This window comes from Onychomys torridus, chromosome 23 (assembly GCF_903995425.1).
Source record: "Onychomys torridus chromosome 23, mOncTor1.1, whole genome shotgun sequence".
NCBI lineage: Eukaryota > Metazoa > Chordata > Mammalia > Rodentia > Cricetidae > Onychomys > Onychomys torridus.
Genome location: NC_050465.1, coordinates 3,207,907 through 3,352,085, shown reverse-complemented (window position 1 = coordinate 3,352,085; position 144,179 = coordinate 3,207,907). Strand labels below are relative to the sequence as shown.

General features: G+C 47.3%; 2 protein-coding genes across 4 annotated transcripts in view; both read right to left on the bottom strand.

The window, feature by feature from the left end:
• Atg16l1 (autophagy related 16 like 1) overlaps positions 1–9,371 on the bottom strand; it is a 35,462-nt gene extending 26,091 nt beyond the window's left edge. For all 3 annotated transcript variants that reach the window (XM_036173138.1, XM_036173139.1, XM_036173140.1), the window contains exons 1-2: positions 9,101–9,371; positions 5,041–5,134 (exon numbers count right to left, since the gene is read on the bottom strand). In XM_036173138.1, coding sequence (XP_036029031.1) covers positions 5,041–5,134; positions 9,101–9,215 — 209 coding nt within the window. In that variant the 5' untranslated portion in view covers positions 9,216–9,371. The remainder of the gene's footprint in view (positions 1–5,040; positions 5,135–9,100) is intronic.
• A 21,672-nt stretch (positions 9,372–31,043) lies between these two features.
• Inpp5d (inositol polyphosphate-5-phosphatase D) lies at positions 31,044–142,053 on the bottom strand. Its single transcript, XM_036173709.1, has 27 exons — positions 141,805–142,053; positions 126,045–126,108; positions 86,077–86,227; positions 83,652–83,823; positions 81,149–81,289; positions 74,874–74,961; positions 71,103–71,183; positions 70,912–70,983; positions 69,320–69,443; positions 60,337–60,443; positions 57,924–58,026; positions 56,004–56,200; positions 55,457–55,574; positions 54,318–54,414; positions 53,688–53,826; positions 52,252–52,360; positions 52,033–52,121; positions 49,351–49,432; positions 46,123–46,212; positions 43,692–43,805; positions 42,420–42,502; positions 41,550–41,637; positions 40,539–40,688; positions 39,450–39,546; positions 37,399–37,674; positions 33,210–33,804; positions 31,044–32,047 (listed from the first exon to the last, which is right to left on the bottom strand). The coding sequence occupies exons 1-27, from the start codon at positions 141,945–141,947 to the stop codon at positions 32,045–32,047; spliced, it is 3,573 nt and encodes a 1,190-aa protein (XP_036029602.1). The 5' UTR covers positions 141,948–142,053; the 3' UTR covers positions 31,044–32,044.
• Positions 142,054–144,179: the final 2,126 nt, after the last annotated feature.

The window sequence follows — 144,179 nt, the reverse complement described above, 5'->3', positions numbered from 1 at the left end:
TGAGCCATTATGGATAGAAAGCAGGAGACTAGTGATGATAAATCAAACCACCACAGCTACCAGTCAGATCAGGAGCAAAGGCTTGGCTCCTGAATTAAATGTAGGTGAACAGCCAACACCCCCACTCATTACCAAGTATCTGCATACCAGCCCTGTGCCAGGTATTGCCGATTGTGACGAGAAAGGCAAAGGGGTACAGAGCTCTGGTCTCAGGCATCTGACAACCAATAAAAAGCAGATGGGCAAAAACAAGTGAACGTGTGATGTCACATGCTACAAAGGAAGCACAAACAAGGGGAGGAAAGTCCTATTTATTTACCACAGGAAGCAGGGCTTCTCTAGGGTGACCAAAGAGAAATGAAGAGCCAGACATGTGCTCACCCCCACCTGGAAAAGGATCGTAGTAGAAGGGGGAGCACACTACTGGGAGACCACTGTCAGGGAAGAGGAGCAAGAGCCAAGACTCAGAAAGATGATGCTGAGCCTTCCACTCCCAAGGACTGTGGGGTAGCATTCACACACTGACGAAGGGGTTTTTGTTTTCGAGACATGGTTTCTTTGTTAAACAGTTTTGATTGTTCTGGAACTCACTCTGTAGCCCAGGCTGGCCTTGAATTCACAGAGATCCACCTGCCCCTGCCTCCTGAGTGCTGGGATTGAAGGCGAGTGCCACCATCACCCACCTGGCTGACGAAGGGTTTTACTAGTCTGGGTGGGTTGGATGTGCTAGGACAGCAGCAGAAACAGTGAGACCAATCAGCAGATACCAGATAACCCTTCTGCACAAGGGAGCTCACACCACAGTGGCGCAGGGTAGACGGTCTGCATTCTGAAGAGTGCCTACAGTACTTGGATGTGGGAATGAAGACTGACAGGAATCAAAGATGACTCAGGGCTTCGGGCCTGAGCGACCAGCAAGCCAGGCGTCGTTAATCAACTGCACGGCAAGGCTGGGGAGAACAGGTCTAGGTGAGGGCAGGATGCTGTTCTGGCGCACTGAAGGCACACAGCTAGTCAGCACACAGGTGTGTACGATGCTGCAGGAGCACAGGCCGCCGCCAAACAGTAACTTGGTTTAAGAACTCTGTCAGATATCTGGTAGTATCTCAGAAACAACACTATGATGAAAAACAGTGAGAGGCTCTGAATTACAACGGCAGAAGGGTGGAGGGGCAGAAATAAAAGAAGTTAATCATTTAACAGCTGTGGGCAAAACAAACTATGTGGAAACCCAGACTTCAATCCTATGACAACAGACCTCTACGGCCACTAAACCCTGTTCAGTATCTAGACTCAAACCCTAAGTAACCATTTCTACTCTAGGAAGTCCTACCAGTCCCAAAGATTTCTTCTCCAAAGCTCAGGGGCAAACAAAACACTACCAACAGTTCTGATTGGGTGTGGCGATGACATACTTTTACCAGGGCTACTCAGCCCTGCTCCCAGCCAAAGGCCCAGGACCCCAGGATCTGGCTCTTTAGTTGTGGCCAGCATCTGCAATGGACTAATAAACATTATTTCAGAGATCCTGTAAAATTTGGCTGACAACAACTGAAGGTTCAAGGTTCAAGGGAAGGGTCTTGGCAAGAGCTACAGTTGCATATTAGTAGGTGACTCTAATCTGGAAAGGAGATAGTAAAACAGGAAACAGGCTGGACACTGACTACAACAACCACGCTTAGAGGGAGAGAAGAGCTGGCTCCTTAAGATTTGGGCTACAATGGAAAACGGGGGGAGGGGTGATGACAAAGAGCAGAATAATAAACTGGGTGGGTGGTGAGAGCCTTTAATCCCAGCAGAGGCAGGAGGATCTCTGTGAGTTCGAAGCCAGCCTGGTCTACACACTAAGTTCCAGGACAGCCAGGGTTAAATAACACCTCACAACCTCTACTTATACTTGGATTTTTATCATATATCTAAGCATAAATATTCATTCATTTCACCCTTTTAGGCCACTGGATACTTCCTTAATCTTAGCCCAAGAAATAGACAGCAGCAGTCAAAAAAGCAGAATACTCTATACAAAACCATTCTTTTGTTTGTTTGTTTGTTTTTACAAGACAGGGTTTCTCTGTAGCTTTGGAGCCTGTCCTGGACTAGCTCTGTAGACCAGGCTGGCCTCGAACTCACAGAGACCCACCTGCCTCTGCCTCCCGAGTGCTGGGATTACAGGCGTGCGCCACCACTGCCCACCACAAAACCATTCTTAATGACTTCAAGTCATTAGAAAGTATTTCACCAAACCTTTCTCCAAATGCAAAGCAGCATGGGCTATGCAGAGAATCAAACACGATCCTTCTAACCTATGAACTGGCATTCAAAAGAAAGGCCCCCGAAATGAAAGCAGCCAGAAAAGCAAGTCATTCCTCACACAAGGTGGGGTGGGGGTGGGGTAGAAAAGAGTAACAGGCTGGTCTGCGGCGTGGCTTCTGTCCCCACGAAGTGGACGTTTACCGCTCGCCCTTGCATCCCATGCCTGGACCGGCTACAGCCGCCGGTCTAAAGTCAAGGGACTCAAGCCACAGTTCAGGAACAAAAGGGGCAGCAGAACAAAGGAGACCAATGGACCCACAGCCTGAGGTAAAGACCCACAGGCCTGGCTGAGACAGTGGACATGGGAGGGAAAGGACATCTAGGGAAAAAGGAAGCCCAGACAACTTGTGGAAGGGACACCGTTAATGGGAACAAAGCAGTCAGGAGGACTGGCTTATTACGGATGTTTGTGGGAAAAGACAGACTTCCAGTAAAACAACTACACTACACCAGTCCATTTCAGACAAAGAACTGTCTGTATTTACAACACCCTCCCAAACAAATCAACTTGTTATGATACCGGGATACAGTCACTGCGCTGACTGTTTTCACCAACTTGACCCAAGCTAGGGCCATTTGAGAAGATAAAACTTCAACTGAAAACAGGCCCCATTAGATTAGCCTGCAGGCAAATCTTCGGGGCATTTTCTTCATTAGTGATTATGTGGGAGAGCCCAGCCCACCGGAGCAGAGCCGGGGCAGGTGGTCCTGGGATGTTTGAAAAACAAGGTGAGTGAGCCAGGAGGAGTAGGGTTCCTCCTCGGCCTCTGGTGCAGCTGCTGCCTCCAGCTTCCTGTTCTGCCTGCCTATGTCTCCCACTTTCCTTCAATGATGGACTGTGACTGGGGTATAAAAGCCAAACCTTTCCTCTCCAAGTTGCTTTTGATCGTGGTCTTCATGACAGAAATAGAAATCTAATTAGGACAGTCACCAAGAGCTTACCAGACCAGCCCTCCTGCTGGCACACATCTTTAATCCCAGCACTGGAGAGGCAGAGGCAGGCGGATCTCTGAGTTCCAGACCAGCCTGGGCTACAGAGTGAGTTCCAAGACAGCCAGGGCTACAAAGAAAAACCCTGTCTCGAGAAACCAAAGCACTTACCCAGACAGAAATATAATCTTTTAACTGAATGAATTTAGATGAACAAGGTAAAACCACATTTCCTGTAATTAACCAAATCATTATAACTAACACTTTAAACACTACAGAAGTCTCCTCAGGCTACACTGGCAGGATCTCCTGAATTGTTATCAAGTCAAAGACAGAAGATAAGCTGGGAAGAGCCGTCTATTCTCTAGGATTTCCCCACCCTGTCACCTCCCAGATGGACAGAAGGCTACATGGAAGATGCATTTACAAGCAGAAGTAAATGGTAGGCTGCACCCATCATTTCTGATTTTTTTTTTTTTTTTTGGAGACAAGGTTTCTCTGTGTAGCTTTGGAGCCTTCCCCAGGCTCACTCTGTAGCCCAGGCTAGGATTAAAGACATGTGCCACCACTGCCCAGCTTCTGGTTTTGTTTTTAAAACCTTAAATTAGTTAACTTGTTTTTAACAACTGCTAGGTGTCAACGTGCAAAAAGAGAATATATTTTTGATTAATAATAGGTACTATTTCCATATCAATCACCAACTATGCAAATGTCATAGACAGTATGGAGAAGACAGAAAGATTCTGAACTCCATTTGCACTAGAGTATGGCTTTTCATGAAGGCCCAGTAAACAAATCAAACACCCCACATGAACATGCATGGGTATTTATCAACTTACCTTTCCCATGAACAAATACTGCTACTTTCCCAATCTAGTTCTTGAAAGAAAAATAAAAACCTGTTGCAACCTGCTAATTTGATTTCACAAGCTAAAGCTGAAAACACCAGGCTAAAAAGGATCAAACAGACCAGTACTATAATAAAAAGCATCTGTGTTTATTTGCAAGCTAATCCTGTTTTAACAAGGCTCTGGAAGGCTACTCAGGTACCCACTTGGTTCTGATTACTCATCTTTTTTGTGAGTAAAGGCTGGGTCACACTATGCTTCCTTGGCTATCCTGGAACCTGATATGCAGATCAATCTGGCTCTGAACTCAGAAATCTGCCTGTCTCTGCCTCCCAAGTGCTGGAATTACAAGTGTGCAACACCAGACCTAGCCCTTGTTTCTGATTATTCAAAAAGTAAAACCCAGTGGCTCAGAAGAGATTGAGATTGCTACCATGTGAACAGGCCTTGAAAAGTTTCTCAACCTGATAATACTGTAATGATAAAGTTTCTAGGGGTGTGTGTGTGCATATATCTTTTGAACAACCACTTTACACATTTTATGGGTTTTTATATGAAGGGAACTGAGAAAAACTAGGCTAGAAAACACGTTTGCTTTTTTTTTTTTTTTTTCCTTTTCTTTTTTTATTCAAACAGCTGGTTGTGAGCCACCATGTGGGTGCTGGGAATTGAACTCAGGATCTCTGGAAGAGTAGTCAGTGCTCTTAACCGCTGAGCCATCTCTCCAGCCCCATCTTTGCTTTTAAAAGTGCTGACTGAGCAGGGCATGCCCAGCATCTGGGAGGCTGAAGAAGGATGGCTTACAAGCTTAAGACTAGCCTGGGCTATAGTGTGGGGCCTTGCCTCAAAAATAATAGATAAATAACTAAGTAAATAAATAAATAAGCATGAAAGAGAACACTAAGACAACTTCAAATCAAATGTACAATAAAGGTCTGTTTCAGAATACCTTATCTCGTGCCTATTTGGTATGTCATGCTTTTCGGCTTGCAGTTTCTGAGCCAATACTGAATGAAGATCTGACTTTTCCAGCAACTTGGTATCTATATATATAAAAAGAAAAAAAAAGCTATTATTGCACCATGCATAGATCTTACAAAGCTTGGGACCAAAAAAGTACCAGATGTCCTGGGCATGCATCTTCATTATTAGGTGGCAGACTATGTTTGCTGCAGGCTTGGCTACATGCTGTAGCAATCTAGGAACTCAATTCCTCAGGTGCTTCTTGGCCTAAGCTTGTGAAGCCCAGCCACAGACACCCACGTACGCACGGATGACCCCTACAGAGACAACTATAGTTGTTTCCCATCTCCAAGGTTATTGTTTTCTGCCTCAGGAGTAGGAACAAAATACCATTCATCACAGCAAAATGAAATGCTGGGTATTACAGAACTTAACTGTATTGATGGATTTAAATAATTTTTAGATCAGGGTACTGGGAAAAGCAGAGTCTAGTGGGCTGGATGAAATATTTAGATTTTATTTATTTACTTGCTTTTTTTTTTTTTTTTTAAAGACAGGGTTTCCCTGTGTAGCCCTGGCTGTTCTGGAACTTGCTTTGTAGACCAGGCTGTTTTCAAACTCCCCAGTGCTGGGATTAAAGGTGTGAGTTGAAATATTTAGACTTCTTACTGGCAATGATGAAATGAGAGACTGTAAAAGCAGGCAGCAACATGAAAACAATCTGAATTAGAAAAATGTCCAGTCCACTGTGAGGCTTCTTGCTCACACAATCGGATGGAGGTTTGTGTCAGAACACTGTAGGAAAGACTTTGGCAATAAAACAAGTTCTTTCTGCCCATGAGACAGTAAAGAAATTCAAAAGACCAGAGAGGGCTTGAAAGATATAGTTGAGAACAAAGGGCACAGTTCAATAAAGTCTGATGAGGGGCTCCCAAGGGGCAGAAATAGGGGTGATCCTTCCACAAACGGTGAAATCCTACAGTCCTATAACAAAAAGCAAATTAACAGAAAGGAAACATGCTCAGTCCACTAGTGTGGAGCCATGCAAAACACAACTGAGAGGTGAGATGATGAAATCTAAGACTCTTTCCCGGGATACTAGTGTAGCATGCTGAAGTCTCTGGGCTGGAGGCCAAAGCATTGCCAAAAGAAAACGATTTCTCACTTGGTAATTTGAAAAATGTCCTGTGGTAGGGGACAAACGGGAGACACAGCTGAGCACATCATAGGACAGCTCTGAGTCAGGGCAATGCCTCTCACCCCAGCACTCTGTCAGCTGAAAGAGGATCTGGGTTGGAGGCTAGTCTGGGTTACAAAGAGACCCAGTCTCAAAAAATAAAGGGCCACCTTCTAATTTCCAACCTCACCAAGCAGAACAAGAAACTGAACATGGGACCTTGGTAGAACTCTGAAGGAGGATAGTTACAGATCAATACAACAAACGCCAGGCATGACGGCCACAGACGCAATGGCCGTCCCACTTCTCCTTGAAAATGGAAGTCCAGGAGACATTTTCCTACGTTTGATGAACTTTAGGAAGACGTGGTTCCTTGGCTAGCATGATAAAAAGAAACGTTTAAAATCTGGTGCCATTTAGTTTGACCACAGACAGACCCCCTGTGATAACGTAGGTAGGTCTTTTAAAGGACACAACACATTGGAGGGTTCTTTCATACAGGCTCTTTTCTCCTACAGAGAAGTAAGCAAACCTATCCCTACCCAAGGTCTCTTTTCACGTTGCTCTTCAGGCTCAGACAGACACTACACAGGAGACACAGGCAGACGGTCAGAACTGACTGGCTTGAGAAGGCTAAAATGAACAAGGTCATAGTCAAAATGGAAAAGCTATGCCCAATGTCCTGGCCTATAAAGTTGAGCAAGCAAAGGGTGTCTGTCCAACCTGCTCCAGGTCTCTCATGTTGTTTTCACTTCTCTTGGCCCCGAGCAGCCATTACTTAGCTTGTCTGACTTAAAGATATATTCTTTCTGGGTTGGGGATTTAGCTCAGTGGTAGAGCGCTTGCCTAGCAAGCACAAGGCCCTGGGTTCGAACGGTCCTCAGCTCCAAAAAAAAAAAAATACTCAGCTTCCCTGAAGAACCTGAAATTCATCTCAGCTCAAGAACTTGGAATCCTCATTATTTAAAATACTCCCCCTCTGGGGCCGGAGAGGTGGCTCAGCCATTAAAGGCTAGGCTCACAACCAAAATCTGGTAAGACAGTTCTACCCTCTCCTACCAGCAGGACATCCAATTTTGAAATTAAAAAATGATTCATGCCAGGAGGTGGTGGTGCATGCCTCTGGTCTCAGCACTTGGGAGGCAGAGCCAAGCGGATCTCTGTGAGTTCAAGGCCAGCCTGGTCTACAGCGTGAGATCCAGGACAGGCACAAAAACAGAGAAACGCTGTGGGGGAGGGGAGCATTCAATTTGTGTCCGAGATTATTTACACCTGACAATAATGTTTTATCATACAGATGGCTTTTAAAGCCCTTATATACACTATACTGTTTTTATGAAGCAGGCAGGCAAATCTTCACACACACCCCATTTTAAAGACACATGAAACCAGAAAAATGAAAAGGTCAGTAAGGAGCTAGTGAGGCCTCCAACACAATTTGACTTTGAAGTATATTAAGGAGCTAGTGAGGCCTCCAACACAATTTGACTTTGAAGTATATTATCGTCTTTAAAAAACAAAACAAAAACCCTTTTATTTATTTTATGTGTATAGGTTTTTGCCTAAATGTATACACCTGTGAGCTGCATTTATGCCTGGTGCCCATGGAAGCTAGAGGAAGGCATCGGATCCCCTGGGACTGAGCTTACAGACAGGTGTGAGCTGTCATGGGTGCTGGGACTTGAGCCCAGTCCTCTGGAAGAGCAGCCAGTACTCTTAAGCACTGAGGCATCTCTCCAGCCCTGAAGTTCATTATCTTCTAAAGAACTGAACCCATGAAATGTGTCAGGAAAACACACTTTGAGTAAGAAGCGGCTTCCTGTGCTAGACAAAAATAGCCGTTGCTCCCCCAGAGTACCAGGGGTCAATACTGCAGAGACACAGCACCCTCTTTCTCCTCACCTTTTAAAGAGGCTAAGTGCAGTGAAAGAGAAGGGCCATTTCAGGGGATCCAACAAGAGCAAATGCAAAAGTTAAGTGTCTAAAACCGAATCCCAGCCCTACCATTAATCCACACGCAAACTCGAAAGATGTTACTTACTCATTGTTGGACTTGGTGCTTTGTATTATTTAAGATGAAATAATACATGCCAATTATTTAACAGAGTGCTCAAACCTGTGTGCAAATCAAAACCCTTTAGGAAGCATTACAACTGACAATTACGTTCTGCCATTTATACTGGCTTAGTTAGTCGGAGGTACCTTTGATTTTCAAATATTTTTCAAAAGATCCCCATTTGATTCTAATGTGCAGGTAAGCTTAGAAACCACTGATTTGAAGCAGATGGGACCTTAGGACCGAAGAGTGACAATTTCTTCGCTCAAATGTCAGACTGGCAAAACTGGGAACACGAAGCACGAAAAAGCTCGTGAGACGTGCCTTACGAATACAAAACACACTCTTGATCTTTCACGTCGTACAAAGAGGCGAAGAAAACCACGTCTTCCTCGCCTACGACTTTCAATAATAGCAAAGGCTATGATCCAACCAACGGACAAACCATAAAATTCAAAACGTGCACAAAAAAATATGGAGGAGCCTGAGAAATCAAGGCCCACTCGTTCCACAGCACTCCGAAGAGAACGTGAACCTCTCAAGTTACCGCTTAAGGTCAACTCTGTGCCTCGAACTTCATCACCTAAGCAGGATGTTTCGGGAGCCTAACAAGTGCATCAGCACCAAGCGGACTGTCGAGATTTACAACCACACACGACGCCTGTGGAAAGAAAGTGGAAGCGGAACCCTTCACGATCCCACCCAAGGTCCCCGCCAAGGCCGCCATGCGCGCGGGCGGAGCCGGGGCTCGGCCTGGGGTTCCCGCTGCCGCGCCGCTCCACTCCCCGCCCCGGGCCCGCGTGCGCGGCTCACACTGCACGATGATCTCTTCGAACGCCTGCCTCTGCAGCCGGTCCCGGCGCCTCAGTTCCTCCGCGATGTGGCGCTTCCAGCGGGGAAAGTCCGCGGCGCGCAGGCCCGACGACATGCCGAACGCCGCCCCGGCGCCTCAAGGCCGCCGATCCGCGCCGACACTGGGGGGGACGGCAGGCTGCAGCGTGCAGCGAGCGGCGGGCGCACGGGAACCGGCGCCGGAAGCTCACCTCCACTCACAGGTTACCCCTGAGGCTATCCGGGATGACTTTTCCGGTCCCTGCAGGAAATGACTTTAGAGACGGCCGGAAGGCCCGCCTCGTTGCCAGACGTCGTAGGCCCCGCGCATGCTTGCGGCCGGAGACGTCGCGGGACGCTCTCAAATGACGCAATCTTAAAGCCGGAAGCGTCGGTGATGAGAAGCTGCCGCTGTGAGGCGCCCTGGCCGCGCGGAAGGAGACAGGGGCGGGGATGTCTCGTCTGCTGGTGTCTGTTTTCTTTGATACATAAATATATGTATTTATGTATCTTTATAGACGACCATGCCCCTCCAAGGCCTACCCAACGTCTAGCTGCTGTAATGCGGGGCAGGCAACTGACTTTTTGCACGTGTGTGTGCCTTCTAGGGTAGTCTCAAACCCCTGGGAGGACTTTATTTCCATTTTATGAAAAGGAGGCAGGTAGCATAATTCATGAAGTAAGGCGTCCCTTTTCCTTCATGGTGGACTAGTTCACCCTCTTAGGGTATTTCATCTGATTTTCCCAGAAAAGCCCACAAGGTAGGAGCTGGAGGATTGCAGATCCTTTGTGAATACATACATGCACGTACATACATACATAAGAAAACACCCTGGAGCCTTAGTTTTTTATTAGCTAGGAGAGATATATGCAAGCTCAGGGACATTTAAGCACATGTTTCATATCTAGCTCCTTTTTGAGACTGTTCAAGCTCCCAGAAATGATCTCTTGGCTCGGGTAAGAACAATGAATGAAGTTTAGCCAGGTGGTGGTGGTGCACGCCTTTAATCCCAGCACTCGGGAGGCAGAGCCAGGCACATCTCTATGAGTTGGAGGCCAGCCTGGTCTGCAGAGTGAGTTCCAGGACATCCAGAACTACACAGAGAAACCCTGTCTAGGAAAACTAAAAAGAAAGCAAATTGAAGTTTTATTTATAAAGTTGTACTATGGTTTCACAATTTTCTCAAGCTGTACAAAGTTAGGAGCAGGAATTAAGCTGTCTTCTAGGACCCCTTTCTCCCAGATTCTCTCCTCAGGTTGCCTTCTACCCAAAATTCTTGTATGTATTTCTAGAGTATCTGAGTCTATATACAGTCATGTGTCCCTGTGCCCAGAACCACTGACCTAGAAACACCCCCACCACCACCGGAGAAGGGGATGGGTGAAAACAAGAGCTAATAAAAAAAAAATGTGAATAGTGAATCAGAGTGTGTGTCCATTATTAGACTCCTAGGAGCCTCAGAAGGCAATCTAATACTAGTAGAATTTGGATGGGAGAAACTGAAGATGCCCAGATCCTTGAAAAATGGCTTTGGTTGACAAGTTCAATAGAACGGAAAGCTTGGGTCAAAGTAGAATTGTCTGAACATCATTGCCTTGAGCAGTCTAGTGAATACATTGCCTATAACATGTTAGTAAAGTTGGATTGGGGCCAATAAAGTGGCTCAGCAGGAAAGGGCAACTGTTGCCAAGCCTGATGACCCGAGTTCAACTCCCAGGACCCACACAGTGGAAGGAGATAGCTGACTCCTGACACTTGTCATCTTACCATACAAACACATACAGGCACCCATGCACGCACACATGCACAACACACATGCATGTGTACTTACAAGAAATAAATAAAATGTAGTTTAAAAAATAATGGAATCACACGAAGTCGGAGGTCACAGGAGGGAAGAAATGTCAGAGAATCTTCTAATAAGATCCTTCATAGACAGGTAAGAAATCTTTGGAACAGAACAAACATGGAGCCGAGGACAGTCAGTTTCTGAACTGTAATAAGGACACTCCATTACCTATCAATCTGGAGGCATTGAAAGGATCCAGGGGAATCAGAGGTGTAGGCAATTTCCTCCTACAGGGAAGGAAATAAAGAAACAGGTCCTGAAAATTACCAGGAATATCTCCACTGTCAACTGCAAAAGACCATGGCATCAAATCTTGACAACTAATCTTGATAATTTTCTGATAGGATATAATTAAAATCGTGTTGATATTTTTACTAGTTTGCCCCGCCAGCATCTACTTGGAAGTATGTCAAATAATATTTTGACACGTGACCATGTGTGAAAAAGTTTGTCATAGCACTGCTAATAATAAAGTGTAAAGTTAGAGATGGTTTTTCCAACCCTAAGAGATTGGCTAAGTTATTGTAGATTCATTGTCAATTGCTTGTAGTAAAAGCAGTATTATGGCATAGATCTTACTTGTTTAAAAGAAGTATTCCTAACTCCTCAGAAACTATTGATACTTGTTGGAAGAAGGGTAATTCTCAACCAAGTGCAATAAGCTTTGCTCCATCCTCTTTCCTAATCACAGCCCTGGCTAGCACACCCTGAATCACCCTGAGCCGTCCTTCCTTCTATTACTGTGCTCCCTCCCTCTGCAGAGTATTGGGCACACTCCTCCCGTCTGATTTCTTGGATTTAATGCCCAGTAGCCACTTCTTCACAGTGGAAGGAGATAGCTGACTCCTGCCACATGTCTTCTTACCATACAAACACATACAGGCACCCATGCACACACCCATGCACACACACATGCACACTCAGAAAGGTGCTTGCCTGAAGAAGCCTGGTTAGACCTGGGTTCAGATACAGGCAGCTGGATGCCAGCACTGTGCCCTTATCACTCACTTATCTAGCTAGTTTCTTGCCCAGCTACCACATACAGGTCACTGGAACCCATTGAGCAAATGAGTGTTATTATATTATATTTTGTTTTATTTTTGTCTTTAGAAACAGGGTCTCACTATACAGTTCTTCTGTCCTGGAGCTTGCTATGTTGAGCAAGCTGACCCCAAATTTATAGAGATCAGGCTGCCTATACCTCCTGAGTGCTGAGATTAAAGGCATGTGCCACCACACAGGGCTAGAGAATAAATTTAAATAATCTGTAATTTATCTGCAAATTAGACAGTAATTTGCAGCATCCTGGCAGTTAGCCAGCAGGCAGTGTTGAGGAGGCCTTCGTGCATTTACAGGCTCTAAGAGAAACAAATGGACCCGAGATTCGTAACAGAAATCAGCAGGAAATGAGGCTGTCAGAATCTTCCAGTGGCTGATAACAGATCTAAAGAGATTTTTCTCTGTTCTGGTAAATAATGAGTGTCTACAGGATTCAGCATGCTTTGCTGGAAAGCAGCATGTGTGAAATGGATTCTGACTGCTCATAATGGATGTAAGCAGAACATGAAATACCTCCCAGCTCTTGAAGCAACATGATAATCAACACAGATTTGCTCACAGGAGTGGCAGGAGCGTCGCTTACCAAGGCACTTGGTGGAAAGTCTGCTTTCACTGAGACAAAGCACCGCCTGCTTTTGCACAATGGGTTGTCAGTGGTGTCATTTCTTCTGCTGAGACCTTCCAGGAGATTCTTACCCTAAGCCTAAGTTGGGTGACTTTTCCTAGGCAGACATGAACAAGTGGCTACTCCCTAGATAGGGTACCAATGACAGACCACAGCAGTGATTCCACCAAGACCCAATTCAGTGAGTTTATTGGGTTTGCTTTACAGAGCACTGGTGAGGAGATACAGGAGTGTAGATGATCCTAAAACAGTTATATTACCAAAAAACGATGACTTCTGGAAAGTCTACATAAGGATTACTTCCCCATAACTGTCTAAAAGAAGATCCTTTCCAATTACTCTTCCATACTGTATGCACTCTATCACCTCCCAAGTTCATGTACACCTGGGGCAGAACTGCATATGGCTGGCAGGGGGCTGTGCTAGGGAATGCCTGAGACTCTGGTGAGGGTCTGAGTACTTCACCCTCCCCTTCATTCTAGAAGAGGGTCCAGTCCTGAAGGATGCTTGCAAGTAGCCACAGCTGCTTCCAATGAAGATAGGAATGCCTGTCCATGCCAGGACGGTGATGGTCCTGGTGCCTGATCTTACCCGTGGGGTCCGTCACCTACCCTCCAACCCAGAAGAGTTCCAAATCAGCTTTTGACCTCCGATGCGGTTTTCCTTGCTCTTTCTATTGCCTCGATTTCCTTTGTCTTTTAACCAGCCAATGAAAATAGTTCAGTCCTTAGGGGTGAGCAGCTCCAGGAGGACAAAGACATCCCAGTGTGGGTCCTGGCCTCCAGGACCTCTCTCTAGAGCAGGCCTGATTCTGTATTATGTATGGAGTAGAGCACACGATGTCAGTAAGTTCCCAGAGCTTCCATATTGTTCTGTCCCCTCTTACTTCTCTCGCTTTTATTCTCTCTTCTCAAAAACACAGTCCTGCCAGGCAGTGGTGGCATGTACCTCAATTTCATTTATTTATCATTCATTCATTCATTCATTCATTCATTCATTCAATTTTGGTTTTTCAAAACAGGGTTTCTCTGTGTAGCCCTGGCTGTCCTGGAACTCACAGAGACCTGCCTGTCTCTGGCTCCTGAGTGCTGGGATTAGAAGTATATACATGTCTGGAAGTCTCTGTACTTTAATTCTTCATCTTTATTTCCATTTCTTCTCAACTCTCCCTCAAAGTATACCTCCTCAAATGGAGCCAGATGAAGGGAAATGTGTTACTGTACTACGCCCTTGGTGGGTATTAGGGAAACCTAATGATTGTCAAGAAACCAACTTACATAGGTTTCAGACACCCCAGGACAGCTCCCCACCCCACCTCCATGTCAATAATGGGACTCCCTTACAGGCATGTTAGGCATGTAAGACTCCCTCTTTCACTCCCTCTGTTTCCTTATGTTGCCTTTAGTGCTACTGATTTCGCAGATGCTTGCACAACGCAAGACGTTTTCATTGTGGAGAATTCTTCATAGAAGCCCTGAAGCTCGTGTCCACATTTCTGTTGGCAGACTGCAAAGTTGTCTGTTGTTGCTGTTGAGATAGAGTCTCAGTCTTTAGCTCATTCCTCATGTGTCTGCCTTCAAGTTCTGGGATGACAGTTGTATAATCATGCCTTAACTTGCAGATTGTATATCTAAAAACTGGCCAAGATGGCATTATCAGCACTTAGTGACATGCAGCCCCCTTAGAGGGGTTCTCCTTATCTTCTTCTGTGTGCTGGCAGCCTAACATCTGGAACACTGGCTGAAGGATTTCACATGGTGCAGCTGCTCCTTTAATTTTTAGATTTATTTATTTGATGTGTGAGTGGTTTGCCTGCGTATGTGCACTATGTGTGTGCCTGGTGCCCTTGGAGGTCAGAAGACAGCACTGGATCCCCTAGGACAGAAGTTACAAATAGTCGTGGGCCACCACGTGGGTGCTAGGAACTGACCCCAGGTGGTTTGCAAGAGAAGCAAGTGCTTTTAACCAGTGAGTCATCTTCCCAGCCCCCTCCACACACGTTAATTCGAACAAGTTGGGACTGTGATTCTTAGCAGGGCAGGGGAATCTCAGTTCCTTTAATCTTAAAGGAAATTATATTTCTCTTAGTCACTCTTGCTTTCTCCTACTGTGAATAATTGGTTATTTTTGTTGGGTGATTTTTGCACACCAGGCACTATTTTCTAAGAATCAACTTTTTCCCCCCTCACAACATTGTGGTCTAAATAACTATTAATATGTCATTTTTACAGATGAGGAGACAGGCATAAAGAGGTACTTGGTAAGTGACAGAGCTCAGATATAGCCAGGAAAACTGATGTCAAACCTCACCAGTTTAACTGTAAAACAAGTTCTTTTGTTGTTTGTTTTGGGTTGAGTTAGTATAAAGTGCTGAAATGCTTCTCATTGCCACTGGTAGATATATGTGCAACATGACTACCTTAATATGAACAAGAGACAATCATCTGGATTCGGGTGCTATGAAGCAGGAATGTGGCCAGCCCTCAGGAATCCCTGCCACCTAGATACAGGATAATCGGGATATTTAGCCCTTGGCATCTTTTTCTGTCTACAACTTCCTGCTTCCCTTCCCCTTGGCCTGTGTCCTGCTCTTTTTGTTACACTGCCATCCTTATGGAGGATTAATTCTCGCCCCCCACCCCCCGCAGTAGAGCATCTTTGAGCTCCGGTCTTAATTCACAGGAAAGGACTTTAATGGACCAGCAGGTGCCCCTGCCTAACAACCAGTGTGGCAAGAAGATGGGCCAAGGTCCAGGAGTCCCCAGAAGGGACTTGTAGAGCATGCCGTCTGCTTGGGCTGCCCAGCCCTCCTCCTTTTAGTAACAGCCTCTTCCTTCCTCATTACATGCACGATCTGGATTTTGTTGAGTTCTTCTTATCTGTCACCTACAGCAGGCAAGCCCAGAGCTAGGCAGGCACCATGGCAGTCATTAAGTCAGTCCTTTCCACTTGCAAGTGATGACCAAAGGTTGGCCAGATGTTCTTCTCTCTAGCACTTGGAATTTCTGAAGCTGAGATCACATGAATTTTGAGTAAGTTCAATTCTGTTTTAAATGATAGTATTTGCTGGTGAGATACAGAATTTTTTTAAATTGTAAACTAAAAGTTATAATTAGAAAGATGAGAATAACTTAGAATATTAGAAAATACTGTCGATGCCATATGTTGAAGCTTTTTTTTTTTCCTTTTCTTCCTAAACAGCAAATGAAGGGACACCATTTCAAAACGGGCTGTTCAAATGAGTCATGAGATATTTATAGCTCTGCAGGGAGTCTCACCAACACCACACTCTCATGTGGCAGAGCCAGAAAGTGCAGCAGCAGAAGATTCAACAAACGAATAATGAAATATCATAGGCCATGAGATATGGTTCTTTGTTTAGCGGTCAAGTTGACATTTCTGTCTTTAATAAGACTCAGAGTTGAGACAACAATTTGTTGATCTGCTTTGCAAATTAGAATGCCTAATGTGGCAGTTACTCTTGACTGTTGGGCAGGGGAAGTAACTCAGTAGAGTTCTGACACTTAAGCTTGAGGATCTATCAGAGTTTGGAGCCTTAGAATCTATGCAAAAAAGCTGGATATACTGTGTGTCTAAAATGCAAGAACTAGGGTTGGGGATTTAGCTCAGTGGTAGAGTGCTTGCCTAGCAAGCACAAGGCCCTGGGTTTGATCCTCAGCTCAAAAAATAAATAAATTAAATAAATAAATTAAAATGCAAGAACTAGGGTTAGGGGTGGGAGCAGAAAGAGACAAGCGGATCCTGAAGTTCATTTCCCAACCAGAATTGCCATAGTGTGAGCTCCAGAGTCACCAAGAGCCCCTGTCTCCAAAAATTAGGTGGAGAATGAGACAACCAAGGTTGACCTCTAGCCTTTGTATGACCGCATACACATGTGTGCCTGCATGTACCAGCTGCACACATATACTGGCAGCCCCCCACCCCCACCCCCAAACTTGACTGTCAGCTTGACTGGATTGAGAGACGCCTAGATTAGCAAAGAACAACATGGAGTGTGTCTGTGAGGGGTTTATAAAGACCTGCCTTGAATATGGGTGGCACTGTCCTATAAGCTGGGGGCTTGGATGGAATAAGCAGGGTTCGCAGGAGGAGGAAGCCAGACAGTGCAGGTACATACTTGGCTTCCTGCTCCTGTGATGTGAGTGTCACAGCTCTGCCGAAACCTCTGTGCCATCGAGGCTGAAATCTCAATCTGAAAATAAAGCTTACCTTCCTTAATGGTTTCAGGTATCTGTCACATGGCTGAAATCTGACAATACCCAAGTACAAAGCTTCCCAGGGACACAGCTTTCCCAAGGAAGAGGCCAACAATAGTTACTTGTGAAGCCATTTAAAAAAATTTTTAAAAGGTGATTTATTTTTGTGTGCATCAGTGTTTTGCCTGCATATATGCCTCTGTGAGGGTGTATCCCCTGGAGGTGGAGTTACACACAGCAAGAGGAGAGAGGAGGAATAGATGGAACCTGCTTTTTATAGGTCCCCCCTGCACATGTGCATATGGGCTTACGTAGCTACACCATGCATGCACATAAATTGTATGATCATGCTGCACGCAAATTACGTGGGACATAAGGCCCTGGGATGACTCTTGCTTGGCTGCTGGACAGAGCATGTGCAGTCATGTAGCTGGGGGAGTGGCTAGGAATTCTAACATATCTGCCACACACAGCTGACTATAAGGAAGCCCAAATCAGACTCATGTTGGAGCTGATGAGAAGGGAGAAGAGGGATGCTTGGTCAGTGGTCCACAATTGCAACCGTGACAGCTGAGGCCTCAGACTTGAGAGTGAAGAACCTTAAGGAAGCTTTGGATGACCCAGCCCTGGCAGCCATCGACTATAACTTCATGAGAACTCTTCAGATAAAAGCACCCAGCTGAGCCCAGTCAGCTACAGAAGTGTGAGAGTAAGAAATTGTGGATTTGTGCTTTGGGGTGCTATCCAAATAAAATTGAAGTTCTCTCAGGGAGGAAGAGGCAGGAGACCACCACTGTCTGTGTATGCTGCCCATTTAGTTCCCTGTGTGCTTCTGAGAGAATGCACACAGACCCCACAGTGTAGGAGAGGACTGTCCAAGTGCAGGTCAGAGCAATGCTAGGTCAGTCATCTGTAAACATTTCATATTTTTTAGAGTGTGATTTTTTTTCAGGCATAGAGATGAATCTATTTATTTTGAGAGATGACTGGGATGAAGACCGTTTGTTCGAGTTACTGGTAAGATGGCTCAGCGGGTAAACACATTTGCCACTAAGCCTGAGAACCTGAGTTTGATCCCCAGGGCCCACGTTTTGGGAGGAATAGAAGGAGAGGACTGACTTCCACCGTCTGTCCTCTGATCTCCAAACATATGTTGTGGCACTTGTATGCATGCAAGCATGTACACGTGTATGCACAAACAGACCGAAAAATAAATGTAACTTTTAAAAGAAAGGAAAACTCAGGGGCTATGGATACAGCTCAGCTGGTAGACTGCTTGCCCAAGGCCCTGGCTTTGGCTCCTAACACTACCTAAAACGAACATGGTGGCACACATCTATAATCCTAGCACTGGTGAGGTGGAAGCAGGAAGATCAGAAGTTCAAGGTAATTCTTGGGTTCATGGTGAGTTCATGGCCAGCCTGGACTACATAAGACCAGCATGATGGCTGGAACTATAATTTAGTGGCAGAGTGCTTACTTGTCTGGCATGTGCAAGACCCTGTTTGGCCATCTTTGCCAACATCTATAGAAATTAGTGTCCACATTTATTGCTGTAGTACAAAATGGGGAGGAGAACAGACTTTTAGAAGACTTTGGCCTCCTTGAACCATTTCTTGGGTCCTATGTATGATTCTGCAAAGTGGGGATCTGTCTAACACCCAGACAGGCCCGGGGTGATCTCTCTCACATCAACATACACTGGAGATTGCGTTAGTTATTTCTCTGTTGTCATAATAAAACATTGGCCAGAGCAACTTAAGGAAAGATGCCTTCTTTTGGCTGACAGTCCAAGGGCAAAGTCCATTATGGAGGGGGGTAGTGGTGACAGGAACTTGAGGTGACTGTCACATTGGATCCACAATCAATACTCACAGAGAAATAAATGCCGGTGCTTGTTGGGTTGGAACCTCCAGCTCGCCCCTGCATGATCCAGAAAGCCCCATTCCTGTCTCTTTCTCTCTCCAAACCCCACCCACTCAGAGAGTCTCTGAACAAAGGGAAGGCACCAAAAGCCCAGTTCTGCATTCTTGGCCCTACTGCAGCATCCTCCCCGAAGCTGCCACCTGCCCAGGTCCCTGCCTAAAGCACTCAAACTTTGACTATACTTGGGCACAAACCCAGCTTGTGGTGGATACATCATCGCCCCTCACCTGCAACCTACAAAGTCTCCCTGCTTTAGTTGGGAAGGGAGGTGGCATGGCTTCCCTGGCCTCAACCTCTGGGACTGGAGAACCCGCCCGGGAGTTGCTTTGCTCAAATAAACAAACCTGTTGTTATACTTTTTCAATTCTTCTTGATCTGGCTTACTGCGTAGGTGGAGAATCCTATTAGCGGAGAGGGGTGGTAGAAAACCTGTTAGTGCTTGCTAGTTTTCTCCTTTTTAGGCCGTCCAAGATCCAAGCCCAGGGAATGGTATCAACCACACTCAGGCTGGGTCTTCCCACCTCCATTAGTGGAATCAAAACAACCCCTCATGAGGAAGCCTGGAGGTTAGCCTATCTAGATACTTCTTCACAGGTGTGCCCACAGCCTTGTGTCCTAGGTGACTGACAATATTAATGATCACAGGGGCCAAAATTTCAGTGCAGAGGCCAGAATTTGACTACTATCTCCTAAAAACACCAAGGAAGCTTTGTCTTGAACACACCTCCCCAGGAAACAAGCCGAAACAGGAGGTGCTCATACCCACGCAGCTCTTTGCAGACAATTCAAGTGGGGTCACTCTGGAACCCAGTGTGTTGGCCACAGTGTCTCCTAGATTCCCCCAGCTAAGGGCCATGTTGTCTTCCTGAAAAACCACCTACTTCAGCACACAGGAGAAAGAGGCTGGAAAGGTTTCTTCTCCTTGGCTAGAACTTTCTCTTTTCATTTAAGGAAAGCTATCCACATGCATCTCACCAAAAGCTGCTTTTCTGGAAATAACCAAAGCTATGTCCTGTGGATTGAGCTATGTCCTCTCCTGATTCACATGTAGAAGTCCTAAACTTGTTATAACTGTTTCGGATATAGGACTGAAGTTTATAGCCATTAATAGGTTACCAACGATTTTGTGGGGCTGGAGAGATGGCTCAGAGGTTAAGAGCACTGCTTGCTCTTCCAAAGGTCCTGAGTTCAATTCCCAGCAACCACATGGTGGCTCACAACCATCTGTAATGAGATCTGGTGCCCTCTTCTGGCCTGCAGGGATATGTGCAGACAGGACTCTGTATACAAAATAAATAAATAAATCTTAAAACAAAAAACGATTTTGGACCTGAGTTAGAAGTATTTGCAGTTACAATTCACTCTCCTTAACAACTAAACTAGTACTCTGGTGCCATCTGGGAGCTTATTATATGTTTCAGTCTTCTCTTACCACAAACGCAAGCCCAAGCAGAGAAATTTAAAAGGAACCATGGTGACTCTTTCTACATGCAGTCACTGAGAGTCGATAGTTAACAGGTTAGGAGAGACACAGTGGAGGACAGGATCTGGTGGACTCAGGGCCGTCGCTTACTGCTTTTGTTTTGTCATTGCCTAGAGTCTGATGCCAAGATGCACAGCAAATTAAATGGCAACAAAATGTGTTTTGCAACCAGCAAAGAGCAAAGGTGCCTTTAAATTTAGCATTCTGACTTCATTAAAATTATTTTTTTAATTCCGGCACATAGAACATGCTGTGAAAAAGAAATCACAGAATGACATAAAACAACCTCTCTGTCATCTGGGAGGCTATATTTAGAGTCATCTCTAAATGTTTCTGCGCCACTGGGACTGTGGGAAAGATTTTCCTTTTCATTATGCAACATTATGAACAAAAATGTAAGACAGCTAGTTTTAATATTTTTTGTTAACACCATATTGTTGAATGGTGCAGTGCCAGCAGCAAGGGAGAGCGGGCACAAAACCTGCTGTCCATATGCTGTAAGATGAACAATAATAGCATGAGTGGAAACAAGAGACCAAGGAGCCTACAAGGTCTGAGCTCTGGGAGGGGGAGATGGTTCAGTGTGAAAAGTACTTGGAACCCAAGCCTTAGGACCTGAGTTAGGCTCTGCAGAACCCACATAAGAGCTGGGTGTGATGTGTGTGCCCATAACGCCAATGCTGGGAGTGAGAGGGGAACATGGAGATCCCATGCACTTGACGACCACTCAGTCTAGCAGAAATAGTGAGGTTCAGATGCAGTTAGGAGCCCTGTCTCAAAAAATATGGTGGATTGAGAAGTCTGGATTCTGAAACAGAATTACAAGATGCCTTGGACCCTATGAGGCTTTGGAGGCAGGAATCACAGAGAAAGTCTCTAGAACCTTCTAGACACAATGCTGAGAGCCACTCAAGAGTGCTCCAATGATTAACTTAGGGATTACTTCCTCCAGTCTTCCCATGCAGGATTCTGAGGTGTATTTATTCATCACACTTCTCACAAATGGCGTCTGAGAAGGAAGCATGCTTCCGTAATGCCAAGGTGGGGGCTGAAGCCCAAGTCTGGCTTTCATTCCCTCACTTTACCTGCTAGCCTGCTTTACCTCAAGGAGGAACCATGCATCTAATCCTTTGAGGAGCATTTTTTTTTAAACAAATGAAATAACATGCCCAGGTATCACAGAAGCATCAAGAATACTTGCTGAAATTCAGCTTCCCAGGTACCACCTAGACTAAGAGAATCAACTCCTTGTCAATCATCCTGGTAGGGCCTAGAAGCCTGAGTTCAAATAGGTTCTTTATGTGAAGCCAAGTTGGAGTGCTTTTTTCTTAGCACTGGGATTGAACCCAGACCCTCATGCACAGGCAAGAGCTCTACCACTTAGCTATAACCCCAGGTCCCATTTTAGACCCTTTTTATTTTGAGGCAGGGTCTCACTAAGTTGCCCAGGTTGTCTTTGAACTTCCTCTGTAGTCCAGGCAGACCTTGGGTTTGCATCCTCTTGCCTCAGCCTCCTGGAAGCTGGGGTTCTAGCCATGTACCAACACACCCAGCTAAGCGCCGTTCTTTTGAAAGAATTCAGAGGAAGCCCAGAAGATAGAGTAGCTGCTGCCCTCATGCTTCCCAGATGAGCTAGAGAGAGCAGCCCACGCAGAACGAACACAAACCTTTGCATGGCAACAAATTGTGAAACCCCAGTGTGGCTTCCACCTGGCGCTCAGTGTACTTTTGGGCCCTGCTGCTTTGTGATCAGGTGGTATTTACTTGAGGAATAAAATTTTCATATTAACATAAGCAAAACATAATTTGAAAAAATCTGTTATAAAAACCATTCTGCTTTCTAAGCCAAATCTAAATGACTTTGGGGGAAGGCATGCCAGGAATTCTACTTTGTTAGCTCATACAGTCACAAATGACTGCCATGCCAATTGCTGGCACTGTCTATTTTCCTTAACTGTTAGGACACTTGTCCTCTACGTGCTCTCCCACCCCCCACCCCCCACCCCCGCCATACTCCCAATATATGTATAGTTTGGGAGCTGCCGTCAGAGATTACTCATCTTTGTAACATGGTGTTTGCTTTTCTCCTCTTAGAAAACTCTTCCCCTCCATGAATTCTCTGCTCTTCTCAAAGAGCTCTGGGTTGCAGGCTAGCTCTCACAGCGCTATCACTAACTGAACTCTGGTTGAGTATGAACAATGAGAAGAATCGGAGACCGGTAAGAAGACAGAAAAGTGGCTAACATAACTTTAACCCGAATCTCTTCTGCCTCCCTGGAGGTTTTGATTTCCTCTAGTGCTGCAGATCTTCTGAACTCCAGCTAATGGGGTACCACATATCCATCAGAGCCAAGAAGAGTGGAGACTTTGTGCCCTGTCATCTCCAAGTGCCTTAGCATCCATGACTGGGTCTTCAAATCTGCCTGCCTGTTTCTCCTTCTCCCCTTCTCTCCCTCTCCCTCTTCCCTTCTCTCTATCTCTTCCCTGCAACTACATAGTGAGAAGAAAGCCAGTCCTATGGGAAAATGACTTCTAGGTGTTGAAGCTACAACCCAGCCCACCCCGTTGGCAGACATCATCATCATCTCATGAGGTTCTGCAGTCTTGTAGATGAGTGGCTGATGGCTGCAGCTCCATTCTCCCAGAGGAGAGTGAAGCTGAACGAGAAGAACAAAGCGTGTTATTATTAAGAACTGCCAAGCTGTGGGCAGTTCATTACTGGCACCAGATGACTGCCACAAAGGCTGTATAGCCAGATTTGCATCTTTGAAACTGGCCTGCAGGTGGCCCCATGCTCATCAGCACCAGGAAGATGATTTGGAGACAACAGAAAGATTCCTCCTAAGAAAAGTAAAGAATGTAATATTTTGACCCAAAATCTTGTACCTAGCACATAGTAAGTATAAATGTGTGTGTGTGTGTGTGTGTGTGTGTGTGTGTGTGTGTGTGTGTGTGTATGTTCATGGAAAAAAGTCACTTGGGATGGCAAATGGTACCCAAAGAGTAGACATTAGCAAGAATAATCACGGGAAAGGGGTGGATTGATGCCTTTAAGGCTCTCAATGGGTTCAAAGCCTGCATAAGTGGGTGTTGCAAGTTTGGATCTGAGCTTTTTTGCTCTGTTTAATAGCAAATGGGGCCAGGAGATAGCTTAATAGTGCATCTACATGTAAGAGGGAGAAAAGATGGGTTTAAAAGCTGGTTGTGAAAGTTTTCAGAGAGAATACTGTTTTCTTGTAACAGGACAGTGTAAGGACCATAGCTGCTGTGAAGTAACAACCCTAAGGTATGGCAAGGATGGGTTTTGGGTAGGGTGGAGATGCGGGGAGGGGGTGTGGGGAGGGGGCTGGAGAAAGATTTCTGGTCTGCCAGCTGACTGAAGAATTTTCATAACAAAGATGGGTAATAGTAGCCAGGAAGTAGTGGTACACGCCTTTAATCCCAGCACTTGGGAGGCAGAGGCAGGCAGATCTCCGTGAGTTCAAGGCCAACCTGGGCTACAGAGTGAGTTCCAGAGCAGACAGAGTTACACAGAGAAACCTTGTCTCAAAAAACAAACAAACAAACAAACAAACAAACAGACAGATGGATTAAAGTTATTTGTACATAGTTGGCTGTGTAGTTTGGAATAGCAATCACTCATTGCCCAAAACTCTCAAGTGACGTCTGCTTTACCAGCCTTCTGTTGGTGGCAGCTGGGGAGGGAAGAAAACAGACATGGACAGGGTCTGGCACGAGGCAGAAAGGGTCAGAAGACAAGAGTTAGGGAAGAGATGTGGACGTGGAATTGGAAACCAGTCTCTCTGTGTAGCCCTGGCTGTCCTGGAACTAGCAATGTAGAACAGGCTGGCTTGAACTCTACAGAGATCCAACCACCTCTGTTTCCTGAGTGCTGGACTTAAAGGCATGTGCCACCACACCTGACTCCTTTAGCATTATTGATAGTTGATCTGATAGCAACATATCTATTTTCTTTTCTACAAAAATGTCTTTACTTCACCTGTATCTCTGGAGAATTCTGAGTTGACTTCTTCATATTTTATTTATTTATTTATTTATTTATTTATTTATTTGTTTGTTTGTTTATTTCTGAGATTTCCTACTTCTTTCGCTAATTTCAAAAGTATTTTTCTTTAAACTTTAAAAATTACATTTGTTGCCAGGCAGTGGTAGTGCATGCCTTTAATCCTAGCCCTTGGGAGGCAGAGGCAGGTGGATCTCTATGAGTTCAAAGCCAGCCTGTTTTACAAAGCAAGTTCCAGTACACAGAGAAACCCTCTTCCAAAAAACCAAAAATAAATAAAATTACATTTGATTATTTATTCCATATGTATGTGTGTCAGAGGACTCAGCATGATGATTCCAAGGATGGAACTCAGGTGGTCAGCCTTGACAGCAAGCCTCTTTAGCCAGTGACCTATCTCATCCGCCCAAGAGTATTCCTTTATGTCTTTGCTATCACTTGACTATGTCCTCCAGGTTATGTGCAGGGAACTTTGTCCTCAGTGGAGCAGTGTGGAGAGGTGAGTCCTTGAAGAGACAGAGCCCTCATGAGGAGATTGTGTCTTTCTCAAGGGAGCACGTTAGTTATCTAGCTATCAAGGAAGTGGGTTTCTAATAAAAGTCGCCTTCAGGGCCCTTGCCTCTCTCTGGTGTGTATTCTTTTACCATGTCCTGATTTCTGCCGGTTCTGGGGCAGCAAGAAGGCCCTTGGCCCTTCTTGGTCTTCCTTAGTCTTGGATTTCCTAAACACCAGAACCATGAGCCAAATAAACTTCTGTATCAACTGTCATGGCAGCATGAGAGGCAGACAACTCCTTGGGCTATAGCAATGGCTGCAGTGGGATCTCTGCTAATTCCAGCCTCTGGGACAGGCTTGGCACCCTGGCCTTTCCTCTTGAGTTGTGTGGAGCTTTATGTCTTAGTCAGTGTTCTATTGCTGTGAAGAGACACCATGACCAAGGCAACTCCTATAAAAGAAAGCATTTGACTGGGGGGCTTTCTTACAGTTTCAGAGGTTTAGTTCATTATCAACATGGCAGGGAATATGGCTGCACATCTGGTGCTGGAAACGGTGGTAGTTGAGAACTATGTGATAAGTTTTGGATCCCCAGTTATTGGGTATCCTCTGCCACCGATGTAATAAGCTTATCAAGCCGAATTAATAAATTCAGGTTTTAATCTGTAATGTGGAAGATACCCAATAACCAGGGGTCTAAAACTTATCATTATGTCCTGATCCATTGGCAGAGAGAGGGGGGTGGCTTTTGAAAACCTCAAAATGCACCCCCAGTGACACACTTCTAACAACTCACACCTCCTAATCCTTCTAATCCTATCAAAGAGATGTACGTACACCCTGGTGACTAAGCATTGGAATATAGGAGCCTATGAGGGTCATTCTTCAAACCACCACACTTTAAGTATTTTTATTTTTCCTGGACATGATGAAATTCTGAATTTTAGTATGTTCCCCTGAAGTACATTAACTTTTCTTTAAAAAAAAAAAAGTCAACTTAGTTGAATTCTGTCTCTCTGGGGAAAAATACTTGTCCAAAGTCATATAGCTAATAGGTAATTAAATTCAGATGCTTATTTATATTTTTATTATTAGTGGTGGTGGTATTGAGATTGGGTCTCACTATGTAGTCCTGGGTGGCCTGGAACCACTACATAAATCAGGCTGGCCTCAAACTTGCAACATTGTTCCCACCTCTGCCCCTTGAGCAACAGGATTACAGGCATGTGTCAATTACTTATGCGTGGCATAAGTTAAGCAAAGATAGCCTACTCTTCTGAATTCTTATAAAATTTAATAAATTCTATAACATCTAACTTAACAAACATTGCTGTCTCAGCCTCCATGTAGTTCTTTTTGAAGTGAAGCCAGAATTCAAGCTCAGTCTGGGGTGGATTTTATTTACCATCTTTTTTTGCTTGCTCTGGGCTTATGTCTTATGGATTCAAGGTGGTAGTATCTCATTCAAGCTTTGGAAGCATGGCACCTCCTCACCCCATACTCCATGAGGTGAATCCTCAGGTAAGAGGGAGCAGGACAAGGTTAAGGAAAAAATACAGGATCTCTAATCAAAATCCAGGCAGAAAACCACAAACCTACTCCTCAGTGATATGCTTTCACTAAAAACTGTTCGATGTTTAGATGACCAACTTGAATTGGGCATCTTATACCATTATTTGCTAAACTTGCTGACCTTTTGACCACGGAGCCCTATGATGTTTGGGCCGATATGTCTGTGTTCCTCCCAGAAGGTTTAGCAAAGGTCCAGGATGCCTGTCCTGGGTCAAGTGCCAGAGACCGTGGGGAGAAGATACTCATGCAGGTTCCCATGTTCTCCCTCTTCTGTCTTCATCTCCCACAGTCCATTCTTACAAACACCTTCTTCCCTCTTTAGTCTACCAGCCAGCATCCAGGATCAGATCTATCTGAGTAAAGGGCCTTTTTTTGTGACCACACGGATCCTATAGCTCTCTGCAAATCTGGACTCCCAGTGCCGCCAACACCCCCGGCATCCCCTCCTTCTCCCTCACTTCTCCACTCTCCATGATACTGCATTAGGGCCTATGCACCTCCTTCCATCCAGAACGCTCTTTCCTGGGTCTTCCATGCTGGCTTTTCTCAAGAGACAGAACATATCCAAAAGGAGTGCCCCTCTTCAGAGATGTCTGTGTGAGCATCCAGAAATCTCAGCCTGTAGACACACAGTTGTAGCAGGAGGGGTCAGTGTTCTGGGGGCAGGCTTAGTACTGAAACATTGTCCTAGGGTGCTATTGGCAAGTGGAGCAGACACACTGATGCCTCGTGGGTATCACACATGGCTTTCTTGTGTGCCTTCAGGCTGGAAGGCTTTTGCCTGGCTTTTGGAGCTAGTGTTCTGCTTAGACCAGGGGAGCCGATGATTAATCAGCTTCCAGAGGCACCCCTCATCATGACTCTCTTTGAATGGGGTATTTTGCCTCATGCTGCTGTCCACCAGTCAAGCCCAGCTGTCCCCAGCAGTCACTACTCATAAGGGCATTCTTGCTCAGGTCTTTGCCTTCTACTGAATACCTCCTTGCCCTTGAATCTGCCTTACTGTCTGAACCCAAACTAATGAGACAAGTACAGATTTCCTGACCTCAAACTGGCCACCCTGAAAACTGTAATTACTTCCTCCTCCTCCTCTGCCGCCTCCTCTTCTTCTTGTGTGTGTGCATACTTGAGTGTGTGTATATTGCATGTATGGACATGTGAATATGGACATATGCATGCCACAGAATGTGTGTGGAGGTTAGAGGACAACTTTTGGGAGTTGGTTCTCACCTTCAACTTGGTTGATGCATGGCCTTTCTTGTTTCTGCTGCTATGATGCACACACACTCCACTTTCTGGCCCATGAGTTTCCAGGCAATCTTCCTGTATCCATCCTCCTTCTACCTCTCAGTGGGAGTGCTGGGCTTACAGATGCATAACTGCATCCAGTTTGTTTTTGAGACAGGGTTTCTTGTGTAGCCCTGACTGTCCTGGAACTCACTTTGTAGATCAGGCTAGCCTTGAACTCAGAGATCCACTTTCTTCGGCTTCCTGAAGGAAGATCCAACTCGGGTTGTAGGCTTGCTGAAGATTCTATTCTCAGAAAACACAAACTAAGGTATTGAAACTCCATTCAGTCTGACCCACATGCCATTTCCTACCCCCATGGTCTCCCCAGGTCCAGTACAACTATGGTTGAATGGAAGATGGAGAACATGAACCGTTCACATCAAGTCTAAGATCACTTGAATGTAGGACCAATGAGTGGGTCATCTGTGAGCTGAGAGAGAAATGACCAGCTTGCAGCCGTCACTAACCAGAGCATAACCAGACACAGATTGTCAGTAGCTGGACTCCATGTGCCTGTGTGAATGCCTGAGCAGAGCAGAGTAGTTTTCTCAGAATGGGACCTTGGGAGGTTAATATGAGGGTGAGACCAAATATTTGCATCATAAAGGGTCTCTCTGTTGGAGTGAAGGCCTAGAGTGAGCTGATTGCCTCTTAGAAAGCTTCTGGGTCTTTCCATAGCTGGGTCTCCATGGAAATTAGTTTGCAGAAAGGAGCTATTTTAAGGACAAGCAAAGACAGACCTGGTAGGCTGGGGTTAGGGAAGGTATCTGTGGGAGAGAGCTTTGCTCAGTGACTCACTCATTTCCTTCATTTCTGTGGTTAGAAAGCCACAGGAAAAAGACAGAAATGCTGGACGGAGGAGTGAAGTGGCTGTCCATCTAGTCCCACAGATGGCCTGGCAGGGCAGCCACCGCTATCTGGATCCCTTGCATGGTGATGTAGAGGTGGATTCATTCGTGCCAGAGACCACAGTTATGGTAACAGGAAATCTGGGCTCTGACCAGCTTCATATAGCCATGCAAAGGAGGGTAGATTTGCTTCTTGAAAGACAAAGGGACCGTTGATCTTCGATTTTAGCGGTGATGGGTCATCTTAGGAGTGGGGCAGTTTGTGAGCAAAGCTTGTTAACCTCTTATGGAGCTCAGTGAAGAAAACTGAGGTGACAGGGGACCAATATCTGGCTTCCCACTGCTCAGCCATAGAAGGGAAAACTTATATGTTTGAGGGTGGGGGTAAGACAGAATTGCTAGGGAGAGACAGCTTGAGTGGGTTCTGGGTGACAGTGGTGGCCCAGAGCCCACAGAAAGTGGTCAGGGAGCTCAGAGGTGTATACAGGACTGAGAGAGGCTGGGAGGATGAGAATGAAACTTCAATTGTAGTGTTCCCAGGTGAGCATCAGGGGGCCCCAGCTGACCACACACAAAGCTAGGTTCTCAAGACAGCTGTGTTGGACCATGGAGGAAGAGGAAAAAGGGTCTAGAGACTAGCCTGCATAGGTGCCTAGAGCTCAGAGTGAAGGGACAGGAAGCATATACAGGTTCAACCTTGCTGCTTCTCCCTGAGCCTGCAGAAGTGATGGGGAGGCCTGGACATTTACAGGAAGGAGCTATTTGCTGCTCCATGCATGGGCAGCGCCGGCACCCCCACATAGCAAACCAGCCTATTACAGTAGCAGGAAGTGTCCCATGGGCCAAAGGCACTCAGCTCTGGAGTCACAAGGGAGTATGTCCCAGGTGGATTCCCAGGAAAAATGAGCTGAAGAACAGCAGGTGGAGCATGCCTGTACTTACCTCTAGAACATTAAGGTATTTTCTGCTGTGTCTCTACCTGTCTCTTGGTCTACTGGGTCAGAATGCTGGGGGACCCTTGGTTCACTCATCTACTGGGTCAGAATGCTGGGGGCCCCTTGGTTTACTCATCTACTGGGTCAGAATGCTGGGGGCCCCTTGGTTTACTCATCTACTGGGTCAGAATGCTGGGGGGCCCTTGGTTCACTCATCTACTGGGTCAGAATGCTGGGGGCCCCTTGGTTTATATATCTACTGGGTCAGAATGCTGGGGGGCCCTTGGTTCACTCATCTACTGGGTCAGAATGCTGGGGGGCCCTTGGTTCACACATCTACTGGGTTAGAATGCTGGGGGGCCCTTGGTTTACTCATCTACTGGGTCAGAATGCTGGGGGGCCCTTGGTTCACTCATCTACTGGGTCAGAATGCTGGGGGCCCCTTGGTTTACATATCTACTGGGTCAGAATGCTGGGGGGCCCTTGGTTCACACATCTACTGGGTTAGAATGCTGGGGGGCCCTTGGTTCACTCATCTACTGGGTCAGAATGCTGGGGGGGGCTTGGTTTTACACATCTACTGGGTCAGAATGCTGAGGGGTCCTTGGTTCACTCATCTACTGGGTCAGAAAGCTGGAGCCTGGAGATGAGGGTGAAGTTCTTTGTGGGGGCCAAGTAGTAAATCTGTAGAGACATTCACCTAAATAGAGGTAAGGAGCTATTCTGGAATATTCTCAGCCTTGAGTCTTCCAGTCCACAGGGACTATCAAAGCAGGCAGTGAATGGTTTAGGAAGTGCCTCCTAAGAACGCTGCTCCTTGGAGCTGTTTGGAGCCCAGGCCTAGGGTCTGAGAGCAGGAGGGATGCTGAATATCTCAAGGTGGAAGGAATGGTGACATGGGTCATAGCACCTTGCAAGTGTCTATGATAGTCCCCTGGCCTGAGGCTACTCCCTAACCTGTGAACTCATGTCCTAGGGATGGTTTTTATGGGTCTATTGTCCCTGAAACAATCAACATGGTCAAAAGTGAAGAACTTGTGGGCTGTTGGTCAGCCAGCATCAGAGGATACTTGTGGAAGTTGGGTGGCTGCAAGACATTTGGAGTCTCATCCAGCTTTATGCATGAAAGCAGTTATATTATCTACCCTTGTTCATGTCCATGCCTAACTCCAGACTGTCTCCATGGTGAGGATACTATTTTCTGGCCCTCAGGAACGCTCAGCTGCCTCCTCCTGTTCCAAAGTCTCACTGCAGTAGTTACAGCACAGGGAAGAATTATGACCCTGGGTATCAGGAAGATGCCATACAGTCAGGAACCTAGTTAGAAAGGTACAATTTATTGGTCACACAGACTGGGAAACATAGGGGATATACCTGCTTTCCTGCACACTCTGGATCTGGTTTCCTACATTAATCCTGATACATCAAAAAGCAAGACAAAAGCTGGGTGGGGGTGGCGCATGCCTTTAATCCCAGCACTTGGGAGGCAGAGGCAGGCGGATCTCTGTGAGTTTCGAGGCCAGCCTGGTCTACAAAGCGAGTTCCAGGGAAGGCACAAAGCTACACAGAGAAACCCTGTCTCGAAAAATCGAGAAAAAAAAAAAAAAAGACACAGGGCAAGCCACACAACTATTTTGAGAGCCTGGGACCAAGCAAGGCTCACCTTCCCTGACAGCAGGCTGGAGAGCTCAGCCATGGGGGATAGTGGTAGGATTCTTCTTCAGTACACCAGAAATGCCGGCAGGGGGAGGGGGGGAGAGGACATGGGGGTGTGCTTGGCCTAACCCAGGGTATGGTGGTAGCTGCCCACCTATAGCGACACAGGGAGTACTGGGCCATAGGTTCAGCAGGGGCCTGACATGGCCGGCTTAGGTTGAGGTTAGATCTCTTCATTGGCGAGCTGGAGCTGATCTCTGACTCCCCCAGACTGAAAACACAACAGAAACCAGGCAGATCCAGGCTGTAACAGAACCCCAGCCTTAGCTAAAGCAGCTTGCATCTCTGAACTTGGACAGGGCCGGACTCCTTGTACCCTCAGTTAGTTATGCAGATTCTTCAGGTCACTGCAGTGGAGCCTGGCTAGCTCTAGGTTTTGCTGGCTTTTTTAATGCTTTGTTTAAACTTCTCAGGACCTACCATTTGGGATTGGTGGGTCAGGGCCCAGGGTTCAGGTTGACTGAAACCTCAGCTTGGAGGCCAGTCAGACAAATGTTCATAAAGCACTTAACACAGCACATGGCACCTGACCATTATTATTATTAATATTATTATTATTTATATCTTCACCCTCAGACGAGTGTCTCAGTTCCTTTCTTTAAAAAGGATGACCAGAAGAAGGCACTGGAGTCCAAGTTCTGAGACCTGGGTGTGGCTGTCTGTTGTCCATATAGTTAAGTGTTTTCCAGCCAGCTTCAGCATCTGCTGCCCAGTGTTGCAGCCAGCACACTCTTTGGACCACAGAGAAGCGAGGCCCTTTTCTTAAAAATACACAGCCTTGGACTTGAAGCTGGATAAGAGGAGCTAGCAGGAGGCCCTGGGAGAGGCTTTGGCCTGCTCTGTGCTGTTCCTCCAGGCTCCCATCTCCAGCAGCTCACCAAGGACTTCACTGTAGGATGAGAAGAGAATGGTTATCAGGGCCTTGCTATCTCCAGCCACATTTGACCCCTAGTGCTGTGAGCTAGATCAGGCTGACATGAAAGTGCACTGTCCTAAGTGTCTTATATGCTAATTCATAGGTTCTATGCATAGACTATATATGAAACAGATACATGTTATATACATGAAACATGAGTAATAACTGTAAAAATGATAACATAAAGTAATAGCATATGGCATAATCTATTTCTCCCCATAAATCTATATAGCAGATACCATTAATATCCTCTTTTGACAGACTAAGAAGGCACAGAGCTGGGCAGAGACTTGGGATTTAAATCCGACACAGAACTGCAGTACAGCATTTGTCTGGTGTGGAAGGCCCTGAGTTTGACCCTCAATACTGCAATAAAATACAATAATGGGCCAGGTGTGTTGGTGAAAATCTTTTATCCCAGCATTTGGGAGGCAGATCTTCGAGTTTGAGGCCAGCCAGGTCTACAGAGCAAGTTCCAGGACAGACAGGACTACACAGAGAAACCTTGTCTCAAAAACAAAAAACAAAAACAAAATAATAATAATACAATAACAGAACAGCAAGCAGTGTGGTTCTAGAGTCTGTTCATTTCTCTTGTGGTACTGGGGATTCAGCAGAAGGCTTCATGGAGGTTTCGTTTGTTTCTACCACTGAGCTTAGCTCCCAGACTGCTGATGTTAGTTGTTCTTTTTTTGTTTTTTTGTTTTTTTTTTGAGACAGGGTTTCTCTGTGTAGCTTTGGAGTCTGTCCCAGAACTCACTCTGTAGACCAGGCTGGCCTTGAACTCACAGAGATCCTCCTGCCTCTGCCTCCCGAGCGCTGGGATTAAAGGCGTGCGCCATCACCACCCCACAATGTTGGTTGTTCTTAAGACAGTGTCTTAAGTATAGCCCAGGCTGACCTTCAACACCCAGGCCTCCTGCCTTAAACTTTCAGAATGCTGGGATTAGATGGTGTACTACCATGTCCAGTCTCAACTGCGGTTTTGTTTTTTAAAGTGTCAGTTTTGCTCTAGAATAAATATAGTCTATTAGAAGGGGATATTCTGCCTGAAGTCTAAAATACCTGGAATGTTTTGAGTGCATATAGTAATTAAAGATACTAAAACTGAAATATATAGGGCCAACAAACACACCTGCATGGCAGTCCTGCCAAGCAGCCCCTCCTCATGGCGGTGCTTGCCATGGTGGGGAAGCTCTGTGTTGTCACGGTAGTCTCGGCCTTTGGAGTGCTGCAGCTGCAAGACCGCAGGGCTCTTGACTGGCAGGGGCGGCCGTGGAGCTGGGATGGGAGTCGTCTGTTGGCTCATTTCGGACCTGGAAGGCTTGATAGGCCTCTTGGCTGGCACCGGGGCTTGGGAACTGGCTGAGGCCTTGGGTTTCCCTTGGTTCTTGTCCCCGCTGGGCACCCGTCCGTCAGCAGAGTTGGAACATGTAAAGGAGCGCATCCGGGGTGTGGGGCCAAAGACAGGCACGGGGACCTGTTTGCTTGTCCCCTTGACACCTTCCACCTCTTGGGCTTTGGGGAGCAGGATGCTGGGTGGTGAGATTCCTGGGTCTGGACAGGGTGGGGGCTCCTTCCGCAGCATCTTGGGGGATTCCTGCTCTTTCCTGGCCACCATCTTAGGGAAGGAACTCACAGACCCGTACAGCGGGTTCTCGAACATCTCTGGCTTCGTCAGCTGCAAGTCCTCCTGTAACAGAGCTTCCACTTTCCCCAGGTCAGCAGGTCTGGAACCACAGGGTAGAGGAGAGTAGGAGAGGAAACAAGTTTAGAAGTCAGGACCTGGGGAGTAGATGCTTCTGCTTCGGGGCTTTCATTTAGGGGAGATATAAATGTTCTGAAACTAAATACAGTAGTGGTGGTATAACATGTAATACACCAACTGACACCAAATCGTTCATTTTCCAGAGGATAATTTTACATAAACTTCACCTTGAGATATATATTATATATCATTATTATACATACATATATATACATATACATATATATGTGTGTATATATATACATATATATGTATATATGTATATGTATATATATATGTGTGTATATATATATATAAAATGCAGGGTCTCACTATGTATCCTTGGCTGATGTAGAGATCCACCTGCCTCCCTGTCTGCCGAGTATTGGGATTAAAGGCATTCACCACCATGTCAGGCTAAAGGTAGTGTCCCAGACAGCCTCATGGTCCTCCTGCCTCCCACCTCTTCAGCATATCTTACCTGTCTGTGTCACCACAACTGGTGACACTTTTTAAAATAAGTACATAAACAGGAGACAGTGGAGCTGGGCAGCGGTGGCGCACACCTTTAATCTCAGCACTTGGGAGACAGAGGCAGGCAGATTTCCATGAGTCTAACACATCCAGAGCTACATAATAGAGAGATCCTGTCTGTGAGAGAGAGAGAGAAAGAGAGAGAGAGAGAGAGAGAGAGAGAGAGAGAGAGAGAGAGAGAGAGGATGGTACTATGACATTCCAAGTTTCTTCATGTTCTCAGAGGCAACCTTAATTCTGTTTAAACCATAGCATCCATGAGCAAGTGGGTTACCCCTGGAGATTTTGTAGAAAGGGTAACATGTAGGAAGCCACCATGTATGTGTGAGACACTGTTGTAACAGCAGAGCTGACATGCCCCACAAATCAAACCCCAGGCCCAAGGGCCAATAGTCACATTATTCTTCCCAGGGCCATAAAGCTTTCTCTCTAGAAGGCTCTGGGAAGCACGGTTTCTGTGACAATCTCAGTTGTCAACTTGATGAGGTCCACAATGACCTGCGAGACAGCCTCTGGGAGATTATCTTGATTAGATAATTATGTGGGAAGACTTGCCCACTGTGGGCAGTACTATTTCAAAGGACAGCTTGTAGGGGACAATTCTCTTCTTCCACTACATCAGTTCCTGGGACTGAACTCAGATTGTCAGGCTTGGTGGCAAGCACCTTTATCCACTGAGACAACTCAGCAGCCTACCTTTTACTTTTTGGAAAAACTGGAAGTCACTACATATCCAGAAGGGTTGAGACCTTGACAGATGCCAAAAGCCATCCTTGCTCTGACCCTCTTTTGAACCTGTCCAGACCCTCTAAGACCTCTATTGTGGGTAGGTCTCAGGGTCTCAGATGAAGCAGAAGGCTGGATAGAAAGTGAAAACACAAGGCCAGGGGCAGAGAGACGGCTCAGTGGCTAAGAGTACTTGCTCCTCTTCCAGAAGACCCAGGTTTAATTCCCAGCATCTGCATAGTGGTTCACAACTGTATGTAACTGCAGTTCTTGGATATCCAATGTCCTCTTCCGGCCTCTGAGGGCACTGCATGTGATAGATAGAAGCAGGCAAAACACCCATACACTGTGTGTGTGTGTGTGTGTGTGTGTGTGTGTGTGTGTGTGTGTGTGTATTTAATTAAGGAAAAAACCCACAAGGCTTGGCACCTGACTATCCATTCAGCTGTAGACATTGGGGGGGGGGGGAGCAGAGGACAGAGCCAATGAGATGGAGCTTAGAAAGTGTTCCCTACAGCAAGGTGCTCAGAGTGCTTCTGCCTTCCTTAGGGGGAGGTTAGGAAAAAACAGATTAAAGAGTTTTAGTCTCCTGGTAATGGAGAACCAAGCCCTTATCCAGAGGACAGAGTCTGTTCTCATGCAGAAGACTCCAGATGCCAGCCAGGGTCCCAGCAGAGGCTTGTTTCTTATCATCCAGCCTTGACCTTGGATGGGAGTCAACCTTGCTTGCCAGGATTGAAGTGTTTTCCAGGAGATGGGTCTTAAATCCTGATTGGGGCAGCCCTGGGCTCCCTGGGATGTGTGGCCATTGCCCCTAAGTCCTGCAGGAGTGTGTGTGGGGGGACCTTGAAGTACCAGTGATGCCTCATTGCCTTTATTCAGGCTGAGCTGGGTACCTGGAGCAGCAGGTATGGGGGCTTCAAGGTTTTGTGTCTAATTTTCTCTTTGGTGAGAGGCGAGCTTAGACCCTCATCCTATGGGCCCTGAAGGATGCCTACCCCTGTGCTGTCACCCAGGGCTGGAAGGAACATGGTCCCACCAAGCTCACAGTGTGAATCATGAAGTGACCTCTGCCTTGGGAACCTGAGGATTACATGGACTTCCGTTTTCTTTGTGGCTGTTTCTAGCTTTGCTTCCTGGGGTCACTGGAGAGATTGCCTTTGTCAGTTGAGCACTTCAGTACCTACTGGATGGAGACCTTGGTCCTTTTCTCCAGGGAGAGATACTGAGGCTAGCTCTAGACCTGGCTAGGTTCAGGGGCCTGTGACCCTGCCCCTTTCAGCTAGTTTAAGCAACAGCTAAGGCACAGGAGTATCAGTGCCTCTCCAGAGGAATCCCCGGGCAGGCCTGGCATGGGCATTTGACTTGGAGGGGTTGTGGGCGGGGGAAACCACACCGTGGATGATGCCCCAGCATTGGCTCCTGATTACTGTAAGTTAGCTCCGCTACGGAACTGAAGTCCTGAGGAGGCAAGAAAAGAAAACAGGACTCAGGAAAGAGTCTGCACGTGAGAGCCTGTGGCATCACAGAGTGCTTTAGACAGCTGTGAGGGGACACATCTGTGTCACTGTCAACTGGGTCCGGATGTCTCTCGGCCATCTGTCATCCTGTAGGGATGAGGTCCCCACCTAGTGTCTCCCTTAGCTGCTTAGAGACTTCATCCCTGGGCTGTGTGGCTCTTCCTCCTAAAAAAGTTTTGGCCAGTCCCTCTGTAGGGCAACAGCTCTGCTTTCATCTGGATTTCTAGTCCCAATTTATTATTATTTTTAATTGCCACTAATGGGGAAATCCAGAGAGGTATATATGAGAACATGGATGCTTGTTTTTTAAGAAAAGAGAGAGATTTGGGTAGGTGAAGGCTTCTACTCAGAAATCCTCACCCCTTTCCCCCAGAGACCTCCAGGGAGTGGAGAGTGGCAAAGGACGCCACTGGTTCTAGAAATGTCTTCGTCAGTAAATGCAGGGCTTTTTTGTTTGTTCGTTTTTCGGGACAGGGTTTCTCTGTGTATACTTGGCTGGTCTGGATCTCACTCGGTAGCCCAGGCTGGCCTTGAACTCACAGAGATCCGCTTGCCTCTGCCTCTCGAGTGCTGGGATTAAAGTCATGCGCCATTATTGCCCAGCGATAGTAAATGCAGTATTTATAAGAAGATGCTCTTCTTGGCAACCCACCCACCCCTGGATTTAAAGTCAGGTTTGGACAAGCAGAAGCCAAAGTAGCCGAACCTACTACAACTCTGTCCTCCTCAGGCCGCCATCTTTGGGAGCCCCCAGGGGGTGCTTGCAAGCAGGAAAACACAATTCAGAAGAGACTAACCTTGCCTCTTGCATCCTGGGGCAGAGGCCACGGTTGGCTGTGGAGGATGAAAACTTCTTTGGAGACAGAGGTGGCTGGGAGGGGGGAGTAGGAGGACCCTCTCCCCTCCCGGGCCCCAGGGAGGAGTCCTTGGGTGGCTGGTCATAACTCCAGGCTGTGAGTTGCTGGTCTGGGGATAGGGTTGATTTCCCATGCAGGGGCTGTCCGAAGGGCCCCACACCAATGTAGTTTGGATTGATGATCTCATTGAGACTGGAGACACTACATGCAGGGACCCTGTAGGAAGATGTGGAGGCACATCTGAGGCCTCTTCCCTTCTCAGTTGGCACCAACCTGAGGAAAATGTTCCTCGGCTTCTCGACTTCTTAGTGCCTTCATTCTGGGGTAATTAATTCATTCACTCATTTATGGATGCATGCAATGCAGTAAAAAGAAAGAAGAGACCAAGGGGAGATGAGCAGGAAGGCTGGGAGCCACTAGGCAGAAGGCAGCTGGAGAAGCGCATCAAGGTTGTCTTTGTATGGAAATGAGATGAAATGCAGAAGAAAGAAAAAGAAGGATGCTCTGGGCAGTGGCAAAGGTCCATGCCAAGGTCCAAAGGTCAGGGATAGAGATTGGCCTGTGGCAAGGCTCTCCGAAGACCAGTCAGCGTGAGAGAGTAGAATGAGAACATGGCAGTGGCAGAGCTGTGTGTGTGTGTGTGTGTGTGTGTGTGTGTGTGTGTGTGTGTGTGCGCGCGCGCTCGTGTTGGGGGAGCAGGGTAAATAGTACATTTTTCAAGGCAGACTGAACAAGGCCCATGTGGGACACATGGGTTTGCACATTCTGTGTAAGACATCAGAATGGCAAGGTGAGTATGCAGTCATGGAGGTTGAGGCTAGAGGTGTTGAGGAAGGCAGCTATCTTAAAACTGGAGGAGACAGTCTAGACCTCGGTGAGGGTACTCTTGTAGTCACACACCACACTGTCTCCATGCTGGGCTCTATCTCAGGAGGACTAACAAGGCCACATTAGGAAATAGAGGTGATTCTGGTATTATGAAATGCTGTCCTTTAGTAATACAGGCTGGAACGTCCAAGCTATTCTCAAGTCAGTCCTTCCTGTTAGTCGCTGTGTTTGTAAGGTTTTTTTTTTTTTCCTTGAGACAGGTTCTCATTGCATAGCTCTGGCTATCCTGGAACCCACTGTGTAGAAACAGCTAGCCTTGAACTCACAGAGACAGGCATGCTTCTGCCCCATGAGTGCTGGAATTAAAGGCATGTGCCACTACATCTCTCTGTGTTGGTTAGTTTCAGCTGTCCTCTAAACACAATCTAGAATCACCCGGAAGAAGTCTTAATGAGGAATTATCTAGACCAGTTTGGCCTGTGGGTATGGCTATGGGACTTGTCTTCATTGTTAATTAATGAAGGAAGACCCAGCCCACTGTGGGCAGCACCATTTCCTAGGCTGGGCCCTGAACAGTGCCTGAGTGAAAAATAGCTGAGAGCAAGCAAGGGTGCACGGATTTATTCCCTGTTCTTGACTGTCGCTATAATACTTTAAGTTTCTGCCTTAACTTCTCCACAACAATGGACTGTAATGTGGGCTTGAAAGTCAAAGGAACCCTTTCATCCCCAATCGGGTATCTGTCACACAACAGAAATCGAAACTAGGCAGCCATAGATGGGGACATTTGACCGCTTATGTTTCTGGCTTCCCTGGACAGAGGGAAAGCATCTTTACCCCAGAATTATTCAGTCACCTATAATTCCTCCTTCTGGACTGCACAGCCTTCCACTTGATATAGCCTAGGTGCTCATAAAGGGCCAATTGAGCTGAACTGTTCCAACATGGGAGAGTCTCCAAGCCTTTGTCACAGTCACACTGATCTCCCCAAAGGTGGAGATTTGAACTCAGGATGTGTAACTGAAGTAGGAGAGTGGCCCCGTAGACCACAGCATCCCTTCTCCTCTGACCTTGGCTTTCCCAAGTGTCCCACTTTACCCTCTCCTGGACTTTGGCACACACAACCCAGCTAGTGGTAGTACATCTTGGCAAGTTTCACCTACCTGCCTGCAGGCTCCCATTGCCTCATGGGGTCATGGCTGGTGAGGTTCTTCAGGGACTTCATTCCACTGGACTCATCCCGCTCTGTCTTCACAAAGTCTGGAAGAGAGGGGTTCAAGAAAAATCATGTGAAGGCCAGGTCACCACAGGGGTTAGAAATGGCAATGTGGTATCCATTTGCAGGCCAAATCTGGAAAGTCAATGCAGGGAGAGGTATTTCAGGTTTCAAAATCCTTATGCTTGGTGACTGATTAATGATTCCTGTCACGGGTCCAGCAGGAAGAGAATAGATACTTGTGATTCAGTTGTGATTTCATGAAATATCTCTAACTTGTTATCTCAGCCAAGGACAAAACAGACAAACATTTCTTGTCAGATTAGAACAAATGATACATAACATCAGAGTACCTCACATGCGGATCTAATCTGTTTATGGGGCTTACAGGGACCCCCAGCTTTGTTTCTGAATTTGGCATGTGATTGCTAGGTGATGACCGCTATCTCTTCAACCCACTGTCCTGCTAGAGAAAAGCTCTCACAGGGCATAGGGGAGTTGCATGGACAGAAGCAGAGGCCCTTGGCGCACCAGAGCCTTCCTGGGCATGGGGAGCCCCACTGCCCTCTGTTGTGAGTTCTGCTCTCACTCTTTCCATAAGAGGCAAGCAACCAGTGTGCCCACCACTCCTGATTAGCCCTGGGTGAACCTTACCTTAGCCACTTCCTGAGTCTGTAACCTTCAGCCAGTCACCTAGCTTATCTATGCCTCAGTTTCCCAATCTGCCAAGTAGAGATAATCATACTTGGCTCACAGGGCTGTTGTGAGAGACAAATAAGATGCCTTTTTTGTTCTTCTCATCAAAAACCATTGTCTTACTATGTCACCCGGCTAGCCTTGAACTCATGACACTCCTGCCTCAGTCTCCTAAGTGTTGGGATTACAAGGGTGCAGCAGCATGCTGCCCTAGAGGCTTTCCGACCATGTTCTACCCTGGGGGCATGGATCACAGAACACTCAATAGCTTTGCTGAGAGAAAGCTCATGCCCGTCCCTAGCGCAGCCGCCTCTGGGAAGGCCGGAAGGGGCTGGCCTACCATAGAGCTTTTCCCTCATCTTGCCCTGGGAGGTCTGCAGCTTTATCTCCCCCCTGAAGTGTCCAGTCATCTCCCCGTGGTGGGTGAGAGGCGTGTAGATGGGAAGCTGAGTCTCTGTGGTCTCCAGATGCAGGGCAATGCAGCCTTCACCTGGGGAAAGGAGAGACAACATCAACATGAAAACCTGGGCATGAGACAGACATGGAACATGCCTGGAGATGTAGCCGCAGTGCTGGGAGACAATTCCTTGAAGTAATCAGCCAGGCAGGGATGAACTGACACACCCTTTCGATCTATGCCTTAGCAACACGGGGCAAATGTCTCTATACAGATCAATGTGGAAAGAAAAAAAAAAATCAAATCCTAGAAAATCCATCCAAGAAACAGCATTAAATGCTAATCTGATTGCTGTAGGGAAAGCTCACTTCCCGAGGTTTGAAATAGAACAAGAAATAAACAAAACCAGATGAGCAGGGAAGAGCATAGGTCAGTCTAAAATGTCTATGCAAAAAGAAGAAGTCTGAAACGAAAGGAGGACAGGCTGGAGAGCTGGCCTGGCAGCAGGGAGAGGCTGCTGCTCTGTACCTAGGTCTGCAGAGCTGGCTGGGGACACAAGAGAGGAGCAGTGGCACAAGAAGATTCAGAATCAAGTCACAGCTCAGATGATGACTGTGTGACCTAGGCAAGTCACTTGACCTCTCTGAGTCAGTTTACCTGTTTACTCATTGGGGAACAGAACCTGCCTCTTGAGGTCTTGTCATGGTACCTGCAGCTCCCCCAGCAAGGCTAAGAGGGAGGTTGCTGGCAGTTGTGCCCAGAAGTCACAAGGAACAGAGATGGTAACCCATCAGGAAAAGCTCCTCTGGCAATGAAGGGGCAGAGTAAGAGGCAGCATCATGGTGTCCCATGGGCAAGGGCAGACAGGCTTGCTTGGAAGCCTGAGTCACCACCAGTTTCACTACAGAGGCTGAGGCTAATGGATAGGTATGGTCCCTGGCCTGGGATGCTTACCGTAGGATTCGTCGCTATCAGAGGATTTAATGCTGATCAGGATGTGCTGGTCCAGTAGGTACTCGGGATCAGAGATAATAGGCTTTAGCTGCAGAGGAGGCACCAGATTAGAGCTGACAGGTAGGGACAGGTGGATGTGGGCCACCAGTCTTGATGTTAGAATACACAGGAAGGTGGAACTGAAGCTCTCCATGCCCAAGAGAGCAGATGGAGCCCCTTGCTCAGCCAAGTGAGGAGTAACTTTCTTTCCTGCCCCCCATCCTCAAACTTCTAGGTCCCTTGTCTCTGTTCTTCCTTCCCTTCTTTGCATATTCCTGGGGTCAGAGGAAGGAAACCTTCCCTTCCAGCCCCTCCAAGGTCTGCAGCTGCATATAAAGAGGGCACCATGGGACTGCTCCCCATCTGGGGAAATGTGTCTCCTTGCCAAAGACCCTCAGTTGGGCTTGAAGTATCCTGTAGCTTGCTAAGGTGTGGCTTGGTGAGTGACAGACTCCTGGATGTCAGCAGTGCCCCCAACTTCCTGCTACTAAAAATTGTTCAGAGCTATCAGGGACATAGCACAATGGTAGAGTGCTTGCCTGGTGCATGCAAAGGCTTAGATTCCCTCGCAGGTACTATAGGCACCAAGAAGGTAACAAAAACCAAAGGGGCATTCCAGGCATACCAGGGGCTGAAAACCGTTCATGAATATCGAGCTCACGTGTCCATGCTGAAAAGCGTGCCTTAAATCACTTGAGAGCAAAGTCTAAGCTGCCCCTCTGGCCTTGGTCTGGGATGGCGGTGACAATCCGGGCAGGCCTGCTGCTGCAGCTGCATGCTGGCCTCCATTGTCACGGCCCCTCCCCTAGGCACCTTCTCTTCCTGCATTACCTTCGGGAGAGTCTCTCCAAAGCGCACCACCAGCTCTCCTTCGCTTCCCTCCTCGTTTTCTCCCTCCTGACTCTTGACAAAACCTGCCAGAGAATAAGAAACCGGGTTTGCAGACCACAGAGCCAGGACCAGACAGAAAAGACGCTGAGGGTCACCTTCACTGGACCACAGAAAACTGTCTCTTTCTTCTGAAGTCTCTAGGGCCTCAGCACCATTTAGGAATCTGGTTTGCTGGGGATTCTGTTTTTGTTCAAAGGATGGTCATTTGCCAACAGTCTAATTATTTTTAGGAAAAATCAAAGAGATTCCCCCTCCTTTTTGACTTTCGTTTGCAATGTGTACCAGGCAACAAAGAAGTCATCACATCGCAGGCAAGAAGATTGGGAAACATGACAGCTCATCCCACGCCACTCAAGATAGCAACCTTTCGAATTCTAATTTAAGTCTTCTAATATGCTGTTTCCATAGAAATCTATGCAAATGTCTCGATAGTTTATTTAAAACACCCGCACAAAACCCCTCATCCCTGTTGGAACTGTTTTGACCCTGCCTGCAGAGCTGGGGCTTCAGGATGTTGTGAAGGTGGCACTATCCCCAGGAAGGGCTGGGAAGGACTGGAGAAGGGAGGTGCAGAAAGGTACGAGGGGGCAGAATCCTGGCTGGCAGGACAGCTGGGCGCTAGAGGCAAGGTCCATGCCTGTTCGCAGAATTGGTTCATACCCTTCCCCCATTATGCTAGAGGACATCCCAGGGAGAAGTAGAAAGCATGTAATTCTCTTGCGTGGAAGTCTCAGACAATATGCCTGTAGATGCATAGAAAGGATCCTTCATAAGCACAGCGGGTGCTCAACATGGCCACCTGAAACAGAACTGTCCATCCCTACCTTGCTTCCAGCCACAGTGAGCCCCACAATGGAAGTGCCATGATATGGAAAGGGCAAGGGGGCCCAGGACCACACTGGAAGGCAGCCATAACTGTTTAGGCCCTGTCTGATCTTCAGGGTTCTGGAGCTTTGCCCAGGGGTCTGTGCACTAGTGGCTGCCCCTATCTCCAGGGCTGAGGCAGTGGAAGCACAGACCACAGGGGTGTTGAAGGGGCCTCATAGTCACGGGGTAGCCTCTTAGGCACCCCACCTGTAGCCTACTTCAGTGAACCCACTGAGGCCCATCCATGAGTCCTCATCAGAGAGAGGAATTTAAAAGAGGGGTCGACCACTAATGAAAGGTACTTATGTGAAAGGGTGGCCCAAGGGTGACTGAGCAGCCACTTACTCTCTAAGCAGCTTGAGTGGAACTCCAAGTAGAACTTGGTCTGGGATTTGGTCTTCAGTGTGGCATAGCACGCAAGGAACTCAATCTGCCCTTGGCTGTCCACAGTGCCAGGACCTGGAGAGGACAGACCGGGGACCATCAGCACACTGTACCTGGAGATGGGTCCACCCACCATGCTGAGCTCCCTCTGAGGGCGTGAGGATGGGGAATGTCCAGGCAGAGGAAGAGATTTGTCTTAAAGTAAAGCTTCATGATGCACCATGCAAGCTCAGCATCCCTGACGAGGGCCACAGCCTCTCTGATCTGTCACAGGCTGGCCACGTAGGGTGCGGAGCAGAAAGAGTAAATACAGCAAGGACCCAAGGTCTAATCTCAGTTTTGCCAACAGATCTGTGTGGCCTCAGGCAACCCATCAATCTCACCTGCAGCCTCCTTACTAACTGTTTCCCTTCCTTCCCTCCCTTCTTTCTTTCCTCCCTTTCTTTGCTTGCTTGCTTGCTTGCTTGCTTGCTTCCTTCCTTCCTTTTGCTAGGTAGTCTAGGATTGTGTGGAACTCACTATATGGCCAAGGCTGGCCTCAAACTTGTGATCCTCCTGCATCAAGCACTCAACTACAAGAGTCAAAGGCATGAGCCAACACGCTCAGATTCCCCTACGAGTTCTGACAGAGTTCATACAGCCATTTAGAGGTTCACCACCCAAATCTGCTGTTTTGCGTCCACAGCTAGGAAGAGCTGCCCTTACTTCCTTGGCACAGTTATGCCCAGTCCTTACTGTGGGCTCTCGGACTTGTTGGCCTTCAGCTAACACACTCATAATTGTGTTAATTTACACACCTCAAACTGGTTTTTTTTATCATGGTTTTTGTTTTGTAAGACAGGGTCTTATATATACCCCAAACTGGTCTTAAACTCACTATGTGGCTAAGAAAGGCACTGAACTTCTGAGCCTGTTGCCTCTGGCTCCTAAGTGCTGAGAGTCGAGGCATGCACCACTCACTACACTTGATTTGAACTGGTTTTAAGCAAATGTTCTGTCTTCCCATATAAATTCTTTTTTTGGTTTTTTGAGACAGGGTTTCTCTGTGAAACAGTCCTGGCTGTCCCAGAACTCACTCTGTAGACCAGGCTGGCTTCAAATTCACAGAGATCCACCTGTCTCTGCCTCCTGAGTGCTGGGATTAAAGGCATGCGCCACCACAGCCTGGCCCCATATAAATTCTAAGCCACTTGAGAGAAACCTCCACCAGGCCGGTCAACCTTCCTTCTTTCTTTTCTTCTATGCCCCACGGCACCCTGGCCAGACTCTGCTCACACAAATGTTCCATCACAGCTCAATACTGGTGACCGATATTTTCAAGCGTCTGCTATGTGCTGAGTCCCAGCAGAAGGAAAGCAAGCCTGAAAATGAAGATGCTCTACCCAGTGACCGAAGGAGTGGGGACCGAGGCTGCTCTACCAATGCTGCAGAACTCAGAGAAAGGGGAGGTGGGTGTGAGCGGGAGGAGGTGGAGCCTAAAGGCTAGCAAGCAGGTAGAACAAATGTGAAGACATGGGTGGAGAAGGGAGGTCACATCAGCCCACAGATGTTTGACCCAATGGTAGGGAGAAGGGCACCCCCAGGAAGACAATGGTTTAGTTTCATCTATATCTCTCAGCACAGAGGGCACAGAGTGAGACAGTTATTCTCTGCCTGTGTTTGGGTCCCTCACACTCAGGATCCCAGTAATCTATGGCACTGAAGTAAAGAGTGGGCAGAGAGGATGACAACATGGCTTCCTGACCACCTACAACAGGGCTGGATGGACTTGTTAACAGGCCACAGCCATCCTGTGCCAAGGGTAGCCTGGCAACCAGGGCTGGGCTGGGCAATTTGAAAACATAATAGCACCTCTAAACGTGAGTTTATTCCAGCTTCTCAGGTCTCATTCATCTGCCTCCCAGCTCCACAGTGTTAACCATCTCAACCTACAACGCACCTCCACAAACACTGGCTTAATAGTTTCTTTAATTAGAGTCAGTTTTTAAACTTGGATGTAATTAAGTAAAACATGCCACAACTGGAGGAAACTGAAGTACTTGCTTATCCATAAGAGACATATTTAAAACACACTAAGGTACACATATCATGAATAAACGTTCACCCATGTCTCCCCAGCCCAGAATCTTCGGTGTTAGCCCATACCTTGGTAAACACCAATGTACAAACTCCCATTTTTAACTATACCAAAACGAGTTTCAAAAGCAGGTTTTCTAGACTGAAACTGTGATGTGGCCTGGACATGAAGAGACCAGGTAGCCAGACTGTGGTCCTGTGGGAAGCATGGGTCCATATCTAACATGGACAACCGGTAGTTGTAACCGGAGAGTAAATGTTCTAGGACCCTTGACCTGAAAGAAAACAAGGAATGTTGGTGCTGCCCACTGCTTACCATTCTTGGAGACAAATTGTGACGTGACTCCTGCTTCAAAAGTGGCAAAGACGGGGCTGTGGTCACTTGTCATGATGTCACTGGTACTGCCTGCAAGGGAGGGAAGTTATTTCTAAGCAGGGATGGAGAAGGCCAGCAAACCCCAGAGCTGATCAATTTCCTCAGTGTGGCCAGCTAACACCAAACAGCAGGAATGAGCTGTCCAAATTCAGTCCATCCCAGACAGTTTCGAGCAAAGGATTCAGTGTTTTAAGAATGTGGATTTAGGGTATTTGCTTATGCAGCAATAGATAACTGATATACCTGATTACATTAACAGCTGGAAGAAAACCTGGGTTCTAAGTCTTCCCCTTATGCTCTAGACACACACTCTTTTTTCTTTGGCCTCCTTCCTGGCTTCCTCCACCTCCAACTCCTTAAACCCTCCTACTGTGTCCTTTGGTACTCAATAGCCTGTTAGCAAACTATTACGTTTTCAGCCTTCCATGGAAGACAACACAGCCTTATGTATAAGTTGGTTTCCTCTCTGGCCCTCACACACTGGGTGATATGTGGGATATGTGCCCTCCTCAATCCCAGCTGCCACTTCCAGACCCATCTCCTTCCCCTTTCCTAAAACCTGTACTATGGGGCAGTTCTGAAGGCCAAGGTTAGGGTCAAAAGGCACAGGGGCAATTCTCTGAGCCTCCACCATCATTTGGCCCTCTGCAGAGGCAGCTGACTGATGGAGACAGCTGGCATGAACTGAGACAGAAACTGAGAGGACCGCAGGGCTGGAGGACTTGGGAAGTAGGTATCCATATAATGGACTCTGTGTATTTCTCAGAAGAGGGTCACAGGGCTGAAGAGCTCAGGTGTGAGTGGGGCAGGCAAACAGGAAACATTCAGGGAGTCTGGGTAAAGGATGAGAAATGGGTACTTTCTGTCTTTGTTCACTTTGTCTGGTTGGTTTGGGTTGTACTAGGGATTGAAGCCGGGGCCTTATGCGTGCAGGAAAGTACTCTACCCCTGAGCTATATATATCTCCTGTCCCACTTTCAGGTTCTGAAGGCAGAACAGTGCCTTGGCTGAAGCTGTGAGTGTAAGAGATGTAAGAGTGTAAGCTAAGAGTGTAAGAGATGCTGCTGTACCACACATCTAAAGGTGCTGTAGAAAGTTCATCTAGTGAGGTCAGTTCTGGGCAACACAGATCAAGGCGGGAGGGCTGTAATGCATATGCTAAACTATCCTAGTGTGACAGTAGACATGAACAGATAAAGGGAGCAGAAACCAACTTCATCTGTGGGATCAGAGTTTAATGGTCTCCAGAGAAGGTGGGACCATAAGTCAGCTGCCAGACAGTGGCAAAACTCTTCCAACCTATTTCCTTACTCTGAGGGGTGGGTAGGTATGAGGGCTCAGCTGAACAGGTATGGGTCATGAACTGCATATCAGGGGTCTCTGGCTTGTGAATTGCTCATTCGTGGTGCATTGTGGGATGAGGGTTGAGTGCCATTGACTAGGCACTAGTCAAAGTGTGTGTGTGTGTGTGTGTGTGTGTGTGTGTGTGTGTGTGTGTAGATAACCCTGGAGGCTAGAAGAGGGAGGTGTATCTATTGGAGCTAGAGTTATAGGTAGATGTGAGCCATCTAGTAAGTACGCTGGGAACCAAACTCAGGTCCTCTGGAAGATCAGCAAGTACTCCTAAGTGCTGGGCCATATCTCTAGCCTTACAGTGAAATATTTTTAGGTCTCCCCAAATTCACATGAACACATTTAAGGATATGTATTGGGTTGAACCATCTGAATCCCTAGTAGTTGGCTGTTTTATACCGCAAAAACATAGCTTTTATATGACTCAAACTCCATATGATTCTTTTAAAAATAATAGTACCTGAAGGTCCTATTTATGCTATTAGGGAAGAAACATATTCAGCAATCTTACCTATCTGTGAACCCCGTGAGCTACAGTAACAACTGGCATGAAAGATATACCCACTGGTGCAGTAGTGGCGCAAATGTCATGGAGTAACCAACCTCTTTCTGACTGAATTTAAAACCCACACCCCAAGACAAAACTCATGTCTGTTCCTGTTATCTAGGCCAAAAACCTGTGACTGGCTGGACCACATGCTTTAGGGGAGAACCTACTACTATTATCCTGCTAAATTATCATAGTATTATATTGTCCTTTAAGATATTATCTTTATATCCCTAGATTAGTACATTTCAGCCCTCATCAGAGAAGCTTCTTTTTGCAGTAGATGGCAATTAACACAGAAACCCACAAGTAGTCAACATGCAGCAGAGAAAAAGATTATAGAGTGCTCAGTTCCAATGACTAAGGGACATAGATATCACACCTACACCCAGGCTCAGGGATCATTGCAGAAGAGGAGGTGTTAAGATTGTTAGAGTCAGAGGGAGTGGACAGATGCAGTGAAACATTTGTTAACTATGAGAGCAAACCAAAACAGCTGCGACTGCATGCACAAGGTCTGCACAAGATCAGGCCAGCTACGACTGCATGCACAAGGTCTGCACAAGATCAGGCCAGCTGGACTGCATGCACAAGGTCTGCACAAGATCAGGCCAGCTGGACTGCATGTACAAGGTCTGTACAAGATCAGGCCAGCTACGACTGCATGTACAAGGTCTGCACAAGATCAGGCCAGCTGGACTGCATGCACAAGGTCTGCACAAGATCAGGCCAACTGGAATCCCAGCACGGGTGGGGGAGGGGCTCACGAAGTCCCACCCCTAGCTGAGGAGCTGCTGACCATCGATGGCTGCTGGGGGAAGAACAAGACATTTTCTTCAGGGATTTGGTCTTTAAAAGGCTACCTATGTTCCAGTAGACGCTCCTACACCCACACACATACAGACAGCACTAAGTAGACTGAGTAGGTTTAAAAAGAGAGAGAAGGAGTGCATGCCAGGAGGGATAAGAGAGGGACTGGAGGGAAGGAAGTGGGGGAGGAAATGGAGGTGGATTTGATCAGAATACTTAACGACTGTATGAAATTCTCAATTAAAAGAAAAAAGAAAGAAGCTGCTTTTAGAAGTGCTTTATAATTTGACTATCTTTCTGAGCAGGGCTATATTTATTGCATTGCAGGCCAAGGAGGACAGGGATGTACCAACTCTTTCAGGATTCCTGATTGGGGCTCCAAGCACACTGAAGCCCCTCGATTTGCTGCTGTCCTCAGAACCCCAAACCTAGTCTGCATTCCCTAGTGCTCCACTCACCGTATGACTGGCAAACCACATGTACCAGGGGGTAAGACTTCCAGAGGACTCGGTCACACCAGGAGGGCAGGTTGTACTTCATCTGCAAAGCAACATCACTGTTTTATAGCAGGCACGCTACTTCCTTTGTTATTAGTTAAAAAAAAAAAAAGAAAACTACAATATTAACTGGGAAAATCTGCCATCCACAAATTCATCTATTGTTGGCTCTTTAGGGAACTTCCCTGCACGTCATTTTAAGCTATTTCAAACATATTTTATGTGTGTGAGTGTTTTGTCTGCATATATGTAAGTGCCCCACATGGGTACAGTGCCCACAGAGGTCAGAAAAGGGTGTTGGATGCCCTGGAGTTGGAGTTAGAGTCAGCTGTGAGCAGCCATGTAGGTGCTGGGAACTGAACTCAGGTTCTCTGCAAGATCATTCAGTACTCTTAATGACTGAGCCATCTCAGCCCTTTATGCTATTTTGTAACTGTTTCTTCTTAGGGTAGCATATAGATCAATGGGTTTCACCATGACATTTTCATATATGTACCATCGTACTGTGCCCATATTCATCCCTTAGTGCCCTCTCTTCTCCTTCCCCACCTCTTCTGGCTCTCTTCCTTCCCCCACCTCGCCTCCTTTCTGCTTTGATGGCATATGTATTATATGTGTGTGTTATATGTAAATAATATAAAAATATTTCTATATTTAAAAGTAGAAATAAGAATATATATTTAAATCTAAACTCTGCACATGAGAGAAAATGTGATATTTGCCTTTCTGAGACTGCTTAATTCACTTAAGCCTTAAACTCAGCAACTCTTTAAACTCTACTTTGGGCTCCACACCTTCAGATGTCCTGGAGTGCTGCTCATGAATGAGGTTAATTCACCTTGCACTGGACCCCTCTTCCTTCCAAGGACCCTCCAAGCTTTCATTGTCTCCTCCCCACAGGCCCAGGCAGTACCTAGATCTCATCCAGACAGGGCTCTGGGCCTTCTCTCTGCATCCTTAGCTTAAGCAGCTCTCTGTGCCCATCATCTGGTGCTGCTTATTCCTGGACTCGTCTAGGTTGATGGCCTTGGGTTGGACCCTATGAAAAGTGACCGACGTCCAGAACTTGTGCTTGGCTGGGCTCTCTCTAGTGGCTCCTTGAACTTGAAATATGTAACCCCTCTCTCCCTTCATACCTCCCTGTCCATACTCCCACTGCCTTTCAAGGCACCTCAGATGGCATCTTTAAGAAGCCTCCCCATCCTGCCTCTCCAATGGTTGTCTCCTCCTCTGCCTGCTCCTTGCGACATCACGCTAACTCCTGGGGTAGTCAGTTGCATGCTTGTCTTTTCTCTCCTCCTATAGACAGCCCAGGGCCAATGTTCTTTCAGTTCTGACCTCTCACCACCCAGGAGAGCTCTTTGAATAAATGAATATATTATTGAATCTTTCCCCAAATGCTGTTCCTTTCAATAGGAGTGGTCTTGTTAATATATTATAGTCACTCTGTGATCAGTTTAGTTAGACTTAACTATGGAGAACTATAATGCTCGGAAGTCCTTATAGGTTCTGATAGGCCCTGTAGCAAAGAGACCAGTCTTTTTTTTTCTCTTCTTTTTTTTTTTAAAGATTTATTTATTTATTTATTATACAGTGTTCTGCCAGCATGTATGCCTGCAGGCCAGAAGAGGGCGCCAGATCTCATTACAGATGAATGTGAGCCACCATGTGGTTGCTGGGAATTGAACTCAGGACCTCTGGAAGAACAGCCAGTGCTCTTAACCTCTGAGCCATCTCTCCAGCCCCTAAGAGGCCAGTCTTGCTGGTGTTGTTTTGGAGCCTAGCCATCTAGTCCAGGCTGGCCTTGAACCTAAGATTTTCCCGACTAAGCCTCTCAAGTAATGGGATAACAAGCATGCACCACCACACTCAGGTGCATGGAAACCTGTCTAATGTCAGCTAACAGAATTTGGGGGTGGGAGACTTTGGTTGTTTTGGTCTTTTAAAATAGTTTTTCAGGGGTGTACTGAGAGCTCAGTGGTTAAGAACTCCGGTTGATCTTGCAGAAGGCTGTGGGTTTGGTTCCCAGTACCTACATGGCAGCTCACAACCATTCAAAACTCCCATTCCAGGGGATCCAACACCCTCTTCTGGCTTCTGTGGGCACTGCATGCATGTGATTCATGCAGGCAAAAACACCCACCCACATAAAATAAAAATAAACAAATCTTTAAAACTAGCCTTTCTATACAGTTAAGAACCAACACTAAAATTCTCTCAGCATCTTAGGATAGGACCATTACTAATTCAGCTTTTTGTGTGTGCGAGTTGGTGGCAGTTTTTGCACGTGAAAGTTTTATTAGAAACAGTCTAATCAAGCCCAGAGTGGCCTCAAACTCACTAGCAGTCAGGGATGAATGACTTTGGACTCCTGATCCTCTTGCTTCCATCTCCTGAGTAGTGGGATAAGAGGTGCATGGTACCATGCCTGGCTTGAGGCTGGAGACGGAATCCAGGGCTCTGTGCACACCAAGCAAGCACTCCTAACTGAGGTGATCCCCAGACCTGCACGTGCATCCTAATTTCTGTTTTTGTTGCTGCCTACTGATGGAAGATGTGTCCCACTTTCTAGGAACCACCATGGAACGGTGAGTTGGGTAAAGGAAGTGGGAGGGGCTGGGAGCTGCTTCCGGGAGGACTTACCCCTGTGGCTTTCTGCTTCGTGTAGGCATACTTGTCCCGAGTCAGTCTTTCGAATCTGTAGGTGGGGGCGAAGGTGATCTCCTCCTCCTCTGAAACAGACACAGGGCCCGCAGTTTGGCTTCCCCATACCTCCAGGCCAGCTCCCCTCCCCCTGTTAGGTCATTCAAGCAGAGAGAAGACAGTGGGGAAGGGTGCAAAGGAGAGACAGTGTGCTCTCACCAAAGTGCAGGAAGACCTTCTGTTCCTTCCTCTCCAGGAGCAGTTGGTCATGGGCCAGCAGATCTGAATACTGCTGCTGCTTGATCTTCTGGATGATGGCCTCTGCCTCCTGGAATGGAGACCTGCCAGGTCAGACCCCATTCCTCACCACACTTCCCACTGATCACACCAAGGCCTAGGCCAGCAGTCTCAGTTGCTGTAAGGATAAGGAATGCCTGGAAAGGCTGTACCATCACCATAACTAGCTCCAGGCTAGCCCAAATTTGCATATGGAATCTGTTGTTCTTGCATACTGGCTTTTAAACACCATTGTTAGTAATACTTCATGAGACAGGTAGAGTGTTTCCTTTGCTTTCTCTGGCTCTTTCTGTGAGAACAAGGGCATCCAGCTGTAAACCCACAGGTGGGAGGGCATTCCTGGCTCTGAGGCCTTCAGCATCACCCTCCTTGAGACCCACTCAGCAAGAATTGGTGCTAGCCTTGGTGTCTAGCAGGCCTCCCTCCTGTCTACTTCCCTGTGACTTTGAACCAGGCTCCGGGCTCTAGCCCAGGTGAGTGTGGAGCTATGGCAACCCTTCCCACATCTTCGCATACCTGCCTATTCACTCTCAGGGAGGAAAGATGTCACCTGGGGATCTCTGGTGAGGAAGGGTTGGTGACTGGCTGCAGACACCCAGTCTACACAGCTGTGATGGTGGCTGAAGACCCAGAGATAGCTCAGGGGTCCCAGGAGAAATGCTTGAGATAAAGGGAAACCAGAGGTTCCACCACAACTATAAACCATGTGTCATCTCCTCTCAGCGATCCCTGGCCTCTCTGTGTGCTTGATTGTAAAATAGGGTCAGCTCCTGCTGTGTGCCCTTTGTCCTCACAGGACGAGAGTGTGGGAATGCACTAAAGTCCCTCAGTGGGAATGAAACAGGCTGCTAACTCCGACTTCTAGACAGAAGGACACTCACTGTGCCACCCCACACTGTCTCCAGCTTCAACTTTTATGAGCATGAAACACAACTGTGTGGGCTCTAGACTCATCCTGGGGTCACATCTGTTGGTCCCCTTCCTGCAGGCAGGCAAGCAATGCCTTAGACCCACTAATGATCCCATGGTTGGTTGAGATAAGTGAGTTGCTCCCCCAAGATGCCTGTGCTTCCTCACCAAGCCAGGCTGCTGCTGGCTGGCTGTAGGCAGACTGCAGGGACAGTGGCAGTGATGAGGGGTGGCCACTGAAGTCCTGGGGCAAAGTAGACACAATCAGAAGGGAACTGTAAAGAAAGACAGAGGCTCCATGACAGGAGCTGTATTGAGCCCCAGAGAGGAGCCGCTGCCTTAGCCTGGTTCTGAGTGTTCATGTGTCTCTTTGCTCATCTGTCTGTCCTGAGCAGACTCTTGGGAAGCTCTGTCCCCATACAGCTCCGCTCAAGGCGGATTCTCCTTACCCAGGTGGGCAGCTCCACACGGTAGTTGAGATCGCCAAGCCAGAAGAGGTGGGTGAAGCGGTGAGTGATGTTAAACGGGCTTAGCTTCTTGTCTCCCAGGGCCAGGAACCGCAGGATGTTCATGTAGTTTTGATTTCGCCTAATTCAGGGAAACAAGGACCTTCTAGCACATTTAGCTCTGGGGTACGGTCCTCACTCTGCTATGGCAGGAAGTCAGGGGTGATGTGGGAAACAGATGTAGACTGCAGTTCAGTCTCAGTGGGCACCTGAGCATACCTGGGAGACCCAAGTCGGATCACAGAGTCTAGATCCCAAGCAGGAATCTACCCATCAGGAAATAGGATCAGTAAATGTACTAGAGGGCTATGGTCACAACAGGATTGCCTGCAGACAGAATGAGCTTTGGGCTATAAGATGCTCCTATATAGGAGTGTTTTCCTTTAGAAATGGACCAGGTTTAAGGGGCCTATTAGGTTAATGACATAAGTATCTTTTCTGTCCTCCAGATGAGAGTCACATATACCTGAGGTCTGTACTATGCTATAGTTGTCTTTGTTTAGACAACAGAGGTCCAGAAAGTCTGAGGCTGAGCAAGCCATCCGGGTGTGTGGAGGGCATGGGAGCCATTACCTGAGTTTCTTTTCACTTCCAGAAGTCAAGTGGCTGTTAACAAACCCCAAGGAGGTTCCATTGAACATGAAGGACACCCCCACAGCTCCCTTGTTTCCTGAGGGGAGAAAGAAAAGAAGCAGAATGTCAACCAGGCAGGCTTGTTAAGGGGTCGGAAGTTGAGGTGAGGTGAAGGGCACTAACGGTATTAAAAAGGAGTAAGAGAAGCAGACTGAGAAAAGAGGGGAAGGTAGACAGGTCACAATGGGCAGGGCATGCGGGAGATGGGCAGATGGTAGCAGCCTTGTGATTTTTCTACAGAAAACAGAGGAAGAGGATGTTGCTGTCATCCATTTCTGGGTATGGGATGTTGGGGTCACTGTACTGAGCAGATAGGGGACAGGGAGGAACACAGCAGCCTGAAACCTTGGGATTTGGGGGGTGCACCCCCCAGCTAAGTAAACTGATTATCTACTCAGGGTCTCAAGCGGAATAAAAAGCCTTTACCCCCACTCTGTTTCTCCTTCACTCCCTTCCTCCCTCTCCTCTCTCTTACACACACACACACACACACACACACACACACACACACTCACACCTTGTTCATGTTTTAATTTATTTTTATTTTACGTTAGTGTTTTTAAAGTATATTCCCTAGGTCAGCATACCAGCCCCAGGGAGTACCCTGGAGAGGCAGATACCAGATGCCTAAACCAGAGATTCTAGGGCTTAAAAATATGTGCTTGACAAACCCTAGAAGACAAAGGGTTGGTAGACAGGGGGCACCACCAACCAAAATAGCATATATATATATTTTTGGGGGAGGAGAGAATATCTGTTTAATTTTCTTTTGGTGCTCAGGACCCAACCCAGGACGCTGCATACACTAAGCAAGCACTCTACCATGCGGTTCTGTATGGAGGATCAGATCTAGGGCCAATGGCATTTTGGAAACCACCCGAGACTTACTAAGTCAGGATCCACATTTTAACCAGTTCTCCAGAGCTGGTATAGACCCTGGATGAGGTTTTGCAGGGGAAACCATTCGGATATGCTAAAGACTAAGGGTTCCTAGGACAGGCCTCTCAGGGTTTAATCTGGGGACATTGCCAAGGGAAGGAAGAGGTGCAGCACGGGACTGGGACCCCCTCTATGCTCACCCAGGGTGTTGGCGATGCCTGTCTTCACATTGTCAGTGCAGATGTGGCTGATCCGATTCTCATGCTCTGGCTTGGCAAGCACCACTATGCGAATGTTCCAGAGTGTGTGGATGGCAACCTGGTGGTGGTAGTGGTGGGAGATGATGTTGCAACATCCGGCTGGGGTGTAGTGTGGGAACCCTGAGAACCCCAAAGGGATTCACCCCAGCTCTCACCCTGAGAGTAAGATACCCTGTCTGTAATCCCTAGCTTTCAGGGGGAACTTCTAACGATGCCTAAGAATGAGACAAAGTACCTCACAGATGAAACCTGGGGCTGAAGATACTTCCAGGAAGTAAATACTATCCTTTTAAGTGGGTGTGGGGAAGGTGGAGGACTCAGGACCCTATCAGCTTCTGAGGATGGCACCTGGATGCATATCTTTAGCTCTGAAAACTGGGGGAAACCACTGAGCTCCTATACATATTTGGAAGTATCTTGTCTGACTTTCTGAGATGCTTGGAAAAGCATGTTGTCTTTCCCACCCAGGGCTGGGCCAGCAGCTCACTGTTTTAAATGTCATGCTGGTGACTTCTTGCAGGGAGTGCCTGAGTATCTCCAGCCACTCCTTCTCTCCAAGGGGGTCCTCTTGGGTGCCAATCACGTAGATGTCATGGGGGATATAATCAGCAGAGTCATCCCGCGTCTTTCCCTGCCCCTTGGAGAGAAACCAGGACGTGATCTTCTTGGGAGGGGGTGCGTTACCTTCAACAGCAAAACCCAACACCAAGTGAGTCAAAGGCATGTCAGGTCAAGGGCATCAGGGGGATTCAAAACAGGGGTTGGGGGAGGATCACATAGTTACAAAAATCTCTGAGGCAAATGCCCTAGATGAAGAACTCAGTGCTGAGATCACCTTACATGTCAACTGTGGTCAGAACTCAGTGAGATCTTGTAAAGATACTATTACATTCCCAAGAATGGAACTCTGGGAGGTCCTCTAGGAGCCCTGATCTAACAGGTACCAAACATGTCTAGGCTCTAGGGTGGCAGTAACACATGAGACGTGGCCCTGTCACTCAGGAGTTTACAATTCCAATGGTGAGTGACATGTTCAAGATGGAGGCTTCTATCCCACTGCCAGGAAACACCAAAGGCTTTCTGGAAGGAAGTTCCATTCAGCTAAGAACTGAGATGATGAGGTCCTCAGCAGAGAAACAGGAAGAGCATGCAATGTTCCTCAGCTTCCATTTTGAAAAATGGGTAGGAGCAATTCCTCCAAGGAAGGATGGGAGGTCTACTTCTGGAGATGCCTTAAGGATGGGTAGATAGATATTCTCCCCATACTCCAAAGGGGTGTATGTCTCTTGGCTAACAGAGAGACAGGAAGCCAAGAATCCGAATAATAATCACTGCAAACTCTACTTCCCAGCGTTCTCAGTGACCACATATAGAGACCTTCCCATCCTGCCCACGTGCAGCAGGGCTCCAGTTTGCTCCACCCATGTGTCTTCTCCCAGAAGGGCACCCCTGCCCTGTACAGTGGAAAGACCCTACCACGTCCAACCAAAAGAACTCTTTACAGACAGACAAGAAAACTAAAAATTTCCCTGTGTCACATGCATGAGCCCTTGGGAGAGAGAGCCTAAGGAGTTAATAATAGTCTAAGATACCTGTTAAATTTGAATTTCTGGTAGATGGGTGATTTTTAGAATAAGTATTCCTCATAAAATGGTTGTCTGTCTAAGATTCAGATTTAATTGGACATCTTCTAACTATTTCTAGCTCAATATTTATACCAAAACATTATATAGTATAACTGACAATTAGTATAATGTACATATTTAATATAATATTACGTGATAATATATAAATAATGGTATATATATATATATATATATATATATATATATATATATATATATCCCAATATATATTTTGTATTTTAGCTTTTATTTCTAGCTGAGTACTTATACCAAATAATTATTTAAATATTTCACTTACATATTTATCATATGGAATATATTACCATATATATTTGCTGTTTATTTACTTCTAGCCACACACCTATGCTAAAAACTTATATATTATTTACACAGAATTTAAACTGAGGGCCATTTACCTATCTATCCATCTACCCACCCATCCATCCATCTATCCATCCACTGATCTTTCTATCTCTCCCCTCACCTCCTCCTTACATATAAACCAGGGTCAGACTTCTTTCTTCAAGACCTGGGGTCCTTTGGCAAGCTACAGAGTTGTCTACTGTGGCTACTCTTGGGGTGCACTAGTTGTAAAGCTCATTTTTCTTATTGATCATCATTGGACAAAGGTAGAATTCTCTAGAAAAGAGGTCGTACAGATGGGGCCAAGACCAGGACTATGAACGAGAGGTGGAGGCATCTCCTTGCGCCACTTGCAGATGCTGAGGCAGGAAGGTGGACCCAAGCAAAACTGGCAGGAGGGAGGGGGCCCAGGGACCCACCCATGTTCCAAGTGCCGATGAAGATGGTGATCATGTCAGGCTCCGGCTGCTCCGAATGCTTGTTCTTCATCTGCTGCAGCAACTGGCAGAAGCCTTCCCTCTTCTGGAGGAGGAAGGGCAGACACACTGAGAAGGACCTCCACCTCCCTGCACATTGGCTTCTACAAAGGATGTGGTCAGCTTAAAAACACTGAGGGGGTGTTCTACATATATATGCATGTATGTATGTATGTGTGTGTATATATACAGAATGTAAAACGGAATATATATGTAAAATATATATAAGACTGAGTTATATATATATCTGTAAACAAGAAGAGCAGCCACCTGGAGCGGGGTGCTGTTTCAAGCCCTGAGCATGTGGCTTCTAGGACCCAGCTATTCTTCTGCAAGGGTGTGATTTGAAACCAAAAATTAGTAGCTGCACCAAGATCCAACCACATCAGGGTACTGCAGCGTGTCCGTTAAGTAGGGGACTTAGGCTGTACACCATTCCTAAGCTAGAACCCCACAGAGTTTAAAAATTATGGTACAAAAGTACACTAGCAGCAGAGAAGTGGCCATGATATATTAGTTATGAGAAGCTACTTGGTAAATATGGTCTGAGTGCTACCACTTCACTATCATCTTAAGAAAAAACACGCACAGGGCATAGGAATTCATGCCTTTAATCCCAGCATATGGGAGGTTGAGGTTAGAAGGCTGCCGTGAGTTCAAGGTCAGCCTGTGCTATATAGTGAGTACTAGGCCAGATAGGGCTACATTGCAAAATCCTGTCTCAAAAAAGCCCAAACCAAAGCAAAGCATAAAAACAAACAAAAACTCCATATGACACCCTGGAAAGGGATAGTCCAGAGTCAGTTAGTGGTGAGTGCTGTTTTTATTTTAAACTTTTGACTTTTGTATTTGATACTTAAAAAAAAAAAATCAATGAGACTGAATTACTTACTCAATAAAAGAAAATTTAAAGAAACTAGGGCCAATGCAATGGCCTGGCAGGTGAAGGCATTTGCTGTGGAGCTGAGTTCAATCTCTGGGACTCATATGGTAGATAGAGAGAACCGACTTCTGTCCTCTGAACCCTACACATGCCCTGTGGCACGTGCAAGCCTCACTTTCAAGTACATAAATCCAACATTTTTTTTAAAAAAGAAAATTTAATGGAACTAAGCAAAGACAAGAGAGTCTATCAAGACAAGAGTCTCCCTAATTTTCTGCATGTGTTTTTCCTGTGGTCACAGTGGGGCACGAAGCTGACTTGTCCCTCTCTTTGTCAAGGGGGCTGTTGTCCATAGGGCAGCTGGTCTTTGAGAGCACACACAATTTCAATGTAGTGCAACAGGAAAGGCTGATGCCTGGTGTCCCTGGTTACAAAGCCAGCAATTTTATACGATCCAGCCTCATGACTGAGACTCTCATGACTGCCCACTCCAGAACCCCAGCTCATCAAGACCTAACAGCGGCTTCTTTACTGAAGCCGGTCTTCAGCTGAGGCTGGCAAGAGCCTGTGTCTCAGCCCTTACGATTGGGCAGCCACTAGGCAGAAGGAACTAGTTTTGGATCTGTGCTCCTGAAGACCAGAACACCGCCCAGCTGTGTGACCTCTCTCTACTTCCTGTCGTCTGTCTGTACTCCCTCACCCCTGTTCCTGGCAGCCCATGCCTGCCACCGTTCCCTCATACTCACTCCCAGGACAGGAGAAAGTAGATGTCTGGGGAACTGGGCGGGAGTTACCTCCGTGAGCCTGTACTAGGACGCGCCCCCATTAGCTTGTCTCTAGCATCTGACATGCAGGGTCAGCCACACATGTCAGGGTACACACCCTATCTGCTCTTCTATCCATTTTTCATGCCTCATACAAATGGTACTGATGAGCATGGCCAGCAAAGCCTCTGTGTGGGATTCAGACCATTTGGGGTGACTTCTGAGGTGAGCCATCAGAGGGCAGAGAACCACATCCAGGGGTTTTCTCATGGCCCACAGTGACTCTTCCTCTGTCAGCCATGATGGCAGAGGCATCTTACTTCCACAGAGTGGGGCAGAGTTTCAAAACAGAAGTCTTCACAAGGAAGTATTGGTCAGGACTCAGATTTAAATCCAAAGCTGACCCAAAGGGCTCCTAAATCTAGCCAAGAGACTCCATTACTAGAAGCCTCCTAGCCAGCTCAGCACTGGGCATGAGGCAGGGGATGCCTTCTCTCAAATGGAAGACAGCACTCGTGATCCTGGGACAGTGGAACTAGAACTTGGCAAATCCCAGCTGGCCCAGAGCCTGACCACCTAAGCTCAGCTTCCCAGCTGTGGAAAGGGTGCTCTACAACCCAGGGAGCTAATCACTGCACTCCCTAGCACATCACCGTCCTCCAGACACATGTCCCTTCTTGTTCTCCATTAGATATCTATTATCACTTACTTTAGAGTCAGAAAAAACATATTCCTTCCTCAGGATTTTCTCCTTCTCTGTCTCCACCAAAATCACCAGCTTGTTCAGAAACTTCTGGGACTTGATGAGCTGGAGGACTTCAGAAAACCAGAGGTTCATTGAGTCATTATCTGCTCCTTCAACATTTCCAATGTCCACTGCATTCTAGGCACCCAACCCTCGACCCGACCCTCCCAACCTGGGCTAAGCCCTAGGGACACATTCTTGAGAAGTGTGGTACCCACAACCGTCTAGAAGTGGCTTCACTACACAGACTGTGTAGGTCTACCCAACCTTTGATCTTTTTCTCTCCATGCCACTCTGCTTCCCCATCTCCTGTTTCACTTAATTTGTGAAAAACTCACATAAAAGTTGTACTTTCGCCGGGCATTGTGGTACACGCCTTTAATCCCAGCACTCGGGAGGAAGAGCCAGGTGGATCTCTGTGAGTTCGAGGCCAGCCTGGTCTCTAAAGTGAGTTCCAGGAAAGGCACAAAGCTACACAGAGAAACCCTGTCTCGAAAAACAAAAAACAAAACAAAACAAAACAAAACAAAAAAAGGTGTAGTTTCATTTCTTATCAAAAGTTGAAGGGCTAGGGAGGTAGCTCAGCAGGTAAGAGCATATACTGCTCTTTCAGAAGACCTGAGTTCAATTCCCAGCGCCCACATCAGGCAGCTCACAACTACCTATAATTCCAGTTTTAGGGGGAGGTGACTCCTCTGGTCCCTTAGGGGCATCTGCACTCTTATACACAGTCACATACACACAATTGAAAATAATAAAGATAAAATTAAAAATGAGCAAGGCAGTAGTGGCGCATGCCTTTAATCTCAGCATTTGGGAGGCAGAAACTGATGGATCTCTCAGCTTGAGGACAACCTGGTCTACAGAGCGAGTTCCAGGATAGTCATGGCTACACAGAGAAACCTTGTCTCAAAAAAAACAAAAACCAAAAAAAAAAGAAAAAGAAAAAAGAAAAAGAATTAAATCATTCCATAATTATCTTTTCCTTTAGTTAATAGTATCTTTCCTCTCCACCTCCTTCCAATGTCCTACCCCCTAAAGGCAGTTAATTTCAAGTTTCTCAATTAACTCTTTGGAAATTTATCACATTTCTTGTTTCTTTTTCATTTTAATTTTTAAAATTTTATGTGTGTGGTTATTTTGCCTGCTTGTAAGTCTGTGAACCACATACATGCAGTACCCTTGGAGACCAGAAGGGGGCATTAGATTTCCCCTCCCACACCCCACCCCCCCCCCACCCCAACCATGCTTGACCAGAGCTACAGATGGTTGTTAGCCATCATGTGAGTTCTGGGAATTGAATCCAGGTCCTCTGCAAGAGCAGCAAGTGCTCTTAACCCCCAAGCCCACTCTCCAGGATTTAAAAAAAAAAAATCCTCAGCGTCCTGATCTTGAGGTTTCATTTGAAAATATTCTCTGGGGTCAGGAGACGGCCCAGTGAATAAAAGCATTTGCTTTGGTGACCTGAATTCCAATTCGAGAACTAAGAAAAATCTAGATTCAGTAGCATGCTGTGTTCCTCTAGGGAGATGAGAGGTGGAGATAGAATTACCTAGAAACTCTGGAGCCAGCCAGGGGTATACACCGAGTGGTAGAAATGAAGTAGAGGGCAGGACTGACTCCTGGAAGCTGTCCTCTGACCACCACACACACACACACACACACACACACACACACACACACCATACACACATGTCCATACACACCATACACACATACGCAGCACAGAAAACGTTTCCTATTACATATTAGCTTTCTACTGCAGAAGATGAAGGTTTAGTTGGTTTTTTGGTTGTCGTCATTGTTGATACATACATCCTCGTACTCCCCTCTGACTCCCTACTGAACATAATTTCAGTTTCCCTGTCATCTTTCCGACACCATGTTTTGCTAAACACTCCATGCTATGTCGCTGTGACCATAACGAGGCTCCTGACAGACCACCCTAGTCTTTTCCTTTGCTCTTCTTTTCCCGAGTTGGGCTCAAAAACCTCCACCCTTAGCTGAGGAACTATTGATAGGCAGCTGCTCGCGGGGAGAGAGCCAACTTTCCTTAAGGGTACGGCCCCAGGTAGGCACAAGACCCTGGGGATGGTCTCACCCCCAGGAGCACCTGGGCAGCACCAACGGGACCGACTCAGTCAGAGGACATGAAGTTGGGAGGAGGGCTGGGTGGGGGTGGATCTAAGAGGCATTAGGGAGGAGTGTGAGGTGAGCATGATCAAATACACTGTAGACATGTATGAAATTCTCAAGGAATAAAAACACTGTGTTAAGCTTTTCCTGGGTTCTAGTGGCCCTGCTCTCTTCTTTTTGGATGGTGCTGCGGGTCACGCTGCACACTGAGCTACCATCCTAACCCTGTGCTATGTGCTTTCCTGATTCAAATCCCCTTCCCATTTGTAACACTCATTCCCACGTGACTAAGGACTTCTCTGCTGTCTGTGTCCTGCGACTAAGCACTTTCTCAGAACCTCTAGGTCTGGTGACTTTGAGGCCTGATGAGAACTGCCTTCTTCAATACCCTGGAATCTACTCCTTTGCCCCTCTTGTGAGGCCCTCTTTCTCATGTTCCATGTCACCCTCTTCCTTTGTTTACGTCTTCATTTTGACACAGTAACATCCCTAGTAGCTTTCTAAGAACTATTATCTGAGAACTGTCTGACTTTTAAATTAGCATATATTAACATATTCATTCATTGTAACATCTTCATTCACGCACATGATGTACTTAGATCATTACACAGTTACTCCATGTTGCCTGCCTCTGTACTCCATCTTGGTCCCCTTTTCCCTCAGTAGTCCTCTCTGCCTCTCTGTCTGTTGTCTGTCTCTGCCTCTCTCTCTCCCTCCTTCTGCTCCCTCTCTTCCTCATTTCCAGTTCCATCCATTTTCCTATAAATGGTATCTCATTGTTCTTCATGGCTGAGTAATATCCATTCCATCACGTACAGGAACATTTTCTTCATTTGCTGATGGGCACCAAGGCCAATTCCATAACTTGGCTATAATGAACGTGGCTACTATCAACACGGGTGTGTAGCTATCACTGTGATATTAATCCTCTGTCAGATGAACGGCTGGCCAAGGCTTTCTCCCATTCTGTAGGCTGCCTCTTTACTCTGTTAACTATTTCCCTTGCTGGCCAGAAGTACTTTAGTTTCATATACTCCAATTTGTCAATTTTTGCTGTTTCCTGAGCTACTGGAGTTCTTTTTGGGGAAGTCTTTACCTGCGGCTAGGCCTTGTAGCTGACACCATAATACCAGCCCTTGGGAGGTAAAGACTAGAGGATGAGGGGTGAGTGCCTGGGCCCCATGAGGCCTGGTTTTCCTATTTTCCTCTAGCACTTGCCTGACATGTATAGGACCTTGTGATCCTCATGACTGCAAAACTAAGTAAACAACCAACCAACCAACCAACCAACCACCCACCTCGAGCACTGAGTCTCTAATCAGAGTCCCTGGTAGACGTGTCACAGCTAACAGAGGTGGAGGGTTGAGTATGTCCTTTTATGGCTCTAGTGGGAAAGCGTCTAGAACAATGGTTCTCAACCTGTGGGTCATGACCCCTTTAGGAGTCAAACAACCTGTACCTAGTTGCCCAAGATCATTGGAAAACACAATATTTACATTATGATCCATAACAGCAGCAAAATTATAGTTATGAAGTAGCAACAAAAAATTACGTTATGGTTGGGGGTCACCACAACCTGAGGAACTCCCCACTGTTGGAGGTGCCTTCTCTGTTGTGCTGAAACACTTGGGACATTCTCAACCTGCATATGGGTGTTGTTCAGTGACTTGCTTTTCTGGGGTCTTTGATGAGTTTTTATCTTTCTCCTCATTTTTTTTAACTAATGCTTGTGGGGGTGAAGTCCCTGGGCCGACGCATCAATTAGAAAAGCACGCTATGTGCAACAGCGCATGTCAGAAGACTGAGTGAGGAACACCACCATCGGGTCAAGTTTGAGGCCAGCCTGAATGGCATAGTGAGTTCCGGGCTAGCCCAGGCTAGCTCAGGCTAGCCCAGAGTCATTAGACTCTGCCTCAGAAGATGAAAATAAAACGAACCCACCTATGAGACCTTCCCTCAAATTTACCTTTTTACTTTCTCAATGTTTTCATTCTATTTTTGGCAGGACTATTATGTGGCCTCACATACAACAGACACGCACTCTACATTCTCTGGCTTTTTAAATTTTTTATTTTAAAAATCTATTTATTTCTTTGGATTTTTGAGACAAGGTTTTGTACAGCTGAGGCTGGCTTGAACTCCTGATCCCCCTGTCTCTGACCCTTGTGCTATGCTGAATGGTTGTTCCTTTTTCTTTCCTCTTTCTGTTAATTTAAAATTTTTTAATTAAAAATTCTGTTTTTTTTCCCTTTGAGACAGGATCTCTCTCTATGCAGTCCTGACTATCCTTGAACTTTCTACATAGACAAACCTGTCCTTAAACTCACAGGGATCCATCAGTCTCTGCCTCCCAAATGCTGGGATTAAAGGCATATAACACCACTCCTAGCTTTAATTAATTATTTAAATTAAATTTTTTTTTTTTTTTTTTCGAGACAAGGTCTCTCTGTGTAGCCCTGGCTGTCCTGGAACTTGCTCTGTAGACAGACTGGCCTTGAACTCAGAGATCCACCCGCTTCTGCCTCCTGAGTGCTGGGATTAAAGTCACATGCCACCACCACACAGCTAATTTAAATTTTTATTCAATGTGTATGAGTGTTTCGCCTGCATGTATCTGTGCGCAGAATGTATGCAAAGCCCATTTGGTTTGGTAGCAGAAGAGGGCCTTTGGTCCCCCAGAACTGGGGTCACAGATGATTGAGACCCGTCGTGTTTGTGCTGAGCCAAACCTGGGTCTCCTGAAAGAGCGGCCAGTGCTCCTGGCTGCTGAGCCGTCTCTCCTGCTTATTTCAGTCTCACGTCCTTATCTCATCTCCCAGTCTCCTTGTGTCCGTGTAACTCATGCCCTCAAGTCCCTTCATTCAGTTTTGTCAGTTGTCCCACGCTCCCTTCACAGCTGCCAGCTCAGAAGAATAAAATCTTGAGCCATTTCCAACTAAAGACAGGTTTCAGTGAAGAAGCCACCATTACATTTTTGTGAGCTGAAGAGGAGCTGACTGAGATTTGCAATTTTGAGGTTGAATTATGAAATTTCTGGTTTCTGTAGGGTCTGGAATAGTCAGCACTGGTCCTTTCGTATGACACAAGACAAAGGTTGTGTCCCCTCATTTAAAGTGTAGGCTGGAGAGGCTCAGTGGTTAAGAGATATCTATGTCTGTAGAGGACACGAGCTTGGCTGCCAGCACACACACACACACACACACACACACACACACACACACACACACACACACACAAATGTAAGTTTATAAAAAGGAAAGTGTAAGCTTCCCAGGTGCTGAGATTGTAGATGTGTACCACAACATCCAGCTTGCACTATTACTGCTGTTAATTAATTTTTTTTTGAGATAAGGTCTCATTACGCAGCCCTGACTGACCCAAGGATCACTATGTAGATTACACTGGCCTCAAATTCATGTTCTGCCTTCCAAGCATTGGGATTAAGAGGCTGTACCACCATATGTAGCCTCACACTATTACTCTGAACAGCATCTGGGAGGGTACAGTCCAAGGTCATCTGGCAACATAGGATTTTGTCTTAAATATTAGCTTATTTGTATTTTCTGCTTTCTTGAAACCAATGAGATAGAGATTACATATGGAATGCAGGTGGTGTCAGGAGCATCGGGAATTCTAGACCAGCCTTAGCTACGCAGTGAATTCAAAACTAGCTTAGAAAACATGAGCCTCTGTTTAAAACAAAAAACAAAAAACAAAAAAACCCAACCAACCAAATAATCCACAGAAAGGAAGCCTCTCTCTCTGTCTCTCTCTCCCTCCTTCTCTTTCTCTTCCTCCTCTCTCTCACATTTTCCTTTTGTATATTTATTTTGGTTGATATAGAAAGCTACATATACATAATGGCACACAGGAGGCTCTGAAACACGGGTACAGTGTGGAATGGGCGTCTCTGTCTAAGTAGCATGGGCAGTAAATCATGTAACAGTGGCCACGGCACCTAGCACCAAAACCCAGTTCTCAGCACTTCTCAGGAGTTCAGTGTGACCTCATTAGCTGTCACCGGTGGCAGCTGCAATGGATCTCTTGACCTACTCTCCTTGCTCGAGTGGCATGTACTTGTCTAAGCCAGCCTCTTCTGGCACAGGCTTCCTGCTCAAACCATCTGTCGCTCCCCAACTGGACACTGTGAGGCCGAGCCCTGGCCTGATGCCTTGAGCTCAACTCTGTGACTGCCGGGCAGCTTCCTACTCCAGAGGCTCTCTTTCCGGATTCATCTCCCCACCCTCCACCCCCATTCCACTCTGTCCTTAGAGCAGCATGGGAGGATAATTGTCAGTATCACTGCTGGCAGTAGCCAATTGCACCAAGCACCCTCTCCACCCTAGGCACCATGTTTTGATCGTCACCCTTTTAACCCTTATAGCAGCACTACAAGATGCAAGTGAGGAACAGAGAGAAGGCACCAAACCACATCACAGTGGCTGAGCTGGGAACTCAGCTCTGGACTTCTAATACTGCTTGTGGTGTTTATTGATGGGTCTGAGGACCCAGGACCCCAAAACATAGCACCTTAACTGAAGGGATGGGGAGGCAGAAAGGACTTTCTAGTCTGTCTTTAAGCTGGTGATAAAGCCCTCACGTGACAAGTATTCTGTCCATACCTGGAGGGAAGGACATCCTACTGCCAAGACAAAGGAGGCTGAGAGGAAGCTGAGCTCCCAGGCCTGGCCAAGCTCCTCCCACTGCCCTAACTTCCAGCCCCTCTGTGCTGACAGTCTCCAAACCTGCCTGCAACACTGCTCAGCCATCCTCCCTGTCCCGGTTTCCCTGGGAGGGCTTCCACATCACATGAGACTTACATGTGAGCAATCCTCTTAGTAATCTGTCCTGGCTTCTGCCAAGATCTCAAGATGCAAGAGGGAAAAAGACCTTTTCCTCCCTGGTACTATCTTGGCCCTTCCCTGGCTGTACCCTACCCCTGACAGGGCCAGTGCCCAGGAGGGGCTCAGGAGAGGAGGCACAAGGTCAATAGGCCCCGTCCTCAGCCCCTACCTGGACATTCTGCCATTCACCGCAGAGCAGTGAGGAGATGTGCAAATCGTCCTCGTAAGCATGAATTCATGGCTTCTCATGCAGTCTCCATGTGGCATCCACTGTCATCATTCCCATTTTACAGATAGGCTGGCGGCACAGAGAGGTTAAGAGGCTGATGTGACAGGGCTGGCCAGAGGTAGAGCCTGGATTTGAAGGTGGGCAGTCAAACCCCATGTTGTGATGAACCCTCAGAACCGCCTGTGGCTCTAATTCAGCAGCCCCAGCGTCTAGCCTGAAACTTCTTGCTTGGGAGTTTTTCCAAAATCCTCTTCCTGAGATCCTTATCTTGCCCGGGAGGCTAGGGCATCCAAAAGCCTCTTTCCTTGCCCTCTAGTTCTGTTCCCACAGCACCCAGGCCCATTTCTGCTCACCTTCAAGACCCTGCGTCATTCTACATCATGGTGTTTGCCCTCTCAAGATCCTTCCCTCGGGCCCCTGCTGCTTCACAACCCGAGGTCTCAGCTCACGAGCTCATTGCTCAGCCTCCTGTCTGCTCCCTAAACCATTCCTTCTTCCCAAAGGACCTCTCCATATCATGCTGTTCTGTTTTCTTCAAAGCTTCCAAGTAGCTGAAACCACTGGGTTAATAGATTTATCTGAGTATTTATTCACCCTCAATGCACCAGAATACAAATTTCACGTGGGCAGGGACCATATGGGTCTCTTGCTGCCCTGGATACTGCTCTGCCCACAGCAGCTTCCCCACCAAGCTGTTGTGGGAATCATTCTCAATGTGTGCATAAATACTGGACAGTGTGATATCCGGAGCTGCAGTGGCTCAGCCGTGCCCATGGGGACAGCGGGTCTGAGAGAGGCTAGGTGCTGGGCTGTACCCCATGTGTTGTTGGCACAATCTTTCTCATCCCTGAGAACCAGAATCAGAAGCTGAGAGAGGTGGGTCAAGGTCCCTAGCTTCTGAGTGACAGAGCTGGGATGGGAATTTGGACCTTTTAGACGCAGAGTTCATATACTTCAGTTCCACAGGGTTAGAGCTTTGCTAAGGGTGCCAACTCAGCAGCTCTCCTAGCCACACCATCAGTACAGGGAAGAGGTGAGCAGTCACACACAGAGACATGAAATCCCCACCTATAAACACAGGACTGCTATGGGACAGTTGTGACAAGTAATTAATTTATAAACTCATTCCCAGGGCTATTGGCAGAGTATGCAGGGGAGACCCCTGAAGTGTGTCCTGATCGCAGGAAAGGAATTCCATAGGCAGAGGGAAGCTCGGAGAGCACCCAGGGACAGGGACTACTCTAAAAAATTGTGGGCAGGGACTGGCTTTTGCTGACAGTTGCTGTGGTGCCCATAGGCTCATATATTTGAATGCTTGCTTCCCAGTTGGTGGAACTGTTTGGGAAGACATAGGAGGTGTAGCCTTGTTGGGGCAGTGGGGGGTAGGCTTCGTGCTTTCAAAAGCCTGCAGCATGCCTAACTAGCTCTCTCTCTGCTTGTGAATCAAGATGTAGGTAGGCTCTCAGCTGCTGACCCAGTGCCATGCCTGCCCGCCTGCTGCCATGCTCCCCATTATGATGGCCATGCACTCTAACCCTCTGGAACCGTGAGCCCCACATCACACGTTTTATTTTGTAAGTTGTCTTGGCCGTGGTGCTTTTGACACAGGAGGAGAAACGTAACCGAGACACCTGTTGTTGACCAGCTGGTCACTGGTCACTTGTAAGAGTTCCCACACAGAACCAGAACATGGGGTGTGTGGGTTGGGGTGGGATGGGATGGGGAGCGGGTGGCTTACTTTTTTTGTGGCTGTAGAACTTGTCCTCGGAACCATCCTTGGACTTCTTAATGATGAGTTTCCCAGACTCAACGTCCACTTTGAGATGCATTTTCTGAGAAATCCCCAGGGACTCTGACTTCACCTTCAGAGTGTGAGAGATGCAGTCAGTGGCTGGGCTTTGGGGATGCCAACTCTGAACAATTTGTCTTCACGGCTGGGGAACCCTGGGTCAAGGTCCTAGGTAGGGCTATCTGGCTATTATTTCTAGGCCTTCCTCACCCTGGCCTGACACACACACATCCCACACCACCCTAGATTCCATAGCACGCCTGAAAATGGCCCACACTGAAGCGGAGCCAGGCTCGCCCATTGTGCAACCCAGCTGTTCCACCAACAGATCTGGTGGAGCAAACAGATGAACCGTTGGGAAACGGTTCATTCACTGATTAGTTTGACAACAGTTATTAATCTGATGTGTCATCTACTTCTGGGAAGAATCTTACTAATGGATTCACACTCTGGGGCCTTGTTACAATCTCTAATTGAGCATCTACCGATAATAATCACGAAGAAGACACTTGCCCAGGCATGTTCAGAAAATGAAAAATCCAAGCTGAGTGTGGGGGCACATTTAGGTGGAGGCTAGAGGAGGCTGGGTGGGGCCCTGTCTCAAACAAACAAGCCAACAAACAAACAGGAGTGACAGAGGAGTGGGTAAAGGAGCCTGCCACCAAGCCTGGTGACCCGGAGTCAATCCTGGGGACCCACATGGTGGAGGCAGAGAACTCATTCTTGCAAGATGTCCTCTTACCTCCACATTCTCCCTCTCCCTCTCTCTCTCTCTCTCTCTCTCTCTCTCTCTCTCTCTCTCACACACACACACACACACACACACACACTCCAAATGAATGAATAAACAAACAAACAAACAAACAAATAAATAAAGGTAAGATTTGGGTAGCTTTGGTGCCTGTCCTGGAACTCACTCTGTAGCCCAGGCTGGCCTCAAACTCACAGAGATCCGTCTGGCTCTGCCTCCCGGGTGCAGGGATTAAAGGCGTGCGCCACCACCGCCTGGCGGAAATCTATCTTTTGTGGGATTACTTTCAGGGATGAGGAGGGCTTTGGCATGGCTAGTGGGGTATCTCATGAAGGTGAGACTAGGTTGGGCAGGGAGCACCAGGATCATGGGGGCCCATAGAGAAAATATACCTTCCTGGGTCGCAGCCAGTCATTTTTAAGACACGAGAATTATTTTCTCTAACTGTCCCCTCCCCCAGACACTGTTTTATAAGCAGTCTGTGACCCTCAGCTTAATGTTACTCCTCCTTCCCATTTTAGAGATGACAAAGTTTAAACCACCTTGGGACCATTGAGGAGCTCTTTCTCTACAGGCTCCCCATAAAGGGGACTTCCATGATGCATTCAGGCAGCCATTTTAACGTTTGTCCATTTCCCAATGAGGTGGCTTCACTAACTACTGTTCTCTGCCACTGGGTTCCGTGTCCTTCTATGGTCCAAGTCAAAAGCCCTCTTTTCATAGGAGCCACAGTGCCCCCCCAAGGTGGTAGCTTTCCAGGTCAGGCTCAACTCCTTGGGAGTCAGCTTACCTCAAAGGTGACAGGAGGGATGAGGGAACACCTGCTGGGAGACTCAGAGCTCTCGTGCAGCAAGGCCTTGACCTGTGGATAGCAGTGATAAGTCAGAGTCACAGGGATGCAGAACCTGGGACCTGGACACTCTTGGCGCAAAGAGGAGACTACAGAAAAATCAAGAGGTGCTGTGGTGCCCCTGTGAGTACCTTATCTTCAATGGAAGACAGTAGACTAGTCAATTGGCTGAGCTTGGCCACCATGTTGATGGGGTTGGCTTCACTGAGCACCTAGGAAACCAAAAGGGGAACAACTGAGGTTTAGCTGACCATGAGCTGTGGGGTGGGCATTGGACACTTCCCATGCTGCTCCTTGTTCCATCTCCCACCCCCCAGTACCCCTGTTTGAAGACAAGGACTCTGTGGTATATATATATATATAAGCACCCCAAATTCCTCGTGGCCAAAAAATAGATCTTCAATTCTTCTCTTTAACTCTACCTCACCCACAGTGCTTCTCACCCCACCTACACAGTCCTTAAAACTCTGGGGCCGTCCTTGATCATCACCTTCCCGCCCTCCTACGTCGCCTGAGCCCATTTTCTTGCTCTACTTCCAAAATATACCCATCCCCACTGCTTAAGCCCTGGCTGGTTGCTTCCACGGCAGGCAGAACCGCAGGCAAGTTCCACACGCTGACTCTGAAGGTGCTGCAGGCTCAGATGCTCCACTCTGAACCACCCTCCTCCTCTTCCTCCTCCTCCTTCTGCTCCTCCTCGCTTCCGGTCTGCCTTGAGCTATACTTGCTAAGGAATATCCAGAGGCTTGGATCTCATCTGGGAAGGTCATCTTGCCATCGAGAACCCAGATCCGAAAACAGCTCCTCCCTGACTACCCCAGCTCAAACAGCTACCTGTCAAATCACCCTGCTGTGGTCTGTCTCAGTCACATGGGATGAAGCTGTTGCTTTCAACTGTGGCTTTGGTGTATGATGCCCCTGCTGGAATGTAGGCTCCAGGAGGATGGAGACCAAGAGCGCAGTGTTCAGTGTCCCAACACTGATGTCTGACCAATAAAGATGCTCAACGGACCTGTTTAGTGATCAATGGGGCCCAAAAGCCTATAGTCGCTTGTTCAAAGACACATAGCTAATAAATGGCAGACCGGGTCTGGTACCCATGTATGCTGGGCCTGACTCCAAGCATATATTTTTAGAATAGACATTTGCAAGGCTGAGGCATGAACTGCATGAGTGAGGTCCAAGTTCAAGTTCAAGCCCTGAAAAAAACAAACAAACAAAGCTAAGTTCTGAACTATCTTTTGCCTTGGCCATGCTCCCCTGCTGGAGAGGCAGAGTTAACAAGGTACCGCCACTGACTACAGAAGTAGGATGGACACACGAGACCTGTGCATGACTAACTTGAACACTGGTCCACACCACAGCCCTCGCTCATGTTCTCAGCCAGGCTACACTGGCTTTTGATTTGTTTTGTCTTTTGTTTGCTTGAGACAGGGTCTGGAGACACAGCCAGGCAGCCTTCTGCTTTCAGTCTTCCTTTCTTAGCATCCTCTCAGCCCGGCTAAGAGGTCTGCGCCATCTAACCCGGCTTTAGCTATAGGGTTTCCCTGTGCAGCCCTGGCTGTCCTGGAACTCTTTCTGTAGACCAGGCTGGTCTTGAACTCACAGAGATGCTCCTGCCTCCCACCCCCAACCCTGGAATGCTGGGATTAAAGGTATATGCCATCTCTGCTCTGTTCCCCACTGTGTAGGGTAGGACATTATTACATGGTCAAGGAACAAGTCAATGGGGATAAGACTGAACACGGGGGCAGTCTTGTATCCCCTACCCCTGTATCAGGTCACTCCTCTGGACTGTAAGGTCTGAGGGCCTATCAAGACAGATATATTCTTGGGGTTGACAGATTGTCGGTGGTTAAGAGCATTTTCCAATCTTCAAGAAGACCTGAATTTAGTTCCCAGCACCCATACTGGACATCTTACAACTGCCTGTAACTCCAGTTCTAGGGAATCTAACACCTTCTTCCGGCCTCTGTGGACACTTGCACACATCACACACACACACACACACACACACACACACACACACACACACACACCACAATAGCTGAGTGTGATGGTGCACACCTTTAATCCCAGCATGTGGATCTCTGTGAGTTTAAAAAAAAAAGAGATAAACATTTCAAACAAAGATAGACATTTCTCTGCTTAATGAGGGGTTAGTAGTGAGACTCAAATTCTACCCCGTAGAGGATGCCACCCTCTACCCTGTCACAACTCTGTCCTGCTTCCAATTGCAAGCACAGTCCTCCGTGCTGCCCGCTGGTCTTACCCTGGCCACTGCAGGCCCAACTCTGGAGACCTGGTCTCCATCCTTACCTATTTCAAAGATCTGGGCGTGCTCCCATTCAAGCTGTTTAAATGCCGGTGTTTGGCTGAGCCCATTTGCCTAGACTGGCATTTACTTTCTTAGAAATTAACCCATCCTTCACTTCAAACACAGCGAAGAGCCAGTTTCCCCTGCTCTGATGAATATTTTTACTTGTATAAATAGAACACAAATACATTTTCCCTGTAAAATCTTTGTGGGAGACCAAAATAGGCTACCTCAAAATATTCTCCTCTGGCGTATTTCAAGATGGCTCTTCAGAGCAACAGCAGACAGGGAACAGCTCTGAAGAGTTGTCCTTTTGTAAACAGATCTCAGCCGGCTCCGTTAGGAAGGTCAAGGGTGACAAGAGGCCTCTGCCCTCTGTCTGGTACTGGGAAGTTCGTGTGCACAGGACACTTGGAGCAGGAAGAGACTAGCATGATCCTTCACCTATTTGGCTTTCCTCTTCAATTTTTTTTTTTTTTAAATTGGAATCTTGTTACGTTGTCCATACTGGGCTCAAGTAATCCTCCTGCCTCAGCCTTCTGAAGAACTAGGACTCCAGCAGGTACTACCTTGCACAGCTCATCTATTATCAAGGCTGCTATGAAGACAGCCTATCTTTCCAGGAATTGCCTTCCTTATGCTCCCAAGAGCTGCATGGCCACTTGATTCCAGCATGTCAGGCTCTAAGCTCCGTTTATCTACCCTTTTTGCCTGAGGGTGGCCTAAACGTTGCCATCACAGGGGCTTTCTCAGAGCCCCACATTTTTGTCATACTCCCACTTATGTGCATAATTAACTGTCAGCTTGTTCTGGAGCCTCAGAATATTAAACCTCCAGATTAATTCTAACACCCTAACAAGCTCACGCTCCTTGGCGGGCCCATGTCTCTCCAGTCCTACTGGTCACATGGTGGTGATCGGCATCCTCTGGCCTGAAATCCTCCTGGCTTGATTTCTGGCTGTAGCCTTGTACCCTCATCCCCTGCTCTGTCACATGCTGTTACAGCAGCCAGAGGGAATGGCGGGAGCTCACACCACAGCAATGTCTGCACCGTGGACAGAATTCTCTTATTGTATTGTGCCACATTTCACCATCTTTTCTTTCGCCAAACATCTGATTTCCTGTCTTCATTACAGAGACACAGACTCAGTACCTAGCCTTGTGGTGTCTCTTAGTGCCCACGGGATCCCTAAGCCAGCTTCCCACACAGAGGGCTACTTGAAGGATGCAGGTAGTCCTTTTTTATATATTTATGTGTTTTCAGTTCTTCTCTCACACGATCCATTCCCACTGCAGTTTCCCCTCCCCCTCCTCCTCCTCAAGGACCTTATGGTTTCTTTTCAATTTCTGAGAAGAAATGATTGGAACGGCCCTGCTTACTTCCTCATCCAACACCAAGTAGTTTGTCTGGTGGGCGCACGGTCTGACATCAGAGGGTGGCACGGAGGAAATGTCTTCACAGGTCGGGGTTCCCCCCACCCCCACCTCAACATTAGATTAGCAGGACCAGGGTCCCTGGGGTGCTCGCCAGCTCTCCCCTCTCCCCAGTGCAGTGAGTTCATCTTTCCAAACCCAAACCCCTTACCTGAGGTCGTGGGCGAAGGCCTGGGGAGAGCTGCTGGTCACACAGCCTCTGCAGAGACTCCAGGGATGGGAGGGTCCTGATGACTTCGCTGGCGGAAGAGCGTCAAGGTGAAGTCCAAGAATTAGTGGGAACTAGAAGCACTCAAGGCAACACAGGCTGCAGACAGGTCACACCCCAGTGGCAGATCCCATAACCCTCCCCAGTAGGACATGCCCGGGCAAAGATCAGCCATCCCGTCAGCCTGGCCAACCCTCCCACCCAGACCCCCACCCTTTCGATTCCTACCAGACTGGAGTATAACACACTCAGCATTATATAGCCTGTAGAAAACTCCAATCTGGAAACATAAACTACTTCAAAATTATTTAAGAACATCTTCCCAACCTTTAGTGTTTGTGGAATCACACACACACACACACACACACACACACACACACACACACACACACATACACACACACACCTCATTTAAAATGCAGATGCCTAGGCTTCATCATGATTTGGTCTGGAGAGCCATTTTTTTCCCCCCAAGATAGGGTTTCTCTATATAGCTTTGCGCCTTTCCTGGAACTCACTTTGGAGACCAGGCTGGCCTTGAACTCACAGAAATTCGTCTGCCTCTACCTCCCGAGTGCTGGGATTAAAGGCGTGTGCCACTACCGCCCGACCTTGGAGAGCCAATTTTTAAAATTCATTTATTTATTATTTGTATGTGTGTGTTTCTCCATCACATTCTACATTATGTTAGGGAGGTAGGGTTTCTTGATAAACCCAGAGCTGGCCAGTTCAGCTACTCTGTCCAGCCATCTTGCTTCAGGGTCTTTGCTTCCGGCATACCAGTGAGCCACCACACCCATCCGGTCTTTATGTGGTAACTAGGGATCTGAACCCTGGTCCTTAGGCTTATGCAGCAAGAACTTTATCCATTGAACTGTCTCCCCAGCCTCCTGGAAAGTACATTTTAAATATGCAGCATATGAGCAACACACTAAATGGATTTGGCAGATAGCATTGTATATTTATATGTATCTATGTAACAATAAAGAACATAAGAGGGGAATTTGAGTGAGTGGAGGGGACTTGGGAGTAGTTGGAGAAAACACAGGGAGGGAAAAATGATATAAATACAGTATTCGCATATGAAATTCTTTTAAAAAATGATAAAGGAAGCTGGGAGTGGTGACGAACGCCTTTAATCCCAGCACGAAGGAGGCAGAGGCAGGAAGAACTCTGAAGGCTAGCCTGGTCTACAAAGTGAGTTCCAGGATAGCTAGGACTATAGAAAAGCGGTGGGAAAAGGATAATGAAAAATAAATAAAAAATTCGACTTTGGGTGGAGTTCCCTGTGTTCAGATTCAGATCTCCTGGCAGAACTGGGTAAGATGAATTCTCTGTCTCCCCACTCCCCGAGACAGAGTTTCTCTGTAGCTTTGGATCCTCTCCTGGAACTCACTTGGAAGCCCAGACTGGCCTTGAACTCACAGAGATCCACCTGCCTCTACCTCCTGAGTGCTGGGATTAAAGGCGTGCACCACCATTGCCCAGCTCTTTTTTTTTTTTGTCACATCCTTTGAAGCCTAGTGGGAAGTGTTAAGTTTGATTTTTCACTTAGCATTTTTTTTTAAATTTACTTAACTTTATTTCATGTGCATTGGTGTGAGGGTGTCGGATCCCCTGGGACTGAAGTTACAGACAATTGTGAGTTGCCATGTGGGTGCTGGGAATTGAACCCAGGTCCTCTGGAAGAGCAGCCTGTACTCTTAACCTCTGAGCCATCTCTCCAGCCCCGCTTCACTTAGCATTTTACAAACAAAACAAAAAACTGTCCATGTTTCTACATGCTTAATATTCTAAAGTTTTCAAAATAAGCTGCCAAGAGATGTGCCCAAATTGACGTCTAGAAGTTTAGGTTAGTGTGAGATTTGTTATTATAAATACTGTTCTGAACAAGGCTGTTCGTATGGCCTTTCTTTTCTTATTTCCTGTTACAAAGTTAGAAGCAGGGATCGTGGTTTTATTTCAACATCCTTGGGACAGCAAGGTGGGTGGGGGTGGGTGGTCGGGGGTGGGTGGGGTGAGGTGGGTGGGGGTAGGGGGGTGGAAGTGGGTGGGGGTAGGGGAGAGCGGGGCCGAGCTGCCAGGGCTGTTAATGTCTTGACTGACTTCTGTTGCTTTTACTGCTTTCCCTCTATCTTTCCCTCTGTTTATCTTTCCCCTAGAGCCTCTGGCTCCCCCACCCCTACCCTTCCCCCAGGGTCTCACGTGACCCAGGCTGACCTCATACTTGCTGTGTAGCCGAGGATGACCTTGAACTTCTGATCCTTTTGCCTCCATTTGCCAAGTGCAGGGATTATAGGTATGTGCAGTCACATGTGGTCTAAGTGGCATTCGGAAATGAACTCAGGCTTTGTGCACACACACTATGCATGCACTCTCCACCGGATTCTCTCTCTCTTTTAATGTCCATAATTATGTCCTACTTGAGGACTGAGCACACCTGGGTCCTGAGTGGGCTTCTGTATTAATTTCTAATGCTTTAAGTATTTTTCTGTGGTTGATTTCTACTCTATTTCTCTTTAAATAAACTGCCTCTTTCACCAACTTTCTGTTAGGAATTTCATCATTTTCATACATTGTTACAAAGTTTACTTAGTGCTTTTTTGCATTATCATACAATTTTCATTCTAGATGTATTAGATGCCATTATAAAGTGATTTATAACTTTTTATTCTTCTATTATCTTTTCTCTAGCAATTCCTTATATAGTATAGTTAGAAACTTATTAATATTCACTAGGGAGTAATTGTTTGCTCATTAAAATTCTCTCTCTCTCTCTCTCTCTCTCTCTCTCTCTCTGTGTGTGTGTGTGTGGGGGGGGGTATAGGCACACGTGAGTATGCAGGTACACCTGTGCCTGTATGGAGGCCAGAGGAAGATGTCAGGCATCCTTTTCTATCCTCTTTGCCCTATCCCCTTGACACAGGGTTTTTCAATGAACTGAAGCAAGACTGGTGGCCAGCCAGCCCCAGCGATTCTCCCATTTGTCTACTACAGTGCTGGGTGGGGTATGGGTGAGGTTCTTTGTTTGTTTGTTTGTTTTGCTTGTTTTTCTGAGACAGGGTTTCTCGGTGTAGTCCTGGAACTCACTCTATAAATCAGGCTGGCCTGGAACTTGGAGAGTCATCTGCCTCTGCCTCCCGAGTTTTAGAATTAAAGTTGTGTACCACCACTCACAAGTTGTGGGTGATTAATTTTTTTTTTAATTTATGTGCATTGTTTTGCCTGCATGTATGTCTGTGTGAGGGTGTCCAGTCCCCCAGAACTGGAGTTACAGACAGTGTGAGCCACCATCTGAGTGGTGGGAATTAAACCTGGATCCTTTGGAAGAGCAGCCAGTGTTCTTAACTGCTGAGCTATCTCTCCAGCCCCATGGGTGGGTTTTTTAAACTGAACATCGTGGTACATACTTATAAACTAAGCCTTGTTAAGTATAAACTAAGGCAAGAGGAGAGAGAGAGGTCAAGTCAGGATGAACTATGTATTGAGACCCTGTCTTAAAAAGAAGGGGGAAAAAAGAAAGTTTTAAAAATTAGAAAGTGGGAGTCTAGGGAGATGAGTCAGCAGTCAAGAGCTGGCCGCTGCTGCGGAGAACCAAGTTAGATTCTGAGTACCCATGCAGAGTGGCTCTCAAGGTCCCATCATTCCAGTTTCGAGGAATCTGTCACCTTCTCTGGTCTCTCTGGATACATGCACGCACGTGGTACACATACAGATAAGGAGGCACACACACAAGTACACACAAGTAAAAATAAACTTAAACATACAAATAGTAAAATATAGAAGTGAATATTTGCCTATCTGCACATCTATGTAAATAATTCCTTTTTAAAGTGTATGTTCTGTATGTGCACTATTGGTATGACTCATGACTATGGTGGTCAAAGAGGACGTCAGATCCCCTGACCTAGAGTTACAGCAGTTGTGAGCCTCCCTGTCGGTGCTGGGAACTGAACCCAGGTCCTCTGCAAGAGAAGCAAATGTTCTCAATTGCTGAATCACTCCTCCAGCCCCTGATGCCTTTATTGGTTGAATCTGTCACTACGTTGCAGTTTTCTGTATGTTGATTTTATCTTAGTTCTCAGTCCAGGATGCAGAGGAGGCCCTCAGTTAGGGCTTGCTTGAGGGTAGGTGAACACATGAATGAGTGAATGCACCTACTGTTTAACCAAAGCACTTTCAACACTGGGTTTATATGGGATACACCTGCAGGGATGTCAGGGGGCAAAGGAAGCCTTTTGTTCCATCTCTCTATTCAGCAAAGTCTCCATGCCTGGCCACCACCTGATCTATAACAGTGAAGAAATGTGTCAAGAACATTCCAGTGTTTTGAGGGACTTGAAGTTAATTATTCAGTAAATAGAGCTACAGAAGCTTTTTACACGGATAGAATGTGCCAGAGAGGCAGGCTCATCGGGGAAGCTGCTGTCACCATAGTGATGAGGTGAGGCAGGAGCTGGGGAACTCAGTGTTGTGGGGCGCTGTAGAAGGGTCTAGACAGAGTCTAGCAAGGATACAGCAAAGGTCAGAACCTGTGTCCAGGCAGAAATAACAGCTTGTTATGAGCCATCACAAAATGATATATATTTATATATTTTCAAGAAACGGCCCTTTGTATGTGTTTTCCCTCAGTGATAAATGATTTGTAACAATGGAACAAAATACAGCAAGAGACCTATAAAAATGACAGCCCCGAGTCCAGCTGGCTGTACAACAGCATCAGCTGAGGAAGCCAGGTCACTGAAACAAATGGCTGGCAGGCCAATCTGACGACTGCCTGGTTTGTCAAAGAAATTGTTTTGTTGCATTTACCAAATTCAAGTCTACGCCTTTAAGAGCCTTTAACAGAACAGTGAATTAGATTACTGATGATGAAAGACTCTTTTCTGAGTATTAACCAAGCTAAGATTGGTACAGCACCAGAGAACTGGAAACTGCTGAAAGTATACCAAAACGTGAAATTGTACAGGCCAGCGGCAAGCCCTCACACATGTGAAATGCTTCCCCTCTCTTTGTGAGGGGTTTGTTTTGGCTCGGTGGCTGTTTTCAGTTGCTTCCTGGTGTTACTTTTCCACACCAAGCTGTAAGTATTTGAAATATTCCCTGCTAATCCTCACACTGCAGACCAGCCTGACTTTTGGTCTCCTAACAATAAAAATGCAGTTATGAGGTTGTTTTGTTTTGCTCTTTGAGACAGGGTCTCTCTGTGGCCCTGGCTGTCCTGAAACTCATTATGTAGACCAGGCTGGTCTCAAACTTACAGAGATCCACCTGTCTCTATCTCCCAAGTTCTGGGATTAAAGGCAAACACCACTATCGGCTCCAACCAAAGTGAAATTTAAAATGTACAATCAAGAGAACTTTTAAAAAATCCTAAGTTTTACCCAGTCATTCAATAACTTCAGTACTGGGGAACTGATGTTTCCGTGAATCGGCTTACTTTAAAAACTTCCGTCACCAGAAGACTTCAGCCATCACCACCCATACACAAAATGACTTGAATTTATTCCCTGCTGGTGCCATGATATGCTTGTTCGTTGGATGTGGAGGCTGCAGGACGGAGGGGAAGTGGTGACAGAATTCTAAGGGGCTCCATCAGACCGCTGGGATGGCTCAGCGGGTCAAAGTGCATCTGTGCAGGTCTCACGACCTGAGTTCAATCCCAGATCCCAGTAGGAGGAGGGAACTAGCTCTGCAAAGCTGTCTTCTGTCCTACACATACAGCATAGCACATGTGTGCCCCCACCACATAAATAAAAAATATATATTTAAGGACCGGGTCCTGAGCAAAGGACTGGCAGTGTCCCTGATTCTTCTTTACAGAGAAACTGTCCCTAATTAACTTGAGTGAAAAGGATCAAAAGCAACAGCAGCAAAACCGAGACAGGATCGGAACACTTGTATAACACGCACAAGGCATGCATGCACCCCCCACCTCCCCAAACAACAACAACAACGAAGAACAAACAGATAAGCAACCTCTCCCAGCCCCGTTAGAATCAGATTCTATGAGAACAGGAGCTTCAAACAAGCATGGAGCTTCCCAGGCTCTGCCCACTGTCCAATTAGTGAGTGCAGCAGAGACATCTGGAGAGAGAGGAGAACCCAGGGTCGCTTCAGCAAGTGCCTTCTCTTGCCATCCTCCTCTGGGGTGCCATGATCCACTGGCTCCCATCCCCTGTGACGCCCCCCATCCCTGCCTCAGGGGCCTCTATTACCTGTGGAGGTCCTTGCAGAGCAGTGAAGTCAGTTTCTTCAGGTGAGGGAGGTTGCTGGAGCCCGTCTTCACAAAGTCAGAGTCCAGGACAAGCTGATTGCTCACATAATCCTGGATGGCTTTGAGATGCTCCTCTGGGAGCCTGAAAATCAAGAGGGAAGTGAAAGCCTGATTCACCTGTTCCAGCCACAGCGACGGTGACAGATCAGAGATACCTAATCTTTGGTTGAGACATCTTTGGAAGATCTGTGTGCCTGTGTGAAGAAGGTCCCTCAGGTGGGACTGCAGAGGCAGAGGAGTAGATCAAAGCCAGGTAGAACACCTCTTGGGATGAGCACTTCTGGGTACTGTTGGAGGGAACTGGTAGGATGAGGGCTGGGAAGTGGTTATTCTTCCTTCCTCCCTTCCTTCCTTCCTTCCTTCCTTCCTTCCTTCCTTCCTTCCTTCCTTCCTTCCTTCCTTCCTTCCTTCCTTCCTCCCTCCCTCCCTCCCTTTCTCCCTCCTTCTTTCCTCCTTCCTTCCTTCCTTCCATTCTTTTTTTTTTTGTGTGACATAAAACGCCTCCAAAAACATATGGCGGGGTCAGTTTTCCGTGTCCTTAGCTCATACAGCTGGAATTCAAGGGCTGGAAGGACAATCCAGCCTAGAGGTAACAAGTAGGTCTGACCCTCATACAAAGTCCAAATTAACTGTCAAAGATGACCCAGAACACTACAGGAGAGAGGGGCTGGAGTCACCCTGGGCTCCATGGGAAAGTCAATGAATTATTAATTTTGTTTTCTTAGGGATTGGAGGCAGGGTGGAGGTGGGATAGGGTCTGCCTATGCAACCCAGGTTGAGTTTGAACTGCTTTTTTTGGTTTGTTTTTGTTTGTTTGTTTTTTTCAAGACAGGATTTCTCTGTGTAGCTTGGTGCTGTCCTGGATCTCACTCTGTAGACCAGGCCGGCCTTGAACTCATAAAGATCCACCTGGCTCTGGCTCCTGAGTGCTGGGATTAAAGGCGTGTGCCACCACCGCCCACCCAAGTTTAAACTCTTGATCTTCCTACCTCAGCCTCCTTAGTGCTGGTACATCCAGTTGGCTTCACAATGTTGGAACTAAAGACACATACCACCATGCCTGGCTTCTCTGTGTGATTAGTGCCAGGAATGTGAGACCAGGTAGTGAATGTTCAGGTGGCCTTAGATTGTCCATGCACCCACCCCGAACCCCTATTTGGTCTGGTCTTTTCAGTTTACAAAGTGATAGAGCTGAAAGGCAGATGTTTGTGTCTGTGTGTTTCCAACTCTGGGACCCAAGTTGTCTCCTTTCAATCAGGATGCACTACCTGATCTCCCCACCCCCACCATCACATATGCCCAGGGATCATATGCTCCCTGGACTCTGGCTCTTAGGAGCCAGCCTTTCCCCCAGTACCTGATGTAACTCTTCCATGAATAATGTCTGTACCCTGCTGTGGAATAATCCTTTTGTATCCTGTTGTTCTCATTGGTACTAAAGAGCTGACTGGCCAATAGCTAGGCAGGAAGAGGTTGTATGGGAGAGCCAAACTAAGAGGACACTGGGAAGGAGGGCAGAGTCACAAGGGGTCACCAGGGACATGTGGAGGAAGTAGGAGATAAACATGACATGCTGGATAAGGGTACTGCCACATGGTAGAGTGTAGATAAGAAATATGGGTTAATTTAAAATGTAAGGACTGGTTAGTAACAAGCCTAAGCTATTGGCTGATCATTTATAATTAATAACAAGTCTCTGTGTGATTATTTGGGAGCCAGTTGGGGACAGAGCTGACTGGCAGGATGGTACCTTATTAGTGAAGCCATAAGTTTGTGATACCATCCTGGGGCCTCACAAGAGCTATCTGAGGCGAGCACGTAGACAGTCACACTGGATTTCCTAGGGTTCAGGGCTACTGTTTCTGAGACTAGGGTATGCCAGTGGAATGGAGAGGTTTCTCCTGCAGCTTACTGTGATAGGATGTAATGTAACAAGAAGGAGCAGCCTCGCAGAGTGATTTCCTGTGAGAAACACTTTAGGAACATGGGTGACCATGGTGTGGAGGTACCACCTGACCACAGAATGGTAATGACCTTCTAAACGAAAAGCAATCTTGCACTTACCGGGGCAGAAAGACCTAAAAATTATAAATGTAAAAAACATTCCAAAACTTTAAAATTAAGCAAAAAAAGGAGAGTAGGCATTTTCCCTCTCAAAGATAATGATGAAGTGTTAGCGTACAAGGAGATTATAAAATCTGACAAGAAAAATACAAAGACCTTGATCTCAGAGAAATGAGCTAAGGACAAAAATGACTCTTTTGATTTTTGGAGGGAGACAGTCCTGACGAAAAATACGGAAGTTGTCTTTCAACTTTACTCTTAGTAAGATGAATGAGAAGGACTCTTGCTCCCTCCAGCCTGGGCCTCTGCATGCCTGGGTGCTAGATGCTGGGTACTGGGCACAGGCCAGCTTCCCGGGGGCCCTCCAGGTAGAAACTCACCCACTGGTGTCCATGCTCTGTAGTCGCTGAAACAGCGTCTCAGAGAGACTTGGCCGGGTGACTTCAGGGGCTCGGGGGTTCTCCATCGGAAGGGGAGGGTCCTTGGCCTCGCAGGGTCCAGCAGACATGGGAATGTTTCTGGGAGGCAGCTCCGGTGGTGACATGACACTTTCTACCAGGAGAACAGCAGGAACAAATGTCATCGGTGAGGACAGTGTGTATATAGGCCTGCTCGGCATCTCTACCACAGCCCTAGGAGGTCCAGGCTACCAATTCCAGGTCCTACCTAGCCTGTCACGTGGTCCCTGTCTGTCACATGGTCCCTATTCCTCCTCAATACATCCATGCGGACCCCCTGATTAGATAGAGAGCCTCCTGAGGCTGACCTGGTTTCATGATCCTTAGATCCAGGGCCTCTCTGGCCATGGTCTGTCCTGCCATGTTGCACAGCAAAGATCTACCAGTGTCGGTCAGCCCTGAGAAGCACAGGGACACCTGCAGATTGCTGGCCTTGGACAGACCGATCTGCAGATCGGAACGATGACTTGGCTCTGAGGGTTCCAAAGCACAGCCAGGGCTTATGGGCAGGAAATCAAGCCCATCCAACTGCTCACGCTCTCAACCGCTCTCTCTCCCTCGCTTTTGCCCTCCTTTGCTCTCCATTCTCTTCAGCCTCAGCCCTCCCCTTTCCTGCCTCTAGACCCTCAGAAACAAATTTAGAAAATAATGGGTCCTCTCATTCAGAGACCCCGACACATCAAGCACACAACCTGACCTTCGTCTGAGAGACTGAGACCATGGTCAATTCCTTCCAAATAATCTTTCATGTTCACAGAGGTCACTGAGCCATTTAGGTTCAGGACTTCTTCCTGCCCAAGTCGCTCCTGACCCCAGTGGCTACCCTGACTCCAGCCCCAGCACTGCCTGGTGACTGGAACAAGGGACTTTTCCTTCAATGTATGTGCACGCCCCTTCCTCTCCCTCTCGGCTGTGGAAGACAGTTCTGTTTCTATTTTGGGTCCGGGAACTGCAGGCCCAAAGCAGGTCAAATGCAGGTCAAATCAGACACCTAGTCCAGGCCCTGGATGTCCTTTAGCTCTGGGTCTTGTATGTGACCAGGAGTCTTGTTTGGGGAAGTGAAGTCAAGGTCAGGAAAGTGGGCTTGTCTCTGGAGCCTTTACAGGAAGCACTGGGGGTTTGCTCCTGCTGGCATCCCAGGGGCAGGGAAAGCTCAAGAGCAGCTGGGTAGGTGTCCCAAGGGAAGTGAGAAGGGTGGAGTGTGGAAGACTGTCTACAGGACAAGATCAAAGCCGCCATGTGGCCTCATGTGACCCTTGGCCCCAGCTGCTGAACTCTAAAGGTCACACAAAGGAGACAGGGCAGTTCCCGTCAGGAGGCTCGGAACTGTGGTCATCTAGGACTCTTGCTTCGCCTGGCCTCCTCTACTGTTCCTTCAGGGCTGGTGAGCTGGATCTCCTGGCTGCCTTTTGGCAGGGAGCTTGAGCTGAACAAGCAGGAAATGGGGGTCTCCAGGGAGGTAGAGGTTTGGAGAAGTGGGCAGGTGATCTACAGCTAGCCCACAGGAGAACAGGATGCCTCAAATATGCTTGGCATATTCTCACCAGGGTCAGGCAAGAGCCAGACCTGGGATATCAGCACGGCTAGTCTAATGTCTTCCCCAGGGAACCTGCCCAGAGCACGTTGTCCAGCTGAGGGGCTCAAGAGGTTACTTGAGGGCTTCTATTAGTCAAGGAACCTTTGACATAAAAAGAAGGGTATCCTGCCGGAGGGCTCTCTGAATAACTGTCTCTCCATGACTGGCTCCTTGTCCTTCTGCTGTCCCTCACCCATTCTTGGAAACTTTTTTTTTTTTAAATATTTTAGGAGCCTCTTTAGAGATGGTGGTGTCTCACTATGTAGCCCAGGCTAGCTCAAACTCATATTTTTCCTGCCTCAGCCTCCCAAATTTTGGGATTGCTGGTGGCATGTACCACCACGGCCATTTTTGTTGTCTTTAATGATGGCATATGAAGAAGCACTTTGTCTGTCCTCTCACTTAGGTGCAAGGATTGCCGTCATTGTTTTCATGGAGTGTTTGCTGTGTACTGTGAATAACGTTCCATTCATGGGCTCACCTGATCCTGTGACATCCTGAGAGGCTGGTATGTGTTACTGCCACCTAATCTCTTTAAAGGGAAGCTTGTGGTTCAGAGAGTCAAAGTCACTCAAAGCCACAAAGGCAACAAGCAGGAGAACAGGACTTCTGGTCCACAGCTGACGTCAGAGCCCATGGTCCCCATCCACCATTACTGTGCTATACTCCCCCTCTGCCAGCAAGACCTTCTGATCTGTAAGCACCTGTGAGACCAGACCACGGTCCTGCTGGCACCTCCCCACCCTTGCCAACCTCGCCCTCCCTTCCCACCAGAGTCCTCTTCGGCCTCATCGATGGCGTCTTCCTCCTCCAGCGGCACAGGGTACTGCAGGTGGGTCACCAGCCCCATGTTTTCCTTCTTGTAGAACTCAATGAGCTGGTCCAGCTTTGTGAAGAACCTCATGGGGACACCTTCGGATGCCTGAGGACAGAGCACATTTTAACTAGAATGTCACTCAACCACAAAGGCCACCTGCAGCAGAGGCCGAAGGGACTGGGAGTGACCATACTCCAGAAAAGGCTTCAGGCTCTCCACCCACACCGCACATCCTGCAGCTGGTGACTCCCAGGAGCCCTTGGCAAAGGTGCAAATGGGGGTATTTTTAAAACTATTTTTTCGTTTCAGCTGTTAATTATTTTTATTTTACTATACAAATATAGCATATTTTTTATTATACCCAATTTAGGAAATAGAGATTTTTGAAAGAAATCACCTATACCTTCAAAGGCCCAAGAGCTCTATTTTTGATAGTTTCAGTGTGTGTGTGTGGTGAACAGAGCTATTTTTGCTACCCCCCCCATCACAAAGATAATTTCTAAAAATTATTTTTTATTTTTGGTATTGAAGGTTGAACTCAGGACCTCACACATGCAAAGCACAGCCCTGTCACTAAATGACACTCTCAGGCCCAGGTTATTTGTTTATTAATTACTCATTCTTACAGCTTCGGGAATTGAACCCAGGGCTTTCCATATGCTAATTGAGCATCCTATCACTGTGCTCCATCTCCTGTCTCTGCCTCCTGAGTGCTGGAATAGGTCATAGGTCACTAGTACAGTTGTTGCCTACCCTTTTAAACTTTATTTTGAGTCAGAGTCTCTCTGAGTTATCCAGGCTGAGCTTGAGTTCATCCTCCTTCTAGCTCAACCCCCAGAGTAACTGGGATTAAGGGCACATGCTACCATACAAGGCTTGTTTATTTATTTATTTGAGGTATTGAACTGGGGTCTGCTTGTGTAGCACAAGGTGGCCTCGAACTTCCAACCATCCTCCTGCCTTAGACTCTCAAGTGCTTAAAATCCCCACAACTATTATTTTTAAAGATAGGAAAATTTGTTCTTGTAATGTTCACTTGTTTTGGGTCTCCCTATGCAGCCCTAGTTGGCCTGGAACTCACAGAGATTTGTCTGTTCCTGCCTCCTGAGTGCTGGGATTAAAGGTATGCACTAGGATGCCAGACACAGCTACTTTGTTTAAAGATAAAATTATTTTATGTGTATGATGTTTTGCCTTGATCTATGCACGTGTACCATATGAGTACAGTACTCATGGAGGCCAGAAGAGGGCATCAGATCCCTTGGACTGGAGTTAGAGATCATTGTGAGCCATCCACGTGGGTGCTAGGCTCTGAACCCTGGGTCCTCTGCAAGAGCAGTCAGTGCTCTTAACTGCATGGCCATCTATCCAGCTCTCGATTATGTCTGTTTTAATCTAAAGGCAGAAAGTGGTCTGAGCAATGCAGGACCACTGTGCGTTTGCTGTTGATGATGAAGTAACTCTGCTTTACCGTTCCAACACTCTGGGACCAGGACTCTTTTGCATGTTGGTAGAAGAGAGAACTCCAGCAGGAAATTCAAGGTCTTCTCTGAACAGCTAGCCCAGTCCCCACCAAGATGCCCCTTCATTCATCTAGGCATACCCTTGCTAAGACAATAGCCCTCCAGGCAGCCAGATCGGAGCAAGAGACCAAGATACTGAAGGTAACAAGGGGCAGCACAGACACCTTTTCTCTAATGTGTCTTCAATTCCTCCACCTGGGCCTCCAAACACCAGTGTCTGCCCATAGTTCATTCCTGTCTTTTTATTTTGTTATTTTAAGACAATGTCTTACATTGTAGCTCAGGCTGGCCTCAAACTCATGACAATCCTCCTGCCTCAGCTACCTCATAAGCCACCATGTTCAGCTGTCCCTATCTTCTCAACAATGACTCTTCTATTCATCTCCAGGTTTGGAGAGCAGAGGTGGAACTATTTCTTTAGGGGCTGCTAGCTGCCTTCCTGCTGAAAGAGATTCACTGCTTGTGGTAAACAAGGCCAATAAGAAGATGGTTTGTGTTAGAGAGCGCTCGCAGAAGGGCGAGCAGGTGGTTGACTCCATCACCTCTTCTACATTAGGTTCCTATTGCTGGTGGTTTGAGGGCTTCATCTGGGAGACCTGGCAGGACACTGACCTGGTGACATCAGGATCACAGGTGAATGGGACAGAATGTAGGTGACGTCATCCCATGGACTGAGGTCCAGCAATGAATAAGAAGGGGAAAGCAAACTGACCCAGCACTCATCACTCTGCCTCCTGCCTGTGGACACAGTGTGACCAGCTCCCTCTGCTTCTCCCGCTGGACCTTCCCCATCTCCCCATCACGGCGGACTGCAGCCCCTGGAACTGTAAACCAGACTAACCCTTCTCTTCCTCCAGCTGCTTTTGTTGGGCATTTTGCTGCAGCAATGAGACAAACAACTGATCCAACAGGAAGCTCTCAGACTTGTCTCTGAACCCGGGCTCGTGGGGCCTCCACACTGTAGTGAGGACACAGGGTCTGTGTGAGACTCAGGCCGCCCATATGGGTTCCTCTGTCTGCTTCTCTTTCTCTTCAAGTGTACTTGTGTGCTCATGTGCACCGCACACAAAAATCTGTGTGTGCGTGTGTGTGTGTGTGTGTGTGCGTGTGCGTGTGTGTGTGCGCGTGCGCGTGTGTGTGTGCGTGTGTGTGTGTGTGTGTGTTACGGCTTAGGCTGCTGTAGCAAATCTGTAGAGAGCTTAACAAAACCGTTTGTTTATTCTTTTCATTAAATTCCCTTGTTTCCTCAAAGCCCCATGCTGCACAATCTTTTGTATGCACTGTTAACCACCTGAGTGGCAGTCCCCGCTGAGATTTCCAGAATATCCTTTCAATGGTTCAAATGCAAACAAGAGAGAAATAACAGAAGTAACTTGATGAAATGTAAGACCTTTGAACTCAATTCAGTTAAAGCAGTTGTAAGCATGTGTGGTCTTGTGTGTGTGTGTGTGGGGGGGTACACCGAATGGATGGCGTGCCACCAGGAATCTGGGGAAAAAAAATGAAAATATCAAAGAAATTCGAGGTAGGCTGACCCACGCGTGGATCTGGGAAAGGGGTCTCAGCAGGGTGGGAGTGCCTGGGGACCGCATGTGTGAAAGCGCGGGCAATTTGGGGCTTAGGAGGCACCCAACAGAGATGCACATGATTTTATATAACAGTAAAAAAAAGAAAGAGGGGAAGGGAGTGAGGGAGGAGGGGAGGAAGGGAGGGAAGGAGAGAGAGAGAGAGAGAGAGAGAGAGAGAGAGAGAGAGGGAGGGAGGGAGGGAGAAACTGGAACTGCTGCACTATTGAACTGCAGACATATTCAATGTGGAAAAAATAAACAATGGGTGAACAGGCTCAAGCCTAGAAACAGACAAGCTGAGAGGAATCCCTGCCGCGTGGAAGCAGAGCTGGTGGAAGCAGCTAGGGATGCTGGGAGCTGTTAGGCACCCTCTCTGGCCACTGCCTGTGTTTGCACCAGTCACAGGAGCCAGGGAGCAGGGCCTGGCAGCCCAGGGTGGCAGACTGCCCAGGGTGTGTGTGTGTGTGTGTGTGTGTGTGTGTGCGCGCGCGCGCGCGCGCGCGCACACACACACAGGCTTCCAGGAGATAGGGAATACAGAGTTGAGTTCAGACGCCAAGGATGGTGAAGCAGGCACCTCTGGGTGGATGCATAAGCCTGTTCATAATGGCGTACTGGGGAGGCTTTTCTCCAACCCACAGGCACCACTCTCTAAGGGTGGGGCAGTTGGATTGTCCTTCCCAGTCCATATACTGGAAAGGTAATCCCTAGAGTCACATTTAGAGGTAAAGCCTTTGGAAGGGTGGGGCCCCATGATGGGCTCAGTGGCTCTCTGAGCACAGGGAAAGCAAATTCACACTTGCTGTCTGGCCATATGATACCCTGTGCCATATTGTAGTGCAGTTCGAAGGCCCTCATAATAGGGGCTAGCACTTTGCTCCTAGACATCCCACCACCAGAACTGTGAGCCAAAAAAAGCTGTAAGCCTTTATTTGTGTGTGTTTTGCTAGGACCTTGTTCATGCTAGACAGATGCTCTACCACTGAGCTACATCCCCAGTTCTTAAGCGTTATGCTTTATAAATGACCCCATTTGTGGTATTCAGTTATAGCAAGCAAAGCCAGTTATTTATGTATGTGTGCAGTAAATCCGCACACATACAAGTGTAACTAAAGAGACAGACAGGGGCATGAGACAGGGAGGAAGGGATCCCAGGTGGACAGTCTGAGTCCATTCAACAGAAAAATGTCCTCAAAGAGTCAGATGTCTGACCTACAGTGCAGATTCACCACTCAGGAGCCAGGGCTCAGGGACAGCTCTGAGTGCTTCCTAGTTCTAGCACCCAGAAAGAATACATATGAGATGAATTTCAATTGAAGAGAAGACCTGTTACATCACACGGGCCAGCAGGAAGCAGCCTGTCTCCACACTCAGGAGATGAAGGTATGAGTCTCAATAGGCCAGAGAAAGGGGCTCTTTCACAACGTTGTCTTTATATGTCCTGGCTCTTGGTATTATGACTTATGGGTTAACAAAGATTCTCCATAAGGACTTTATATTCAAGGCACATTCTAGAGAGAGGGCCATAGTATAAGGCATGAGTTGTAGAGGGCATGAGCTAGCTCACCCAGGGGCGGACCTAGGAGTGAAGTCTATATAGATGAGTGCATGCCTCTATCCATACAGTACAGAAAATAGTAGCCTACCCATGGTACGTCATTCTTAAGATGGGTTTAAAAGGCCCTGTGTCCAGGCAGGGTGGCCAGTGAATGGCTGGCTCTGGGTGAAGGGCTGCCATCACTGGGTGCAGCTTAATAAACCCCACTAAATCTAAACCAACAATTGGGAGGGGTCTTCCAGGTGGCAGTGTACTGACTATGGGCCAGGAAGAATAGTAATGTCTTTCAGTAGTGAGCCTAGAGGTTCCTTTCTACATTAGAAATTGCCTGAGCGCCCCCCAACATGCCCCCACAGGAGCCAGGTCTGCATTCTACATCCAGATTAGCCATACTGCCTGGCAATTACCGACTCTGTGGGGTTACTACAATGGGATCAGAATGACAGACAAGAATTTGGAGCCTGGAAGAATGATGGAGGAACTATGGTGGGTGTTTTTGTTTTTGTTTTGTTTTGGGGGGATTGTTTTTGTTTTTTGTTTTTGGTTTTTCAAGACAGGGTTTCTTCGTGTAGTTTTGGTGTCTGTCCTGAGCTCACAGAGATTTGCCTGGCTCTGCCTCCCGAGTGCTGGGATTAAAGGCGCACGCCATCGCCACTCAGTGTGGTGAGTGTGGTGAGTGGTCTTAACTGTGAACTTGACACAATCTAGACTTACCTAGAAAGAGAGCCTCAATGAAGAATTACCTAGATCTGGTCAGCCTGTGGTGTGTGGGGTGTGGGGTGGGGTGTGTGGTGTATGTGTGTGTGGGGTGCACAAGAGCAGTACTGTCTTAACTTAGTAGACTGGGAAGACCCAGCCCACTGTGGGAGGCACCATTCTCTAGCTTTGGGTCCTGGGCTGTATGATAGTGAGTGGAGAATTTGAGCAGAATATACACATGTACACATTCATTTCTCGCTGCTCTTGACTGTGGGTGTGATTAGCTGTTTGAGTTCTTGCTGCCTTCCTTCCTTCCTTCCTTCCTTCCTTCCTTCCTTCCTTCCTTTCTCTGTTTTGTTTTGTTTTTTTATTTGTTTGTTTTCCAAGACAGGGTTTCTCTATGTAGCCCTGGTTGTTGTGGAACTCGCTCTGTAGACCAGGCTGGGCTCGAACTCAGAAATCCACCTGTCCCTGCCTCCCGAGTGCTGGGATTAAAGATGTGCTACCACCGCCTAGCTTCCACTTTTACTTCCCTGTTATGAAGGGCCGTAATGTGGAATTGTGAGCAAAAATAAACCTTTCCTTTCCTAAGTTGCTTTTTGTTATTACAGCAACAGGAAATAAAACTAGGGTAGGTACCTTCTGTGAGAATGGAGATATAGAGAAGTGGGGTGAGACACGGTGTACCCCCTTCCCTCGAAACAAACCCAAAGGTGGTGTTTTTTCAACTATTTGTTTGCTTTGTTTTTTGAAACAGGGTTTCTCTGTGTAGCCCTGGCTATCCTGGAACTCACAGAGATCCGCCTGCCCCTGCCTCCCGAGTGCTGGGATTGAAGGCGTGCGCCACCACTGTCCAGCAAACTTTTTCAACTACTGAAAGTGTAAAATGTCGTCAAGAAAGTTGACATAGGCATTAGTGAGAGTCCTAGTAAGAAGCAGATGTTGTCTAAAATTGGGAGTTCGGTAGGTAGGGGAGCAGAGTCCCAGAGCGAACTGCAGAACAGTTCACCTCCACCCCTGGAAGCACCCAGGGGAAGGCCAGTGCTGGAACCCAGAGAGAGCACCCAGCAGGAGCGGAGACCTCCATGGAAGGGCCACAGGACCTCATAGGGAGGGATCCAGGGCCAGAGTCCTGTACCCTCACTCCAATTCTTTACCCCCTTGCCACCTAGCTGGGGCGCCCCTTGGCTAAGCCCCATGGGAACCCAGGGCAGTGACTGGACCTGAGTACACACAGAAGATCCTCAGCATGTAAGATTACAGTGGGAGAGCCGCACCTGTGTGCTGCATGGGACAGGGGCTCAGAGGGAGAAGGCCCTGATCATGGTCCCCTGCCAGGGGAGGGGTGTGGCCCTGGGTTCTTCATTTTATTTTATTTTAATTTTTTTGGTTCTTCGAGTCAGGGTTTCTCTGTAGCTTTGGAGCCTGTCCTGGACTAGCTTTGTAGACCAGGCTGGCCTCAAACTCACAGAGATCCACCTGCCTCTGCCTCCCGAGTGCTGGAATTACAGGTGTGTACCACCGCCGCCCTGCTTATTTTTTTATTTTATAATTTAATTTAATTTTACATATCAGTCACGATTCCCCTGTCCTTCCTCCTCCCCTCACCTCCCCCCCTAAACCCACCCCTTATTCCCATCTCCTCCAGGGCAAGCACTCCCCTGAGGATTCAGCTCAGCCTGGTAGATTCAGTCAAGGGAGGTCCAGTCCCCTCCTCCCTTCACCCAGGCTGAGCAAAGTGTCCCAGCATAGGTCCCAGGCTCCAAACAGCCAGCTCTTGCACTAAGGACAGGTCCCGGCCCCATTGCCTGGGGGCCTCCTAAACAGTTCAAGCTAATCAACTGTCTCACTTATCCAGAGGGCCTGATCCAGGGTTCTTAAGCTATTGGTTCATAGTTCATGTGCTTTTTCCAATCATGGTCTCAACAATTCTCACTCATATAATCCCTCCTCTTTCTCGCCCATTGGACTCCGCCCTGGGTTCTCAATGCCAAGGCCACCAGCTGTTGTTCCTCATTCTGCAGCTATGGCCTGCCTTAAAAGATGATGCATCAAGTCATTTTGAAATAGAGAAGGAACTCCAAAGGTCTCATGTTAGCTGTGTGCTGCTAACACATTTCTGAGCTGTTTATTGATTGATGTTCCCTCACACACGATGCCCCTCAGGAAGGTGATACCCATGAGATTTCCTGCTCTGTGGTGACTACCTGCTTTTATTGGCCAGGGATGAATTCCTTTTCTCTTTAACAGATCAATGAGAACACGTGGCAGGCAACTTGATTTAGAAAAAATGAAGACGAGCACGTCCAAGAAAAAATATTTTTGTGGTGGTGTTGGGCATGGCACATGCTGGGTAGTGCCCTTCCACTGAGCTCCCATCCTCAGCCCCAAGCTTTTTCTACTTTAAATAAGTTTGTAACTGGGATATCCCAGGCTTGAGGCAGACCTCTCTCTGGGACTTACTTAACCAACAGACTGGACATGAATTATGTTCAGAATCAGAAGTCACATACAAGAAAATAAGGTAAGGATTGGTTCTATTTGCAAAACAAATGTAGTATATTCCCTTGCCTCCAATTAATTAATATGTCCATAAAGAGTATCCAGAAACAGCATTTCTATAAGAAAACTCTGGCATGGTATACACTTTCAGTGCCTGCTTCTCCCACAAGTTCAAAAGAGCCTTGAGAAACCCAGCATTACAGCCCAAGTCTTTTTACAGGGGAACTGGTTGGGCACATAATGACCCACCAGAGGTCTGAGCTACACTGACCTCATAAACACAGACCTCGCCATTGAAAGAAAGGCAGGGAAGCAGAGGAGCTGAGCTGGCACAGCTGGACCTTGTTCTCCCACCTGTTGGCATCTGCATCTGCCAGACCTCAATATCCTAGAAGGTACAAAGTCAGGCACAGGGCTAACCCTCGGACTGGGGGATAGGGTGTCAGCAAGAGGGGGGTGCTAATGTCTTTAAGACGAAGGACAGCTGGTATTCAGACTTCGTATGTCTTTCCAGATTCAATCTTGGGGATGACTGAGAACACCTCGGGGGAGGGGGAGGATCAGGCCAGGGAGGTCAGAGCCCTAGACAAGCTAAAACTTCCCAGGGGATAATTTTAATGTCAGCACTGTCTGCCATCTCCAAATGCAGAACTGAAATAAGACCGGGCACAGGAGAGGAAGTCTGCCAGCCGCCGAGCAGGAAGCATGGTGCTCTGAGTGGTCACTCCTGAAGGTCTGGGCAGCTTTCATTTTAGATTGAAAAGACTATCCAGAGCTGGGCTGCAGGCCTGCAAAACCAACACTCAGGAGACAGAGGTGAGAGGATCAGAAATCCAAGGCCGTCCTCGGCTACATAGCCAGTTTGAGGCCAGCCTATCCAGTTACCATGGAGACTTGACAGATGATGGGAAGTGTGAAGTGGATAACCTAAACCAAACAAGAAGCTCTGTGCACGATCCCACTACAGCCAAGCACTTGTTTCCAGTCCAAGGAGAAAGTTGGGAGGTGGGACTTAGGCGGGGGTGAGCGCGAATCTGTCTGCTATGCAGAGGGCTGCTGCCAGTTGCTCTTACTATTCTGCTCCTCAGCAAGGACCCTCAGTCTGTGGAAGTTGGAAGGATAGTGAAGGAGGGGACAGGCATGGGCTAGGGGTGCTCCACAGAGACAATTTAGACAGAAGAGCTGAGAGCATGCTGGCTGGGGGAGGGTTAGGGAAGCTTGGAGTTGGGTTGGCCAGCCAGGCCTTTGTGTTCTGCTCTGGGCTGCTCAGCACACGCTGGGTACTAAGATCTGCCATCTCCCTGTGTGGTTCTCACTGTGGCTAGGTCCCACCTTTTCCTGAGTCTCTCTCCCATCTCTGCAGCCATCAGGTGGTTTACTCTCCCTCCCTCCTGCCTTCAGTATTCTCCTCAATGCTTAGTTACCTCCTGCCTCAGCCAAACGTCTTCCTGAGAATTACAGACCCAACACGGGTGAAGAAAGGGGAGAGAGAACATAGTTCCTTGGGTATCTGGCGGCTTTGGCAGCATTTGAATTTTTTTTTAAGTGATTTGAAGCTTCTGGGAGTATGTAAGAACTGGGGTGCATATACATGTAGTGTAAATGAATTGATATTTTAATTTTTATTTATTTATTTTTGATTCAAGGTCTCACGTTATATAGCCCAGACTTGACTTAAACTCATCATCCACCTATCTTGGCCTCCTGGGTGTGATGATTACAGATGTGAACGGCCACAGCTGGCCAGGTTGACATCACTTTGGCTGTGGTGTGGATCAAGAGGGGATGCTGTTCTATGAATTAGGGAGGTGGAAAGGAGAAAGGGGCAGGAATGGGGAGCTGGTACAGTTAGAACACTAATACACTCAGGAAGCATGGCCAGCCAGAGAGACCCAGGGGCCTGGGGAAAGAGGAGGTTGGATTGGTAATAGTTTTGGAGACTGTTTTGGACTCAGAAATCTTGCATCAGTCATAAGGCTTAGACTGGTACCTCTATAGGATATCTTCTTAGAAGACAGCTGCCCCCACCCCTCCCCCACTGAGATAGGATTTCACTCTGGAGCCCAGGCTGGACTGGAATTCACTATATAGCCAAGGCTGGTCCAGAGCTTGAGCTCCTTCTGCCTCAGTCTCCCAAGTACCGGGATTACAGGCATGACCCACCATGCCCAGTTCCTTTTCCTCTTTTTATTAACACATTTTCAATGTTCCATTGCCTTTGAAGTAGCTAGGGTCAGCGTCTGAGATGGGGTCATGGAGATGGTCAAGATGCAGAAGGAAACAGAGGGAGTTGGGCTGAAGACACAGTGGAGGCTGAGATAAGGAGGTACCCAGAGCCTGAGAAGCCGCTGGAGATGGTCAGACCAAAGGGACAGCGGAGCAGGGGACTGGTTCCATACCTGCTGGGACACAGCAGAAGAATGCAAGCCAGGCTGGGGAGGAGCTGAGCGCTCTCTAGCGTTGGATTGGAAGGGATCCGATTGTGTGAATTTGGTGTGTGTGTGTGTGTGTGTGTGTGTGTGTGTGTGTGTGTGTGTGAGAGAGAGAGAGAGAGAGAGAGAGAGAGAGAGAGAGAGAGGGATTCTTTTATCACTTTCTACTTACCCCTCCTGTTTCTTGTTTTTTTTGTTGTTGTTGTTGTTGTTGTTGTTGTTTGTTTTTTTTTGTTTTTTTTTTGTTTTTTTTGTTTTAAGGCAAAGTCTCTCTCTGAACCTAGGGATCTTTTTTTTTTTATCTCCCCTTCTGGAAGCCAGCAAGCCCACTAACACCCCCCTGTTTCTATCTACCTGAGAGCTAGGGGAGGTGTGGCTTGCTGCCTGGGTGCTGGGATCAGAACTTTGGTGCTCATGATCACACAGAAAGTGCTCCTAACTGCTGAACTGTCTCTCCAGCCCTCCTGGAATTTCCAGGTGAAAAGAATGAATGTGCATGCACACACACACACACACACACACACCATTTCTTGGCTCGGCCTGCTGAGAGGGCCTAGAGGTGATGACACACTAACAGCCATGAGCACACTGCTCAAACCTTGGGTGATGAACATCTTTCCCCATTAGGAAGACTCAGAGATCCTTTCAGTCAGCTAACACCCTGCAGTCCGTGGCTGAGATGGTACAGCAGAACCCATAATATCTACAGCTCTAGAGCAGTGGTTCTCAACCTGTGGGTTGTGACCCTTTTGGCAAACCTCTATCTCAAAAACTATTTATATTATTATTCATAAATTAGCAAAATTATGGTTATGAAGTACCAACAAAAATACTTTTATGGTTAGGTGTCAACATAACATATTAAAAGGTCGCAGCATTAGGAAGGTTGAGGACCACTGTTCTAGAGAGGAAAGTCATGCTTCGAACGTGAAGATAATTTGTCAGCAAGAGTCAGGAACTGACAGGAAGGACAGTGGGAGAGAGAAGCCAGCACACTCTGAACATTAAAATGAATAATGAAAATAGTTATAGTCCACTAAGTTCAATGAGAATCCATGAGTCTACCTTTATATAAATAAATCGAAGGAGAAAGCTCTTCCCATGGTAGAATGCCAATTAATAACTGTCCAACCAATGACAGGAAAAGGCAATTAGCATTTGGCAGCCATCACTGTAATAATTGATTCAGGCAAGCTTCACCAGTGGATGCTAAAACCAGGGAAAAGATATTTAGATAGTCTCAGACTATTTCCACAAAACAGTCTCTGTGTGTGTGTGTGTGTGTGTGTGTGTGTGTGTGTGTGTGTGTGTGCGCGCGCGTGAGCGCGCGCGCGCGCGCTGAATTTTCTAATCTTATTTTATTTACACCTTAGGTATTAAATTCAGAGCCCTGGGTACACTAGGCAAGCAATCTACCCCCGCAGGAGTTACACCCCTAGCCTAGTATCAGTTTTTGCTTATTTTAGACAGGATCTTATTATTTATCCCAAGCTCCACTCAAACTCATGATCCTCTTGCCTCAGCTTCTGAGTGTTAGGATTACAAATTGTGCTGTTATACCTGACTTCAGTTATTTCTTTTATTTTATTATTTTAGACAAGGACTCATGGTCTAAGCTGGCCTCGAACTTACTATGAAGCCTAGGATGACCTTTAATTCCTGGGGCTGGGGATATAGCTCAGTGGCAGAGAGACTAATATGTGTTAGGACTCTGGTTTGAGTCCCAAGGAGACACACACACACACACACACACACACACACACACACACACACACACAGAGAGAGAGAGAGAGAGAGAGAGAGAGAGAGAGAGAGAGAGAGAGATGTCGATGCCATCTTAGCCTCATGCTCAAAGTTTACTCCAACAACAGGGCAGAGCGACCCATGCCTCTCCTTGAATGGAGTGTTGAGCACAGCACCCCTGTTGAGAAGTTCTGATGGGAACACAGGACTAGACTAGTCATGGGGAAAGCCCTGAAGAACTCCAATCAAGATGCAGCCTATAAACTTACTAGCTAGTTCTAAAAAAAAAAAGAAAGAAAGAAAGAAAGTAAATGTCATGAAAGAAGGGATGGCAGCATGCCCAGCCTTAGAGCATTGAAGGGACAGAACAGGTACATGTCACATGTGCCTCCAGATTGAACATTGGTCCAGGGAGGAAATCATTTTATGTATGTAACTTATGGTTTACATAAATACACAAGTGGGATATTTTTATATTGCTGCTAAGACTGTTGAAGAAATTTGAATGGAGCTTTGGGATTGGATAGTGGATCAGCGTTAACATCCTGATTTTGATGGCTGAATGTGGCTACGGCAGGAGAGAAAGATAATAGGGCATTACCGGACTCTTAAGTCTCCAATAACTCAGAAAAACATCAATGGTTATATAAGAGACAATGATAAGTATATTATATGTTAAAATGCTCTGTGGGGAAAATGAGAGAGAAAAATGCAATTTTTTGCACTGTTCTCAAAATTCTCTTAAGTCAAAATACTTTCAGAATAAGGTGGGTTTTGTTGTTGTTGTCTTTTAAAGACAACCAGGCTGGGAATGGTCTATATCTTAGTTGGTTACATGCAAACACTTCTTTTGAGCTCAACATGGTTATAAAAAGCATCCTTAGAATCAGTTTATGTAACCCAGATCATTTCTTTAACATGTGCACATGCAAGCATTTGCACACATGCACACACACACAAGTATACACAGGAAAGTGTTTTCAAAGAGATCTTGTCTAAAAGTGTCAAATTTTACAAGTTCATACAAAACCATTCCAGGTTTATATCTTTTAGAGGTTTTGTATAAAATATGTGGCTATCCTGGGTCATCTCCAGTGCTCAGACAACTATAATAATTCAGATACAGTAAGAACATAAAAACAATCACGGGGAGTCTGGTAGTTGTGTGTGAGTGGATGGAGGTGAGGGGGTGGTGACAGCCCCAGGCAAGCTTCTACAGAGTACAGGCCGTGTCTCCCCTGCTATCAGGCTTGCTGGGGAGGGGCAGGGTCCCCTTTGTTGGCATAGGTCTTGTGCTGGAGCTGGAGAATTCAAGGTGGCATGGGTAGTTGGGCATGGTGGGTCTGGGCTCCTGCCAAAGTCCCATCATACAGGAGCAAGGAGGGCCTTGCTCCTGAGAGGGGCAGAAGGCTGTCCAGCTGGGAGAGAGCAGACAGAAGAGGGGAAGTCAACGTGGACCCTACTCTTATCTCCCAGGATCTACAGGCTTGATTTGTCACAAATGAGTGACAGCTGAAGATTTGGGCTCCGAGGGTGGTTTGGTTGGAGTTTGGAAGGAGCCCCCTCCCCCGTATGGGGGGATCCCTGCTCTTCTTTTCCCTTGGAGATGAAGGCAGGAGCATTTGCCTGGCACCCATTTCTCTGGGCACAGTCCTATTTCTGCCAGCATGCCCCAGGTCAGGGCTCTCAAACTGAGGACTTGAAAACCAAAGCTCAGAGTAATGAGCGGAAGGGTTGGCCACACAGCCCTAGGAAGGACACCTGCGGTGTAAGGAATGCCAACCCTGCCCCAGTCCCATCCATGAACGGGAGCCACAGTGAAATCATTTGTCCTGACCCAGATATCTAAGGAGCATCAGGCTGTGCTTCTCCCTGCACTCAGCCAGTACCTTGGGGTCTTCCCTGTTCAAATCTCCCCCTCCCCCTGCCCCCCCCTTCATCCAGCTTTTTGCTCATATGCCTTTGGGAAGACTCTGTGGGATTACTTAGTATGGGCTCTGCCCTCAGCCCCAGTCAGCAGTCTCTGAGCCCCAGCACCCTCCTGCTGGGAAACTCAGGATGCCAGGACCCCTCTTACACCAGTGTGTATTTGGGACTCCTTTGGCTTTATCTCCCAGGGGCTGTGATCCCTGCTGAGAGACTGGGATCACTGGGCACAAATCCCTGCCCCTCAGTCTCCTGAATCTGTTGTGGAGTAAGACCCAGTTTTCCTAAGGATTTGAGCAGCTTATGAAGCACTTCGAAAATCTCATATCAAAGGAGCATTAGGGCTCGGAGATGGGAACGTGACATCCCCGGCAGATACTGAAATGATAGCTCTAAATCTTCCTCTGCGCCCTCTGGTAGTACCACGCTGGTGCTGAAAGAAGGGGACGATGCCATCTGACAGCATATACACCAGGTATTTGGACAGACGACCCTCTCCTCAGGACTACAATGAAGCATTGGGACAAGATGGGGTCTTTTGTCATTGGAGTCAGAGCAGACAACTAGACATTGCGCCTCATACCAGCATCCCAGTGATGTCATTGGTTACCTAAGGAAACGATGGCTGCACTTTCTCCAAGGCTCATGAAAACAAGGAGGCTCTGACAGAGTGGACTCTCCCTGTTGTGGGAAAGTCCACATGAATAGACTGTATGAATTCATACCCTCATCTCAGGGCTTTGCAGCATCTTACATTAATGTGAGAGACCTAATTCTTTGTCCTATCAGGCCATGTGACTTGCCTTAGCCAACTTAATGTTGGACAAACACCAATTCTAAGCAGAGAGAACTATGGGTCTCTCCTTGACATGCCTGGAACCTATATCTTTTACAAGAAGAGATGCCCATTATCCTGGGCCAAGAACATATAGGAAGCAGACCCAGACCTGCCCAGGTGCCTGGGCTCCGACTTGACCCAGCACAGCTCATCTAGATCAGCCAGTGACGACCAGACTGTACAAGCCAGGAGAAGGAAAATCAATGTATTGTAGGCATAAAGACTTTTTTGGATGGGGGAACATAAAGTGTTTTTAATTCTAGCATAAAAGTTAAAGTTGGGCTTCTAGTGAGTTGCCCACAGGACAGTAGACAGTATGCAGAGCGTGAGAAGTTCACGCACACACAGATAATGGGAGGATGAGAGTGTTTTCCCAAGATCTTTCTTTTACCAAACTTTATGATATAATCACCTTCACTGGTTTGAGGAACTGAAGCCATGAGAGACTGAGTATCTGGTCCCATGTCGCTCAGTTCATTTTATCACCAGGACTGTCACTAGGAATAAATCTCAAACGTAGACACATTTGTTCCAGCCTCACGGGGCTCACTGTCCTGTCATCTCATTCTTTGTGGAGGTCTTCAGTCCCCTCTGGGTCCTCTCTTGTGGTTCCCAGAACCTCTTCACGGTGCCCTCCACTCTCCAAAGCCTCCACTTTTGCAATCCTTGTCCATGGAAGCTAGCATCCGGAATACACCACACATCACCCTTTAATATCAGAGGTGGGCTACAGTAGACTAGAGATGGCTGCCCAGCAAGACAGCAGACTGTTCACATGCCGTAACTGACCAGCATCCAGCTGGGTTGGTCCTGGGCATCAATGGATACCATAAGCTAGTAAAAACATGGTCAGAGGCAGAAGCTTTGAGAAGTCTAACACTAATCATAGAGTTGTTATAGTTTAAATTTACAATGTCCTCACCAGATTCATGTCTTGAGTGCTTATTCCCAGGCCCAAAGCGCCATTTTTAGTTCTTGGGTTTTTTTGTTTTTTTGGTTTTTTTTTTGTTGTTGTTTGTTTGTTTGTTTGTTTGGAGACAGAGTTTCTCTGTGTAGCCCTGGCTGTCCTAGAACTCGTTCTGTGGACCAGGCTGGCCTCAGATTCGTAGAGATCCACCTGCCTCTGCCTTCCAAGTGCTGGGATTAAAGGCGTGTGCCACCACTGCCTGGCAAGCACTGTTTTTAGAAAGTTGTAGAAATTTATAAGGTGGGGACCTGCTTGCAGAAATCTCTGAAGGCTGGACCTCCCCCTGGTTCTGGTCTCTGAGATCTTACACTGTGGTCCATTCTTCAGTTTTGCTGCCTGTGTCTGGTACCTATTCTGAACCCCATCCATAGGGCATTATTTCCTGGTAGATGATACATGCTGAAACGCTGCCCTCCATGCCTGTGCTGTATAAGGACCCTATGAGGGCAGAATGGTGCAGCCATTCGGGAGTACAGCTGGCACAGCTGGCATATTAATTCAGGCAAACGAAATATGAGTGGATCCCATGGTACAGCAACGTCACTCCTGGCCTGTAGCACATGTTCAGCCTGGGCCACCTCTGTGGATCATGATCACAGGCTAGTATATGATGGGTAAGATTTGGAGGGAGCCTGGGTGAGTGTCCCTGGAAGACAGGACAGGTAAGGTTGATCAAGGCCACACAGGATGTACCACCAGCAGGAAGCAAGGATTAGAGGGGTATGTAGCAACATAGAAAAAAACCTTTGTTTGTTTTTGTTTGTTTGTAAACAGGGTTTCTCTGTTGAAACTCATTATGTAGACCAGGCTGGTCTTGAATTCAGAGATCTGCCTGCCTCTGCCTCCAAGTGCTGGGATTAAAGGTGTGCACCACCACCACCACCACCACCCAGCTAACATGGGACAATTTTAGAAGGCCAGTGACATGACCCAGCAAGTGAAGGTACTTGCTGCAAAGCTGACAACTGAGTCTGAGCTCTGAGACCCACAAGTGAGAATAAGACAACCAGCCTGCACAGGTTGTCTTGTGAGCTCCATCTACGTGTTATGGTACATGCGCATGTACATGTGTACACATGCACAATGAATAAATACAATTTAAAAATTTGAAACCAGGCGGTGGTGGCACAGCCAGGCAGTGATGGCACATGCCTTTAATCACAGCACTTGGGAGGCAGAGCCAGGCAGATCTCTGTGAGTTCAAGGCCAGCTTGGACTATAGAGTGAGTTCCAGGAAAGGCACAAAGCTACACAGAAAAAAATCCTGTCTTGAAAAACCAATAGATAGTTGGATGGATGGATAGACAGACAGACAGACAGATAGATAAATATAAAAATCTGAAAAAAAAATCTTACAAAGATTCAAAGATTCCTGGGTAAAAAAAAGAAAAGTAGAAAACAGAATGAGATCTAGACTATCGCTTGAGTCAAAGATGTGTGCACATAAAACACATTCTGTAAGAAGTATGTAAATAAGACACTCCTTAAATGGTTTCCTATAGAAGAGGGGTCATATACACATATACAGCGGAAAGGATTAAATTGTAGTGATCTATTGTGTACCCTAATAAACTTGCCAGGGGATCAGAAGACAGAGCCAGCCATTAGATTAGACATAGAGTCCAGACAGTGGCGGCACATGTAGTGGGTAGCCATCCCAGCATTGGCCTGGAAGTTCCAACCCCCACTGAGGCTTTGGTAATGGTCACGCCCACAAGGTGGGGCGGAGGAGGAAGCAGAAGACGAAGGATCGGGAAGAACTCACTCTCTTGGTTCCGGGACGCGGGACGCGAGAGGTGGACCGAGCAGAGTTCTCCAGTGAACATCGCCGGACTACCCTATACCTTTGCCAGACTCTGCGACCTACCCCTTCATTTGTAAGTTACCCCACAAAATAAACTTCCCTTTTAACTACGTGGAGTGGCCTTAATAATTTCACCAATAGGCACATACCTTTAATCCTATCACTCCGGAGGCAGAGATCCGTCTGGATTTCTGTGAGTTCAAAGCCACAATGGAAACAGAGCCAGGCAGTGGCGGCAGACACCTCTAACCCCAGTACTGGGAAGCACACACTGAGTGTGTGTAAAGAGAAAGGTATATAAGGTGTGAGGAGACAGGAACTAAGGCAGTTCAGCTGAGATCCTTTCCGGTGAGGACTCAGAGGCTTTCAGTCTGGGGAAACAGGATTAGCTGAGGAGTTGGGGAGGTAAGGTTGGCTTTGGCTTGCTCTGCTTCTCTGATCTTTCAGCTTTCACCCCAATATCTGGCTCCAGGTTTTTTATTAAAAGACCATCTAAGGGAGGTTGGGGATTTAGCTCAGTGGGAGAGCACTTGCCTAGCAAGCGCAAGGCCCTGGGTTCGGTCCTCAGCTCTGGCAAAAACAAACAAACAAACAAAAAGTATTTCATATATATATAAATATATATAAAGGCCAGGTGGTGGTGGTGGTGGTGGTGGTGGCAGCGGCGGCGGCGCATGCCTGTAATCCCAGCACTCGGGAGGCAGAAGCAGGCTGATCTCTGTGAGTTCAAGGCCAGCCTCGTCTCCAAAATCGAGTTCCAGGAAAGGTGCAAAGCTGCACAGAGAAACCCTGTCTAAAAACAAACAAACAAACAAAAAAACCCCAACAAAACAAACAAACAAAAAAGACCATCTAAGATTCAAACAACATTAAATCATTTTGTAAAGTTATTGCTTTATGGTGAGCTTGGGCTATGGTTTTGATCAGTAAATTGGGTAAGATTGGTTCCTAGCTCTATGACCTGAGTTTATTGCCAACACATTCTGTACTTGAGTTTTTTTTTCCTTTGGTTAAATGCAGAGAAAGCAAAGCATGATGGTTCACACCTGTAATCCCAGCACTTGGAAACCACAGTCAAGTTCAAGGCAAGCTTAGGTTACAGAATGAGGCCCTGTCAAATAAATAGATACAAATGTAAAATTAAGAGATGCAGGAGAACTGGGCAGGAATAAGTAACAGTGGAGAAGTATAAAATCTGAAGCTCAGTGTGAGCGAGGTAGGCGGTGTAAGACACCAGGGAGAGGCGGTGTCGGCCACACAAGGGGGAATTGCCCTCAAAAGGAGAAGTTTCCACTTAGTTCCTGTTATAGCCTGTGGGGGACAGAGACTCAGAGTTGCTAGAATTTACAAATGTCAAGAGAAAGTAAAACTCCAGGTTTCAGATGAAGTCTCAGACTTTTTAAAATGTGTACAACTATTTTTTTTTAAAGCATCGTATCTGCCACACAATAAAAAGATAAATAAAAAAGGAGAAATCAGGCTGAGCACCGGCACTCATCTCTTTCAGCTTCCTGACTGTAGATGCAGTGAGGCCAGCCCGTCAGCTTATGCTCCCACTCCCATGCTTGCCCACCAGGATGGACCATAGCCTCTCAAAGCCTGAGCCCCAGTAAACCTTACTTCCCTTAAGTTGCTTCTTACAGGGACATTTTGTCATTGGAGTGTGATGCTTACCAGGCTCAGGCTACACCAGTCTCCTTGCCCATGAACAAGGACTAGAAGACATATTCGGCCAAGAGTTTAAATTAGCAGCTGCTTCAATGAGCTCAAGGCAAGAGTCATCATCCCCAGGATTATCTACTAGGTGTAGTCCCCTCCCACTTTTTAGACACATAAACCAAAGCTCAGAGGGGTGGGAAGTTTGATCACACAGTCAAGTCAGTAAAAGAGGTGGGAGGAAAAAATAACCCCCCAAGGAGACAAAAAGCCAAGAAATCCTGAATTAAAACAACTATGGGTAAGGGTTTGGGGCCTGAAAGGACTAAGTCAGATGGAGGTGACTGTGAATCTGACCCCTCAGTGAGCACAGGAGTGTGCTGGCAAGTTCTATGTCAACTAGGCACAAGATAAGTCATCTGAGAGGATGCCTCCATATAATGTGGTATTTTCCTCAATTAGTGATTAATGGGGGAGGGTCCAGCCCATTGTAGGTGGTACCATCCCTGGGCTAGTGGTCTTGAGTTCTATAAGAAACCAGGCTGAGCAAGCCATGGGGAGCAAGCCAGTAAGCTGCACTCCTCTATGACTTCTGCATTAGCACCTGCCTGCTTGAATTTCTGTCCTGACTTCCTTCAATCATGGACTAGGATGTGGAAGTGTAAACCAAATAAAACCTTCCCTCCTCAAGTTACTTTTGGTCATGTGTTTCATCGCAACAATAGAAACCCTAACTAGGACAACGAGGCCCCAATAAAGATACCCCAAGTCCAGAGGCAGGCCGACCTTGCCAGCTCTTCCATTTTGAGTTTATAGCACACGCTAACAGGGTTGTTACCTATGATTCCCACTGGCTTAAATCCCAATTCTTCAGGAACCCCAAGAGCTGGCTGTTGAAAGCAGCCATTCCAGTGGGCACCATAGTGGGAGTGTTGACGGCACAGACATTGGCAGATAAGGGCCGTGTTTTCCTTGTTGGAGAATGACAGTCAAATGTCTGCCACTCCATATGTCAAGGGAGCGACATCCATGTTGACAACATCATCTCTCCAATTCCTACGGGGTGGGCCTCCTGTACACACCTGGTTTTCCTTCTACATGGCCCCAGTATTAGAAGGCACCATGGAATCAAGAAAAACGTACAGCATCCACAAAAAAGGTTAATGTCACAAAAAGGGCAATGCAGAGGGAAAGCCGTATTCACGAAGGACAAAGATTTTCCCACTTAAAGATGGCAAAGGCCCAGACCAAAACAGGAAGCTTCCAGTCCGCTTTGGTGGGTGGTGGGATTGTCTGAGGCTGAGAGATGCCGGAAAGGGACAAGAACAAAATGTTCTCTGCTTGGCAAGCTGTCATGACAGCCCTGGTCCTCCTGCTCCCCGGCTCTGGGACCCGAAGCTCAGTTAGGTAGACAGTGACTTTGATAAACACCAGCCCTCAGAGGAACCGAAAGTCACCACTGAAGCCTCCTGCTGCCCAGAGGAACCGAGCAAGGCACAGTCCAACCTGAGAGCAGAAGCCCAGGCAGGCAAGGGGCTGTAGTTACACCTGCTGCTGGGACACATGGCCCCAGCCCTGGGAAGGAAGAGAAGTCTAAGCAAGAGCATTGAACTGTGGGGGAGAGCAGATCGAAGGGGAAGGGCAGATGGGGAAGTTGTGACTTTCACAATGGGTGAGCTGGCTTACTCTGCAATTCACACTTCAGTGGTTTGGTGTGCATCCTGGGAAGGTTTTAGGCCAGTTTGCCAAGGCAGGGTCTGTGAGAAAATGCTAAGTGTGGCGTGGTCTAGGAACCAGTGGGTGCGAACTGGGAACCAATCCAGTCAGCGAAAACTGGTTCTCATGTTTTATTTGTGTCGTAGAAGGCCACTGTATGTTGTTTGCTTCCAGATAAGATTATTTGTTGAATGTTTTAGATTTGCATGCATTAATTATACATAATAACAGGTTTCATTGTGATGTTCTCATATATATAAATATATATGTGTATATAACGTATTTTGTTCATATTCACCCCCTACTAGCCTCTGTTGTCCCCCTCACACTCCTGCTAATCTCTTTCTGTTTCTAATTCTCCCTCTTTATGTCTCATTTATTCAGTATGTATGCGTGCGTGCGTGCGTGCGTGCGTGCGTGTGTGTGTGTGTGTGTGTGTGTGTGTGTACGTGCCAATGGCTTTCATTGAGGTTGTTTATGAGAGCGTAGATGAGAGGTTATTTGCAGGAGTCTGGGCAGCTTACCAGTGGCTACCCCACTGAAGAAACTGTCTCTGCCTCCCCTGGGCATTGTTAACTGCCTGTAAACCTTCAGGGCATGGTGGGGCCTCACGAATCCCTCCCATTCTGTAACAAGAAGATCCCTTTTTGTATCTAAGGTAGGACGGGCTTGGGGTGAGACAGCAGCTGAGGAGGGAACTGTGGTGTTTAAGGGAGAAGGTGCCACCCATCTCCAGAATATCATCATGAGTAATGGAAACTTAAGTTCGCCAGAGCTTCTTCACGTTTTTTTGTTTTTTTGTTTTTTTTTTTTCAAGAGAAGCTAAGAATGTCAGATAATTATGTGGAAAAATCTCTGAACTTTAAGAAATGTTTTTCACTGGTCTGTAACAAAGAAAAACACATCTCAGATAACCAACAGTGCTAAACCTTATTTAACACAGCAGCTACCTGCTTGTGACTATACGTCTCATACATGTAGATTTGGGCAAAGCGTCTTGTGAAATTCATTCACGAGTTGTTGAAGACCACATGGAAAAGTACAGGCTCAGTGAGATTCCACTCAAGTCAGCAGAGGTCTCTGCTCCATCAGCTGCTCAGATTGTTAGATGTGGGCTTCCTGACACCACGCTGCCACCCAGCTAGGAGGCATCTCCAGCTTGCTGGGTGACCGAACCAGGAGAAGGCGGACCTCAATGCTCTGACGTAATATGCTGGGTCTGGTAATGTGAAGTTCAAGAGAAAACCAAGCTAGGGTTCTGAGTGGAGGGACAAAGACGTACACACAAGAAAGACAGAAGATTGACAGTAAGTACAGCCGGAGTAAAGGTATGGCACAGTCTTCTGGAAGCTAGTGTTGGTCAAGCTGAGCTCCCTGGGAGAGTGCCCAATGGGAGAGGAAGTGTGCCCTGCAGCACTGGGTTCCAAAGACCCTTTGGGAAGGAGAGATGAGGCAGAGAACATCATGAGTAAGGAGAAGACATACAGAATGGTGGACAGAACTCACAGCGTTTGACCTGAAGGAACATCAAGGGGGCAGTTTCTTGTTCTGCCAATAGCTGAGGGCTTTGCATCTTGTGAGGAGTAGAACCAGCTGTGGGAAGGAATGGTCCTGGCGGTAAGACTTCCCTCTCCTTTCAGGACACATTGGGAGATGCACAGCTTATCGTCTGAGAGTGTCTGGTGTCTGGTGCTGACCACTCAGCTAGCACTCAGCTTTAACTAAGACGTCCACGGTGGGCTGTGACAGAGCCTTCTCACAGGACCTTTGCTGACCCTCCTCATATTTACCCACTTCCTGTCCCTCTTTGCTTCCTGCTGTGGCTCTGTCTGGTGGATGTGATTCTCCAGGCATACCTTCTTATTCCTGGTCTCGATTTATAGCCTCCTTCTGGAGCAGGAATCAGAAACAGGCCACAGGGACTATGACTACTATCAATGTGCATCACTGCATTATTGCAAGACGAGATCAATCAATGGTTGGAACAGAAGGAGGAGTCTACATCCAGACAGAGATGAAGTGGGAAACTGGCATATGGGCTGATGAATCATGAGTCAGCAGGAAAGGGTGGACTGTTTACTATCTGAGGTTGCTGAGTCACTGTGAAGAAGAATTGTATTCCTCATTTTATAGCAAATGTCAAAATAAAGAACTTGACATAAAAACATGATAAAAGTGTTAGAAAATAAAAAAAAAATACTATTTTCTCTCAATAATTAAGATTGGTGAGTCACAAGACTCAGAATCCACATGAAAAGTAAATGATTTTGTTTTTTTTAAACAGGATCTGGCATTGCCCAGGCTGGCTGCAAACTCCCTATTTAGATGAAAATGACCTTGTTCTTTTGTTCATCCATATCTCCCAAGTGCTGGGACTACAGGTGTGTGCCATGATGTTTGGTTTTACATGGTGCCTAGGACTGATCACAGAGCCAGGCAAGCACCAGGCAAGTACCAACTGAACTATATAGCCCAGCTTCTGTTTTTTCACAAAACATGATAGACTATAAATAATCTTACCAGAAAGAAAGGGGCAGGGCTGGAGAGACGATTTAGTCTACACATTTTCTGCTGCATCAGTGCAAAGACCTGGGTTCAGATGCCCAGACCTCCCAAAAAGAGAAGGGCATGGTGGGGTGTGCATGGAACCCCAGCTGGGGCAGGGGGTAGGAACAGGGGGATCCCTGCAGCTCACTGGTCTTACAACCTAGTGGAATTCATGATCTAAAGTTTAATGAGACACACTCTTTCAAAAATCAAGCAAGGGAGTGATCAAGGAAAGGCAGAAGGCATTGACCTTCAGCTGTAATGGTTCACAGATCATTCCCATGTACAGCACACACATAAATACAAACACACATATACACACATACACAAACACACATACACACATACCACACCATACACACAACATATACACACAAACACATATACATACACACATACACACACACCACACACATATACAATATACACATATACCACACCACATACACAACATATACACACACCACACACAAACACACATATACACACCACACACATATACCACACACACGCCACAACACACATATACACATACACATACACACATATACACACATACATACACATACCACACACACAACATACACACACAAACACACATACATACACACATACACACATCACACACATGTACAATACACACACCACACCACACACATACATACACACACACCACAAACATATACAACAATATGCATACACATAAGTAAAAGCTTTTAAAAGAAAAAGTAAACTAACCAAATAACAATTTACCAAATATATGTGAAGAACATATTTTTGATCAGAAAGATATTTTAAGATTTATTTTTATTTTATGTGTATGAATGTTTTACCTGCATGCATGTATATGCTCCACATGTATTTCATGCTCCCTGAAATTGTGGTCATGAATGACTGTAAGCCACCATGTGGGAATCAAACCCACATCCTCTGTATCAGGCACAGAAGCAGAAGGATGGGAGTTTTAAGCTTGCCTCAGTTACATAGTGAGTGTGCTGCCCACCAGGGACAAACAAGACTGATCCTATCTCAAACAAACAAAAAGAGCAGGAAAATATTTGCAAAAAATAAGTATGCAAGTTACAAGAAATGCAAATGATTGCATATGTGAAAAAGGCTTATTGTTGTTTCTAATAAAGGAAATGCAAAACACGGAGAATGCAAACTTTACCCATCGTTTGAGGGACAGGCAGACTCTGATGATGTCCAGTATCAATGTATAGAGGGGCCATGGTAGGTTGTTGTGTGATATTCTGTTTGTGCTCTGACAAATAAAGCTCGTCTGGAGATCAGAGGGCAGAGCCAGCCACTAGTTAACCACAGAGGCCAGGCTGTGGTGGCACACACCTTTAATGGGCACTTGGGAAGTGGAGACAGGATCGCAGCCCCCATTCGGTCTGAGGATTCGTAGACTTACGGAGTCTCTATCTAGTGGCTGCTGCTCTGCTTCTCTGAAACAACTTCTTTCACCCTCAATATCTCACTCTGGGTTTTTATTGTTAAGACTAAGATCGCGAGCTTCAGTAGGTGCTAAGAGACATCAGGGGAGAAGCCCACTTGACAAGATTTTGGGAAAGGTGACTTGGCCGAATCTACAATAAAAATGAGCATTCCTTTAACACAGGTCTCTTTCTTACTAAAGAAAGCTTGTGTGTGGTGTGCATGATGTGTGTGTCCGTGTGTGCACGTGCGTGTGCGTGTGTGTGTGTGTGTGTGTGTGTGTGTGTGTGTGTGTGTAGAGGCCTATGCAGGCCTCACTTATTACAGTGTTTGTCTACAATAGCCAACACCAGAAAGGAAAGGGCTAGATGTCCATGTGTCCCCGTTCATCAGGTAGAGAGCACAAGGATGTGTGAGGAGACCAACAGACCTCAATGAAGGGATGGTGAGGGAGAGGGTAAAGTGAAGGATACAAGTATGATATCACTTCATTTCTGAAATGAAGCCTGAAGGAGCCTAGCAGCCAGCCCTGTTCGGAGTATGGAGGGGTTGGGGAAGGCAGGCTGTTTTGGAGTTTCAGGGTTGGTTTCCAGCACCTTGCCTGTGCTAATGCTCAAACATCGAGCTGCAAGCCCAGTGAGGCTTTGCTAGCTATTCTTTGAAATGATTGAAATTGTCATTTCTAGCCACTCCCCCAGGTACACGACCACGTGAGTGAGCACTGGCAGGATGTTTAGTCATCCCAGGGCCTTAGTCCTACATAAGCTGTGTGCTGTGTGATCATATCATTTGCACAGTGCACTCACATAATCTACGTGCATGAGTGGGAGAACCTATGAAAGCGGGTCCCACTTTTCCCTCCCCCCTCTTCCTGCACAATCATTTCCATAGTCCTCTGCACACCCCTTCTGTTCCCTTCCCTTAATAAACTCTTAGAGTGGGTTTTGTTGTATGTTGTGGCTTTTCTGGCATAGTAAACAGCACCGTTTAATGAATAACACTGCCCTACTCAATAAATAACATTGGTGCTGTGACAAAGCAGGCCAGCACTCTGCACCCGGGACCCTGTACCGAGGTTTATTCTAACTACTACTGCCCACTTTTCCATTTGCCCGGCCACTGGCACGCTTCACACAACACTAGCTGCTTCAATTGGTGAGTTTTCCCTTTCTAGCCAGTGTAAACAGAACCCTGGACCTGTGGGAATGATGGTAGATTGTCTGGCACCCTTCTGGTGTCCCCAGGATTGGGAGAAATCCCATCCACAGCCTTCATTGGCTATGGTCGGCTCCCATTGCAGGCTTCAATCTCTAGCCATTTCCCATGACTGCGATCTGAGATATTGTTCTCACTGTCAGACCCCGTCCTCGGGCTGTGTCTGTACTGTGTATGCCTCACCCTCGTTTTCTCATTTGACAAAGCACTGAATGACTTGAGTCTGCCACTATTGGACACTTGTCCTTGGACTATGCATGCCCTGGCCCTCACCCTTCTGGCTTTGATGAAGCATTAGGTGACTTGTGCCAATTGCTGATCCTCACTTGATCTTGGGGGTCCCTGAGATTGTAGACTTGGATCACATTTGGTTTTTTATTTTATTTTTTTCTCTCTGCTGTGGTAATGGGAAATGAGCAACCCTATTAGCTTCCAACCCTATTAGCCCTACCTTCCCCCTGGGATGTCATCTGGAAACTCTCAGCTTAATGCATTACTTAAAGACCTCTAAGTTTGTCTGCCTTTGCACTAAGAAATGGCCCAAGTATCCCTTAGATAACAATAAGAAATGGCCACCTAATGGCTCACTGGACCCCGATAATTTTTACAGAAATTATCTAACTTCTGTCAGTGAATGGGCAGGTGGAAAGAATTGCCTTATATCCAGGCTTTTTTCTAGCTAATCTCCAAACCTTCCCTTCTGGATTCCTCTCTCGTGCCCACGTGCTCCTAGCTATGCAGGCTGAACCTGAGGAATCTCTGACCTCTGCCTATCCAACCTCCCACTCTCACTCCTCAGGTATCTGCCCCTTGGGTTTCTCCTCTAGCCCCTCCTTCTCTCCAATATCTGGCTGCTCCAACTGCCTGACTCTGGCTCCAACCCTGACCTTTCCTATCACTTGTTCTTGGGCTGATAAGGGATCTAGCTCTGGCCATGCTGACTCATCAACCATTCTCCCTTTGCAAGAGGTGGCCAGGGTGGATGGACTGGTTAAGGCTCCTGTCCCTTCCCCCCCAATGGAACTTTCTCATTTATTAAACAATTCCAATATATTACCGAATCTTATAGTCTCACCTTTCATAATGTATATATGACACTTGCTAATAACCTATTTCCTGAGAGCACAGACAAGTTTGGGAGCAGGCTGGGACACATGCAGATGAAGTTCATCAAACCAATGCTGTCCACCCACCCCTCCTTTTGGACACCAGAGCCACTTACTCAGTCCTAAGGGAGTTTTGAGGTCCTACCTCTCCTTTTCATCTCCCTGTTGTCAGGGTAGAGGGACAGCCTTACCCACCTCACCAGACCCCACCACTACCCCTTAAATGTACTTTCAGGGTATCCCTCTCACCCACACATTTTCAGTTGGGCCAACCTGCCCTGTGCATCTAATGGGAAGAGATTGTCCTAGCTAAGGTAGGAGCTTTTATTTTGTTTGCTCCCCCCATGTGCCTCACTCCAGACTCACCAGCTTCAAGACACCCTCCTGTCTCTACTGATCATATTCTGCTCCATCAGTTCCCTCTGTGTCTCTAATAACATAGTCAGACTTTTAATTAACTACTCAGTTAATTGTTACAGGACCTCCATAGAGCTGGAGGCCAAGGACCATCTAGTATACCCAGGTGGTAAGGGACAGTAACAGTCCAGAGGTATCTAGGTATTTACACCCCCAGCCTCAAAAGGGTCGGAATTTTGCAAAACATAGACTTTAATATAACAATCTATTACTGTTAAATGCCCTCAGCAATTGATCACCCATGTCTCCTGGATGCTAAACTAATAAAGAAAACAAGTATCTTGAGGTTTGTCTCAGATAAGGCTTTTCTTCCTCCCTCCCTCCCTCCCTCCCTCCTTCCTTCCCTCCCTCCCTCCCTCCCTTCCTTCCTTTCTTTCTGCTTTGTTTTTTGAGACAGAGTTTCTCTGGGTAGCTTTGTGCCTTTCTGGAACTCACTTGTAGCCCAGGCTGGTCTTGAACTCACAAAGATCTGCCTGCCTCTGCCTCCAGAGTGCTGGGATTAAAGACATGTGCCACCACCGCCTGGCAGATAAGGATTTTACATTCCCTGTGGAGCTCAAGATTTTAAATTCCCTGTGGCTGCTTCTTAATATGTTTAAAAATTCTTCCGAGCTCCAGAGTCAGCTTGAATCCACCTGGACAGTCAGATCCACTTCAGATAAGTATAATTCAAACTTTCCTGGTCCCGGGAACCCCCTCCCTGAGGAATCTCTAGGGGACCTCCCCCAAGGTAAATTTTTTCTAACCTCCCTCTTTTGCCTCACCAGCACCTTGTCAGACCCAAACAGTCACCGAGCCTGAAGCAGCGGCGATGGACGATTCCCAAAGCAGTGGAGGACAATCCACTGTCTCAGGATGTCCAGCTACCCTCAAAGGCCCCTTCCCTACCCCCAAAGTTAACAGGTGCCCATCGAGTCAGCTGGAAGCAGTTTTGGGAGACATGGCACCCCCATTCCCATTCACTTGCCATTTTTTATAAAAGAACAAAGAGTCGGGAATGTTAGAATTCTTAACTCCTCCCCCAGCTACATGACTCTGTGTGTGTGTGTGTGTGTGTGTGTGTGTGTGTGCGCGCGCGCGCTGGCAAGAGGCTTAGTCACCCAGGGCCTTACATCCTACATAATCTGTGCACTGCATGATCAGGTCTCAGTCAATTATAGGACTGCTAACCGTTCTGTATGAAGTCATCTTCAGGCTAGCTGTGTCAGGTCTACATGAAACAGAAGGATTTTGTGTTTTCACTCGGGTCTAGGTCCTGCCTTGGCCTCTGGTCTCAGGCTGTATGTACAAATATTCCAACATCCTGGGGGGAACAAATCCTAATTCAAACCACTTCTGCTCCCAAACTGATTCCTAGTAGACAAGATCACTCAACCTGTAGCACCTGTTCCTAGGCAACAAGCCCCCAAACTGCTAAATCACAGTGCACTTAAAACCAGACACAACTGTTTAGCTGAGTGGTCATCATGTAATTATTCCCAAATTAACATTTCTTAAGTTATGTATTTCTTTGTTTGTATATGGTATTATATGGAAGCTGGGGGTTGCTTATTGGGATGTCAATATTTCATCTACATATGTGTGTGTGCATAAACATACATGTGTATGTCTTTGTACATGTGTACATGCATGTGGAGACTTGAGGTTACCCCAGGTATCTTCCTCAGGATCCTCTGAGATAGGATCCCTCAGCCTGGAACTCATCAATTAGGTGAGGCTGGATATGTCTTCCTGTCTCTCACCCAGTGCTGAGAGTGTAATCATTCCCACTCCACCAAGTGCTATTACGTGGTTTCTGGGGGTACCAGCGTAGGTCCCTGTGCTTGCAAGGCAAGTGTGTTCCAGACCAAGTCATCGCCCCAGGCCCTACTGCCAAGTTTTTGCAGCTCTTCCCTCCAGCAACCTTTAAAGAATGCCTCAGTGAGCCCTTGCCATGCTTCAACGCTATTTTTTAAGGTGTCAAATACATGACAGATTCTACAGCTATGTTTGAGAGAAATGTATTCACACTGATACTCTCCCAAGAAGGGAAACTGGTCTCGGGGTGAGGGGATTTTACTTCTGTACGCCCTTTGAACACCCTTATTCCTCCTGCTTTCTCCTTAAAGAAAAAAGCTGAGACAGCACATATTGACTCACAGCGATCCTCAGAGGCTAGACACCAGATTGTAAGACGCAGTGGTCCTGGGTGGTATAAAAGCCTGCGTGGATCTCTCAGGTTGGAAGGATGCTCACTGCTGCTTCCTCCATTTCTCTCAGGCCACATTAATTCCTCCTTGTTCTTCTTGAATGCTCATTTTCTTCTTGAGGTCAAGATTCTTCCACCCACTCATCCTTTATCTCAAGGGAATCTACTGAGCCCTAGGCAGAGAGTATGGGGGAGGTATCCCCGAGGCCTGGAGACAGTGAAGCTGGGCTCATTGGCCAGGCTGTGTTTCCAGGCAGAGGAGTGGGTGAGAAGTTGGGGACAGGAGATGTTCCTGTCAGTCTCCTCTCTCGTGTTTGACATCAGACTTTAAGAAGCCTTCTCCTACCGCACACAGCCAGGGAAGTGCATCTCTTTACCATTTCTGTTTCCCCTTTCCCCTCACACAAGCAAAATCTGTCTTTAGATGCATTCTGGCGGGGAGGGTCAGGGGTATAGCTCAGGGGTAGAGGACTTGCCTAGGGTCTTCAAGGCCTTGGGTTGAATTCTTAGCATGGTGAGAAAAAGAAAAGGAAAGAGATAGACACTTATATAACTTTTAAATCATCCCCTGTTAAGAATTTAGACACAGCATTTGGGACCACTTGGATGCAGACAACACAGTTCTGGGAACATGAGCAATCTCTATTTCCAGGTTGCCAGAGCCCAGGACGTGGCATATTTTTATCCTTAATTACATCCCTGAGTGGCTCTTCCTTCTAACTTTTTTCTTTACTTTCTGTAAAACTCTCAAGGTACGCTGGGAGACAGGAGTGACAGCTGGCAGACAAGTGGGTGGGTGTGGCCCTGGGAGGCAGCCCAGAGAAGAGCTGCCTCAAGGGGCAGCCCAGGGCAGCTGTCTGATTGATTAGCTTTGAGATTGGCCCAGATGCTCCACTGCCCTGGCGTCATCCCCGATGCAGCTGCTCATGTGTGTGCTCATGTGTGGAGGTCAGAGGACAACCTTGGGTATCACATCCCAGGAACTGTTCACCCTGCTCTTTGAGTCAATGTTTCTCATTGACTTGGCCTTGCTCATTTATCTATTCTGGCTGGCCAGTGAGCCCCAGGGATTCTCCTGTCTTTACTTCCTCTGCACAGGATGACGAACTAGCATCACCATGCCTATATTTAGCCAATGTTTATCGAGTAGCTAATGGGTGCCCGCATTTAGCCCATGTTTATTGACTACCTAACGAGTTCCCACATTTAGTCAATATTTATTGAGCACCTATCGGGTATAGGTGATTTTCTAGCATTTCAGCAAAGACAGACAAGGTCTCTGCTCAGTCCGATACATCTTCTCAGGACGGAGACAGACAAGATTGTTGAGTGGATAGTTCGTGAACATAGCTGCTGGGTCGGGCAAAATAATGATTTCCCCACCTGGTTCCATAGATGTCCATGTCTCCACCTCAGAACCTGTGAATGAGCTGTCATACAGCAAGAGTGAGTTAAAATTGCCCACATTCTGATCTGAGATGGGAAGGGAGACCAGTTGATCAGAATAATCACAGGGCCATGCTGCCAGCATTACAAGGCAGTAATGAGTGCCATTGCTGCCTTGAGGGATAGAAGAAGGGGCCACCAGTCAAAGATTTCAGGAGACCCCTAGATACAAAAAAAGACAAGAAAGGGGATTTTCTTTTCTCCTGAAGCGGCATAGCTCTGCTCATACCTTGGTTTCAGCACAGACAGTGAAGGTCATTTTTGGACCACTGGCCTCTAAAAACACAAGACAATAAATGTGTATAATTGTACACTACTGAGTCACATCACTGTTGGCAAATACAGCTGCAGATAGAGGTAAGGGGTGCTATGAAAATGGACTGGGAGGACAATGGAGAGGGACCTTTAGAGCAAACATGGTTTCAGATGGGGAGGCCTGAGGGAAGAAGCTCTGAGCAGAGATGTTGGGGTGGTCAGCCATGGGTGGACCTGGAGAGCCATCTTACCGGCCTTGTTTCCCTAAATTTAAAGTTAGAATAATATTCCTCTTCCCAGGATTAAATAGTGTGTCCTAAGTGTCTGGCTCCTGCCGAGGCTCACTAAATGGACTCCATGGCAACAAGGGTTGATATGATAGACTCTAGGTAAAGTGAATGGACTCTCTCTGACACCTCTGTGTCCTCAAATCTCTCTTAGACTTGCCCAGTGGGACTCTGGGTACCAGCCTTGACCCTATCCCTTACCTCTCTGTTCTTCCAAGCAGAGGGATGCTACCCAGTGAGAAGGTGGCAGCGGCCTTTCCTAGACACGGGATCTAGGCTCCCCTACTCTGACCATGGCCAAAATTGGGAACCAGTCAGGCAGGACCCATGGCCACTCAGCCTCGGCTCAAATTCCCACTTGGACATTCCAACTGCCTTTCCTAGGACTCCAGAGATTTCAGAGTCTTCCAAGCCTCATCATCTTTTCTGTATCTGGGGTTCCCAGCCCTGATCTGAGCAGACCTAGGTGTCTGCCTGGGTCATCCTGTACTGGTGTGGTAGCTAACCAGCCTCTGTACTTTGGGTTTATCTGCTCCACCATGTAAACCAATCATTGTGGTATAGGGGGCTCTGTGCTTTATGTGACTGTCTCTTTCAGTTCTTAAACCTCCACAGGAGAGCGTTGCCACAGTGCTCACGGCTCCTGAGAAGGAGACAGGTTCAGAACCATGAGCAGCAGCATCAAAGGAACCAGCACACAGCCTCACCTAAGACCTGGCTAAGAGCCTTCTCTGAAAGTGTGACTGTGGGAGTCGACTACCTGAGCAGCACACAGCAATGAGGCAGAGAAGACCCAGGGGTGAGAACCCACAGGAAGGGAAGGTGAAAGGTGAAAGGGCATCTGGCCCCAGGGTCAGTAGAGAGAGTGACGAGGCCATGAAGCAAGCTCGTCATGGTGAGTACCTGGATACTGAAATGCAGGCCTCCGGGAGGTAGTTAAGGCAAGAGTGAGTCACTGGGGAGAGAAGTCTTCCCAGGGGTCGAAAGAACTTGACCACAAGGAGAATGTGTCACAAGGTGATGATTTCAGAGAGCACCGTGGAGACTTGTTAAGAACAACTGCATCAGGGCAAAACAAATCTTGCTGTTGGGGGTGGGGGGAGCAGCGTTTGTCTTCTCAAGGTGCCAGCATACTTAATCCATCAGTAGCTACGGATGCTCACTGTGGGCGGGAAGAGCCTTACAAACTCAAAACTAAGTAAGGACAATGGCATCAAGCTGAGTAGTCACCTGGAAAGTAGAGGGTAAGGAGATTGTCTTTTTATGTGTGTGTATGTGTGTGTTTTTGCAAGTGCACATGTGGGGGAATATGTTTATGTGTGTGCAGGTGCACACACACATGTGTATATGTTCAGGTGGAGGCCAGAGGCAAATGTTGGGCATCTCCCTTGGTTATTCTCCATCTTTCAAAAATTTTTTAAAATTTAAATTTAAATTTTGCACATATGGTGTTCCGCCCGGTGTGTCTGTGTACTACTTATGAGCTTGGTGCTTACAAAGGCCAGAAGAGGGCGCTGGACCCAGAGTTACAGATGGCTGAAACTAGAGTCTCCATGACACTCTCTGGAATCATCACCTTGTAACACATAGTGCTAGGGATCAAACTCTGGTCCTCTGGAAGAGCAGCTGGTGATCTCGACTGCTGGATCATCTCTCCAGCCCCTCCATTTTATCTTTTGAGTCAGGGTCTCACTTGCCAATTAGGCTAGACTAGCTGGCTGATGAGCTCCCAGGACCTACCTCTTTCTGACCCTCCCATGCCTCTGCTGGGATTACAAGCACATGGACTGTGCCCTTCTTTTCTGTGGACTCAGGTGGTATTTCCTGGGAGGAAAGACTCACATCTGTCCAATACAGCTCTGAGTGGCCCCTGATCTCAAAGGGCAAAGCTGAGATAGGAAACTAAATCATCCCACAGAGAGCCAGAAATTGAGATGTCTTCCCCAGGGCACAGAGGTTGCTAACATGGTGATTGATTTTTGGCCCTTTCCTGATTTGAGTTACAGAAATAGGATATTGAGCCCATAGACAAGTCATTAGGAATGTCTGGGCGGGTCAGAGCCAATCAGCACGATGCTGGCCAGGACTAAGGAGAGAGGTGGATTAGAGGCCGCAAACCATGGCTTCTGGGCTTGTGGTGCATCGGAAACTTGGTGCTCAATTTAAAATGTACACTTTCTGTTTTGAGATTCCCCTAGAGTGGACCAAACCTTGTATGCTGGGGACACTTTCAGCTGCAGGTAACAGAACCCCATAAGTACTTAAACACAAAGGAATCATCTCACTAACGGGAAGCCCGGGGCTGGCCAGCCCCTAGGCTCCTTAGTTCTGTGCAGCAAATGCAATGGCACCATTCAGGCTGGGGGTCATTTTATGTCTCTGCTCTGCCATCTGCACGTTGACCTCACTCTCTGGTTACCTTATCTCACGGTTGCAAAACAGCAGCAGCGATTCCAGTTATCATATCCTAGTTGGTGGGAAGGGGGCCATTTTGTCTTGTGTCTGTTTCCAAGACAGGCTTTGATTAGCCGTCCCACAGAGCCCTTCCTGTCACATCTCATTGACTGCAGTTGCATACTGTTCCCTGGTCTAAGCCCATCAACTGCAAGCCATGGTTAGTGTCATCTCCATGCTATGTGGGACAAGAAAGGATGATGTTTCCAGCAAAAACAACTTGGGACCATAAGGTTCTGGGAGACAGAGAAGTAGCAGCAAGATGGCTGGGGGTGTGCAGAGATGGAGGAGAAAAGGATAGTCACTTAGAGGTAGAGATGGCAGATAGAATGAATACTTTTCCCCAAACACCTGGGAATGAATTAGATCTCACACAGGCACACAGGAGAAGGGGGAGGTGTTTTGCTTGTTCCTAAGAGTAAGGATGCTCCGGACACCTAACAAATGAGGGAGAGACTTGACTTTCTCAGCAGAATCTGAGAAAATAAAACAGATGAGCTGGAACAACAACCAAAAAAGTGAAACAAGAAAAACTTTGAGTGAAAGAAAGACCTGCATTTGCAAAGCAATCAAGCTCAAAACAATCTAGATGTTAGCCATGGGGGGAAATGGAATGGGAAGAGAAGACAGCAAGACCCATCCCTCTACGAGAACCAGCATGAACTTGGCCTTGGGTTGGTGCCTGGAACTCATTCGCGCTGCATTCTCTAAGGCTACAGAACTACACCTCTGGAGAATGTTGAAGAACACTTGGTCCCAAGACTTTCCCTTTCAAATACGAACCCAGCTGCAAGATGTTTCGAGATAATCAGAGGATTGGAAAAATAGATCTGTCCATGTTTACAGCAGACAACAACAAAATTAAAATACAGGACCCCAGAATATGGCCTCCATGACATAAAGGGGCCCATGTCCTCACGTGGCCACGCTAGCCCCTGAACCTGTTCTGCACCCCTCCTCGTACGACATCAGGAAGTGTGTGTTTGAGCCACATCCTTTGCCCAGAGGCTCAGACGGAATTTATTTCACTCAGTGACCACTCAGAACAATAACAACTGCCACCCGCTTCCTGAACTTCCTAACAACGACTCAACGGTTCACCCTCCCAGACGCTTGTGACGGGTCGGCTCTTAGAACGTGGTTTTGTTCCTTCTCCAGATGCACACTGCCCAGAGCAATGTGACAGACACCACCAGGGACCAGGAACTTGAGTCACACGTCTGACTTACACAGGTCACGGCAGGCTCTGGCCACTGGGGTTTCCTTCTGTCTGAAAGAGCAGTCTCGGCGTCTGTGGGAAAGATCATCTTGGAGCCCCTCTTAACATGCATGAAGAGCTATGTTACCCCAGTCTTCACAGTCCTTGTCCCCATTCTCTGCCAGCTCAGCAAAGACAGGAAGTTCTCAAAGATATCTGTGTAATGGAGTCATGAACGCGGTTATTTTTCTTCCTCTTCAAGACGTTGTGAGGCAGCAAGAGAAGCCTAGAGGCTCCTATTCACTTCAGCGGTGGACCCGGTTAGGGGGACTGCGTCTAAAGGCTGCTCAGAGCCCTGCAGCCTCCCTCAGCCACCATGCAGTTATCTGCTAAGTCTCCTTGTCCACCTCAGACCCTCCCTTGCTTCCCAGGGAGTGGAGCTACTCCAAAAGGCAGCACTGGGCAACAGCTCATTCTGAAGTCAGCGGCCCAAGATGGGTGCCACTTTCCTGAGGGGAGAGTCACTTCCTTTGCAGTTTCAGGAAGGACCCAGGATTCACAAGAACCCCGTCTCTGGGTGTGGGAACCTAGGGGCCTGATGGGCTGAGCATCCTGCCTGTCTCTGGCCTCACACAGTACCCAGAGGGTGTCAACATGAACCTTGGTCCAGAAGATACTCTGGGTCTGAGGCCCTGTCTTAAATCTGCTCCACAGTCTCCTGCACTCACCTCAGATCCTTGCTTACAGCACAGAGCAGAGCCTGGGGTCGACGGCCGCCACAGACACCTTCCCACAGCCTAACAGAACATTTCCACAGCCACCCTCCATCACCATTAGCTCTGCTCTTCTTGCTCGGCACCCACCTCCTTTCCTTGTAGGAACTGTTGCTATCTTTTCCAAAGCCTTCCTTTTTCTAGACTTTTCCTTCCCTCATCTCTCCCTTTCTCTCTTTATTGTCCCCCTCCTGTGTCCTCCTTGTTTGCTCTCTTTATATTACTCCCTCTCCACCTCATTTGCTTCCATTTTTTCATTCTTTTCCCACCTTGCAGACCGAGGACGTAGACATGGCATGTCATCCCTAAGGATGAGGGCAGTGAAGGGAGGAACGGCCTCCATGTAGACTGCTCCCCCTATCCATTCACAGGACTGTGACCACAGCAGGGAAAATGTGACATTGCACTTTCCTGTTTGGTTTCCCAGCACTCTCTGAACAAAGCCAAGTGGCTGCAAAGTCCTGAATGCACAGGACACATGGCCAAGTGCTATTCACCATCAAATGCCATCCAAGCAGGTGAGGAAGGGCCCCTCTCAGAGAGACCTCTGCCCTACCTCCCATCCATGGAAGAGCAGTGGTGTTTCACTGTGCACCCCAGCCTAGCTCCTGCTTCTGCTGACACCAAACGGGTTCAGGTGTAAGAAATGAGTTGTACAGAAACTGTGGCTAAGCTCAGGAAAGAATGCAGGTTTTTGTTTCAACATGAAAAGAGGAACTGGAGTTAAAATAAGCTGTGACCAGTACCAGGGCTTCCTGAAGGACAGCTCTGACTCTGCCTCACAGGGTGTGAGCTTTGATTTGCTTCTCAGGAGTCATGTAGTGTCTCTCTCTCTCTCTCTCTCTCTCTCTCTCTCTCTCTCTCTCTCTCTCTCTCTCTCTGTGTGTGTGTGTGTGTGTGTGTGTGTGTGTGTGTGTGTGTGTCAGGGTCTCATGGAGTCTGGGCTGATCTCAAACTCACTATGTAGCTGAGGATGACTTTGAACTTTTGATCACCTTACCTCTATCCCCCAAAGTGCTAAGATTACAGGTATGTGCTACTATATCAGGCATTATGGAGGACTAGGGAATCGAACTGTGGGCTGCATATGCTAGACAACATCCCCGGCCACTAGCATCTTTTTTTTGTTTGTTTGTTTTTTGTTTTTGTTTGTTTGTTTGTTTTAATAGGAAATGACATCCTTATAGGTGGGGGATTCCCTAGACCATCCAGGTCCATGGCTTCCTGTCCCTTAGTTAGCTGGTATTGGTGACCAAGAAGGTCTTAGGTCAAGTGCAAGATTGGAAACATTATGTCCAGCAAGGACATATCTCTTCCTTGGAAACTGCTTGTCCACCACCCTTGTTGAGGTGGTCATAGGAGGCTTATGCTCTGTCCCCATCTGTCAATGATGGGCAGGCCCCTGCTTCCAAAAGGCCAAGCAACACAGAGCTCAGTAGTCTGTGAGTGGTCCAGGCAGAGAAAGCTGTTGGTGGCTGAGCCAATCAGATTCCCTCTGGGGACTGGGCCATGAGAAGGGAACTTCTGTCAGCAGGGGAGGAGCAAACCACAGAGAGAGAAGAGCTGACTCACTGAGGTAGAGCCCAGCCAGGGCCCCAGCGCCTCTGGGCCCAAGCCTTGGGCTTCCCTGTGGCCTTCTGGCCACCAAGGACAGTGTCCCTTACACAAGTCAGCCAGAGTGACCCCCTAAACCCACTGAAGCTCTCAGTTAAGAGCCATTGAAGGTCTGTGGTCAGTTATGGGGTCACAGGAAGCCACCACAGCAAGAGTGTGAAGACGACGTGGGCACAGACTCCAGACAGACGAAGTTACGAGTTTACATGCTGTGGGCACAAACTCTCCACAAGAAGCCACAAAGTCACATCTTTTCCAGTCATACTTAAAGTTTTCATCACTTTGAAGGAATAGAAGAAACCACAAAGAGGGGGAAAGATCAAAGACACCAACTAACTTTTAACTTAAGAGAGCTGTCTCCTAGCAGGAAGCCGCCTGCGGGACCCCATGCCACCAGGCTAAGTTCACACAGTCTTAGACTTGGATAAAAAAGTAGCGACCACAGAGGCCTACCACTTGCCTAAGCCACCACCCCCCTGCCCTGCCAGCCACCCATGTCCTCCTCAGAAGCTGTGGAGTCCACATTTGAGAGAGTATTCCAATGATGAACATCTGCCAAAACCTTGAGAAGAGTGTACCCAAATCTGTCCTGGTGATCACTGCTAAAGACTGGGCTGGCACAGGTCCTCTCTGATCCCTAGACTAGCCTGACCCTCCCTCCATCCTGGTGCTCGTGCACACACGGGAGGAAGGGAGAAGCATGAACAGCCTGACCGCCATGCCATGCAGCGGGGCAGTTCCCCGAGCCCACAGTGGCCCACACTGGCCTCTCCCATGAAGCATGATGTGAGCAGATCTGTCCCCTGGAAGGCAGCTCCTCCACATCTGGATGAAGCCAGTCCCCTCCCAGCCTCACTCTCTGAGCCACGCAGCTGGTGGTGACTGGAGTGACCCCTTTTGAACGTCATCATTGGTCACCCCGCCATTGGTCACCCCACGAGACTCTCCTTTGCTCATAGAGTCTCTCTCTTGCATGTTTCCAGGAGCTTTTCCAGGCAAGGCCTTTCGTCAAGGCAGCCGAGTCTACCCCTTTGGCCTAAGTAATTAATCATGCCCTTCAAGTTTTGGAAGTCACCAACGTGTTTCTACTTTCTTTTCAACTGAACCCTGGAAACCTTTGTTCCTTGTTATTCTGGTGACACGGTTCCTAAATGCTTGTCTACTCTTCCTGCACTGCTCAGATGTGTGCCACATGCTGCTGTGGCTTCTACTGTGGTCCCCGTGAACTTAGTGACACACAGCCCCTCCTCTACCGAGGACACCGAGACTGCCACCTCCTCCTTTCTACACACCCCCATGTTCTCTTGATGAAGCCGGGCAAAAAATAGCTTCCTTGCCTTCCACATCACTCAGCTGCCACACACTGTGGTCAAACAGAGCCCTTATGCCTGTCACACCAACTGTACCAACGTGGTCTTCTCGGGCTTTGATTGGCACCGCTGATTTTATTTTCCCTTTTAAAGTTAAGCTGAGGCAGGTGAGATGGCAGGTGAGTGGGTAATGCTGCCAAGCTTCAGGATTTGAGTTCAATTCCCCAGAACCCACACAACAGAAAGAGAGAACGAACTCCTGAAAATTGTCCTCTGACCTCTTCAAGCACACCATGGCACACCCCATAAATAAATAAATAGCATTTCTTTATGCTTTTGTATATTTTTGTCTTTATACAGTGAATTCAGATGCCAGGGCTATCAGCATTGGGCAGAAGGGGGCTATGGGAATCTTCCAGCTCCCTTGCAAGTTCACCCCCATCTGTTGCTTCCTGGGCCACTTACATTTGCTCATTTGTGGTAGTCAAAGAAAATGATGGCTGGAGACACAGCCACCATCATGTCCTTTTCTCGGCCTTGGCCACCAATAGTCCCTGGCGTGTGTGACAATCATCTTACAACTGTCATCTATGAAGAGCCACTGTTATTTACTCGACCCAAAACATGTGCTCCAAGGACAAAGCTAAGCTCCGCCAGGTCCTCACATGGAGGCTCCTCAGGCCTGCTGCTTCCCCTTCTCTCTTTCTCCCAGGGCAAGCATAGGTTGGTTCAGGACTTACCTGAACAGTGAATTTGTCATCCTCGTTGGGCAGAATCCTGTAAGTGTAAACGCAATTCCGGAACCTGAAATAGATCAAAGACGACATTAGAAATCATGCAGAAAAACAAAGTCTGCTTGGACCAAGGAGATTGAGGCTCTCTGACACAGTCTGGGGAGTCAGCACTGTTCCCCCACCCCCTCAGCACACAAAGAGTGGCCATGGCCATGCCATTTATGTCACTGCTAGGTAGACATGGGGGTCTGATCTAATGAACCCATCATTTAGAGGGGCTCCCTCAACCTCTTAGCTGCTGAGTTGTCCAAAAGAATGGAGCAAGAAACATGTTTGAAGAGCTAAAACTCCCAGGGGTTCAGCAAGATGGTGTGGTAACCAGGTCTCAAGAACAACTGCCTAGGGAACACATTGGCCAAGGGAGGCTTCCCAGTACCCAGTACCTTCTGCTGAGACTTCATTTGCCCTACTTGGCTCTTCCTTCTTCCTAAAATGAGCCCTACCCTACCCCTTCAGAGACTCAGATTTGCAAAGGGTTGGAGAGCTCTGGTTATTTCTGTAGAGGAAGTGCCAAGTACCTAAGATCTCCTTCTCTTTCTAGAAGCTCTATGTTCTTTAGCTCAAGGATCGCAGGCACTTTTTACCTTCCTAGAATCTTTGAAAGGAAAGGGCTTGTTAAACAGAGGACCCTATGGAAAGGGGCCATTGGTGAGCAGTATCTGGTAGCATGGTGGCCATGGGAGTCTGTTGGTGGCCTCAGGAGTCCATTGACCCCACAGCTAAGCCTGGAAGGCTGTGAGAAGTTTGGGGGACTACTGCTACCACTGGCTTTTCCTTAAACCTGCTAGAATGCCCCTGCCCCATCTTCCTCTATTTGGAGTTTGCATGAACAGTGAAAACTAGGTACCATTATTGCCCCAAGGCAGAGAGGGAGCTAAGTTCTGTCAACAACACAATGCTTCTGATCTATAAACGAGAGTTATGGAGGGTGAAGAGAAGTCTCTGCAGTTAAGAGCACTTGCTGCTCTTTCCCAGGATCTATGTCCAGTTTCCAGTACCCACATGGAGGTCAGGAACCAACTGTAACTCCAGTTCTAAGGAATCTAGAATGCTTTTCTGGCCTCCAACAGACACTGCATGCACATGGTGCACATACATGTATGCAGGCACAACACCCATAAAATAAAAATATATCTTACAAAAAGTCACTTAACCCCTTCCATGTGCCAGACTCAGTACCACAATTTCACATGTGTTATTAGTTAACTCAGTTAAAATTTTTATATTGAGGGCTAGGTGCATAGCTTGGTTCGTAGTGCTTGCTAGCATTCATGAAGCTGAGCCCAATTCCCATCATAAACCAGGCATTGTGACACACACCTCTAATGCCAGTACTCAGGAGGTAGAAGGAAGAGGATCAGAAGTTCAAAGTTATCCTCAGATACACAGGGAGTTGGAGGCCAGTCTAAGTTACATGAGACTGTGTCTCCAAAAACAAAAACAAACAAATCCAAAAAAGACTGTATATTGAAAAAAACAAAACCACACACAAAAAGACATAAAATGAAAAATATATGTCTCCTCTGTCCCATGAGTTTCTTAGATTTATTCTTATTTGTAAAATATTTTTAAAATATGTGCACAATATTTTATATATATATGTCTCTCTTTCAATGCATGTAAAATCATACTGTTTACAATACTCTAAAGTTCATTTTCTTCATAAAATGTCATCCAAGTCTTGCACACTGTGGTAGCTTGAATGAGAATGGCCCCCAAAGGCTCTTGTTTTAATACTTAGTCCCCAGTTGGTGGAACTGTTTGGGAAGGATTAGGAGGTGTGGCCTTGTTGGAGGAGGTGTGTCACTGGGGGTGGACACAGATTTCAAAAGGATCAGCTACCTGCCTGCTGCCATGCTCCCTGCCAGGATGCTTATGGACTCCTAACTCATTAGAACCCTAGCAAATTCTTTCTTTTCTAGGTTGCCTTGGACACAGTGTCTCTTTATAGCAACAGGGAAGTAACCAAGACATATCACCTGAGAGAGATGGTTTGCTGACATTCACAACATTCTACCACACAGATATCCCATCATGCCCTTCACCAGGGCCTGGCGGGGGTAGTTATCCTGAATAATGCTGCTGTGAACAAACAGCTCTGCTCCTACATTGGTGCATACATGGATGACCTCTTTGTTTTAATTTCATCACAAAATAAAGACAATAGCAATGCCACATCTACTTGCTGCCGGGAAGACTAAATGCATTCATGTCCTGGAAGCCTTTGGAACAGTGCCTGGCTCACACTGGACACTGTGATGTCAGTGTTTGTTAGCTATTGTGGGTAAACAAAAGTAGACAGAGTCAGCTAGACAAAAAGACATAGGCATTTTACACACAGGCATTCGTAGACATGCACACTTTTATGTAGTCTAGGCCCACTTCAAACTCATATAATCCTCCTGCCTCAGCCTCTCGAGTGCTGGGATTGCAGGTGTGAACCGCTGGGTCTTGTATTTTGATAGAGACTACCATCTGCCATCCAGCAAGACTGTCATTTTCTCTTCCTCCTAACGGATATGAGAGTGTCTATTTCCCCACAGCCTGCTGACTGGCTTATCAGATTTCTTAATCTTTGCAAATCTGAGAGGGGAAGAGCAAAGACAGCTTGCCTTAATTTGCCTCTCCCTGTGAGAAAGGTTCAGCGTGTTCTTGTTCTTGGCTCTTTCTGTTTCTTTTTCTTTGAATTCCTTTTCACGTCTTTGTCTCGATTTTTCTTTATGTCACCAGAACTCTGGTCTGTGTTATTATTTATTGCAACGATGTTTGCTGGTTATCTTTTGTAGCTGTGTAATTTTATGTTTTTATGTAGCCAGCTTTATAATCTTTTCTTTTATGGCTTTGCATTCATATATACTTAAAGAAAATTTGGGGCAATGTTTTTGGGAGATTTCATGACTTTGTGGCTTCATTCCCTGTGGGAAAGCTTCTCTGAAGAGCTTTTCTGGCTTCCCTGCCCCCCCCCATGCCCCACCCCAACAACCTATCGCCATAGCCCAAGTTGATACCACCACCATCTGACCCGATGTCATGTCACATCTCAGGGATATCTCTGGAACACAGAGAATCCTCACAACATCCCCTTAGCCATCCCTATAGTTCCTAACCTCAACCCTGTGCAGAGCCAGGGGCCTGTAGAGCCTGCTCTGCCCTGCTCAGGGCTTATCTCTCCAGAGTCCTGACACTTCCTCCTTCGGATAATCAAAGGCTCGGGGGAAGGGGCAGTATGAGAACAGCTCTCTCTGGCTGAGAGTAGCTACTTATGAAGAGCCCCAAGGAGTCAGCAAAACACATGAGCTCACAGACAGAAAGAAAAGACAGAGAGGCAAAGAGGGGCTATTCCAAACAGAAAAGCCCCTTTAGTTTAGTTAAGTGTGGGAGAAAAGCCTGCCTGGCCTTTTCAAAGATGTTCTAGAAACTGAAACAAAGAAACAGCCTCACATGACTAAGGCCAAAATCAGAACTGAACACAACAGGAGCATCTCAGATGACCCTGCCTGAGAACTGTCAATGTGCACACAGCGTCTTAACCCTGTGAAAACAATGAGTCCAAACTTCAATTTCACGGAGTTCTGGGACCTCCACAGGGAAGACAGTCCCCACTGTCCCCCATCCACAGCAGCTGTCCTGCTCCCTGGTCTTGTGTGGAATATGTGCCACATACATATGTGTGCACAGACCAACTCATGTGCAGATGCATCCACGTAACATACACACATGTATGGATGTATAGCACACTTCTAAGACAAATACAAAATGTTGAGACCAGACTGTGTGTGGATCTACGGTAGAGTACTTGCCTAGCATGTGAGCAGTCTGCATGTGGATCCACGGTAGAGAACTTGCCCTAGATTTGATCCTTGACTCCATGGGGGAAAAGAACACTATGTTGAAAGCAAAGATCCCACAGCTAAATTTTGTTTGACAAGTACATCTCCAGACCATGATCGTGTTCATTGCTCGTTGGGGATGACAGGCCTGGCCGGTCCTTGTCAGCTCTTCTCAGTGAGTTGGGAACAATATGGGGTTGCTAACACTAGCTCTCAGCTGTGACTCTTCTTTGCCACTAGGCTCCATTTGTCAAGAAAATTCTCAATATCCTCACTGGGGATCCAGATCAGGACAGATCTTCCTTTTGGTACCGAAGGCCATCTTCCATCCTCAGGCAAGGGAGTCTAAGGGGAGAATTGTAACTTGACTTTCTCCATTGGTGCCGAGTGACAGATGTCTGTCCTGAGCTGATCCTGGAGGAGGAGAAGAAGTGGGAAGCTGCCTTTGCCGGAGTGGGAGGTGGGCAAAGGGTGGGGGACAATCCTGAAATAAATAGCGTGAGGAATTGTGTTTCACCATGAGAGGACAGTCTGGTCAAGTCTGATGATTCCTGGCCAAACAGCATCAACAATGCCCAGAAACACCTTCACACAGTGAGTCTCACAGAGAGGCAGAGACAGCTAACCTGAAAACCAGACACCAGGGGTTCTGGTTTTCAAGTTAGCTGTCTCACTTCACGATCTGCTCCCGCAACTGCTTGTAAACCCCTCCTCGACTCCTGCTATGTGCCACTTCGAATTTCTAGAAAACACTCCTTGTGTGCATTTTCTCTTTTCAAGGCTAAATATTGCACACTTCTGGGCAAGATGGGATAGAAGAAAGGCAAAATGGAAAGTCTGCATTCATAACACTGCTTGGAGTTGGGCATGGCCCCTCCAGAAGAGAGAAAAGAGAAGGAGGGTACAGGTGTCCAGCAGGTGAGAGGCTAAGGAAAGGCAGGCACAGCACCCTCCTCTGCTATAGGGACCCAAGTGGTCACTCTTGACTTAAAGCTTTAAGAAGCAAAGACGTGACAGCAAATCCCCGGAAAGGGAGCCCTCCACCTGTCTGTTAAGAGTTCACCACTTGGCACAAAACTCCCCAGGTCTTATTGGTGTGGGAGGATCCCTTATCCATTTCCTTCTTATTTTTTGTTTGTTTGTTTGATTGATACGGTAATTACGGCAGAAATGAACTTTTGGTTCTAAAGGAAGATGTTCCACCCACCCCTACCCCCTCACACAGCTGTCAGAAAAAGAATCACTAGACCTGTGAAGATATATCACTAATCAAAAGAGTCCTCCACCCCACAAAGGACATAAGGAGCTATCTCTGTCTTAAATAAACTCATTGTTTTTTGGTGAAGCCCGGGGAAGTAAATCTGTGTTTGGAGAACTCACATGGCCTAGTTCCACCCTGACCAAAAGGCAACCCAGGGAAGAAGAGACCTATTTGGCAGGGTATAAAGGAAGGAGCTGCCTTAGGGTAGGCATTTTCTTTTTCCATCAGTCTTCACTGATGGCTTTAGAAATACTGGCCAATGTAATGAGCTATGAAGTTTGAGTAAGTGGTGTAAGCATTTGGAAGAAAAGACTGTTCAGATTTATAGATGACATGAAGGCCTATTCAGAAATGTTTGGGCTGGGGAGAAGGTTGGGTGGGTAAGAACACTTGCTGTGTAAGCGGGTAGACCTGAGCTTAGATCCTTAGAACCCATGCAAAAGAGCAGGGTATGGAGCCTATGTGTTCCAGCCAGGGTTTACACAGTGAGACCTTGTCATGAAATTTAAAAAAAAAAAAAAATCTGGGTGTGGCCACACACATCTGTAACTCCAGTGCTGGGGTGGGTGTGGGTGCAGAGATAAGGAGGCTTGCTGAGTCTGGTCAGCCAGCCTAGCCCCAAAAAGCAAGCACTATGTTCAGTGGGACACTGTCTCAGGGAACAAGCAGGTATCAGATGTCTTCCTCTGGCCTCACTCACATGCACGAGTGTCTTAGTTAAGGGGTTTCTATTACTGTGACAAAACGCCATGACCAAAAAGTAACTTGGGGAGGAAAGGGTTTATTCAGCTTACACTTCAGCATTGCTGTTCATCACCAAAGGAAGTCAGGACAGGAACTCAAGCAGGACAGGAACCTGGAGGCAAGAGCTGATGCAGAGGGCATGGAGGGGTGCTGCTTACTGGCTTGTTCCCTGTGGCTTGCTAAGCCTGCTTTCTTATAGAACCCAAGATGACCAGCCCAGGAATAGCATCATCCATCACTGGCTGGACCCTCCCCCATTGATCACTAATTGAGAAAATGCCTAATAGCCGGATCTCATGGAGGCATTTCCTCAATGAGATTCCTTCCTCTCTGACGACTCTAGCTTGTGTCAAGTTGGCACAAAACCATCCAGGCAAAACACAAACATATGTGCACACACATCTGTGCACATACATGGTATCACACATACCACAGATGCTAAAATTTCTTTAAAAAGCAAATATTAAAAAGCAGCTGAGAGATTAATGAAAATGGTCAAAGAAAATGACAGAATAAAAGATTAAAGCAGAAAATTCTATGCAGGCAACTGGAACCAGTAACTATGGGGGAATGTACCACCTACAATACTACAAAAATATAAAGTCATCAGCAAAGACCCTAACAAGAAACACTCAGGGTCTGAATGAAAGAATATTATACAATCAAAAGGATAACATAATAAGACTGAATGTCGCCGGGCGGTGGTGGTGCACGCCTGTAATCCCAGCACTTGGGAGGCAGAGGCAGGTGGATCTCTGTGAGTTCGAGGCCAGCCTGGGCTACAGAGCTAGTCCAGGACAGGCTCCAAAGCTACAGAGAAACCCTGTCTTGAAAAACCATAAAAAAAAAAAAGACTGAATGTCACTAAAATGTTAAGCTCACAGATTACATTAGGATTTCCTGCTAGCCCAATCAAAGTCACAATAAGAAGTTCTGTCCAACTTGAAAAATATTATTACCCGCAAAAACACTTGACTATAAGAGTATAATACAAGAAAATCCCAAAACATTTTGCAAAATTATGCTAATATCTTTTAATGATGGTGGCATAGGGGGATCTACTTGGACAGATAAACAACCAAGAAAGACGTTTGTAAGACTTAGTAAGACAAAGGAGTCATGGAGGGAAAAAGGAGAAACCACTTAATAAGAGGTCAGGGAAGGATGAGAAAAATAAGCTCATCTTCATCATTTGTCATCCATTAAACTGAGTCCAGGGCGGGGACTTAGCTCAGTGGTAGAGCACTTGCCTAGCAAGCACAAGGCCCTGGGTTTGATCCTCGGCTCTAAAAAAAAAAAAAAGATAAACTGAGTCCAACAGGATTTAAGCTTTCAACGTGAACAGTCAAAACTAGAAATAACAGCCACGACCACTGAATGTGTTTGTTTGTATAGTCAGGATGCTAAACACATGATACACATTATTCAGTGAACACATGCAGCAATTCTACCACATAGGTCCTCTTATGTTTGGTTTTCAGATGAGGAGGCGAGGGCCCAGGGTAATTAGATAAACTGCTGAAGATTCCTCCCTTAACCTGAGTTGATTACATACAAAGACCCAGTCCTAACCCTCATGAGTGGATTTCTGCATGCAAAAGGAGTCTCTGTGTTGGAAATCCAAGGAAGAAGTCACAAGAGAAAAAAAGGAAAGAAAGAAAGAAAGAAAAAGAAAAGGAAAAGGAAAAAAAAAGGAAGGAAGGAAGGAAGGAAGACAATTTTGCAAACATTTATGATCCTTTTATGTCAAAGAACATAAACCTTAAAGGTAAACCATCATGAAAATGTGTTTGCAACAAACATGACATAATAACTCACATAGGCAGATATCAAAGCTTGCAGCATCCCTGATGCCGGGCATCATATAGCTACATAGAGTTTTAATTGAAGAAAAGAGGCTAAGAGAGTGGAGGATGGAGCAAGCCTCTCAAATAAGATTGGCGATCAAAAGTAAATCAAAATGAGCAAGGACGACCTCTCACCTTAGACCTTAACGTTATGTAGAACGGGAAGGACATTGGACGGAGGTGGGCACTCTCTCACACAGCTTGCCGGAAGCACAAATTAAGTCAAAATTTCTGGAAAGTGATTTGTCATTTTGGATCCACAGCCTTTGAAGGCTCCTGCTCTGTGATCTAATCATCCTCTGGGGATTTGTAATCAGTAATGTGTATAACAATTTTTCTGGAAGACCTTCCTCGCTGCTGCCACACTTACAGCAAGTCTGCCAATAATTTAAATGTCAGACAAACAAAGAATCATTCTATAAAGCATGAGATACTCTGGGAGAGCAGTCTGTGCTTCCAGCAAGATGTTTAGGAAGAAATTCTAACTAGGCGGGAAAAATTGAGGTTGCTGGAAACCTCAGACCATAAAGGAAAGGTGGTGCTGTGTGTGTGTGTGTGTGTGTGTGTGTGTGTGTGTGTGTGTGTGTGTGTGTGTGTTATGGAAATTACATACATACATACGGAGAGAGACTGAGAAGACACACCAACATGTCAACAGGGCTAAGCTAGTCTCTCAGTGACTGGGTGATGGTTGTTGTTGTTTTACACTTTTTACTTTATGCTTGACTCTATGTAGACCTGGGAGGCTGATCCCTCAAGGCAATCCCCCTGCCTCAGCTTTTTGAGTGTGGAGTTACATGTGTGGTCCACCACACACAGCTAATAGCATTTCTGTTATCTGACAGAAGACTTCACTGTTTATCTCCAGCTCTGTCCACTCCTCCATGCCCACTCCAGCTGCAGGGCCAGGTGAGCACACCCCTTCTGCAGATGTTCCATTGGCCAGCCCTCCACAGTATTACTTCAATTGCAAACTAAACCCAAACTAACAGGCTCTGGTACTTGTTAATAGCATGCTCCCCACCCCTGTGTATGTGTTTAGGGGCACATATGTGTACATATATAAATGTGCGTGTAGAGGCCAGAAGGCAGTCTTGAGTGTCCTCCCTCAGATGCGATGCCATCTATTGTTGTTTTGTTTTGTTTTGTTTGAGACAGTGTCTCTCACTGGCCTGGGGCTCATTAATTCAGCTGCACTGGCTGGCCAGTGAACCCCAGGGGTTCCCTTGTCTCCACTTCCTTAGCCCTGGGATTTGTAAGTATACATCATCACACTTGGCTTTTTTGTGTGAGTTTTGGGGATTGAACTCTGGTCCTTGTTCTTGCAAGATAAGCACGTTACCAACTGAGCCATCTCCCCAGCCCAGTAGATGGATTTGAAGTAATGGATACAAAAGAGCATGCATGCTATGTTTGGAGGCAACTTTAGAAGACAGACAAATGTGTTAAAAAATGAAATCTGACCCCACACATTTCATATGTTCCTTCTCCCCATCTCTTTCACCCTCTCCCAAAGGGCAAGAGCCCACCACAGCTACCAATATGGGGTTCCCTCTCGCAGAACATTCTGGGTCCTGTCTAGCTTTTTCATGGCTGGAGGACTTCATGCCTGCGGCACCTCCTTAGGATGGAGCTGGAATCGGGAGGTTGTGGGGGCCGCCTCTCTTCTAGACTTGATCTTCCCCCGAGAGTTCTTTTTTCTGTGTCTGTGCCTGGGCCCCTCCCTCCCTCAGGCTTTCAGGCAGTCAACCCTGGTGGCGTCATTCATTGAAGTCCTCTTCCTGCTTCAATCGCTTTGAGCACTTCCTCTGTGGAGCCCCACGTGACAGCTCTGGGTCTCCCAGAGGCCTCCAGGGAGTCCCGGAAGTGACATTGTCACAACTCTCCTCTGCTGGCATGGAACTTTCTTCACCCATGGGTCCTCTGCTCCTCAGTCTGCTTGCTTTCAGCTCATAAAACTAACGGCCAGCTGTCTTTTTACATATGCAAAGCACATGGAGGGTGTACTCTGGCCTGTCTTGGGTTAGGCCTTGGGATATTCATCTTACTCCTGTCTTCCTATCTAGTCCTCTCAATGATCTCCCTATTAGAATGAGCAAAGACTGTATAGACAGTTCTCCAAATAAGGCATTACAAACGACTCCCTAGCATTATTAACATCTGGGATACAACTTAAAATCACAGTCAGTGTTGCTTCACACCCACTAAGCTGGACAGAATAAAAAAGACAGCCGGATGTGGTGGTAAGCACTTTTAGGAAGTAGAGGCAGGAGGATCAAGAGTTCAAGACCAATTTCGACTGTAAGAAGGAGTTCGAGGCTAGCCTAGGCTGTATGAAACCACAGCTCACAAACACACAAACAAGCAGGGGGCTGGGGGGAGGTGCTGGTTAAGTGTTTCCCTTGAAAGCACAATAACTAAGTTTGATGCCCAGAATATACATTAAAAACCAACTAACCGCAACAACAAACTGGGTTTGGTGGCCCTCCCACTGGCCAGCCTAACCGACGTGACAAGTCCCAGGGCACTGAGAACCCCTGTCTTAAGAAAAATGTAAAAGGTGGAGCTGGAGAGATGGCTCAGAGGGTAAGAGCACCTGCCACTAAGCCTGACCACCTGGGTTTGGTGCCTGGGATCCACATGTTGGAAGGAGAGGACCAACTCTTGAGGCTGGTTGTTCTTTGGCGCACACACACACACACACACACACACACACACACACACACACACACAGATAATAAACCAGTGGAGGTAGAGAAACTGGATCCTTACACATGGCTGGTGAGAAGGTGCCCCAGCTGAGCCCAAGAGTTCAGCAGTTCCTCAAAAAGCTAAATATCAAACCACCACATGACCCACCCTACCTCTCAGGGCCATACCCAAGACTACTGCAAACAGACATCCACACAAAGGCTAGTTCATGACTCTTCACAGAAGCATTGTTCACAGCAATCAAAAAGTAAAAAAACAGTGCAAAAGCCCTTCAACAGGTGCCTGGGGTGTGTGCATACAATGGGTCACTAATGAGCTGCTCAGAAGATGGATGCCTGCTATCATCCAGATGAGCTTGAAGGCATACGCCAAGTGAATAAATCCAGATACCAAAAGCCACATATTATAGAATTCCACAAACTGAAAATTCACAAGTCAAGTAAGTCCTTAGAGACAGAAAGTAGCCGGGCAGTGGTGGCACATACTTTTAATCCCAGCACTCGGGAGGCAGAGGCAGGTGGATCTCTGTGAGTTCGAGGCCAGCCTGGTCTACACAGTGAGTTCCAGGAAAGGTGCAAGGCTATACAGAGAAACCCTGTCTCGAGAAACCAAAAAAGAAGAAGAAGAAGAAGAAGAAGAAGAAGAAGAAGAAGAAGAAGAAGAAGAAGAAGAAGAAGAAGAAGTGAAAGAGAGAAAAAGAAAGAAAGGAAGGAAGGAAAGAAAGAAAGAAAGAAAGAAAGAAAGAAAGAAAGAAAGAAAGAAAGAAAGAGAGAAAGAGAGAAAGAGAGAAAGAAAGAAAGAAAGTAGATTGGCTCTTTCCAGAGGTCGGGGAAAGGGCAGCAGCAAGCAGCTGCCCTTGGGTATGGGGTGGGTCTTTGGAGGACAATGAGAATGCTCTGAAATTAGACAGTGGTGCTGGTTGCACAACTATGTGGCTGTACTAAGGACCACTGAACCACAAACTAGTGTGTGGACAGGTGACTTTCCGGCGTGCACACTAACCTCCGCTGAAGCACTGTAAGCCAGTGAGCGGCCTGGCTGGCCTCACTTTGGAGCTGGGACTCTGGGAGTCCTGCTAACACAGCACAGGGGCTCTAAGCAGACCCTGAGTGAATCTTGCTCCTCAGGACATCGTGGCCTGGCATGAATTGGAGAGCGATAGCAGAGTTCATGCTCCATCTCTGAGGCAGGGAGACAGGAGCCTTGTGTCCCAGAAAAACGGGAATGCTGTTAGAAAGTGCTAATGTCCTTGCACAGGTGAGTGTAAGCTATATGGTAGGCAGAGTTGCAAAGTGCTCCTAAACTGGTGCCTGCCCTGTACCTGGGAAGACAGATCCACAGGCATAAGCATGGTCTTTCTGTCACTTTACATACATGATATAATTAATTAAACAGGCCTCCCTGGTCTCGGACACAGGAGTAATCCTCAAGAGCACCATCTGCAGACAAAGACTTTTTTTTTCTTTTTTCTCATTTAAGATTTATTTATTTATTATGTATATAGCATATAAGACTGCAGTCCAGAAAAGGGTACCAGATCTCATTACAGATGGTTGTGAGCCACCATGGGAATTGAACTCAGGACCTCTGGAGAGCCATCTCTCCAGCCCAGACAAAGACTTTTTCTCATGTCGAGCTGGCTCCAGGAGTCCCTGGGCCTCCTGCTCTGGCTCCTGCCTATGCCAGCATTTCCTCATTTGCCTTCAATGTCACATATGGAAAACACCACCTCGAATTTGCACAAAAGGCATTAGCAAGCTGCAGGAACCTCACAGAAACTTTGAAAAGGAGACTGCACACCCTCTCACAGCACAATCCATGCCCTGACCCCTCTGCTAGGCATTTCCACCCTCAAAAGCCCTTCTCTGCAGGTCTTCTCTCTCCACCAAGGTGTGACAAGGTCCTCACCCCACTCTCCATTAGTCCTGAAAACCCGGCCTGTTTTATCACCTCTGGCAGGCTTGGCTCCTCCTCTCCCACCAGTGGCTAGCTACATGATTTTTTTTTTTTTTTCAAATGACTGGAATGTCTTCTCTGATGGCAGTTTTAGTTGTAAATGTCCCATGCTTTTTCTCCTTTCTTTCTGGACTGCCAGGGCTACCAAGCCCAGGTCTGTCAGGTGTTCGATCCCAGGGATGGAGCCTTACTCCGCCATCAGCTCTGGGTGCACTATGGAAGGCTATTTGCAGAGGGAATCCCTCACACATCTGTCTGCACCAAAGGAAGCCACATTCTCCTGGCAAGAGAGGAAGCCAGATCGCTCCAGAGTGGTTCAGGGCGGGGAATGCCACTCACATGGATAGTAGCTAATTTAACCTAGTTGAGTTTGGGTTCTGTCTAGGCCTGGTCAGCTCGCCGGGCCATCGTTCAAATTCTTCCTGTGTAGCTGAAGGAAAAAAAAGCTATCTAGCTGACCCACAGACCCTGAGTCGACTGGCCTCCCCTCGAAAGCATTAGCTTCTCTGCAGCACACAGTGCCTGGCAACTGTCTCTGCCCACAAGCCTCATAGCCTCTTGAATGGCCTCCATCCACCTGGCCAATATCCCACCCAGGCCATACAGGCTCCCTGGGGCCTAGCTGTGGCTAAGGAGGAACTGAGGAGAAATGGGGCAAGATGACAGGGCTCCACTTCGAAGAGCTCATATTCCCTTTCAAGGAAGGCAGAATAGGACTCCAATCAGACTAGCAAGATCTGCCCAAGACAGCACTCTGCCCCCCTCCCCCCTGCCCCGTGTAACTCCAGGCTCCCCTAAACCAAGGCTCTTTGAGTGACCAAGAAGAGACAAAAGCCTTCTTGCGTGTTGGTAGATAACAGGATTGACCTTTCTCAAGGAAATGAAGGTCAGGGTGTGAGGTGAATGTGTGCTCCTATGTGACGTGGGTGGTGCTGCATTGCGACCTTGTCTTTCAGCATTTACCTCCCTCCCCGATTGTGTTAGTCAAATCAATCTCCTATCCAGAAGGCCCTCCTGACAAGACCGTGTTCTTCCCAGAGTGCCAGACACTCCTAAGCCACATGCACGGGTCCCCTGTGGCTGTCCTTTCAGTCACAAGAAGGGACATGCATGGAGCTCCAGCTTCAGGGTCACTAAGTTCCTGACCCACAAGCTGCATGACCCAGAGTCCACACATACTGGGGAAGAGGATGTCCAGGAAGACAGCTCACATGCCAAATCTAATTCTTCTGAAACTGAAGAAAACTACTCTACTTTGCAGCCCCATCTCTTCCCTCTACCTTGTCACTGCCCTGGGGCTCTTGCCTTGATCTCCTCTGGCAGGAGCCTGGACTCTGGCCAGGGCAGATGGTGGGGGTGGGGGATGAGGTGGGCGAGGCGCCATCATCCACAGGGAACAGGGGAAAGTAAGGATGTGAAGTTTGTTTTTCAGGAAGTTAAGTCTCTTAGCATTAAAGGGCTGGCGTCTAACAAGTTTTCAACTTAAAAAGTAGCTGCCTTTCCTGCATTTGGGGGTGGGGAGGGCATGAAAGGATGCTTTATTCCATACACTCCGGTTGTAGTAGTCATCCATTTAGTCTGGAAATCTCCGTACCACCTTGCCTTTGCAGGAGCCTAAGGCAGCTGAGGTAGGGAGAGAGGGAAGAAATAAGGCCAAGCGCTGTCTGCCTAATCCTGTAAGACCCCATGGTCTCAGGCAGGTATTTCCTCCTCTGACTTCAGCCTTCCAGATGCTCTCTCTTAGAGTAAGAGAACCCATGCCATGGTTCACAGCTGTAACCCAAGCTTACCACACACGTCTCTCAGCCCATAGCCAACTCCCAACAGAATTGCCCTTGGCCCAAATCCCACTGGGGCAGAAAAGAAACGTAACTGGGCCAGTGGAGTCAGGCTGAGCTGGCGAGATACTAAAAAGTACCTTTCTTCCCTCTTTAGGGCCCCTCACTGGTAGATCCCCAAGGGATGGTGCTTTGGGGAGGTCCTGGCCACCTGCAGTGCTTCTCCTGAGACACATTGGTGGGCGTGCAGGAAGCTGGCTGCTAACTCCAGCACAAGGTCAGCCAGCCATGAGCCTGCTCTGGTTTCTAGTGCCCCCCCCCCCCCGCCCAGCTCCGAGAACACCCTAGCTTCCCTTACTTCTACCCGTGTCCACTGGCATACCCAGCTCGACGTTGGCCAAAGGAGGTAGGCAGCATAAGCTAGTGGTCTCTGGGAGCAAATGACCTCAGCCTTGGCTGCTATAGGTCCCTAGCCTATCCAAGCCTCCTACTCCTCATCTCCAGGTCTAGGTGTTCACACGACCCCACTCCGGATTGTCTTGAAGATGAAACCAGCTAATAAATGCCTAGCACAGCAGGTCCCACCATGAGTCAGAGCTCAGAACGGTCTGTGGTCAGTCACCCACTTCCCTCCTGCGTAAAGATATGAGGGCCCTGGCTGCTCTGAAAGCTCTTTCTGTCAGTCCAGGGGCATTCTGTCAGATGCCACCTGAACTGTTCAAGTGGACACACCCTTCCTGACTGTGTTCCTGCCCTGCTCCAGCCTGAAGCCGGTACAGAGTTAGACCACAGGGCTGTAGGGGTAAGGGCCTTCCTCAAACACTAGATGACAGATGTTGTGTTAAAAAGGAACCTTCAGCAAGTGTCTGTTTCCTCTGGTGTTAGGGTAACCAGCACATTCAGCAACATCTTCTCGCTGAGCTGTAGGGGGAACCCATGGGGGCAGAGCCCCAGATGGGTGGGGATGCAACTGAGTGCAGGGTGGGACAGAGACCCACTCAAAGAGCAGCTCTGCAGCTTCCTCTGGCCTCACCACCTGGAATAAAACTTCTGGGTGAGGAGTGCTTTCCTGGTTAAATGCACCCCAGACTCCGCTCCCCAGATAGAACTAGCTCCGCGACTACCTAGCTGGGTGGAGGAAGGATCGCTCTTGCCACTGTTGCCCTTCACTGGGTCCCTGACCGACACTTATGTTGACCCAGATGCTTTCTAAGGCGTCCTCTACCAGAGAGGTCCAAGTTTCTTCCTGGCTCAAAGTGAGGACTCCTTCTCCTACCACCCGAGCCCAGAGAGGCCCCTGGCACCACAGATAATGAAGGACTGCGCTGTGGGCCAGGCCCACAGCGACTCAGAGAGCCTCAGCACCGCACAGCCCGTTATAACACAGGCTCCCTGAACTCCAAAGCCAAGGTCCAAATTGGGCCTCAGATGCTGCCCACCTCTACCCGGGGTAACAGCACGCCAGTCATGCTGTGCCATACTGTGACATGAAACTAACTCAACCCATTACAGGTTTTCCCTTTTGATCCACCCGAGGGGCCCTGGATCTGCCAGTTGGGAGGAGATAGGGGTACTCACAGTACACAGAGCGCGTAGGCCCGGGGGATGGACTCGCTGGCACGCACAAGGAAACTCCCGTCCTTGCCGGCCCTGGAAAGCAGCTCCTCTGCCTTGGAGCGGGTGATGTTGCCATGGTTCCACCCAGGGACCATGGCAGGCATGGGTCTCCTGGGCTGGGTCAGTAACCACTCCCAGGACGGACACTCCAGCAGAGCACTTAAGGGCCCTAGGCTGAGACCTGCCGCCTGTTGCCTCTCAGAAGTTGCCTCTGCTGCTACTACCAGCTTAACTGACTGACTTCCTGTTTCAGGCGCTCAGCTAGGGAGAGGAAACTGAGCTGCAGAGAACTTCCTCATTATAGAAACCAAGTTGAAAGGGGGGAGGCATCATCTACCTTCCCACCCAGCCCAGCCACTGGCTGCTTGCCCTACACTCTCACTCACTGGTTCTCAATATCTCCCGCATGGCACTTAACCTCTAGCTTCCATTATCAGCCAGAGTTCTGTGCAGGGGCAGGCATAAGCTCTTCTAGCATCAGGTTTCATGGCTAGCTTCTGAAGTGTGGCCTAGTATTTGTGGATGGGCCAAGGGAATGGGCACTCGGAAACCTGTGCAGATATCCACAAGGGCAATCGTGATACTTTCCCCTTTGCACCACCCCAACACACTTGTGATGGTTAGCTTTAATTATTAAATTGACGCAACCTAGACTCACCTGGGAGGAGAGGGTCTCAATAAGGGAATGTTTACATTGGGTTGGCCTGTGGGTGGAGGGTTGTCTTGATGAAGTTAACTGATATCAGAAGATCCAGCCTACTGTGGGCGACACTAACCCCTAGGCAGTGAATTCTGAGCTACATGAGGGTAGAGAACAGGAGCTAACCAAAGCAAGCAAATGGCATGCACGCAATTACTTCCTTCTGCTCTCAGCTGTGCATGTGATAGATAGCAACCTTTAGGTCTCCACAACAACTCCTCTGTGACTTCTCCACGACGGAGCTCTTACAGAACCGTAAGCAAAAGCAAACTCTTTCCTCCCTAACGTTCTTTTTGTCAGAGTATTTCATTCCAGTTATGAACGAATCTAGAACATACCTAAGGAACAGAGTTTCTCAGATTGAACCAAGCCTTGTCCATAACAGCAAAATGGAGGGAACATAGATTCCCCTGTCTCTCCTCACTGGACACTCCCAGGGTTCCAGACACATGCTATCTCTGTGCTGGGCCAGTCTTGACAGTCACCCCCCTGAGGACTCCAAGTGTCTGGGGACAGCTTCGTGACTGGATTTCACTCAGTCTGTGGTTACCCGTTCTCCATGGGCAGCACTCTGTGCCTGCACCTGGTGCATTGACCCCCTCTGGACTTCTGCTGGGCACTTGCAGGGGGCGGGGGAAGCTCATGGAGGGACTTACATGTCCCCAGGGGGCAAGTTGGCCACTAGGATGACATTTGTTACTGAGTTCTGCATGGCAGCACCCCAAAAGGTCAGTCAGCCTACTCCTTCTGTGTTTGGACATGGCCACATTTAATCACCTCTCAAAGGTCACCATTTAGGCACAGCTGAGTTCTGCAGGCTCTCAGGGAGTCACCGCCCCTAGGACCTCAGACCTGGGTGGCCTCATTCCTCAGGCCTCATGGTCACAGAACCTCATCCACACCATTCGTAGGAAATCTCTGTCTATCACATGACTGCGTGCATCCTTTGAACCCTTCTTTCCTTCTTGAACACCTCTGCCAACTGGGTCATTGTCCTTATCCCTGGAGCCTCCAGAGTCCATCACAAGGATCCAGATCCATCACAATCTTACTCTCTCTGTGCCCTGGCCAACTCAGCTCTTGCGATCCCTTAGCACCCGAGACTGACTCACTGATAGATAAGCCCCTCTGCATCTCTCAGCATCCCTCCTGTCGGGATCGACCTTGACTGTCACTAAACTAAGAAACACTTAGGAAATTGGTGAAGCGTGCCTCTGGAAGTGTCTGCCAGGGCATTTCCAGAAATAATCAGGTCACAAGGTCATACTAAATCGATCGCTTAATGAATGCATGCTTTTGTGTTACTGAGAGAAGGTGAAAGGTGAGGCCTAGCTGGAGGAAGTAGGTCACTGGGGGTGTGCCTTTTAGGGTCCTCTCTTGTCCCAGCCCCTCTCTGTATCCCTTTTCTCTGTTCCCATTGTTGTTTTGAGACAGGGTCTCACTATAGAGCCCTTGCTAGCTTGGAACTTGCTATGCAGAACAGGCTGGCCTCAAAGTCATACAGATTCTCCTGTTTCTGTCTCCTGGGATCAAAGTGCTGGGATTAAAGGTGTGTGTTGCCATACCCAGCTACTTTTGAACTCAATAAATTGCCCACTACAAGCCAGGGGTGGTGGAACAAGCCTTTAATTCCATC

Coding starts and splice junctions, on each gene's coding strand:
- Inpp5d (XM_036173709.1), bottom strand. CDS start 141,947: ATGCCTGCCATGGTCCCTGGGTGGAACCATGGCAACATCACCCGCTCC. Junction 41,638..42,419: donor TTGGAGAGACTCTCCCGAAG/GTAATGCAGGAA, acceptor CCTCCTCTGCAG/CTAAAGCCTATTATCTCTGA. Junction 33,805..37,398: donor CCCAGGATGCAAGAGGCAAG/GTTAGTCTCTTC, acceptor CTGTGGTTCCAG/ACCTGCTGACCTGGGGAAAG.